At 41.1% G+C, this 137935-nt stretch overlaps 1 protein-coding gene across 1 annotated transcript; it reads right to left on the bottom strand.

The window, feature by feature from the left end:
- Positions 1-48881: 48881 nt before the first annotated feature.
- On the bottom strand, positions 48882-113602 carry Hsd17b4 (hydroxysteroid 17-beta dehydrogenase 4). The gene is made up of 24 exons (XM_041660496.1): positions 113489-113602; positions 111304-111357; positions 101065-101172; positions 100180-100239; positions 97672-97693; positions 97534-97580; positions 95562-95646; positions 93822-94009; positions 88608-88699; positions 85056-85080; positions 83126-83254; positions 81873-81973; positions 78642-78878; positions 77460-77511; positions 76065-76136; positions 74884-74987; positions 73320-73385; positions 68696-68765; positions 65706-65812; positions 64538-64624; positions 61476-61562; positions 60020-60158; positions 50364-50491; positions 48882-49293 (listed from the first exon to the last, which is right to left on the bottom strand). Exons 1-24 carry the CDS (start codon positions 113544-113546, stop codon positions 49204-49206), a joined length of 2208 nt encoding a protein of 735 aa, XP_041516430.1. The 5' UTR covers positions 113547-113602; the 3' UTR covers positions 48882-49203.
- Positions 113603-137935: the final 24333 nt, after the last annotated feature.

A 137935-nucleotide genomic window follows, 5' to 3' on the forward strand; every position in this document is an offset into this window, starting at 1 on the left:
AATACAGAGTGATTTCCCACAAATTTCAATGGCTTCAAATGAGTTTCCTTGCTCCTGCTATGAGCCCACTGTCGGTCAGCCAGAAATTCTGCTCTTCATTGTCCTGACTTCAAGACCCAGATTGACAAAGCGATCACTGTCTGGAAAATTGACAGTATGGTTACAGAAGGAAAGATAGTACTGAAAGGTCTTGCATTGGCATTAGATGTTTTGGCCTAGAAATGATGGCTGTCACAGCCACTCAAAAATTAGTTACCAGGAAATACAACCGGCCAGCTACAGATTCACAAAACTAAATCTAAAATTACCTGTTAGATTATGAGCCAAAACCTCTCTACCATGCCCTGCTACAGTTTATACACAAGGATGGTGCCTTTGTTTGCTGTGCTTTTTTCATAATAAATTCAGGGAGGAATGTCTAAATGTTCTTAAAACACTTGGCCTGAAATGAAAAGAAACAGAATACAATTTCACTTCCTTCCTTCAAAAATGATGGAGATAAGAAGATTAGCTATCTGGGAGGTTTTTTGTAGTCTGAATACATGAGAAACAATATTTCTAAGACTTCAAGAAATGGCCGAAAAACTCTTGATTCCCACTTTGCTATTTCGATTATCTTGTTGACACTCTAAGTCTGTGAATAATGATGGTAGTTGCAGCCCGTGCAGTTTAGCTGTGAGGAAAGTGTTTGCAGCAGCCTCTGCAGAGGCACAAGCAGCCAGAAGCGTCTGGTGCTCCCTTTTTTGCTTGTAGGTCTGTGCAAGAAAAACAAATGCTTCAGAAACTTACGCCGACGAGTTTTTCTGTTATTACTGTAAAGATAACTTGACTGCCAAATATTTGCTCCTTGATGAAAAGCAACATGTCCTTGGAAGAAGGATTTGCTCATTACCATAAGCTGCTTATTTCTCGGCCTACACATCCCATGCACACCTGATATAGCAGAGGCATTCCTCCGCACTTTTCCCAAATTGTGCGAAAATGACCATGCCGCTCTCTTCCTTTAATCACTACTGGTGAGTGTTATTTTTTTAGAGAATAGTCTCCCTTTTTGCTCAGATCTTCAATGGCTTTCTAAGATAAGGGGAACAAAGTCGGAAATGGTCAACCAAACCTTCAAAGTCCCATGACATTTTCAAGCCTACAACACAACATTCCACCTTTTAGCTTTCACTGAATGTAGCCAAACTTCCTACCTCGAACAGAGCTCAAGCCTTTGCCTGAGTCCTGTCCTTTCATTGCACAGATTTTTCAAATACAATCTAAAAGGGGATTTCTTTTTTTTTTTTTTTTTTTTTTTTTTTGGTAAGAATCTTCCAAGATTTCCAAAGATTCCTGGGACTACTCTGCTGAGAGCTAGTTCTGCACAGATGAGTCTGTAAAGACAGAGACTGTCCTCCTTTTTGGATCCTCAATTCTCTGCACTTACTTCCCCTATACATCACCACCCTCCAAAGCAAGATACTTAATTGCATCTTGTTACTCCCAGCCCCTTATACACCACTCCCCAAAGAAAATATGTAAATAGTGATGTTGCTACTCATAACCTCATATATACCACCCACAAAAAAAAAAAGAAAACTTAAATAGTGAAAGTCTTGCACCTTACTCCCAATCTCTTGGATACCACCCTGCAAAACAAAATATCTAAGTAATGAAAACATTGCATCTTTTATTTATTTTATTTATTTATTTATTTAAGATTTCTGCCTCCTCCCCACCACCGCCTCCCATATCCCTTTCCCTCCCCCAATCAAGTCCCCCTCCCTCATCAGCCCGAAGAGCAGTCCGGGTTCCCTGCCCTGTGGGAAGTCCAAGGGCCACCCACCTCCATCCAGGTCTAGTAAGGTGAATATCCAAACTGCCTAGGCTCTCACAAAACCAGTATGTGCAGTAGGATCAAAAATCCGTTGCCATTGTTCTTGAGTTCTCAGTAGTCCTCATTGTCCGCTACGGGTCTGAAAAAGCATGGGAAAGCATTGCATCTTGCTACTGCCTTGCCCAAACAGTATCCCAACCTGGTCTTCTTTCATCCCCCCACTAAAAAAAAAATTATATGTATTATCGTTACATTTATCTGAAAGAACTGTCACTCCCAACTCTGTCATAACACTAGTTATCTGATCCAAAACAAGAAAGGGAGAGCCCCATCTGTCCTCTGCAACTTACTTGACTCACTTCATTTCTGCCACAAATTTCACTACCTAAAATTTAGATATAGGGAATTAGCATTTAATTAAAATTAATTAAAATTAAGCCTTAAATTGTTTTCTTTGAATCCAAATACCTTTGAGACTTTTAATCACTAGCAGTCTATATTTAAGCAAAGACTAATGCAAAACACTCATAAAATTAGCCTATTTTTGGATAAGAGATATAAAATAAAGGACAAAGAAGAATGGGAGTGAAGAGGAGGATTTTCAAAGAACTGGGGCAGACTGTCCGGCCACTGGCAGTGAGATCAGTATTTATCCCTACTGTTTGTTCTGGCTTTTTGGAACCCATTCTCTCTAGAAGGATACCTCACTCGGCCTAGATATATTGGGGCGGCCCTTGGTCCTGCCTCAAAGCAATGTGCTAGACTTTGTTGACTCTTCATAAGAAGCCTTACCCTCTTTGAGAAGTGAATTGGGGGTGGGATGGGTATTGGGAGGAAGGTAGAAGGAGCAGGAGGAGGGGATAGAGTGGGAAAAATAAAGAAACAAAATCCAAATAAATAAATAAATAAAAAGAGGAGGGTGTTGAGGAACTACCAAAATTAAATAAATATTCAACTTCCTTATGAATTATATATAAACCAATCTCCCTGGGATGGCACCCCTGAGTGAGACAAGGTACTAAAAGCAGTATTTATATATATAAATTAATTAATAATGTTCAGAAGTAAATTGAGACTCATGAGAGTTCAAATAGCCACAGTGTAATCAGTGTATAATTATAAAGGAGCTTTGAGATTAGGATAAAATCCATACCTGTGAAATAAATCTTCCCATCAAGCACTTAACTGATGTGTAGAAATTATAAGAAAAAAAAGCAAGACTTAGAAAGGAGATTACAGGACTGCTAGACCTGAGAGACACTCCTAACCCAAAAGATTCATCTTCCTTTAAATCCACTTTGTAGGGCTTTGGAAATTTCCTCCATGGACCATAGACTCTGAACATCAACTCACAGATGTGAAGGGGATTGCTGTACCCCGGCCAATGTCCTGGCATTTTTCCTACAAGGTCAGCAGTCTATGCACAATGAGGGCACAACCTGAACCAGTGGAAAACCTCATGTTTTGAACATCTTTCCATTCATAAATGTTGTCTTCCTGCTGTATACAGATAATGTGGTAAAAGATCAAGGGAAAATAAGTCCCTGTGTTTACCAATTGAACTGATGCTGCCATGAACGCGCAACAGAGTCTTGTCTATCCTAAGGAAAGCAACAAAATGCTCAGCCTGGTACTTCTCTTTCTAGAATATTTACTGCTTGTCACTACAGGAATTCAGTTGTAGGCTGTGAGAAAAAGATCCTAGCATTCACAGTTTGTCCTTGAGAGAGAGTTAAAAGGGGATCAGGGTCCTGAGATTAACAGTTGGAAATTCTGACCTGGCATACACTGGAAAGCAGTATACTTGCTTATGGGCGATTTTAGAACTACTTTGAAGTGTGTATGGAAATGCTAACTGGTTCCTATCTCTCGAGAGCACCAAGGTTTTCACATCCTAGAAATGTGTAAATAACTCAGATTCATTCTTCTCCCAGAGAAAGTCTATGAGTGCCAATTCTGTTGGAGCCTGGCGATATTTAATGTCTGAAAAAAATTATTTAATGACATTTATAAAATCTAAGTTGGGGGCACTGGAGAGTTGGCTCAACAACTAAAAAAACTGACTGCTATTGCACAGAATCCAGGATCCATTCACAGCACTCAACTGGCAGCTCAGAACTATCTGTAACTCCAGTCCTAGGGCATGCAATGCCTTCTGGCCTCTGTGGGCACTGCACACACATGGTATATAGACGTGCATACAGGCAAAACACCTACATATGTTTTTTGGAAAGGAAAAAATAATTAATTCAGCTGGATGAGTTGGTGTACTAGGTGAAAGATTATCAAATGCATACCTGCAAGCCTGAGTCTGCAGGGCTCACAGTCTAAGACAGACATATAGAGGACACAGAATAGGCAAATGTCAGAACAAAGCAACTGGTGTCACTGTGGATGCTTCCCTTCCTAACATCAACCTTCCTAAGCAGAGCCTGACCATAGTGGCCAAAGTGTGGCAAAGTCTAGGACAGTCCAGCAGCTGCTGGGATGCTCTAGATTAGGAAGAATTACAATTCTTGTGAAAGTCGGTCTCCTGACCCTTGAATTTCCTGAAATGTGGAAATGTGATGAGTCAAGTAGTTCTCTGACTCATCAAACAACTTTGCTGGTCATGAATCATCACTGTTTATAGAAAACTACATATTTGGGCAAGTATAACTGAAAAATCTTTCCTGTAAGAACAAACCTACTTCCTTGCAGCCTGTTGTTTATAGTTGTATGGCTAACTTTGGTTGTCAACTTGACTACAGCTGGACCCAACTAAAACCCAAGCAGCTGGGCACACCTGTGAAGGGTTTTCTTGATTGGATAATTTGAGATGAGAAGATCCGCCCTAAATCTGGATCATTTAAGGTCAGAAGACCAACCCTAAATCCAGGCCACACCTTCTTACGAAAGTCCATCTAAAAGGACCTGTAAGAAGGAAGTTCTTGCTATTTGCCTGCTTTCCCTCACTCTCTTGGTTGCAAGTTCATCTGCTCTACCCCTGAGGTATTACTTTGTTGGTGTTAGAACCTACTTCTTGGAGAGTCCGATGTAGACTGAAGGCATCAAGCCCCATGTACTGAACAACTCCCAAATTCAAAACAAAATCAAAATGAAAGTAGTATCCCTTCCCCTAGTCACCATTAACTGCCAGCATCCCTCAGGGAGTGTCATGGCCTTAGGAGCCCTTTTCTTTTCCATGTCGAAAAAATTCATGGGCTCAACCTTGTGCAGGTAACCACAGGGGCAATAACTGTGCATCAGCCTTAAAAAACTACTTTGCAACAGTCTTCTCCAGCCCTTGTCTTATAATTTTTCCACCCCTTCTTCTTCAGTGTTTTTTTCAGCCTCAGTGGGTAGACAATGTGATAGAGATGTCCCCTTGAGGGCTAAGCATGAAACAGTCACTCATTATCTACACGTTGACCAAATGTGAGTCTCTAAATGAACCATGATCCACTGGAAAATAAGCTTCTCCAATGCAAGCTAACAGCTGCATCAATCCATGAGTGTAAAGATGAATATTTAGAAGGAAGTCTGAAACCACGCTTATTCAGAAAAATAATAATAATAGGTTCTCTCACAGAGTCTGTGGTCACCCACCACTTAGCTACAGGTTCTTGACCAGACTTACAGTACAAGGTATATGTGTTTTTTTTCCAATGGGCAGGACTTAATCCAATTGTATTTGGTTAACCCCATAACAATCGTGTCACTATTAAACCAATGGACTTGCCATGCAGGTTGCTAATGTAGTTCACGGGGTTCACAGCAGAATAAAATTGTTGGCGATGTGTCTTTCATGCAGGATACTTGTATTCAAACTCTGTTTTTATTATCTTTATTATGTTTTTTGTCTGCAGTAGATTTTCATTTCAAGCATCCTTAGCGTGATCCCTCCCCCCACTTTACCCTTCTTCACTACCCTCCCATCACCTCCTCTCCTCGCCCCCTATTCTTCTCATTTCTACCTTCATACCACACGCTCCCTTAAGATCTTCCTTCCTTCTACCCTCTGCAAGGCCTCTTCCTAGCTTCCAGGCTTCTACAGATCCCAAAATTAAACCCACAAATCTACATATTTGAAAATAGAGTCCACGTATAAGAGATAATGATGTGACATTTATCTTTGTATATATGGGTTATGTCATTCAGTGTAATTTTCTCCAGTTATATCCAAGTATTTGCAAATTTCACTTTTACTTATAGTGGAATAAAATTCCATTGTATATACGTACACCATTCTCGTTATCTTGGCACCAATTGGTGGAAATCTAGAATGTTTCCATTTCCTAACTCTTGCAATCAGCAATGAACATGGATATGCAAGAATCTCTATAGTAGAATATAAGTCCTATGGGTGTATGCCCAGCAACGGTATATCTGGGTCATATGGTATTTGTAGCTTTTTTTCAAGTCAGAGTTTCCTCTGTGTAGCCCTGGCCATCCTGGAACTTACTCTCTAGACCAGGCTGACCTCAAACACACAGATTCACCTGCCTCTGCCTCCCAAGTGCAGGGTTAAAGGCGTGCACCACCACCGTCTGACTATTTCGATTTTCCTGAGGGAACTCCATACTGGCTTAATTTTAGTTATGTTAGTTTTCCCTTCAGCAAGGGAATAAGGTCCCTCTTTTTCCCATCTTTGCCAACATTTGCTACCATTTGTTTTCACTTTTAAAAAAAAATTAAAAATCACTTTATTTGCTCAAAATTCTTTTAAAAGTCTCCATATCAAAAAGGTCATCCTAAACTAGTTTGCAACTTAGCAAGTTAACTATGCAAGCTTTTATCTTCCATAAAAGGATATATGATGTGTCAAACAATTGTCAAGTGTATCCTTCCTAGTTAGTGGTAAAATGGAAGAAAGAAATATAGGCCAGTCATTAGAATCATCTGGTTTGAATCACAGCCACACTGATGAACAGCAATTATCCCAAGGTACCTCAGTTTCCTACACAGGAATGAAGAATGCCCTTTCACCCTCACAATGTCCTTCCATGAAGTGTTTGACACAGTACCTGTCAAGATAACTGAGGAGTGGCACATTCTCCCACGAGCACAGATCACACCAGCTTATACCTCATCCCCCCTTAATAGAGACAAACTAACACTTGCTTGTCTTCATACTCCCCATCTTCCCAATGTCTATGCTGAATAGATACCCACATTTTTCTTGAATACTAATGTGAGTATCTGACTTCAGACTTGATTGTATATGATTTAGTAATAGTCATATTTCTTCTCTCTCACTTTCACAGGGGAAGTTTGAAAATTCCAAGTTGTGAGTGTCTAAGATTACCTATTATTATTACAGATGAGGGAAAACCCAGTGCTCTCCTCGTGTCCTAGACAGACATACTGAACAGATGCACCAGGTCTAATCTATTTTAAAATAGGCTGGCACTGGCATTTCTTATATATTGAAAGTTGACCCAATTTGAAGCTCCATTTCTCTCCTAAAGTAATGGTGTTCCAAGAAACAGCTCTAACGGGAGGGGTCAAACGGGGCTGACGGGGAAAAGCAGCATCTAATATATCCAATTTCTGGCCTATGCTTCAGCAAGCTAAAGGGAAATTTTGTTGGTCTCCGGCGTACACCCTGAGCAGTAAAATTAAGATGGTCCACTCCCACACTGCTTCAGACAGACTGAAGTAATTGTTAACTGTTATGGCTTTAGCAACTTGAGTGGGAGACAGTGGGAATTCTGAGAGAGGTTTGTTTACTGCAACGCATCCCAAATATCTCATTAGTCTGCTTTTCATTTTGTAAACTTTCCGTTCATTAAAAGTGCCATGCTCTGCATTTCCGGACAAAGCAATACTGGCTCTGGGAAGGCACAGCAGCAAAGCTGAAGGAAGAGTTGGGTCTTAACCTGCCTTCCAGGCATCACAGGCCATTCCCCATCATCTCTTGAACCTCACTTTCTTCATCTGAAAGAAGACAGTTCCCTCTGAATTCTGAGGTCAGCTGTAGGACTTGGGTACCTTGTTTTGTTTCTTTAAGGCTCATATGATCGTCTCCAAAATGAAGTCCATAACAGCATCTATTTCCCGCAGTTTGCGGTGAGTATTTAATGAGTGGCCCATGCAAACTGATTAGATGTTATTGAATTAAGTGCTCCATAAGCATCTGTGGTCGGCATCATCATCATGCATTTAATGACACATGGAAAAGGTGCCTTGCATAGTATCGTGAGAAATAATCAATAACATGGGGGGAAACATCTCTGCTCCACACAGAAACTTTCCATTGGGATCTAACAACATCAGAGGGTGCAATGGTGTATTCTATTATACAAACATGGACTCGGGATTTTAAGTGAGGGATCATGTAAACCAAGCCTTTCCAAAGGCAGTCAGACAGGTAGAGAGAGCATGAGGAGATGACACAGTTAATATATAAAAATACCAAACCTCCTGACAACCGATTCCTGAATTTTTTTTTCTTTCAGTTTATTTTTTTTAACTTTTTTTTATTGAGAAAAGAGAAAAGAAAAAAAAAACAAATTTCCTCCTCCTCCCAGCCTCCCATTTCCCTCCCCCTCCTCCCACCCTTCTCCCCCTCCCCCCACTCCTCTCCCCCTCCCTCTCCAGCCCAAAGAGCAGTCAGATTTCCCTGCCCTGTGGTAAGTCCTAGGTCCTCCCCCCTCCGTGCATTTCTAGGAAGGTGAACATCCAAACTGGCTAGGCTCCCACAAAGCCAGCACATTACGTAGGTTCAAAACCCCGTGCCATTGTCCTTGGGTTCTCATCATCCCTCATTGTTCGCCATGCTCAGAGAGTCCAGTTTTATCCCATGCTTTTTCAGTCACAGTCCAGCTGGCCTTGGTGAGCTCCCAATAGATCAGCTCCACTGTCTCAGTGGGTGGGTGCTCCCCTCGTGGTCCCAACTTCTTCACCAACCCCGCAACAGACAAAGGTCTGATCTCCAAAATATATAGAGAACTCAGAAAACTAGACTTTAAAATGCTAATTAACCCAATTAAAAAATGGGGCACTGAACTGAACAGAGAATTCTCAGCAGAGGAAGTTCAAATGGCCAAAAGACACTTAAGGTCATGCTCAACCTCCTTAGCAATCAGGGAAATGCAAATCAAAACAACTTTGAGATATCATCTTACACCTGTCAGAATGGCTAAAATAAAAAACTCCAATGATAGCCTTTGCTGGAGAGGCTGTGGAGGAAGGGGAACACTCATCCATTGCTGGTGGGAATGCAATCTTGTGCAACCACTTTGGAAATCGATTCCTGAATTTTTGTCCCCATATTTTTCTGCTTTTTAAAATCACCTTCCTACAAGTAGGTTGCACGCTATCAGCTGGTTCTGCTCTTCTTTTCAGTGTCTGTGGACTCAGGGTAGTGGAGGAGGTGACAGACTGAATGGATAATATGTCACCCCCAACAAATTTTCCTAGGAGTCCCAGTTCAGACTGGGAAACTTTCATCTCCCTCTAAAAACAGATGTGTTGCCCAGTTATTCAAATCCAGCAAATTCTGACTCCCTTTTATTTATTTTTTTAATTGAAAATATATTCTTCTCTCATACAATACATTCCTACCACAATTTTACCTCCCTCCAATCCACTCAGCCACCCTCAACTTTCCTTTCCCCAAGACCTACTCTCCCTCCATTTCCTCTTTAGAAAAGAACAGGCCTCCAAGAGATGTCAATCAAACAGAACAAAACAAGATACAATAAGACCAGGCAAAAGCCCTCATAATGAGGCCAGAGAAGGCAACGCCACAGGAGGAAAAGAGTCCCAAGAGCAGGCAAAACAGTCAGAGCCACACCCACTCCCACACTAGGAGTGCCCCAAAACCACCAAGCTACAGCCACAACATACACACAGAGGACCTGGTGCAGACCCTTGTAGTCTCCGTGCTCACTGCTTTAGTCTTTATGTGCCCATGTGAACCATGCTTCATTGATTCAGTGGGCCATGTTCTCCTGGTGTCCTCCATCCTCTCTGGCTCCTATAATCTTTCCTCCCCGTCTTCCTTGGGGTTCCCTAATTTCTGTGGGGAGAGACCTATGAAGAATTCCAATTTAAACTCTGTCTCCACATAATATCTAGCTCTGGATATGGTATCTCCATGCCTTCTCCTGCCAGAGGAAGCCTCTATGACGACAAGGCAACAAACTATGAGGATAGCAGAATATCATTAGGAATCATTTCATTATTGTCCATGGGTTGTATTTGTTTTGTTTTGTTTTTTGGGTTTGTTTTTTTTTTTTTTTTTTTACCAGTTGTGTTTAGTCTCTGGGCTAGAGGATGTCAACCTGGGGGGCGGTCACATATCAGATACTTACATTAAAATCAATAACAGTAGCAAAATTACAGTTATGAAGTAACAGCTAGAAAATCTTATGGTTGGGGGTCACCACAACATGTGAAACTGTATTAAAAGGCCTCAGCATTAGGAAGGTTGAGAACCACTGCTCTGGTCTACCCCAGTCTCCAGTTCTTGGCCATCCAAGCAGTATCTGACACGGGTTCACTCTTAGGTGGGAGGCTCCTAGTTAAATCAGATTGAGAGAGTGATTGGTCACTCTCACAAGTTCTGTGCCACCAATGTCCCAGCACATCTTGTAGGCAGGACAAATTGTTGGCCAAGGGTTTAGTGACTGGGGTAGTGTCCAGGTTTCTCTTTCTGAAGCCTAAAAGATACCTTCTTGTGCCAAAGAGACTAGAACATCGTGGTGACGGCCCCCTATGGACACCAGCTTGACCTTTCTACATTCAATGAGACAAGAGAATGTTGTCCTTAGTAATGGGATCCCACTGTTAAAGAGAGCAACCCTCTGCTCTACATTGGTTAGGGATTTCCACAGGACTCCCTTGGTCAACCAAATACCACCCAGTCCCACCACTGGAAGCCTTGCCTGGATACAAAAGATAGTCAGTTCAGACTCCGTAGCCTCCATTACCCGCTAGTGCCACCCTCATAGATTCCAGGGGGTTTCCACTACACTAGGTTTCCACACTATGTTCTCAGTGCTCCAAAATTCCAGCTGTCTCTACCCACACTCCCACCATCCATTCCCCCACACACACGCTAGATTCCTCCCATGTCCATCTCCACCCACCCCCACTCCACCTACATAGTTTATTCTATTTCCCTCTCCCAATGAGGTCCATGTATCCCCCTACACTCCTCCTCCTTACCTAACCTTTTGTGTCTATAGACTGTAGTTTGATTATCATTTACTTAACAGCCAATATCCACTTATGCATACCATATTTGCCTTTTTGGTTCTGGGTTACCTCACTTAGGGTGATTTCTCCTAGTTCTATCCATTTGCCTGCAAATTTCATGATGTAACTGTTTTTAACAGCTAAGTGATACTCCATTGTGTAAATGTACCACATTTTCTTTACCCATTCTTTTGTTAAGGTACATCTAGGTTGTTTCCAGTTTCTGGCTATTACGAAGAAAGCCACAATGAACACAATGTTGAGCAAGTGTCCTGTGATAAGATGGAGTGTCATTTGGGTACATGCCCAAGAGTGGTATAGCTGGGTCTTGAGGTAGATCTACTCCCAGTTTCCTGAGGAACCACCATATTGACATTAACTCTTTGAAAATCTGGTAGAATTCTGTGCTAAAACTGTCTAGCCTTAGGCTCTTTGTATTTTGGAGACTTTTAATGGCTGCTTCTATTCCACTGGGGGTTATAGGTCTATTTAAATTGCTTATCTAATCTAGATTTAACTTGGTGATACCTATCAAGAAGATTATCAATTTCTTTTAGATTTTCCAATTTGATAGAGCACTGATTTTTAAAGGAGCTCCTTATGAGTCTCTGGATTTCTTTAATGTCTATTGTTGTGTATCCCTTTTCCTTTCAGTTTTATAATTTGGATATTCTCTGTGTCTATTAGTTAGTTTGAATAAGGGTTTGTCTATCTTGTTAATTTTCTTAAAGACCAACTCATTTTTTCATTGATCCATTGTTTTGCTCTCTTTTTTTTTCTATTTTATTGATTTCAGCCCTGAGTTTATTTCTTGCCATCTACTCCTCTTGGGTGTGCTTTCTTCTTTTTGTTCTAGAGCTTCCGGGTGCGCTGTTGAGTTGCTAGTATGAAATCTCTCCATTTTTTTTTTTCGTAGGCGTTTAGTGCTATGAACTTTGCTCTTAGCACCACTCTCATTGTGTCCCATACTCTGGGTATGCTGTGCATTCATTTTCATTAAATTCTAGAAAGTCTTTCATTTTTCAGTAGAGAGTTGTTCAGTTTCCCTGAGTTTGTAAATTTTCTGTTGTTGGTACCCAATTTTCATCCATTATGGTCTGACAGAATGCAGGGGGGTTATGTCAATTTTCTTGTATCTATTGAGACTTGCTTTGTGTCAGTTTTGTAGAAAGTTCTAGAAGGTGCTGAAACGATAGTATATTTGTTGCACGAGTTCTAATTTGTCTTAATAATAAAAACCCAGAGTCAGATACTAAGGGGTGGAAGCTGAAGGATCAAAGAAGCAGAGCGGCCAGCCATTCAGCCTTACCTCTATGAAATCCTCAGACCAAATGGGGTATCCTGTCTCTACAAATCCTCAGACTGAATGCCCAAACTGAATGTGGTGAGCTCCTGTCTCCTCCCACCTTGTATTCCTCTTTCTACCCAGTCATATCCCTTCCTGTCTCCACCTCCACAGTGCTGGGATTAAAGCCGTGTGATTCCCAAGTACTGAAATTAAAGGTGTGCATCACCACTGCCTGGCTCTATGGATAACTAGTGACTTAGCTCCACACTCTGATCTTCAGGCAAGCTTCCACATATATTCTTTTGTTCTCTAAATATCTATTGGGTTTATTTGGTTTATAACATCAGTCAGCTTCACCTTTTCTCTCTAATAAAAACAGAAATCAAGATTGCAAAAAAGAGAGAGAATGGAAAAACAGAAGAGGAAAATATATCAGTCCTAAATTGAGCACAAAGTATTAAATGTTTTTGTTTGTTCTCAATGGGCCCCTCTAGCAGACCCTTAGAGAAATGAAGTTAAAGTCAGTTTGCATGGGGCCAAAGAGAAGACAAGGGGTCCACAGCATTTAATGTTTTCTCCATCTTTGTTCATGCTTTATCTACTCTCATAGGCTCAGAGCTTGGTACTCAAAAAAGAAACACCTGTATAATTGAAAAATATGAGGAAAACCTGCTTCAGCCTTGTCTACTTCAAGAACTCAAGGAAGGAAACAAGAGTTGGAGACCTGACATGACCATCAGGAAGACTTCCCTCTGAAGGAAAAGGCTGTGTTCCTTCTGAGGGCAGCTAGCCTGACAACATGGGACTAGAAGCAGGAGAATAAAAAAGCATCCATCCTAAACTCAAGGGCGTTCGGTAGACACGTAAGTCAGCCCCTGGGGTAGTCTACAGAGGTGAATAGGAATAACAAGGTGTGTAATCGCTGGAGAAATCAAAAGCTAAAGTTGTGTGATATTTCCATTGATGTGACTCTCTCAAGCTGCAGGTTCTGTGACCTGAGAAAGAGTGGCTGCGTTAGAAACACTCCCCGCGAAAGAAAAAAAGAAATACAAAGGAAGAACGTGACTGCTCCTATGTATAGTGGAGAAGAGAGTTTTTTGTAGATTTGAGGGAGAGCATCATCAGAGACAGAAATATCTGGGAGAGTCCGAGTGAACATGACCCGGAGCCATGTGAGGAGATGGGGGAGGAGAGAAAGAAAAACCGGGAGAGTAAAGGGTAGATTAAAAAGACCATAGTATCTGGATTACATAGGAAAGGGCAGCCGAGGGAAGGGCAGTCCAGGCCCTGGGTTGGAGAAGTATAGAGGAGGAGATGTATAGTATGCAGCCATATATCAGGTAGAGACTGAGGGATGCTGGGAGAAACTGGCAACCAGGTCTGCTTTGATATGCTAATAGGCACCTCAGTTAGCCTTTGCCCTGGGTTTGAGACCTTACACCACCTCTCTTCTTCTGTAATTTAAAGTTCATACAGCAGCGTGACAATGAGGATCTCCGGCAGGCTGTTTATCCAAACTAACTCTACTCTTTTGTAGTTGCTCGCAGGAAGGTGGAAATTTTTGATTCTGGTACTTAGAGTTTAGTCATTCAAATCCTTGTACCGCTGAGATCCACGGCTTTGGTTCTTTTCACACCAGTGTCGAGATTGACACTGAATCACCTGTTGTCTCATTTGGTTTCTCTCGCGGTTGATCACATACACTTGAGAAGGACTAGGTCAGGGTTAGAGGTAGCTTGTGCCCTTGACAGAAGCGCTGTGTAAAACAGCGTTAAAATACTCGTAACTAAGGAGAGCTGGTTCAGAGAATAAAAATACTCATTGTCATAGAGCCTATCAGCCTATTTTGGCCTCAGTTTCTTCATAAATTATAAATAATCTTGCAGATGATCTCCTTATATCTACCCCTACCCTGCATTCTCATGGAGGTTGGAACAGCTTGTTTGAAAGCTTGTTTCCTATAAGGATATAAATAAAGGGTTGTCTGGTTCACTGGAAAAACAGAAACAAGTTTGCAAGTGAAGTTAAGATAGCTTCCTGCTTCCCTAGCTGTTGCTATTCAAATTAAATCATTTATCCGGTATGCCATTCTCGTTCCTTATTCTTCTGTGGTCACGTGAAATATGGGGGTGGGAGAATAAACCAAATACCATCTCTGGCGGTCTCAACTCATATTGGAAATCTTTGATGGATGCTACATACTAGAACCCAAAATCAAGGTTTCTTTTAGAAAACAAAGAGACTATGTACCAATACTAAATTGCTTTTGTTGTTCTCTTCAGTGCACACTGAAAACCAAGGTGCCACCAGCTTAGTGAGATATGGCTACATGCACGCATGCACACACGCACACACACACACACAATGAAAGAGAGACATCTTTCCCACTAGTGGCTTTTAGTGAGCATAGTAAGGAAGAAATTAGAGTCTGTGGATGGTAATAGCAGAAGTGGATCATTCTATTAATCCTGCGTCCATGGAAGATTCGTGCTAACAGAAATCCCACCTCCAAAATGTGTTTCCATATAGTCTAGTGTGGTGGTTCGACCTGTGGACCTCAAACCCCACAGGAGTGGCATATCAGATATTTACATTGCAATTCATAGTAGTAGCAAAATTATAGTTATGAAGTAGCAATGAAATAATTTTATTGATGGAGGTCTCCCCGTATGAGGTCGCAGCATTAGGAAGGTTGAGAGCCACTGACCTAATGGAAGTGATGCTGCAGTGATTTTGGATGTTTTTCTGAGTATCTTGCCTTAATACTGTATGTAGCTGAAAACCCATAAGCCTATGAATCTTAGCAAAGCAGTTGTTTCCTGCATTTGGGGTTGGCATTCTTTCTTTAGTTATGGACGAATAACCTTTTCAATCAAGTCGTTTTTCTCATTACTCTGGGAACCGGGCTCATTCTATAAACACAATTCTCCATTTCAGACTTCTCTTTTCCTCATCTCAGCTAGAACTTGATTAGCATTCCGAGAACTGTATGAAGTGGGAAGGAAATGCTGTAGAGGAGGAAAGTACCTTTGAAATCCTAGGAGTATCTCCAAAACGATACTTAAGCCTGCCCTATGAATCAGGCTTCTCTATGCCATCAGCCTGGATAACAGAACAACCTAGCAAGAATCATCAAGACTTCACTCAGTGGCCTCCCCTCAATTAATGCTTTTCTATCTACTTGGCCACCCCACAATGACAACAGAATGTGTTCAACCAACATTTTGCCCACTCATTTCTTGATATTTTCTTCTTTTTCAGCTAGATTTAAAGCTTTGAAGAGAAGAAGATAGTTGTACTTATCTTTAGAAGACCCAAATCAAGCTTACTGATGCTTGTCCTCCTATGGTTTCAATTTTTCTATTAAATTACTGATTTGTTAATTGAGTAGTTGATTGATTGATTGAACAAGTCCTGCAAATGAAAACACCTTGTAAACTTCCGAACACTAGACAAATGTAAGGCATTATTAAATGTAATTCAATGAATTAGTTTGGAACGTAAGGTAATTAGGCAATTACTCAAAGTCAAAGGGTAATGGACCTTGTAAATGGTCTCATTTCATAGCATCCTTAGTTTTTGTTTATTTGTTTAAGCCCAGGCAGCTGCTACAATTTAAACACCCTAAAACAATCACACTCAAACATAGACTTGCAATAAATATCCTAGTAATATTTTGTTAGTTAATTTAGTGTTGCCTCTTAGAGGCAAAATGATGGGATGATGGCCGTACTTTAATTCCTTCCTTTAGTACAAGATAGTTGATTAAAACATGAATGCCAGAACCAAAGAAAAAAAGAACTGAAGGGTGTCTTTTGTCTTTAGCAATTGCCATGTATATGATTATAGTTTTTTTTATTTTTTAGAAAAAGAAAACAAACTATATTTTTCATTATACATACCAATCCAAGTTCCCACTCCCTTCTCTCCTCCCATTCCTTCCACATACTCCTCTACCCCACCCCCATCCACTCCTCAGAAAGGGTAAAGCACATTGCCTTGGGAAGGTCCAGGGCCCTCCCTACTATAGCTAGGCTGAGCAAGGTATCCATCCAAAGCAGTAATCCACAGCCTTGTAGTAATACACAGATTAATAGAAATGGGTTAATTTAAGATATAAAAAAATACATCTGAGTCATAGGCCAAACAGTGTTGTGATTAATGTATTTTCTGTATCATTATTCAGGTCTGGACAGTCAGGAAACAAAATAGCAATCTCCGTTTACAGGTGTAGGCTTATGAAATAGTCTTGAAAAAACTACAAGACAGAAAACAGATGTCATAAGACAAATAAACACCTTCCCAGGGTCACAGGTCTAGGGACAGAGGAAGAGCTGACAACTAGAGATGATCAAACCTGAGGTCCTAGAGGAGATGAACTCCATGATGAAGAATAAGGTTTGACAATACTTCAACCCAGTAAAACTAGAAGACAGTGAGGGCTTCAGCGAGGCAAGATACATGCAAATTCCCTAAAAAGGAAGATAAGCTATCGTGGCTGACATTGTTCTTCATTTGCACAGTTTCAACATCATCGTTGATACTTTCCTTGCTTGACACTGGCCAAATGATTTTGAGATTACCTACATTTGACATAAAATGTATATTATTATTGTAAATACATCTCCTTTTTAATAGCTCCATCAAATGCCTTGAGGTAGTGTGTCAAATACCACATCTGGGTAATATGCTTGAAAAGCTATTCAAACATTGAAATACATTTTGAATGAGCCCATAATTACATTCTCTTCAGCTTTTATTACAATTCAAACAAATTCCCAGTTCATTTTGAAAGTGTTCTGTGCCTAACAAGTTGAAGGACTGTAGAATACATACCCCAAAGTATACCACTTTGGTATCAGGATTATTTGAGCTGAAAGGAACTCAAAGAAAGAAGAGTTCTATATCCCCCTCCCTAAACATTTTGCTAAAAGAAGAACATAAATTTACATAATTTAATCACAAATATGGTTGCAGAGCATTGCCAACCTGGAGATACGCCAAAAAAGAAAAACCACTCCTAGCAAACTTTACAAACTGCTCTGTCCTACCACTAATTTCCCTCATACTTATGTTCTCCAGCTGTCCCTAGAAACTAAGGTCCTTCTTCTTTAACTTGTAACATCCCTGAAAATATTGAGTAGGCTTGATGAAACTCTATGAGTGTTTTTCAATTCCTTTGTTTTTCCACATATATTTGAAACATACCTGTTAAGCTTTTTCATTTTTTATTATTAATCTATGTTTTTTGATATGAAAATTCCAGTCAATAACTTAGGATAATAGAAGGAAAATTGTTTTTCCTCTCTTATTAAAGAAAGTAAATAAATTTTATATCATTACATCTTATTAACGACTGTATCATTGCATCTTGCTAAACTCTGCTGTCTATAATTAGTTTCTTTATGGTATTTTAAGACCTGGAAAATGAACACATGCAAATATGTAGTATTTATTAACTCCATCTAATTCATCTAAATATAAAGTTGCCCTTTGATCTGTAGTAGAAGTAAACAATTGTCTTCATAAAATGTCTCCCATAGAGGCATTCTGCAAGATATTTTTAGTTAATTTCTTTTTAAAAAGCAATTGAGAATGTGGCAGAGGGATGGGATCCAGGAGGGAAAAGCATTTGGGTACTGATGCTGATTTGATACCTGTTTTAGCTGCTTTCTATCACTGTGACAAAACACAACGACCAAGGAAACTTATAAAAGAAAATGTTTAATTTGGGCCTCATAATTTCAGAGGGTTAGCGGCCCCGGCCATCATGGTGGGGAGCGTGGCAGCAGGCAGGAAGACAGGCATGGTATTGGAGCAGTAGCTGAGATCTCACATCAGAAAACACAAGCACAAAGCAGAGAATAATTGCCTAACTAACTGGGAATGATATGAACTTTCGAAACCTCAAAGGCTGAGTAATACACCTCCTTCAATAAACCATATCTTCCAATCCTTTCCAAACAGTTTCACCAGCTGGAGCTAAGTATTCAAACATAAGAGCTTTGGGACCAATATCATTCAAACCATCAAATACCTATGAAAGAAAAAGTGCAAGGCGGCAACATTTGGCAGGAGGTGCAATAAACTGAGGCAGGGCCAACCCACCGTATTTCACCAAACCCAGAGGGAACTTCCCGAGCAAAGATTGCCTGTTAGCCTACACTGAGCAGAAATGACCTACCCAAGCGTCTCCTGCCATATGCCACCACTACCTGAAATATTTCAAGAGAAATTGTAGCCCTTGTTCCAAAGTTGAGGAATATCCAAATGACAATGAATTTGGTGGTTCTCAGGATGACAAATTTTTCATTGAAAGGAGCCTGAAGCCAGACACCTCCATTATCAAGGCTTCTGTGGCAGTAAAAGTCTCAGCTCTGGTGTCTTAGAGCTAGAATTACTGACAGCAGCCTCCCAAGGCCCCTACAAACAGACCACCTCTAGAATCTTATTGCATGAGAAAAATTAATCTCCTAACTTATTTAGTCCCCTGTATTGAGGTTTCAGTTCACTGTGCTTCTGTGAATTGTTGACCCGGATTCTTTCCACTTGCTGATTCCCTAGTTAATAGTAAATTGGGTGTCTGGAGAAATGAATTCATTGTTCTGGGCTGAGAGACTTCTGTTCAATGAAATAATACCCGAGGAGTAACGTGGTCACCAGTCAAATATGAACATCAGTTTCTTTGGATAACTTAATAGTGAAAGCAACTTGAATAATTGCCTGACAAAACAGAAATAGCAGACGGAACCAAAAGGGCTGGTACACAGGTACTGTTGCAAAGACCTTTCCCACAGCTACTCACATTCTCAATATAGTTCTATTGTCAATTCATAACTGCATTGTCAGTGATTGAAATGTAAGAATTTGTCTTCAAGATAACCTGAGGAAACATATAGGCTTCAAACAGCTGCCTCATGAAATGAGCAGGGTAAGTATGTACCACTGCAAATATTTGTAACGGAGGGAACCTGGGGCACAGAATGATTTACACAGGTCATAGAGAAGTTGACAGCCAGGTTGGTGTGATGTAGTAACTCAGATATTAGCAACAACAGGAAACCAATACAACATTAGACAGAAGTACTGGTACTCTAGCATATAGGCAGGTCAGTAATCCTACAAGGCTGAACCAATAATGGGCTGACCCTATGCTATCTGGAGCATGGAATAAATTCAGCTGCTACACAAGGCAGAAAGGAAGAAAGGGAGAACACACAGACTTCTCTCTTTCTCCTCACTCCACCCCCTCCCAGCATCAATGTCTTTGACTAGTTAGACTCAGCCCACTGGTTTATTTCATTGTATAATTCTTAGGTCACACCCCATCACTGAGGGAATTCTGGGTGGAAACTCAAGACAGGAACCAGGAGGAAGGAACAGAAATAGAGGCCATGGAGTTAGGCTGCTTACTGGTTTGCTCCTCGGGAACTGCTTTCTTAAACAACCCAGGACCACCTGCCCAGGGGTTTCACGGCTCACAGTGATCTGGGCCCTCCCACATCAAACATTAATCAAGAAAATTTCCAAGAAAGTCACCTCCTATAGGGCAATCTTATGGAAGCATTTTATCAATTGAGAGTCCCTCTTCCCAGATATGCCTAGGTTTGTGTCAAATTGACAAAACCACCCAGCACACAGAGGGGACGTCCCAAAGTAGTCTGTTGTATAACAGTCTTCATAGGTCTGATCTACCATGAAAGAATACCACAGGGAAAAGACAAAGAAAAACAGGATCAGACGCCTGGCAGGTTTAAATCAGGGGCATGTTGTGGAATGTTATTTTAAGAAGTGTTACATTTGTTTATGCCGTAGAACATTTGTTTTGATGGTACAAAGATGTGTTGCATTCTTTTGTTTTGTATTTGTTTAACTCCGAAGCTGTGCTTTCTTGCTTGTCTAAAACACCTGGTTGGTCTAATAAAGAGTTGAACAGCTAATGGACAGGCAGGAGAGAGGATAGATGGGGCTGGTAGGCAGAGAGAATAAATAAGAGGAAGAAGAAGATCAAGCAGGAAGGAAAAAGAAAAAGAGAGCGGATGCTAGGAGCCAGCCACCCAGCTACACAGCCAGCCACAGAGTAAGAAGTAAAGAAAGGTATAGAGAAAGGTAAAAGTCTTTAGGCAAAAGGTAGATGTGATAATTTAAGAAAAGCTAGCTAGAAATAAGCTAAGCTAAGGCTAAGCGTTTATATGAAAGAATAAATTTCAGTGTGATTTATATGGGAGCTGGGTGGTAGTACCCCCCCAAAAGAGCCAAAAAAGCAAAGAGTAGAAGCAACCAACAACAGAGGCATCCATCCATATTTTGTTTTCAGCAGCAGGATGTATGGAAATGAAGACATATAAGAAAACTGCTTGAACTGGAAATGACTATGACTACAGGATCCATGATTGGTATATAAATATGAAATTTTATTCAGATGTGAGACAAATACATACCAACATATACTGTGCTCATAATCTATCAAAAGGATATGATATGATTTTAGCTGAGCTATATAATTCAAAAGTATATAGTTAATAAAGCTAACTCCCTTCAATCTGCTATGTGATTCCTGAGGGCAGTGACGTGGACAATAGAGGCTAGCTTACATATATTTTTTGTTTAATTACTGCTAAATTAATCAAAAGTTTCAAGCAAACTCAATCAAACGAATACACAAAGTCTTTTTGGTTGTGATAGTCTTTGTCAATGGCTATGTTGCCTGGGCCTATGCAGAAAGGCTCTCCGAAGGCTCAAGGAAAGCTGTGAATCTGTCACTCTGATCACGTCAGTATTATCATCCCCCACTAGGCTAACAGGGCACTGATCTTGGTTAGGAAGTTGCTGCAGACTGGATGCCAAAACTCCTCCAAAGATCCAGATGCTTTGATCCATAACTCTTGGCTCTATTGGGAAGCTGTGAAGCTTTAAAAAGTGGAGCCTCCAGGGAAATATGTAGGTTCGGGGTGGGCTTTGAGAAGAAATTGCAGAACCCTGGTCTCTTTCTCTTTTTTCATTTCTGGCCATAAAGTGAAAGCACTTCTGCTACATGTTACCACATGACACACCCCATTCCTGTAGGCTGTGAGCAACAGTCCAGCGGACAGGGGACTGAAACTGCCAAAGAGGCAAAGTAAGCCTTTCCTCTCTTTAAGTTGATTACTTTAGGTATTTGTAACTGTACTGAGGCACTGTGTAACATAGAAATTCTTTATCTCAAGGTTCCTGTGTCATATAAATGACTCTCAAAAGCACTTAGAACTGATGAAATGAACTCCCTGAAGTAAAAGGATATATTCCCCTTCAGTTATAGGAGGAGCTGGGTTTTCTGAGTCAAAGTACCTGATTGTCAATAAGGACAAGCTCAAAAGACTTTCCCAAGAAACTCTGCCACTTGGTGAGTTTCTTGAAGAGCCACGGGGAAGCCGCTCATCAGCTCACTGCTGCAAAGGCGCAGGCTGGTTCTGCCTTGTATGTGTACTGGCCTCTTCATCCACACTTTCAGTCAGGAGATAGCATGGTAACTGCAGCCCCAGGAAACCATGAGCATCCCAAAGTAAAGCAGCCAACAAACAGAATTTCCTTCCTGCCTTTAAAAAAAAATCTCCCATGCACCCCACGGCCCACAGGGTGAAAATTTAGGTAGTAGTGAACATGGAAAACCACTGGGATGGCAGAAGTTATAAAACTAGCTGGAAATCTTTAACTGAGAGAGAACTTTTATTCAAATGAAGGCATTTAAGGCAACCTATGGGTCTAGCTTGTTTACACTTAACATTTTAATAGCTGGGAGGTTAAGGTTTGGGAGCAAGAATTGTTGCTATTCATCTAGAAGCAGCTGGTTGTTATGTTCCTGTGATCTTTCCTCTCCCATGAGGATTTAAAGAAGGTCTGTAATAATGTCAAGCCCTGATCTTTTTCTTGAGAGGAGTCAGGAGACATAAGAATTAACTCAATAAAATGACGCTATAGCACAGGCAAGCCAGTCTACCCATCTGCCCTTGGGGGAGAGAAGTACAGACAAGGCTGAAAAGGACACAAGGCATCTGGGGACTCCGATTTGATAAAAAGTTCATTCTGCGGAAAAATAAAGACAGATTCTGAAGGGCCTTCAGGTGGTGACTTCTCACCAAGCCCAGGCTGGAAGGCTGCCACGGCTTTCTCCCGGCCATCATTCACCTCCCAATCTTGTCGCCTTCTCTGCAGGACACAGATAATTTAACCAGCACCTGTGGGCTGGGGCTCTTGAAATTGTCCTTTAGTGTTTCCTCCAACTGACAAGTTAACAAGATTCTGGGGTTTTCTAAACCAACTCCACGTAAGGACCAGAAAAGCTCACACACTGTTGATAATCTCTTCGTAGTTAAATGTGCTGTCTTCAATCTTGTGCTCCCATTTAAATAGCCAATTCCATTCACATTACGCCTTTGAAGAAAGTGCTGTGATTTCCAATTTGAGGGGTAACAGGGCACTTTAAGGCAATTGATCTCAGAGGGAGCAAAATAACTCAGAGCTCAGAAGTTTTTAAAAGCAATTGCAACTGCTGAGTCTGTGCTCTTTGAGCACTCGGGTCCAGTGTGAACATGGGAAGAATGCCTCCGTAACAGAAAACATGGGGAGAAAAATGGAACAAAGCATCCAAAAGTACCTAAGTACCCACCTTTATTTAGTCCTTGAAGTTAAAACAACAGAATTTCAGAAATCAACGAGGAATAGTGGGGTTATCAGACCCAACTTTCCCTACCTAGGCTTAAAGTTTGCTGTTGTTGTTTTCTGCAGTTAGATGTTCTTAGCTTTATGGGCCTCATTGGATCCACCCTGGAAGCTTTTAAAAGAGAAACCCGATGTATGTTTCCGTGCCACATCTATTAAATAAAATATTTTAAATAAAATAAAGGAAGGGTCAAGCTCTGAGCAATTTTAAAACACCTTTATAGATGATTCCAGCATGGCAGTCATGTGACTCCGGCTTGACAGTCCAGCTTGACTGGAGGCCACATTTGGAATCTCCAGTGGCAAGCATCTTTGCCTGCTGATTCATCTCACTGGTCCCCATGTGTGCTTTAAAGCCCCATGTCATACTAGCGTTCCCCTCCCTCTTCATGGAGAAGTAAATAAGTTCTATTATTTGTATACATTCTTATAAATTTTGTGCATATTTTATACATTTTGGTTTCCTAGAGTTTGCCCTTTTCATTGAGATTAGTTTTATTTTTCCTATTAATTTAGTTCCTCTAGGTGTCTTAAGATACTAGTCCCTTGATGGCGTTAGAAACTTGATTTATAGTCTATTAACACTCTAATCTTTCTAACGATGTTGCTTAGATGTAATCGAAATCAACTTTTTTCCTGTAGATATCACATTTGAATTTTTATTTAATAAATCTTTCCTACCTAAAGGTCAGAAAGCTAATTATTCACTTAATTTCCAGTTCGCTTCCTGGTTCTGACATTCGTATTTATAACTTTGTCCATCCGAAAGCTGCCCTCATACAGGGCATAAAGCTCTGTCCTCTGCCTGTAACCATCCTGGTTTTATGACCAATCTTCTCCTGCTGTTCTTCCTTTCCCATGGTCCAGGATCCCATCTCACTCTATTTTCTTCCAGTCTGTTTTGATTTTCTTGAGTCAGGGTTTTTCTATGTAGTTTTGGCTGTCCTGGAACTCACTCTGTAGAACAAGTTAACCTCAAACTCACGGAGATCCGCCTATCTCTGCCTTCCAAGTGCTGGGAATAAAGGTGTACACCACCACCACCCAGCTTTATTTTCTTCCAGTCTGTATGTGGTTTTGTTGACTCCGTTTTACCTCCCGATCTGTTTGGCTTCTTTGTACCAGGGTAACACTATGTTGTCCATCATAGTTTTATAGATTATCTTAACATTTGCCAGGACATGATATACTACTTCTCTTTTCCAAAATTGATTTGCTGCATTAAAGGCAAACAGAGACTGGATGTGTTACTGTGGGTGTGATTAACAGTACTTTACTCCACCAGAAGAGTAGATAGTATATGTTCATCATTTGAAAGAGTTGGCTTGCTGTGCACTGTGGAGCACACATGTAAGTCTAGACGTTTGGAAACCGGTGCTGGAGGATCACTTGAGGTCAAGAGCAGCCTAGAAGACTTTTAACAAGACCCTGCCTTGAACCTGAAATGACCCTATCCTATAGACATACTGATGAATATCTTGCATATCACCTTAGAACCTTCATCTGGCGATGGATCGAGATAGAGACAGAGACCCAAATTGGAGCACCGGACTGAGCTCTTAAGATCCAAATGAGGAGCAGAAGGAGGGAGAACATGAGCAAGGAAGTCAGGACCACAAGGGGTGCACCCACCCACTGTGACAGTGGAACTGATCTATTGGGAGCTCACCAAGGCCAGCGGGACTGGGACTAAATAAACATGGGATGAAACCGGACTTTCTGAACGTGGCGGACAATGAAGGCTGATGAGAAGCCAAGGACAATGGCACTAGGTTTCGATAGATCCTGATACATGAACTGGCTTTGTGGGAGCCTAGCCTGCTTGGATGCTGGTCCTGGATAGAAGTGGGAGGACCTTGGACTTCCCGCAGGGCAGGGAATCTGAACTGTTCTTCATTCTTGAGAGGGAGGAGGAATGAAGTGGGGGGAGGGAGCGATGTGTGCGAGGAGGGGGAGGGAAATGGGAAACGGGGAGGAGGCAGAAATTTTTTTTTGCAACAACTAAAAAAAAAATAAAATAAAAAAAGACCCTGCCTCACAACTTCTTTAATAGAAGTTTGATAGATGAATAGATAGATAGATAGATAGATAATAGATAGATAGATAGATGGTAGATAGATAGATAGATAGATAGATATAGATAGATAGATGTTTTTAAATCGCTTTTTAAAAAGCTGGCTTTCTATTTTGTGAACTTCCACTTTCCTAAGTAAAATTTAAATAAAAAAAAAATCAAGTTCAGCAAAAATAATTAACTGAAAAAAATTTTAAATTAAACTCAAGTCAGTATACTAACTTAGAAACACACACACACACACACACACACACACACCCTGTTATCTTGTCTTGCCCAAGGAGCATCCCTCCGTTTATTGTTTATTTACTCTTCCTGTCCAGTACGGCTTGAACTTGAGTTTCCTAGGGTTCCTGTGCATTCCTGGGTGAGTTAAATCAGTCTGTATTCAAGGATTTCCTGAACAGGGACACAGAATTGGTGCTCCTTTTACAGAAGGCTTTCATTAGTAAGACTTCGCCCAGCACATTAACATCTTAACACCATGTGCACCCGACAACATCAGCTACCAACAAGACAGCAGCTACTCCAGCTGCCCACTCTCCTGTCTCTATTCTATTCTATTCTATTCTACCCTTATCTGGCCTCCATCAGCCCTCCCACCTAGTTCCACAGCAGCTTGGCCCTTCCCAGAACCCAGCACCAAAGCACCTAAGATCCTACACATCTGGGTTTTTCCTGGCCCGTTGATGCTCCCGTTTCCTCGTTTGGCAGTGGGACTTCTCTTTTCACAGGCAGTACCTGCAAGCTGCAGATTTCAGCGAAGTGTAATGAGAGATTGGAGGCAGCTGTTAGGGGGGAGTGACTACTGCTACCTGTGACCCCGCTCCAATCAAGAAAGCAGTCACTCACCCTGGCCAGAGAGAAGCGACGCCCTTGCTGTCTGGAAATCAATACAAAGTCCTTTATAGGCACTTCAAATTTGTCATTTGGTGACAGCCAGTCTCTTGAGTGACTGTTTAATCGCGCCATCTCACCCTCGGGGCTACACCTGTGTGTGCCCCAGATTCCTGTAGTCCGGAAGTGCTAGGATGCTAGCCATTCAGTGTAAAGACAGAAGTATAGGTCCTCCTGCAGGAACACACAGCCCTTTCGTCCTCTGGGTCACATGGAGTGAAGGAAGGAGCCTGGCACCCTGTGGCACACTTTTTGGTGACTGTTGTCCAGGCTCCAAAGAGCAGCCAATAGTAAAGACACCTCACGCCCTGGTAGAGGATGTCCCCTGCGGGTGCTCTGCGGATCACTCTAGGTCCATAAATGGTTTATTTATTATTTTCTGTTTCCCAGTTCATCCGAGTCAGACATCAACTGTTCTTTAAAGTTCAGTACAACTTTGCGGTGAAACCATTTAGTCTGGAGTTCAAGGGAGGGGAAGTTGCTAAGCACCATTTCAATATATTTAATATTTGTGGTTCCTGTCAATGTTTGCTTATTTGTTGCTAGAAAAATTGAACCTATAAATGAGGGAATGTTTGATTGTGAAATTGATGAGATGCCCAGAAGTTTCTAAGTTGCTTAGCGCGGATTTATCCTGGAGCGCTGCAGTGTGCTGCCACCTAGTGGTAGTTTTTCTTTCTGGTTTGAATATTGACGGGACTGCTTCTAGACTATGGGTAACTCACATCACCCACAATTCTGAGAGTTCCCTGTGGTGAGCACCCACTCGATTGCCTGATGATGCAGGGTTAGGCCAAAGGAATGGGTTAGGCCAAGGGCATTCTTAAAGGCATTAGCAGATTGCCTTTAAGATTTCTACAAAAGCGACCTGCTCTTGTTTCCCAAAAAGATCAACACGAGTGCACCACGTTTCGAGAACAGGGGTAAGACAAAAGCATCCATTCCAGGTCATTAAATTCACATTGTCAATGTAGTTCTTTTTTAATTATTCTTACTGTACTGGTATTTATTTGGCCATTATCTTTCTGTGCTGTATTTAATTTTATTCACTTTCCTCTCTCTTGTTACAAGATTGTCAATTTTATCAGCTTTCAATTCTGTCAATCAGCTTTTTATTTAGTTTTTTAATTACGTGTAATTTATACACCATAAACCGTTTAAGCCAGTGGTTTGTGGCATGGCTATAGTGTGTAACTTTTATAACTACCTAATTTCAGAACATTTTAATCCCCGAAAGGTCTACTTCCCATTAGCCCTCACTTGCCATTTCCCTCTTCCTCGCAGCCTCTGTCAACCACTAAGCTTCCTTCTGTCTGAAGAGAGACTTCCACCGCACTTCAGTAGTTCACAGAAATGAGATCATACCTACGTGGCCTTTAAAGTTGGACACCTTTCATCCGTCCCTTTCTACAAGGATGGTCATTAACATTTCGGTAGCTACTCCATCGACTGTGTGTGTCATTTTGAGGAATATTTCCACCTTAACATATCTTCCATCTACAAACAGAAATGTCTTCTTACCATCGCCGAGGCTCAAGCTTTTCATCCCAGCACTCAGGAGGAAGAAACAGGCGGATGTCTATGAGTTTATTGATCCTCTGACATTTATCAAGGCCTAACAAATATCCCATGTTTTATAAGTGTGCTTTACTTCTTGAAAGGAATGAGTATTTACTATGATTAAGTGTAGACTTTAAGTAACTCTTTAAGCAGATTTATTAGGGTTATGATTTGATGGCAAGGTGCCTCCCACAGGCCATGTATTTGAATCCTTAGTCCCCACTAGTGGTTCTATTTGGGGAGGTTGTGTAACCTGTGGGACGTGGAGCCTTAGTGAAAGACACAAGGCCTTCCACTGTATCAACAGGAGTAGGGGCTCATAGCTGGACTGCTTCCAGATGAAGGCCTACGTTTTCTGATCTGGGAAATAAAACAGGCCGTGCCCTCCACTTCCATTGACACAGACGGAGCACCCATGGCTCCCCAGATGGAACTATGAACCAAGATGAGTGCTTCCTCCTCTAAATGCCTTCTTTCCCTGAATTTGATCAGTGACAAGAAAGATGACGAATATAGTTATATAGTTCAGAGCATTACTGCTCATATATGGTTATATATTTAATAGCATTACTGTTCATAGATTTTATCCTTTTGATCACATTTGCTTTTTTTCTTTTAAACTCTATTCTAGTTTTAACTGATATTTTGTAGCAATTATACATATTTTTATTGTAACATTTCAATGTGTGCATACAGTGTGTTGGTGTGGGAGGTCCTTCTGTCTGTGTGTTGCTTTTATTGGTTAATGAATAAAGAACTGCTTTGAGCCTATGGCAGGGAAGAACAGAATTAGGTGGGGAAAACTAGGCTGTATGCTGGGAGAAATAAAGGAAGAGTCAAGGAGAAGCCATGGAGCCACTGCCGGAGACAGAAGTGCTAAAACTTTGCTAAGAGGCCATGACCTCGTGGTGATGGACAGATTAATGGAGATGGATTAAATTAACATGTAAGAGTTAGCCAATAAGAAGCTAGAGCTAGTGGTCCAACCAGTGCTTTAAATAATATGGTTTCTGTGTGGTTATTTTGGGGCTAAGTGGCCGGATACAAACAAGCAGCTCTCTCCTCCAAAAGTGTGTAAAAATTTAATCAGTGGTTGACATATCTGTCACCTCAGATGTTTTTAATTTCTCTGGGGTGGGACCATTCACAACTCTTCTTTCATCCATTTGATATATTCAGCTAAATATTATCAACCACGGTTGTCCTGTGTGCTACTCTTTCTACGTAACTTCCTCCTGTACCCACTCATCATCCTCCCTTCATCTCTGTCCCCTGCCTGATTCCCTTCTCTGGTTCCCAACACTCTACACTCTATGAGATGAAATGTTTATCTTCCACATGTAGGTCTTAAGGTGTGACATTTCCTTTTGTGTGTCTGACTTATTTCACTAAATACATTTCCAGTTTTACTCATGTTTCTGAAGGGGTTAGACTTTTATTCTTTTACTGATGGACATTATCTTTCTATATATATGCCGTATTCATTAATGGATGAACAAAGTGGCTTCTGTACTGGCTTCCTGTGAATAATCCTGTAATAAGTGTGCTCGTTGGTTTTTATTGTTAACCTGACATAACCTAGGGTCGTCTAGAAAGAGGGAACCTCAATTGAAGAATTGCTTCAAACTAATTCCCCTGTTACCGTGTCCTTAAGGAATTATTTTGATTGCTGACTGATGTGGGAAGGCCCAGCACAGTAGGGGCAGTATCATCTCTGAGCAGGAAGGCCTGGACTGTTTAGGAAAGCCAGCAGAGAGCAACTGGAAAGTGAGCTGGTAAGCAGAATCTCCTCTACGGTTTCTGTTTCAGTTCCTGCTTCATTTCATACCCTTCGTGATAGACTGTGGCCTGAAAATATAAGACAGAAATTAACTCTTGCTTGCTCAAGTTGCTTGGCATCAGAGTGTTTTATCAGAGCGACTGGGAACAAACTAGAGTCGTCAGCATTCTGGTGGCAATATTTCTCCAAGTCTCTGATTTCATGTCCCTTGAATATATATTTGTGGTTATAGGAGTGCTGGATCACAAGACTGTTTTGTTCTTAAAGAACCCATGTGGTGCTTTTTGTAGTAACTGTAATAATTTATAGTTGTACCAACAATAAGAGTTGCCCCTCTGTGCCTCCTCACCAGAATTTACTATGCTCCTCTTTGAGATACTAACTGTTCTAACTGGGTAAGATGATACCTTGATATATTTTTTTATTTTAACTGTAATTAGTGATGGAAGGCATTTTTATATGTTTTTGGTCAGATTACACCCTCTTATCCTCCTGAGCAATGTTCACTCATGTCATTTATCATCTTAAAATTAGAGGGTGTGTGTGTGTGTGTGTGTGTGTGTGTGTGTGTGTGTGTTGAGAGAGGGTGTGTGTTGTGGTGAGGTATTTGAATACCTTCTATCCTGGATAATAGCCCCTTGTTTCCTACATCTAACCTCCCAATGTCTGAAGTACAAGTGCAATGTTCTTCCTTCACTGTAAGTGATAAATTATTTGGCTAGCCTGTAACAGGGAGTAGTTTACATAATCACATAAGTATGTTGATATAGTGATAGATTTTATATGTTGTTAACAGCTGTTTATTTCTGCCTAAATCATATATAATAGATAACCTTGTAAATACTATATAACCACATATTTTAAACACTTTTATAATACTATGTTAAAACATATAAATACATGGGTTTATGTCCTATAGGGTTTTTTTTTATTTGTTAAGAGATTGTTGTGTTTTTTAATGTATTTCTGATTACAATTTGTTGCTTCACATTTATTTCCCAAAGATATTGCTAAATGGACTTTTATTCTGAGTTCCTGAAGTTTCATTTGTTAAAAAGAGTATTAACATAAAAGAATCCTGACTAGGGCTCAAAAGAAGATATATTACCTCATTTTGTCTAAACATCTAAAAACAGAAAGCACATATTTTATTTAGAAGACTACAGCTTATCAAAACAGCATATGAAAATCAGAATCATTATTTCTAAAATATGTAATGGAAATAGTAAGTCATGGGGTAAACATGAAGAACTGAGGCATCTTTTTCTAGTGTCTGGGTCCAACTTTTGTTTTGTTTTGTTCTGTTCTGCTTTATTGTTTTGTTTTTGGTTTTTTGTTTGTATTTTTTTGTGACAAGGTATTACTATGCAGCCCTGCCTAGCCTGGACCTAATTACGCAGACCAAGATAGCCTCGAATTCACAGAGTTCCTTCTGCCTCTGCCTCCTGAGTGCTAGGATTCCAACTTCCCTTTCTAAACAGTTTGAGTATTCACCATTTCAAACCATTCATGACAGAGAATCCAGTTAAAATTATACTCAACAGAGGGTTATTAGTTGAGCACATTATATACAAGAGGAAAAGGGGATAAAAGCCCAAGATCCCAACATAAATAGCTCCTCCTTCATACATATAAAGTATTTCACTTTCAAAAGTGAAATAGTGCTTGAGGTCAGAGTTGTTTGTTTATTTTTTAAGTTGTCTATAATCACATAGCTTACCTACTCTTCATGCGGTATGGCTTTCTTTCTATTACTGCTTGTAGAAAGGATTGCTATACTGCTACACACACACACACACAGACACACACACACACACACACACACACACACACACACAAAGACCTGCGCTGCTGGTTACATTGATGAAGGGAAAGAACCATGAAGTTCTATATTCCATTGGCTGATGCCATGTTAGTGAATGAATCAACCTCACCACAGGATAGCTTTGCCTAGAGGATTAAGAAAGGTTTTGCTGGGGGGGGGGGAGGGAAAAAAAAGAAAGGTTTTGCATCTATGCCAGCACCATTTAATAGGAATTAATAGGAATACACATGGACCTGCAAGTGTAACAGGTTACCCTAGGCTAATCATCTCGTGACACTGACAGATGACTCTCATCTGCCTCTGGTTCCTGCAGAGTTAAAAGCGCAGTCCTTGCAGAGGACAATGGCCTGTAGAGAAATTTTAACAATTTTATTGATAACCCGCCCAAGATTAATTTTATATGGCATTCAATTTACTTGTTCATATTATGCATTTAATTTAGGATAGCACGTACTCAATATCATCAAATACGTTCCCCCTGGAGAGCAAAGATTGTCATATTGTCAACTTGATAATCCTGTCAGGTCTGTGATTTAGTGTTTCTCAGAATCAACCTTTCCGTATTATCTGCCTTCATAGTTCCAGAAGTATTTTTAAATTTTTTACTTGTGTACTGTGTGTGTGTGTGTGTGTGTGTGAGAGAGAGAGAGAGAGAGAGAGAGAGAGAGAGAGAGAGAGAGAGAGAACAGGAGGGAGTGCATGCCACAACACAAATATGGAAGAGAGTATAACTCGAAGGACTGGCATTCTCTTTCTAAGTCTACATGTGTTCCTTGGACCAAACTCAGGTCTCCAGACCTGTGTAACACGATTGCCCACTGAGACATCCTACCAGCCTCCAGATATATTTTATATGGCAAAAAAAAAGTCCCCCAGAATTTTACAAAAAGAAGTTTTGTAGAATTTGTACTCAGTGTTAGCCGCTGAAACTCTACCTCCTGTTCCCTCATTCCCTATCACAGGGCTCAGAATCCCAGTTCCAATGTTGGCAATTTCACCAAGAGTCACTCTGGAAACCCCAATGTTCCTGATTTGGTGGGGATCCATCAAAGGCTCTTAACCTGAGCATTCATCAGAATCACCAGACCCTTGTTCAACAGATCGGATACAGTAGGTATGACATCTGCCTAAAAACGTACCTTCTAGGTAGTAGGATGTGGCTGGTGTCTGGGTTCAAGCACAATTTGAAATCTCTGCATAGATAATAAAAAAATTAATATTTATTCTGAGAAGAAACTATCTTTCCTGAATGCATGTCAGCTTCAAAGGTTAAAAGGCGTCTACAGGGCTACAATCCTCAGAACCCAGTTTTCAGCCTGTTTGTCATTGATCTTCTGATTCGAACAAAAGCCCAGGGAAGAGAAGTTACCCACTCTCTGAAGACAGATAAACTGGTTCATCCAGTCATTGTTAATCTAACTAGTACTCTTAAGAAATAATTATTTATCCTCAGCTGCCCAAGGAACTAACTGGGGACATCGCCTTGGGCTCCTGGGAGCCACTCTAGGTTCAAGTCTCTTGCCAACCCTAAGGTGGCTCCCTTAACTAAGAATTGTGCTTCCCTGTTCTCCTATCCAACCTTCCTTTATCGCAATCATCCTGTTTCCCTAAGTTCCCCCCATCCTCCCCTTCTCACTTTTCTCTCCCCATTACCCTAACCCCCATCCCACCCCACCACCAAGATCCCAATTTTCTCCCCGGCAATTTTGTCTACTTCCCATAGCCAAGAGGAAAACTATGTTTTTTCCTTGGGTTCACTTTCTTATTTAGCTTCTTTAGGTTCAGCAATTGTAGACTCCGTGATCCTTATTTATGGCTAGAAACCAATTATGAGTGAGTACATCCCATGTTCATCTTTTTGGGTCTGTGTTACCTCACTCAGGATAGTGTTTTCTATTTCCATCTATTTGCATGCAAAATTCGAGAAGTCATTGTTTTTTACCGCAGCATAGTACTCTAATGTGTAGATATTCCACACTTTCTTCATCCATTCTTCCATTGAAGGGCATCTAGGTTGTTTCCAGGTGCTGGCTATTACAAATAATACTGCTATGAACATAGTTGAACAAATGCTTTTGTCATATGATAGGGCATCTCTTGGGTATATTCCCAAGAATGGTATTGCTGGGTCCAGGGGTAGGTTGATCCTGAATTTCCTGAGAAACCGAAACACTGATTTCCAAAGTGGTTGCACAAGATTGCATTCCCACCAGCAATGGATGAGGGTACCCCTTCCTCCACAGCCTCTCCAGCAAAGGCTATCATTGGTGTTTTTGAACCTGAAATTACCCTATCCTATAGCAAAACTGACTAATATCTTGCATATCACCATAGAACCTTCATCTGGTGATGGATGGAGATAGAGACAGAGACCCACACTGGAGCACTGGACTGAGCTCCCAAGGTCCCAATGAGGAGTGGAAGGAGGGAGAAGATGAGCAAGGAAGTCAAGACCACGAGGAGTGCACCCACCCACTGAGACAGTGGGGCTGATCTACTAGGAGCTCTCCAAGGCCAACGGGACTGTGACTGAAAAAGCATGGGATAAAACTGGACTCTCTGAGCATGGCGAACAATGAGGGCTGATGAGAAGCCAAGGACAATGGCTCGGGGTTTTGATCCTACTACATGTTCTGGCTTTGTGGGAGCCTAGCCAGTTTGGATGTTCACCTTCCTTGACATGGACGGAGGGGGGAGGACTTTGGACTTTCCACAGGGCAGGGAACCCTGACTGCTCTTTGGACTGGAGAGGGAGGGGGAGAGGAGTGGGGGGGAGGAGGAGAAGGGTGGGAGGAGGGGGAGGGAAATTGGAGGCTGGGGGGAGGCAGAAACTTTTTTTTCCTTTTTTTTCCTTTTCTCAATAAAAAAATAAAAATAAAAATAAATTTAAAAAAAAGAAATAATTATTTATTAGCAAGTTAGTAAGCCTCCATAATTTATTATTAGTCTCTCCCCGTCTCTCTCTCTCTCTCTGCAGTGTGTCTGTGCCTCTGTGTGTGGGGGGGGGCTGTATGTGTGTGGCTGTGGGGGGTGGGGGTTGGGTGTGTGTATGAATGTGAGCATGCCCATGCCTATGTGTATGGAGGTCAGAAGAAAACTTGTTTTTGATGCAGAATCTCTCTTATTTCTGCCAGAAACTGTAGACTAGCTGGTCTGCGAATTCCTGGGAGAATGAATATCTCTCCTCTCCTCTCCTCTCCTCTTCTCTTCTCTCTCTCTCTCTCTCTCTCTCTCTCTCTCTCTCTCTCTCCACCATGTCAAAGTAGGAGAGCTGGGGTTATAGATGTGTGCCACCATGGCCAGTTTGATTCACATGGGTTCAGAGAGTTGAACTCAGGTTGTCACGCTTGTGTGACAAGCACTCTTACCCACAGAGCCATTCTGCCAGCCCCCGTACACACTGTTAAACACCACCAAATTTACTAAGAGACAAAAGACTTGCATTGGCTTCCACCACTGTGAATGCTTTAAAGCTATGATCAGTAATGAGAGTCAGCTGATTTTCCATTGTCCCCAATGAGTTAAACAGCTACGATGGAAACTGATAGACCAGAAGAGGAGATACTAGGTTGGAACTTACACCCGTCATGAACATCTTATTTCTTATCCAATCCATCTTCAAATGTACTTAATATACAACTTATGCTTTGCAGGTTTCCTGACACAGATAAGCCCCAGATACAGTCCCTGCTATGTTCATCATGAGGTAAAATAGAGTGTTGATTAGCTTGTACCTGAGATAGCTTAGGGAACAATCCTGGCTAAGTTTTCCTGAAATATTTTAAAAATATTTTTAGTAACCCTCCCAACCACCAAACTACTGCACACAATCCCAAAGCATATTAATACCTACAAATAATTTATGGGAGGGACCTAAAATCACAAGCAAAGCAAAACAAAACAAAACAAAATGCCTTGTGTTAGGAATTGTAGCTCTCCTTTGTTCACCAAATCTCTATTCAACAGACTCTGAGAAAGAAACACGTTTGAGATATATATATATACAAAATGAAGTGACCACCTTAGCATCCAAAGGCAGAGAAAACACGTCAGCCATATTTGCCTTTCTCCCAGGTTCTAATGTACACATTGGACCTGTTTCTCCATTGCATTTGGAGGGAGAAAAGCTCGTAGTGGAAAGTGGTGAGATTGGTTTTCTTCACCACATATAATAGGGATGCTTCAGGTTTCAAAAACACATATCAGGTTCCCCCCCACCTCAGGTCTTCCATACCTGAGCCATGCAGGCCCCACAGAAGGGAGAAAAGCCGTGTTGGTCCACATAACTAGTGAGCAGCAACTACAGATGCTCCCCAGACAATCCACACACCATGCACACCGGTGCTGTCCCCTTCCTTAGGAAAGGCTCTGATGTGGCTGCTTAGGACTTGCCTGTCCTTCAGGACTCATGAATCCCGATGCTTCATGTTAATAAGTTGTTTACCGCCAGATATTTTATACAGTGAAGACATTTCTTTAGAAGCATGCTCGTGGTTAGCGAGTAGATCGAGGGGAATATTGTGAAGAGCAGTTAAGATGCGTTATAAATAGAAGTGGTTGAGTGGAAGGAAGGCTAAAGGCAAAGCAAGGTGGCATGCTGTAGTCACAGCCTTGGAAACTACATCCCTGTCTTCCCCGGAATAAGCATCCCAGCCTTTAGACTGTTTCAGCCTGAATGAAGGCAGCAAGCCTCTTTTTTTCCCACCCACCCACTTTGGATTCAATTATACAAATGTCAAGGTCCTGAACCAATTTAGACACAGTAGGGGGATGGTTGTCCAGTTGTCAAAAGAACTTGGTGGTAGTATTTACCAGGCCTCCTTTACAGCTACACTGGGAATGGCAGGCTATTGTACTGAATGCCTTCGTTGGGTCACTCTGATGGCCAGTGATTTCCCTAAATGAGGGACTTCGGGTAAATAGAACTGGAAATGCAGTTTAGAGCTGCTACAAACTAGAAACTAATTTCTTTTACCAAGGTTTTGCAGCTGTGTCCTATAAGCCCAGGAACTCTTGGAGGGAATGTGATTTTGCATTAATAATATCAAGGGCTCTGGGCAAAACATCCCCCAAAAGCAGTTACGTGTGCCAGCAAAGACAGCCATCTTTAATACAGACCGAGTTTGGATCCTCTTGTCAGTGCATGTCAGGCTCATTCACATTGTTCTAAAGCACATTTACTAGAGGGCTATCTTGTTTTCACGACATGTTCAAATATCCAAAGAAAGCAGAGAGAACAAGATAGCCAACTGTCATTATAATATTACACACGTCAGCAAGCATTCTGTAAAAAGTAAACATTTTTATGATTAATTATTACTAGTTATTAAATTGTTATTATTAATTAAATGTATTGATTTGTTTTACATCCTGACAACAGTTTCCTCTCCCTCCTCTCCTCCCATCCCCTCACTCCTCCCCCTGCCCCCAATCTACTCCTCCTCTGTGTCTGTTTAGAAAGTGGCAGGCCTTTCATGGGTGTCAACAAAGCATGGAATATCAAGTTGAGGTAGGACCAACCTCCTCCCTTTGTATTAAACTGGGCAAGGCAGCCCAGTATGAGGAATAGGTTCCTGGAAGCTGTGCAAAGCATTAGTGATAGGCCCTGCATCCAGCACTGGGAGTCTTACAACTTGATCAAGCTACACAACTGTCACACATATGTAGAGGGCCCAGATCAGTACCATGCAGGCTCCCTAGCCGTCAATCAAGAGTCTGTGAGGTTCTACAAGTCCACATTAGTTGTTTCTGTGGGACCTATGATGACCTTGACCCCCTCCCTGAATCATACAGTCCTTCCTCCCTCTCTTCAACAGGATTCCCTGAGCTTGGCCCAGTGCATGTTGGAAGAGGCCAATCATTTTGTTCCCGGCTGCTCAGCCCCAAAATAATCACACAGATACTGTATTAATTAAACCATTAGCTTGGCCCATTAGCTATAGCTTCTAATTGGCTCTTACATGTTAATTTAACCCATTTCCATTAATCTGTACATCACTATGAGGTCATGACCTACCAGTAAAGTTTCAGTACATCTGTCTCCGACAGTGGCTCCACGGCTTCTCTCAACTCCACCTTTTTTCTCCCAGCATTCAGTTTAGTTTTTCCTGACTACTTCTGTTCTGCCCTGCTCTGCTATAGGCGCAAAGCAGTTCTTTATTAATCAATGGTATCACCGCATACAGGGGGAAATCCCACATCAAGTACATGGCTGTGGATCTCTGCACTGTTTCCATCAGTCACTAGATGAAGGCTCTCTAATGACGATTGGAGTAATTTCCAATCTGATTATAGGAGATGGCCAGATCAGGCTACCTATCCATTGTTAGGAGTCTTAGCTGGGCCAACCTTGTGAGAGTTTCACTGCACCAGGTCAGTTTTGGCCATTGACCCTAAAATGCACCCCCATGGAGAAGTCTCTTTCATTACTCTCCCCTCCACTACCCCCAACCCAACCCCTCATGTTCCCAACCCTGCCAGCCCCAGTCTACCCAGGAGATCTCTTCTATTTCTCTTTCTCAGGAAAATTCATATGTCCCCAACTCCCTCTGGGCAATCCTTGTTACCTAGCCTCTCTGGGGCTGTGGACTGTAGCATGGGTATCCTTTACAGCTAATAATGGAAACATTTTAATATCTACAGAAGCATTAGTGCATGGAATAAAATCATTTATTTCAGCTAAAACCCAGTCTATATTCAGTCCTAATTGAAACGTTTCATTTTGCATAAAAGTCATGAGGTTTGATTTTAAAATTGATTATAATAACACCAATTATAGATACTAAAGAACTAGCAAGGAAAATCAAAAACCCACATTTTGTTTAACTGTGAAAAAAAGAAAAAGAAACCACTAACACAATCTTTTTCAACTTTCTGACATGTGTCCCTAACAGTGAGAGATGACAATACAACTGTTGTGTCATTAAATATGTGCCCGATTAGGGTTGGAATCAAATAAAGTCTGTATGAGGGACACTGTCTGCAACTTTAAAGGGAACTGTGTGTGTCAAAAGAAACTAAATTGACCTAGATAATCTGCTTGCAGGCTGAGGGAGGTGTGGCTGAGTCTATGGGTACATCAAACTGACAGCCTTCTTGCGGTACTTTGGCAATGGTTTATTATGCTCTTAGGTTTGAAAAACACTGATATGAAACTTAGTGGTTGCAGAAAATATAGCTCTGGAATCTCTGAAGGGGAATTCTTTTCATGTGGAAATGCTAGGTCCCTAGGACCCTGTTTTGCACACCATAGCTGTTTGCTAACCCTACGCCCTTCTCCTCCTACTCCCTAAACCACTTCCATGTAGAAGACTGCACATAGGTTAGGTTTGAAAAAACAGAGATTCTATTCTATGTGACCTTGATTAAATTACTTGCATGACTCAGACTGTCATTTAGGAAACACTGCTGGTTACATAAGAAGGCTGTCTGCAGTGTTCTTGCGCTGAACACAAGAGCTATGTGCCGATTCCTTTCTAAATTGGAACTAAGATGATGAACTTGGTTTAGAGGACAAAGAACTGAACAGGGGGGCACTCCATATACTCAGGGTCCCATTCACTCTCTGGATTTGCTTTTTCCCCAAATTTTTGTTCTTCCCTCTTCCCAGATCTTGTGGCTTTCCTGTAAAAAATAAAATCTGAAATCAAATTCTTACCTGAGCCCAGTGATCAACCAACCCTAGACTCTCTCTGAGAACCTGTGAAATGCTAGCAACTATTTAGCAAAGCTGCAAGAGTAGCTGGACAGCTCTTGTTAAGTTCACATTAGCCTTGGGCTTCTGCAAAAAGGGACAAAGGGAAGAAGAGTAGGAAAAGAGGCTAAGGGGAGAAAAGACATGCTGAAGAATGGATGCTCCTACCAGAGCTCTGGTACTCATTATAGAGTCGGTGCCTGATGCCCCAGCTTTCCCCAACCATGGCTATAAAGGGAACATAATTATACTTAACAGAAGCCACCTGCATTTTGAAGTCATCTTAAATTTAAAGCTTGTGGAGAGACTTAATTAAATTTAATGAAAACCATGGCTTCTAAACAAAGATGTATTATAGTTCCCCCATACTTATTTCTGAGGAAATTGAGTAGCAACCATGAAGGGTCCCCGTAGTTCTCACATTTAACACCCCAGTCTATAAATAAGACACTACTCTCTTCTATTCATTAGCTAATAACGTTGTCAAAGTACTCACCTGTTCCTTTAGGAAGAAAGCAAGCCCTAGCTAGAAGGAAAACAATGAAAAGGGAAGAATTAGAAGTTATTCTGAGCATGACACAAGGGGTCATCCTGACCTTCTTCCCATCCCTGGGATATTCAACCACCACACCTACCTTTTCTGAAAGAACTGTCTATTATTTGCCATGATGTGTAAGTGTCCATTTTAATGTCAATAAGAAGTGATACCTAAATCACAGCATGGAGATATGTGGCTCATGGTGGTCTTGCGGTAACTGTGACCACCATGTGAATTCACCAGTCAGTAAATCTGATGGCGGACGTCCTGCTGCATTTTAGGAGGCTATGGAGTTGCAGTGCAGAGCAACAAACACTGACTAGGACAGAACAGGAGGAGGAAGCAAAGTGGCCTCACCTAGGTCCGCAAAGGACCTTGCAAAAGTCAAAGTCGGGATTCTCAAACGTTACTGTGCATCACAGTCCCCTGGAGAGCTTGTTAAAGCATATTTCTGGACCTCACCCCCAGAGTTTCTGATTCAGTAGATCTGGAGTGAAGAAACCTGAAACCCTTCCTTTCTAATAAGTTCCCAGGAGATGTTGGTCCGACTAGCTCAGGAACTCTATTTTAGAACCACTGGTCTAAGATACAGTGTCTCCGAAGTTTAGGGAACTGATGTATTATTTAGAAAGCTGTTGGACATTGGACAAAGCCAGCCTAAAGGGCATTAAAAAAAATCTAAGCTACTTACTAATGACAAGAAATGAGTAAAAGTTGAACCCTAGAAAGCTGCCCTATGGGGAAGGATCTTCACCACCAGGATAGGGTTAGAGTCTCCCTAGGAACACTGGACAAAGCTATGAAGCATCCCTCTGATATGATCTACCTGATGGGGGCAGGTCAGGGACAGGCCTCTTGGGCAAAGCAGGCAAAAGGTTGCAGAAGGGCTCTGGGTAAAGAGCCTCAAGGTGGAAAAAGCCTAGAAACACCAGAGTCATCCACAGGTACTTTGTAATTTATGTTTCCTCCCCTGGCATCAGATCTCTGACAGGCAGAACATAGCTTCATCCCACAGAGACAAACTCGCATCTTCAGGGCTCCAGGACTTGACAATTCATATATAATAGAACAGTATCCTAATCATGAAAGGCTTCTTTCATCCACCTACACTGAGATCGCTGTCAAACACCATCTTTATGAAACAGGAAGCACAGGACAATAAGGCAGAGATAGCAGATTTTCATATTCATTCTCATCTGACTCTTCACTCCATACGGTGGGACAAAAGGACAAGCAAGAGAACACATCCACGTATCACACAAGAGGTCCAGAAGGACAAGTCTTAGGCATTCTTAACAGAATGTATTCTGTTGTAGAAAGGATCTAAGCCAACTTTCGTTAAGCAAAAAAACAGTCAACAGGTTGCAGCAGGTAGCATGTCAGTACAGCACTGAGTTTGCTAACACTAGGTCAGTCCCTCACAGCCTTAGGACCAGAGAAGGTCTCCAGCACTGGAGACAAGCAAGTACCGGTTATAAAACCACTTACCAGTACATTGACAAAGGGATTAAAGCACGCATCTGGATAGACCTCATGCATCTGATTCTGTTGATCCATGGCTTTAGAAGCCCCAAACTAGAACAATACTAATCTCAGGTATATTTCTTACCCAAAGATACCTTTACAAAAGAATTGTCTTCAACCCATTTTAAACTTATCTTTTTCTGTTTAACTAAGCTCTTAAAAACAAATGTCCTTTGAACATCAGTTCGGTATTCCTTATCATAAAATCTTATGTTTTTTTGTAGAATCATTGAAAATTCTGTTTGTGAAATTCTTTACTCTTTTGAAGAAGATTTATACTGTTCCAGAAAATGAATAGATTGGTTTACATCCCCACACATCAACGCACCAGAACTTCTCATGTTCCACGCTCTCGTGAGCACTTGTTCTATACATCAGCCATTCTCACTGGGGGCAATGGGATCTGCAGGTTTAATCTGTATTTCCACAATAGCTAATGATATTAAACAGTTGCTTATATGTTTATTGGCCATTTGTATCTTCCCTAATCACATTCTCTACCCATTTTATACTGAATCACTTGTTTTTATTAAGTTTCTGTGTTTACTTATATATTCTGGATATCTGTCATATGAACATTGTATTTTATTGCCCATTTCTTCACCACTTTGATTGTTGTGGAAAACCGTTTTATTTTTACATAATGCCATTTGTCAACTTTTGTATTTATCTTTTGTATGTATTTTGGAAGATCTTATTTTTAAAAAAATCACTACTTGCCCCAATGTCTTCTAGTGTTCTCCTTAAATTTTCTCTATTCGTTTCATGTCCCAGTTTTCGGTCCATTTTGAGTTGATTTAAAGGTAGAGCTAGAGAGGGAGTCAAATTTCAGTGTTTCTATGGATACTCAATTTTCACAGCTGCATTTATTGACAAGGCTGTCCTATCTCCAAAGCATGTTTCTAGCACCACTGATGAGAATTTGTTGGCTGTAAATACATGTCTCTGGGATCCATATTCTGTTGGTCTATGTATCTGTTTTTATGCCAGTATCATGGTGTTTTGATTGCTATGGCGCTACAGCTCCAGTAATGTCTCCAATTTTGTTCTTTTTCTAAATATTGCTTTGCCTGTTCGTGGTCCATTTTGTTTCCTTGTAAATTCTGGGACCAATTTCTCTAGCTCTATGAAGATGTCATTGTAACTGAAATGGATAACACATTGAGTCTTTGTACTGGTTTCAGTATGTGGACATTAATTTTCCAATCCATGAACTTGAAAAATCATTCCATCCTTTTTGTGTTTTCTTCACTTTTTCTTCAGTGTGTGTTCATCTACATGGTATACATCTTTCATTTAGTAGGTTAGAGTTATTTCTTGTGATCTTCCTGTAGCTTTTTGAAAAGGAATGTTTTTATGATTTCTTTTTCAGCAAAATCCTGATTGTGTATAGGAAAGCTAATAATTTATATACTGGTTATGTTTCATATAACTTTGCTGAATTTACTCATTCCTGTAGGGGTTTTTTGTTTGGTTGTTGTTTTAATTTGTTTTGTTTTGCTTTTTGGTTGAAGCTTTTACTAAGTATAGAATCATCTGCAGAGAGATGATTATTTCAGTTCTTTCCATCTTATTTGCATGTCTTTCATTTCTTTCTGTTGGGAAATTACTCTGGCTTAAACGTCCACCAGTATATTGAGTAAGAATAATGAGAGCAAACCCCGCTCTTTTGTTCTGGCTCTTCTAGGAAAATTTTCAGCTTTTTCTCCATCAGCATAGAGGTTTGGCTGGGGTCTTCATATACAGCCTTGTTACTCTGAAGTATGAGTCGTCTATACTTAGATTGTTCAAGAATTTTTTTCAAGAAGGAATGTTGAAATTTAACAAATTGTTTTCTGCATCCACTCAGATGACGATACAACTATTTATACTTCATTTTATAAATGAAAAGTGCCACACTTAAACTGATTTCCATATATTGAACCATCCATTTATCTCTGGAATGAAAATAAGTTGGCCACAGGGTATGACCAGTTTGGTGTGCTGTTGAATATAATATGCTAATATCTTAAGAATGTTTACATCTATTACTATCATAATCTATAGTCTCCTTTTCTTGTGTTTTTCTCCAGTTTGAGTAACAGAATACTTGCTTCATACAATAGGTTTGGAAGGATTCCCTCGCTTGTAATCCTGTGGAAGAGTTTGAGAAAAATCATCATTAGTTCTCTTAAAGTATGGTAAGAGCCAGCAGTGAACCCAGCTGATCCTGAACTCTTCCTCACTGGGAGACTTTTTACTACTGACTCAACTTCATTACTTGTTATTGGTATATTTAGGGTTTTCCTTATGTCTTCATGATTCAAGTTTAGTTGATAATCAATGTCTAGAAAATGCTTTCATATCTTCTAGATTTTACAAAATGTTATCACAGTTTTCCATATTAATTTCTAAATGTTTTTATATTTTTGTATTAATTGTAATATCTCATTTCTAATCTTAATATTATTTATTTAGGACAGGATTTTCTTGTTTTATCAGTTAGTCTAACTAAAGATTTGCCAATTTTATTTGTCTTTTGGTTTTTTTAGTGCCTTTCATTTATTTCTTCTCTGATTTTGCTATTTCTTCAACTAATTTCATGGTTCATTTATTCATGATCAAAGTTATACTGCTTGAGTTCTTCACGTTTTATATGCAAGCACCCTTGCTCTGTTTTCTTCTTTTCATTTTATATTTCTGATATATTACCATTTCATATTCAAAAATTTCTTTTCCATCCTGATTTCCTTGATAACATAGTGTACATCCAAAAAATGTGCTGTCAGGCACCAGGTATACATTCTTGATATTTTTTGTTTTTTTCTTTTCATTTTAGTTCATTGTAATCAGGACAATACATAAAATATCATTTCAATATTAATAAGCCTATGGTATTCATTTGTTTTCTAAGCTTAGATATTCCAACATTAAATAGACAGAGGTCTATGATCATTATGATTCTTGTTGACTTGATCCCGTGGTCATATATAATTTTCTGTTTTGTCTTTCCTTCCAACTTCATCTCAAACCCTGTCTTGTGAGATATTTATAGTGATACCTGCACAGGTTATGTCCACATTCACTTGGAATACTGGTTTCCATCCTTCTGCTGTCAATCATGTCTTGTGACTGCAGAGACAGTATGCTGTTGAATCTTATTTTTTATTCCATTCTTCTAGTTTGTATCTTTTAATAATGTAAAAATGTATTCCATTTACATCTCAGGCTCTTATTAATATTAAGAGTGCTTTCCATTTTTATTTTACTTTACTTCCAATAATTTCAAACATTTTTTTCTTTTCTTTCTTATTCACATTTGTAGTTTAATGGTTTACTGTAAGGATAATGATTGATTCTGATTTTCTTCCCTTTTATGTATGTCTTTAATTCTAATGGAATTGCTAGTAAGCTTTGAAGCCTATCCTGGAACTAGTTCTTGTAGACCAGGCTGGCCTCGAATGCACAGAGATCCACCTGCCTCTGCCTCCCGAGTGCTGGGATTAAAGAAGTGCACCACCATGGCAAGGCCTTAGTAACATTTTTTTTACGTTGTATGTAGAATGCCCTTAAGCATCTTTTCTATTGTTGTATTGTTTATATGTATATGCATATGGTACAGGCATGTGTGTACATGTTAGTGGGAATATAGACATTTGTGCGTGCATATGCAAAGCCTAGAGACTACCGTAGGTTACCATCTTCTATCACTCCCCACCTTATTTCGTTTTTATCTTTAATGTATTATTTATTTGTGTGTGTTGCCTGCATGCGTTTATTTTGTTCATTTTATTGCATTGTAGCCCTCTTTTTATCATTAATTTTTTTTACTATTTTAAACAGGTTTTTATCTCTTTTTTTGTTTTTTCAAGACAGAGTAAATTTAAATATATTTTGATCATATTCTTCCCCATCCCTAAGTCCTTCCAGATCCTCCCCTGCACCCAACCTTAAGTCCTTTTACATAAAAAACAAAACCCAATACAATAAAAAACCCCAAAATCAAGAAAATGAAACCACACCCAAAAGGAAAAAAAACGAACACCAAAATGTAACCAAATCAGTGTGCATGTGCACATGCGCCCCCACACACACCACCACGCCACACCACACCAAACTGTGGAACTCATTATACATTGCTCAACTACTTCTAAACATGTGCACCTGTCCTGTGGTGGTTGATATACCCAGTGTCACTATTTTTTGTGGCTGGGTCTCTCACTGAAAATGGAACTCACCAGATCCAGATTGTCTGGCTTGGCAAGCCCCCAACACACACATATCCACCTCTCCCCATGCCCCCATCTCTCCCATTATGGGATTACAGGCTGATGTCACCAAACCCAGCTTCTTATATAGGTACTGAGAACCAAACTCAGGTTCTCATGCTTGCCCTGCAAATGATTTACCTACCACGCCATCTCCCTGGTGCTCTCTTAAGCATCTTTTAGAAGGCTGATCTGGACCTCAGAACTTCATTCAGTTTTTATGTCTTCAGAAATTTATATTTCTTCTTCATCATGAAGAATATTTTTGTTAGGTATAATAATCCTGAGTAGCAGTTATTTTGATTCAGGACAGAGAATATGTCATTCCATTCCCTCCAAGCCTTTATGGTTTCTTCTAAGAAATCTGCTGGTAGTCTAATCAGGATATTCTTAAATGTGACTTTGCACTTTCTAGTGCAAAAATTGGACCTTTTTTCTTTGTCTTGTACTTTTGAAAGTTGGACTATGAAATTTTATCATGAGGATCTTATTTGGTCATATTATTTCAGGTTACACACCTTTCTGTATAAGAATTTTTTCTTCTATTAAATTTGTTTTCCTTACCATCTTAACTTTTGAGTATCTCAAAAAATTGTAATTTGTTCCATTTATGATGTCCTGAACAGTTTTAGAGCTATTTTCTTGCCTGCTTCCTTGTTTGCAAGTCTCATGTGGCATGCATTCACCTTTTGTGAAGCAGATGTTAAACTTGTGATCAACTTGTAATAGAATTATCCCTCAGAACTGGAGAGACTTGGTTACAGTAGTCTTGGAGCCTGGTCCTCAGTTACAGTGGAGAACCTGGTTGAAAGATGAAGCCAAGATCATTTAACAACAAAGTATGAATAGAGTTATGGAAATCTCCTAAAACTAACTTCTTGGAGAGGGAGATTATGCTAATGTGCAAAGGCAAACTCTATGATGACCACACCTTGGTTTTATGCTATATAGTAGCTTTGAAGGTTTGAGGCAGAATTAAAGAAGTAGGAAAGAAAATTGAGTCATTTACTAAAGTTATACAAGACCCAAAGGAAACCTTCATTCATTTCTTACAAAGATTAGCTTCAGCAATAAATAGAATGATAGCAAATTCAGAAGCTAGACAAAAACAAAATTGAATCTCTGGCTTCTGAGAATGCTAATGCACAAAGCAAAAGGGTAATTAGATCATTAAAGGCAAGATCAGCACCCTTAGAGGAATGGATCTGAGATACAATCAATATTGAATCTCATGACCAAGATGATGCTTAGATAGGAGAAGTAATTTCCAGAGGTTTGAATAAAAATCAAAATATCAAGTAATTTCAATTGCAGTAAACAAGGTCACCTAAAAAGAGATTGTAAACCAGGCATTCCTAGAAACAATGTTTTTTTTTCTAAGCATGATCCAAACAGAATGCTCTTCCTTCTGAATTATGCAGAAGATATGGCAAGAGAAGACACTGGACTAATGAATGTGGATCAACAAGGGACAGTCAAGGTAACCCTTTGCTGTCAGGAAATACCTTGAGGGGCTTCTTGCAGACCCACAGGCCAAATCCGGTTCAGTTGTTTCCTGTCATCATGGAAGAAACTTCTTCCCAGAGCAATTAAAGAACAGAGTGACTATTGTAAAAAAAAAAAAACCATACTGCTCTGGATGATAGAACAGCTATAGAAGAGAGAACAAAAAGTTTAGGAGAAATGGTAAAGCAGATAGTTTGGCAAACTTCTATAGATGAACAAAGACCAAAATTAAAAATACAAATAACTGACGTCACTGAAAATCTTGTACACACAGGTGCAGGTGTATCAATAACTGTAGCAGAAAGTTTGGCATTCAAATTGGCCTCTTCAGTAGGTAAATGTCCAGCTTTTAAGGACTGGATTATTATCTTAGGTAAAACAGAGTGAGATCTTGGATTGAATGTATAGGGCCAGAAGGACAGAGAAGAAAATTATGCCATACGTAGCTAATATAGCAATGAATTTGTGGAGATATGATTTGTTACAGCAATAGTCAACTTAGATTAATATTTCCCCACCAATTCGATTTAGTACACAGAGAAGGTTTTTTGGTGGTCAGACTATCAGGGAACCCAGTTTACAATCCAAGAACACAAACCAGAAAGCTGCATGGGTGGGCGGACCACGGGAAATTGTCAAGTCACCACATGGCGGGCCATGGGGAGTAACCAAGTCAGTGTACCAGCCAAAATATTGGCAGCTGCATGCCAAAGACATATCTCAGCTGCAGAGGGCTTTCAAGCCATGTGAGCAAGGTACCTGCTCCATCCTGTTACACTGCCCAATTGGGCATCAGATGAAGGGCATTTCAATAAAGTAGTCCCACACTAGCTCAGAATGGAGTATAATAAAGGGTTCTTTATTTAGGATAGACTCACAGATCAACCATCCTCTACATGAGCAGGGAACAGGAACCGGATCCAGCAGACAAAAGAGTGCATCTTCTACATCTGCTTTTATAGTACCCAAGACCATGTCCAACGTAGTTCAGCATCTCAAAGGCCATTGGCCAAAGGAGTTCCCACAGCACCAAACTGCTTTTATGGCTGGGGCAGACTGCAAGGATACTAGCAGCAGCACCAGGACTTATCCCCACTGTTAGTACTGGCTTTTTGGGAATCTATTCTCTTTAGATGGATACGTTGCTCAGCCTAGATATAGATGGGAAGGCCTTGGACCTTCCCCAAAGCAATGTGCCTTACCCTCTCTGAGGAGTGGTTGGGATGTGGGAGGGTTAGGAGCTGGGAATGGGAGGAGAGGAGGGAATGGGAACTGGGATTGGTATGTAAAATGAAAAAGATAGTTTGTTTTCTTTTAAAAAAAATAAATAAATAATCCCAAACTGCTATGAAACATGAGACTAATAACATGCTTCAGAAAGGTAGATAAGATAACCAAAATACAACTTACTTGAGACAAGTATCAAGCACCTAATAACCAACACGTTCATTAGTGAACTGGAACATCTAACTTGGTAAGCTTCTTCTACTAGGACACCATTGAGCTTCCCCAAGCTCATCATGAGCAGGAATTTGGTATAATAAATACCAACATTACAAACTACCATTGCTTTATTAAAATTAAACTGGCAGAGAGTAGATCACTCTGCACTTTAGGGTCAAGTCTGAAGGACCCATTTCCTTACCTGTAAGCGTACTCCAAAAATTCCTTTGCTGTTTGGCCCAAGGTCACACCCCTCTTCAAGGCTAATCAATTATTAGTTGTCTCAGAATACTTCTTAAGGATAGCCCAGCTTCAAAGAAGCCTACCAAGAAAATCTGAGGCTGTGTAGCATCCTTTACCCCAAGCCCACTTTTGATAGATACAGAACTTAAGAGTACCCCCATGACATCTCCATCACAAAGGCTGATTCTCAAAGAATCAGCAAAGAATGGGAATTCCGAGTGTAACAAAACTGATACCCTCCATCCCAGCCTTACTATTCACAAGTCCCTGGTTCCTCTGCAGACAAACCAGCAAAAGCAGATGCACTGAATCTGAGGGAAATGGGGGGAAAGAGCTACGTGAGCACACTTGCTAGAGACTATCTTTATGATTTCTGGCTACTGATGAAGCAAAATGTCTCATCTGTGGTGATATCAAGTTTCAAGCAGAGGGGATCAAAGAATTATTTGATAGCACAAAGACTTTGTTCTTAAGCACAGAACTATTCTAACAGCGGAAAATGAGTCCATTCTGGGAAATCCATGAAATACGGGATATGAATGAAGAGAAAAGAAGTGAGATAAGCATTAGGTGGCTTTTATTCATTCAATTTTCCTTTCAACTTATTATTGCTATTACAAATTCTAAAGAAACCAGAGTTGAAAATTTTTTATTAAGATACAGATCTAAGGACAGAATAATTACTTGCTAGCTAGATTACAGTTTCTTGTAAAAATAATATATGAAAAATTAGTAGAAAATGAAAATCTGAAAGTCATCTGAAATCTGAAAATGTTAAGCGATTTCTGCTGCGTGTTACTGTTGATCGTGTCACAGAATATTGGAGCATAACTGGGCGGAGTATGTAATTATTCCATTTTTGTTGACAGCACAGTGGGCCCTTCAGAGCTTGGCATAGTCTTTAAGAATCATCTGGAGCTTCTGACTCAGCAAGATGTTCCCTTTGGCCTTCAGTTTGCCACTGAAGAAGGCCTGCAAAGGGACAGGGAAAGATACCAACCATTACCCTTGCACTTACTCCTTTTCCAAGAATACAGTCCTCATGTCATGTCCTTTCCACTGACTGCTGGTGTGGTACCCCTTTCTCCCATCTCCTTCACTGCTGCTTACTCTGAAGTCTTTACTTCTCCCATTCTGAGCAGAGCTTTACTTGATGTAGTAACCTTGGTGGGCAGTTATCTCTTTCAGGCCTTGAAATGCATCCTTCCACACTCCTGCCATGCAGTGTTTCTGCTCAGAAGTCTGCTAAGTCTAAAGGGGCCATTAAGGACTTACATGTGATTGGGCATGTTCTCGGGTTTAAAGAATCCTCCTTTATCCTGTAGTTTGACAGTCTGACTAGGTCACAGTGACTGTTTTTGCTGATCACATTCATTGGGAAACTCTGAATCATGTACCATTACATTCATGTCTTTCTCAACATTGGGGAAGTTTTCAACCACATTTGCACTAAATAGTTTCTATGTAAATTACTGCATAGGCTACTTCAATTTTGTGTTTAAAACAGATAACATTTTCAGAATAATATTAACAATAGTCACAGAGGCCTCCTGTCTTACTGACGATTTCCATGCTCCAGAATGCTTTAACTTCAGTGACTATTACAAATATTCTATTTCTAGGTTTTCCATGAGTTATTAATACTTTATATTGGCTGAATGTCACTAAAGCAGAACTCTAATTTCCTGAGAAAAGCAAATCAAGGTGTTTTGGGGGGGTCATCTGTTTGTTTAATTTTGGAGGATTTCCGATTCCAAATTTTTAGATTAGTAAAATATGTACAATCCCAAAATCCACTAGCTAAAAGTTGAAACACCTCAGATATTATTCAACTTATATCACACACAAGTTTTACACCTCAAACTATAGATTTAAAATGCCTAGTTTGGGTTTTATATTGTTTGTACTAAATGATAAATTGGACTTGCAGCCCCCCCAAAAAATATTTCAAAGCTACTAATTGAAATAGTAATTTTTAAAATCTGACTTGTTGATGAGAATAGAAGTATAAACTTAATTAATGAAAACCTTCAGAACATTACCTTCTGAGGGTCAAGCTTGCCCAGGACCACTTCCATGAAATCCTCATCAGAAATTATGATGGTGGTGTCAGCGGAGCCCTTTGCAGGGCCTTGGTACACTTCTCCAGAGCCATTCTTCAGGTCAATGGCTGGGAAAACAAAAAAACAATGTGTTACATTTTCTCCAAAATACGGCACAAAAAGTGAACTAAAACGGAAGCTGTCGCAGCTCCCGAGTTATTCATGTGTTTTGTACTTGTTCTACTTCTAGAACATGTTCTTTCTGTCATGTAGAAAATTTTTGTTGTGGTTGCTGAGATGGGGTCTCACCTGGTAGCCAAGACTGGTCTAGAACTCACAGCAATCCTCCTGCAGTGTGCACCAAAAGGTAGAGCTTGGAAATCTACTTTTTCTAAAGTACTTTGTAATAGTCGGCTCAGTAAATAGCTTTTTCTTAATGAGGCATTTTATATCTAGAAATACTCATATAAATAGGAATTGAATGTAGAACAAGTTTCTAACAAGTGAATTTGCTGGGATATACCTAAGGCCTTTAACGGGGTTGGGCCCTCAGCAAAGAAGGTACCCAGTAACATTGACATTGGAGAAAACTGACCTTCCTTTCCCAGCAGGAATCAACTACAATGGCAAATAGTTTCTTAAGCTGGGCATGGTGGCAAACGCCTTTAATCTCAGCATTCAGAAGTCAGAGGCAGGCAGATCTCTGTGAGCTCAAGGCCAGCCTGATCTATAAGAGCTAGTTACAGGACAGGCTCCAAAGATACTCACAGAAACCCTGTCTCAAAAAAACAAAAACAAAACCAACAACAACAACAAAAAAAAAAAGGCAACAGAAGGGGACTGATGGAGGAAGGTCATTGGCTAATAAAGGCACTGCCCTGGCCCATTTTATTGGTTAGAGGATAGGTGGGAGGAGTAAACAGAACAAAATGCTGGGAGGAAGAGGAAGTGAGCTCAGAGACTCCACAGCTCTCTCGGGAGCAGACGCCTCAGAGAGAGACGCCATGCCCTGCTCCCGGGATGAAGCTCCGACCCAGGATGGACTAGGCTAGAATCTCCCCGGTAAGCGCACCTTGGGGTGCTACATACAGATGATTAGAAATGGGTTAAATTAATATGTGAGAATTAGCCTAGAAGAGAATGGGCCAAGCAGTGATTAAAAGAATACAGTGCCTGTGTAATTATTTTGGGGCATAAGCTAGCCGAGCAGGCAGCCGGGGTGCTGGGAACGCAGCCCCGCTGCCCCTATTACTACATATGGCGCCCACGTGGACAACTGCTTCCACATAAAGCCTGAGACAGCTTGGGAAGTAATTCTAGAACAAAATGAAAGCACTGTGCCTGGTTTCTTGGTAGCAGCAATTTCTCGGTTCTACTCTGCTTGCTAGAGGCAAGCAAGTGCCTCATCTAAGAGAGGCTTCCTGACTCAGCTTTAGCTGCAAAGCCTGAAGCTCATTAAGAGGTCCTACCACGAAACACTTAAACGGTGTTGACGAAAAGCTGAACACATGCTTTTCGGTTTTCAGCCGTAGCAGGAAAAAAGCTGTGCCGTTTAAAAATACCGGCTTTCTGGGCCATCCTGCCAGGGCAAACTCTGACTGTTTAAGGCAGGAGGGCCGGCTACCTAGAGAGGACTTGAGTGTTGTCTGTTGTAGCTCACTTGCTGGCAGGGACCTTGAAATGCCATACAGTTGTTGCAGTAAACATGGCTACAGCCTGTATATCCTCCATGAGGCTGGAAAGCTAAGGAATGGACTGGATCTAGCCGGCAAAGCCACGCCTTTAATCCTACTGATATTGCTTGGTAAATTACTTGGTTAAAAAAAAAAAAAGACTCATGTGGTCAGAAAAAGAGAGATATACAGTAAAGAGAGATTCAAAGACAAGGAAAATTTTTAAATTGTTTACAGTGTGTTAAAAATATATGCAGACTAAAAGTTGAAGTTCTTAAAGTAAAAAACAAAAAAAGGAAGAGAGTTGTTGTGTGTGGTAGCACACGCCTTTAATCCGAGTGCCTAAAAGGCAGAGACAAACAGATCTCTGTGAGTTCAAGGTGTAGTAGCAAACACCTTTAATCCCACTGCCTGAGAGGCAGAGACAGGCGGATCTCTGAGAATTCAAAGACAGCCTGGTCTACAGAGATATTCCAGGTCAAAGATATACGCTCAAAAAGCAAAAAGTTAACCCAGGAATGTCACAGCTTAGATTCTTAAGCGCCTAGTGATTTAAAGGCGCAAATCAAAAGTGCCCCTGGATAGTAAAAAATTGCAGATTCACAATAGGACAGATTCAGACCACTAAATGAGTCACACTGTGGATGAATGTACGTAGGCTTGGGAGAGAGAAGAAAAAGAATATAGAGAATAAAGTTAATGGTTTAAAAAAGTAAAAGTAAAGTCTTTAAAGAGACAGAGTACAGATAGTTAAGAGATTAAAAGAAATAAAGAAAAATAAGCCACGTAAAAATGGAAAATTCACAGAGAGTCTGGATTATGTACATTGTGTTTTCTTCAAAATTTTTGACTGTGAAGGAGCTAAGTACAGAGAGACATTTCATTATATGGGCTGCCAAGTGGAACCAGAACGGATATCATGAGGGTATGATTTCAGAATTTGGATCTAAGGATATGATACTTTGGAAAAGAGATTCTTCTTTTGTTTTCACAGAGGATCAGACCTTGTGGATTGCATTTATCCCGATATGGTATGATAGACCACGCCCTCCTGAAGGGTTGGTGTGAACACCTTCAGAAAATTGCTTCGCTCAACTGCCAACTGAGATGAAACTAGCACACAGGTTATACCATGAAAGACCTAATTAACGACGCCCCCATTCAGCAGAAAGCAGTTTGGAGAGAAATAACTGCGCCCATGTTCCCAAATAGGGTTTATAAACGTCCTTTTACATTTAAAGGGGGATATGATATAGGTATGAATAATTTGCATTAGTATAGATTTTGCTTTATTGATAGAGATTTAAGGTCAATTTTGTTATATGTATAAGTGTTTCTGATTTTGATTAAGGTATTGTGATTGTGTAGTTCATTTAAATATGTACTGTATAATTAAGAAATATAGGTTGTTAATGGATAATCATCGATAATAGTAAAGCTTGTAGTCATGTTAATTAGATTTTCTAGATATATAAAGATATATTTTAGATAGACATTCTTCATATCTTTCAAAGATTATAGAATATGGCATTTTAAATGTTTTAATAACTTAGGACTTTTCATGACAATGAGACACTCTGCTCCTGGCAGCACCAATCTACTTCAAGAGGAAGATGGGCATCGAAGAGGCTCGTTATGGAGTTTTGATAGCCATTTGGGCAAGAAACTGCTCTTGCCTGGACTATTGCATAAACTGGACACAGAGAACCCGCAGAGAGAGGACTACTGAACTTGCCTAAGGTGAGATGATCTTTCGGGGTTCCTGATTCATGAAAGAGTCTGCGAGACATTCTGCAGGACACAACAGATAGTGACTGAATTGACTTTGAATTTTCCTGCTTTATGGAAATGTCTGCTGGATACCATGGGCCTAAAGGCTGAAGATGGATGCCCCAACGGTACAGAGGAACTTTGGGTGACTGTCCAGGCAGCGAGATGTCTCTGTCATTTCTAGAGTTTTAAAAGTTGCTTTTTTCTTGTTTGCTTAGGTAGTATTGTATCTTTCTGGAGTCTTTGATGGAGTTAAGAATAGTTAGTTATAGTTATAGTTTTCCTTAGTTATGATAAAGATTATTGTAACTTTTACTTGATAACTGTTTTGTTATATGTAATTTTGCTATGTTAAAGTTAAAGCTTTTTTTTTTTGTTTAAACCGAAAAAGGGGAAATGATGGAGGAAGGTCATTGGCTAATAAAGGCACTGCCCTGGCCCATTTTATTGGTTAGAGGATAGGTGGGAGGAGTAAACAGAACAAAATGCTGGAAGGAAGAGGAAGTGAGCTCAGAGACTCCACAGCTCTCTCGGGAGCAGACGCCTCAGAGAGAGACGCCATGCCCTGCTCCCGGGATGAAGCTCCGACCCAGGATGGACTAGGCTAGAATCTCCCCGGTAAGCGCACCTTGGGGTGCCATACACAGATGATTAGAAATGGGTTAAATTAATATGTGAGAATTAGCCTAGAAAAGAATGGGCCAAGCAGTGATTAAAAGAATACAGTGTCTGTGTAATTATTTTGGGGCATAAGCTAGCCGAGCAGGCGGCGGGGTGCTGGGAACGCAGCCCGGCTGCCCCTATTACTACAGGGGACAGAAAGGAGAGGGTATGGAAAAGTAAAGGAAAGCAAACCTCTGTCAACCAATAGACTTACCATCTACTGTTTTAATGCTGCACACCTCTATCCAAGCCCCACTGGGGGGCGGGTAGTGTACATAAAAACTGTGCTCAGTGTTAACACTTTACTTTGCACACATTCATATCAGAGTAAAAGAGTAACTATACCAAGCAACAACAATCCATGGATGTTCTCTTCCTCTTTCCCTCAAACTAACCCACTCACCATTTGCAGACATGAGACTTGGAACTGTGAGAAGCTCGTGGCTACACTATACAAGAAAAGATAGTGCTTAGCAAGAACACAGACATGTGGGGTGAAGGAGCTAAACAGTCGAATGCACAAAGGCTTTGGTGTATGTGGGAGAAGCATCACCGAGTCATTTAGAATCCAGATGTCTGTAGGTTACTACTGGTCTTCTGTAGGATAAAGAAACTGCACTTCCACCCAATGGCAGAGTTCACTGTGCTCACTGTGAAAGTTCAGATTTATGATCATGAAGTCTCTAAAAGAGTTCAGAACAACTTCAGCTAGAATTACTGTCTCTACAGGGCAGGGGGAGGTAAAACCACAAAAAGGGTGACAGAAGACGACGATGCCTTGGACAGAAAGGCCTTGGTGGTTAAAAACCCATCTTGTCACCTAATCCCATCCACTCTGTGAAGATAGTATTCAGGAAGTGGTGAGCGAGCGAAAGGGCAGAGAAAGGTTCTCTACGCCCACCAAAGAGGAGCGGCAAGGCTGTCCTCAAACTCATGACTTATTCTCCTACCTCTGCCTCCAAAATGCAGGATTACAGAAAGCAGCCATCACTCCCTACTAAAAAATAAGATTTTTAGGAGAAGAAAAAGAGAGACAGCAAAGACATAAAACTTTGCTACTCTTCTGTCCAAAATTCACAAACCTGATCATGAATAATATCAAATAAATCAAACTAAAGAATATTCTTCAAAATAACTTTTCCAAAACATCAAGGTGATAAATAAGACAGACAATGTATCTGGGTTCCAGCAGCCAGGAACTTGACAACAGCTCGGAGTGTGAGCAGGCCAGAGGGGGGCATTCACCCCCTCTCTCTCCATTTCTACTCTTGCTACTACTACTGTTATTATTCCTTTGCTTTAAACAACCTATTGGGACAAACGGTGAAACACTAATAAGGTGGCAGAGCAGATAAGAACAGTGTATAAATGTTAACTTCCTGACACTGACAACCTCTCTGTGGTCAGAGAATGCCTTTGTTCTTGAAATAATAGAGTAGCATACACTTTTACAAAATGGGATAAAATTTGAACAATTTGAAGTAGCAGATGAAAGATAACTGTTACTTCTCATTAGAATCTTTGCAGTTTTATCTCTATGTCAGAATTTATTGTTAACAAAGAAACTTGGCAAACGATGTTAGGGCACGCTGCATGCCAAGAGGACTGTCGGCCTCTGAAGCGGGAGGATCTGTGGGCATGGAGTCGGGAGCTGCACTAGAAAGCAGCAGCTGCTCACTGTTGAGAAAATCCTTGCTGATGATTTGATAGCAGATCCTTTCCAAAGACAATCTGTTTTCTGGAAATTCACAAGACACTTCTGAATCTCAACCCAAAATCTGAAACTGGCATCTTTAAATTTTAGTGTTAGGCCTAGTGAGCTGGCACATGCCTATACTCTAGCCACTTAGGAAGTTAAGGCAGGAGAGTTTCTGGTTTGAGGCCAGCCTGGGCTATAAAGCAAGATCTTGCCTCAAAAGATAAAAAATTTATGTTTTAGCTGAAAAATCTTAAAGGATAATCCAATTTGACTTCAAAAGAGGAATCCCAAGCGACAGCTCATAGATTCTGATCAAGAAGGTTTGGATTCTCATCTGCAAGGGATGCCGGTCCTCCTGTCTCCACACTTCTTCACATAGGAACAAGTTCCCAAAATGGATAAACACATTCAGAGAGCACCGCCATGTGGCCACTGTCACACTGCACCGGACACACCTGACTCCAGTCCAGATATGCAGTCAGCTCTGGACACTTAGTTAAAACTCAACTAATTCACTTCACCAAACAATATTCAAACAAAAATTCATTGTACCTCTATGATCTTGGTATCTAGATGAAATTTTTACACATTGGTTCATATAATATAAAAGAATACAGGTATGGTATTGGAGAGAAATAAACCAGCTCAAGACATTTGCCTAAACCTAGCACTATAAGGAACGTAGAACACATTCTGTTTAGCAAGCAACATTGTGTATTTAGGATATAATAAGTACTTGTATACAGTTTCATAGTTTGAATGTACCCTATAACTCTAAAGACTCAAGCAACAAATGAATGACTTGGAAACATGTACCATGCACTTAGCATTACAATAAACTATAAAATGGAAATTTGTAAGTGGAATTCTCTGTGAACAGGAGTGACAGACATCCTCCACTCTCGCATCGCATCATCAAGGTGGCAAAGCTGATGCACTCTGACTGTGCTTCCCACCCACTGCTTGCAGCTGTCACCTACCCACGAGCAGCAGGCACACAGCCACAATCTAGCCCAAACCTTGACTGACCACAGTTCTGCCATCACAGTTCATTTCCTCGCTACAAACTGCTTTTCCTTCCCCATTTTGCCATTCCAGAGTCGCCATTCTCAAGAGCACAAGTTTAAAACCTCAGTTTTACCCCAGATGTCTTCATTTCTTTTGATATTCAGACATAAAAAGTGCTCAGGGGAGTTCAGTAGTTTCACATCTGTCCCCTCCTCTCCATTACTATCCTGACTCTAACTTAGGTCAGCCTTTCTTCTAGTCTTTTCATGCCCGTTCGTTTCCAACCCAGTAGGGGCCATGGCACATGAATCCTAAACTCTTCACTGAATGACCAATTTCTCCATCCTGATGCTAAGTTCATCTTTCCAGGCTCTGTCACCCGTGTTCCTCATGCACACATGCAGGTCTGTAATCAGCCTGGATATGTTCTGAATCCAGAATTGTTCTGATTTTAGTGACTCTGAACTAGAAAAGCCCCACCCCCAGAGGTGCAACACTGTATAAACAAGGACGTTACTTCTCCACTCTGACACTGGAGAAGCAAATAAAGACAGTAATACCACCTACCCTGGGTCAGACTTTGTTAGCAGTGAGTTGTAAGAGGGAAAAGTTTTCCACCTCCAAAACTTTCTCAGCTTCCAAATTTCAAATCAGAGTAACTGCTTAACTTTTCAGGCACAAACGATTCTGCAGGCTACCTGAAGCCTCCTGCTCGCTCTTTCTTTGTTGTGTGGTGCTGGAAATGGAACCCAAGGCCTCCTGCACAGCAGGCATCCCCAGACCTAAGCCGCTTATTCTGCCAACTTTCATTCCTCTGACATTACTGTTAACAGAACACGAGATTAGGACCAAACAGCTTACTAGACAATTTTTTAATGGTTTTAGGAATTAATAAAAAAAAATATGACCACTGCTAAAACGTTTCAGTGGTACATATCACCACCAAAGAAAAATAAAGAGCATCATCTATACAGGAAACCTACTGAACAGAAAGCAAGCATCCATTTTTTGCTCCTCTAAAAGGACAGTGATCTCATCTCTCTGAACTGTGAGTCCCACGTGGCTGTCAGCACTTACCAACCTGCACCTGTGCATACTGACATGCGCTATAGCCCTGACAGGAGCTGCCAACAGAGGAACTGCGGTCCTTTCTCAGAGTTAAGCCCAAGGTCAAATGAAAAGAGGCGTGTAACTAGGAATAGCCAAAGTACAACAGGTACAATCAGGACAAATAAGAGTCTGTTCCACGGGGACTCACAGACTTCTTTATTGACACTTTCAACACAATCAAAGATCCTCAGAAAAATAAAGGGACAAGGATGGCCTTTATTCAAAGGTGAGACAACAAATGGCATAGATCCTTGGGAAGGACTGCCTGTGTCCTGACGTTCAGTGCCAATTTTTTATTTTATGTAATAAAATGACACTAACAACAGTCACTGTTCTTGAACAAAGACAAGTGTGAATTTAGTCCCTAGCTTAAGGATGTACTATCTATGAATACTGCTATTACTAAACACTGCACTTCGAGATATGAAGATGAGGGTAGATTGCTTTCCTTCCAAAAGCCCCGCACTGAGGCCCTTCTCTGACTTGCTGTATTAACCAGGGGCTTTACCTTTCCCCTTTCAGCGGCAGGAGGAAGGGCATTAGATTTTCTCAGCCCTGCCAGCAGAGGTAACTCTGCCCTCACTCAGTCAGCCCTCCTGTTCCTATCTAACAACAGGAGATGGGCCTTAGAAATAGCAAACTTCAAGGCACACCCTGTCTTCATAATCAACACTAACAGTGTCTCAGCTGATATCAGCATTCTCTCTAGAACTAGATTTAATTTGATTTGAAAAAATTTCCCCACTATACACACATATTCTGCCCAGAAATGTGGTACTGCCAGAAAGCGAGAGGAAGACATGGGCATGCTCTGGGATCGTGGGGAGGAATGCGACCCATCAGTGCCTACATTTGCTCAAGGACAAGGATAGCACACGGTAGCACACCTAGCCTATATACTCATTTCTAGTCCCTGTATCCTGTTTCTGGTATACCATCATATGAGCACAGCCGGACTACTTACCAACAATATAAAACACGCAGTTCTCAGTACTTCAGCATTTGGCAAAACATCTTAAAAACGTATTGTTGGGGGGAAAGAGTAGAGGCAAGATATTCCCTAAGGTAGCCTTTAAATATCTACTCTCTAGTGCAACACAGGGCTGGCACAAGGGATGCCTTCTACCATACCAAGAGACCAAAAGAGATTTTCACTGCAGCCAAATACTGTGATTTGCCTCAGTTACACAAAGACTGGAAGGAAAACAAGAACCCCAAACAGTTCACGGTCAGTAGTGGATGGTGGATTCTTATGGAGTCCTAGCCCTCCCTGGGGAACTACTGGCTACTGACAGATGCTGGAAGATGGGGGACTCATAGTCACGTCTTCAGTTACTGGCCACTAAGGAGTGCACCCCTCGAACGGATAGTTCCACACCCATGCTCACATGGATAGTGCTGGTTAAAGTCAGTGGGTCACAAAACAAAAAGATACGAATGTAGATGAGGAATTGACAGAAAGAGGAGAAATTAACAGGCTGGGGTGGGTCAGAGTAATTAGAACACACTATATATGTGCATAAAATTGCCAAATAACATTTGTGATTTAAGAGAAAAAATACATGCCTTTGAATGTCCTGAGACCTATTAGCTCTCATGGAAAACAACAACGAAAAAAAACCTATGTAGGTTAGATTTAAATGCTTTCAAAGGGACTATTATCAACTATAAAATACACTTTACCTCCATTAAAAGTTACCTTAGAATAATATAAAATCAGAAATCTTACTTACTCCACTTGGCTGCAATATTTCCACCTTTCGTGATATGCCACTCAAATACAGCATTTACTTTCTTTACCACCTCACGTCCAACGTCCTTAAGGCGGCGACCTATTTCCCCAAACACGAGAGCACTCTGAAGCTCCTCACCCTGACAAAGAGGAAATAATATTTGAAAACTTCACAAAGAAATGATTACACATACATAAATTAAGAGTGATTTTTTTTCCAGGTCATAGATAACACAGCTAAACTATTTTCTTCACACTAGGCTTATTTCGCACTTTCTTTGTATATACAACCCAGCATTGTTTGCCCTACCAGAAAAATTCTTTTTCTTTTTCTTGACAGGGTTTCTCTGTGTAACAGCCCTAGCTGTCCTGGAACTAGCCCTGTAGACCAGGCTGGCCTTCAATTCACAGAGATCCACTTGCCTCTGCTTCCCAAGTATTGGGATTAAAGGCACAAGCCACTACCATGTACCATGAAAATTCTATTTTACCATAATTTTAAGATAATATTTTAGTGTCTTAGGTAAAGTGCCTCCTGTAAAACCATGAGGTTATGATTTGAATCCCAAGCAGCCATGTCAAAAGCTGGGTGTGGTGGTGCACGGCCTAACCCCAGCACTGGTCCAGAGGCTAGCTGGGAAGCCAGGCTAGCTAAAATGGTGAGCTCCAGGTTCAGTGAGGGACCTTGTCTAAAAATCAAGGGGGAGAAGTAACTGAGGAGGACATCTGATAACAAACTCTGCTGTGTTCCTGCAAGGTGAGTCCACCCAACCACGCCCCACACAAATTAAGGAAGAAAAAAAAAAAAAGAGGAAGCGGTGTACCTAGGTCTAATTAACTTCTCAAATAATCAAGTCCTATGGTATTCAGTTTTTGTTTCTAAAATAGTAGTAAATTCTGTGAAGTGTTTAGTTATTTCTGGCCATAAGATGTCATAGGCTTTAAGCTTAGATTATTTTCATAAAATGTTAATTTTTGTCATATAATAACATGGTTTATGAAGGAAAAAGATAATGCTTGTGAAAGTTTCAACATTATTAAGTTAATACTTTGGACACAAAATACAAATATTTTATCAAAAGTCTTAGTATACTAAAATAATATTTTAATAAATAAGACATGATATTGTCTTCAATCTTCATACAAACCTTTAAACCAAGAAAAAAGAATAGGCTACTTAATTTTTCACCTTTTATTCTCCAAATACTTTTCAAAATTTCTCATTAAAACTGAGCTAGACATTCTTAAAGCAGACTATTTTCTCCTAAAGTATCCCAATATTCTGCAAAGATTTTTCAAAGCCTAAGTTATCAAAATATTTTTCATTCCGATCCGTTTTAAATTATGTCATTTCTTCAATAGGCTTCTCATAGCTAAAGGAAGTGGCCTGAAAGTCCCAAAATGGCATTAACTAAGGCTCACGCAGGGAAGTCTGGGCGCCAGACTTCACAGCCTACCTTAGAAGGTGCCTGAGCTGAGACTCCAGACGAGGGCACAAGATCCACATACGCATTTGAAATGACAATGTCTCCGGTCTCTTGAACCTGAAGAGAAGTGAGGTAGGAAAGAAACAGTTCACGCTGACAGTTTGCATGTCCATCATGAAATGCTACAGTCATTTTAAGGAAACCTCAGACTTTTCTTTGAAAAAAAAAATAGAAAGTCAAATAAGACAAAAGGTCAATGATGTAAATAATAGAATAATAAACATAAGGATTTTCTGAATTAATACAACTGTTACTAAGCCTGGAAAGAGAGTCAACTGATGACTTTTAAAAGAAAAGAGAAAATAAAAAACACTATGATCAAGTCTCATCTTCCCAAATACAAATCAAAGGAGCTGGAGCGATGGCTCAGTGGCTAAGAGCACTGTCTCCTTCCTTACTCTTCCTCAGGGCCCCAGTTCAGTTCCCAGAACAGTTTGCTTTCCAGCATCTATATCAGGCAGCTCACAAACATCTACAGCTCAAGCTCCCAGAGAGCTGCCCCCTCCGACTTCTGGGAGCACCTGCACTCTCGTGCACGTACACATAATTTAAAAACAATAAAACCAAATATTTTTCAAACCGGAATGCTAATTTAATGACCTAGGATAGAGCCTGAGTGCTGGTATTTTGGAGATTTTCTTTTCCTAAGCCTAAGAGTATTTTTAGGGGAGCAAGGGTGAGCAATCAACTGTTGGAAATAGTAGAAGGTATGCCCTAATACCCCATGTGGAGCAAATGTGTTCTGTTAATATAGGTTAAAACTGGCTAGGAGAAGACAATTGTTTGCAAAGTCATAACTCTGGGTCCTATTTCAAGTCAGATGTATGCACAGCATAAAGTAAATATCCCAAAAACCTTTTACACTTGACATTAAAGAAACTCTCCTTCCTCATCCTATATTTCAAATCATTCGGGTGACTATTCTTCCCTAAGAACAATACAAGCCAGGGGTGAAATGCTAGCACCCAAAAGGCTGAAGCAAGAGAGCTTCAAGTTCAAGGGCAGCCAAGACTAAGGAAGTGCTTCTGTACAGGCTGTGCTATAGCCAAACACTGTCTCAAAAGGAAAAAGAAGGATTTACAGTGAAGAGAACAAGTTTCCCAAAGTTAAGGTAGCAAGTGATACAACTTTGATCTTAACTCCCTTGACTACCTCCCTTCACTCTTGAAAGGAGGGAAAATACCTTTCCCACAATTTGTTCTTTTTAAACTAAATATCCAGTGAAGAACACAGACACGATTAATGAAAAACCAAAATACACTTTAGCAAATTGCTTTCTTGTAAGCACATGAGCATAGAGTTCTGAAACACTTGTTTTAAATGTTTCTTAAAATACACTGGAAAGGAGGGAGTCACGGTAGGAGTCTTCTATGTCCCTGTAATTACTGGGGAAGGAGAAAATACTCTGAAAAGAGAAAGCATGTTTAGAGCCATTTAAAATGGAAGAACACATTACATTTAGGTTATTTCTCAGCTCTTTCAGTTCATAGAAAGTGCCCATGTATTGTTCATGCTAGGACTGTGTGAAAATAAAAGCCTATAATGTTTCATACGGTGCCATGGTCCTCACATCTTTGAGTTCATACTATTTTGTGTTTGTGTCTTTCTTGCTTTCTTCATGGTTCTAGGGATTGAACCCAGGGCCTAGTGCACAGCAGATAAATGCTCTGTCACTGAGCTACATTCCCAGCTCATTTGTGCACATTAATTTTCAAGTAAGATTCTGAATTCTAGGGCTGGGGTTATACAGTATTTGCCGAACACAAGCAACACCCTGGGTTCAATCCCCAGACTCCACCACCATTTTATGCAAGACAATAAGAAAACGAGAGAGCTGAAGAACAGGAGGAAAAGGTTTTAAGTGAAATAAGGGTGTGTGCTGTGTCAGTGGGAGTGAACGATACAGTTTAAGGTACTACTTGAGCTGGGCTTGGCAATGCATGAAAGTTCTAATGGGGCAGCCTGGGCTACAGAATAAGACTGTTTAAATTTTTTTTAAAAAAATCAGAGAGACTGTTTCTAAGGGTAAGGCAAAATTTACACTGGGGTCTTTAATACAGAAGAAATTTGCAAAATCAACCAAATGATTTCCCTAAACCATGAACGTGTCATCGGCATCAGGAAGGCATTAACACTACAGCAGAATTCTGCTAACTTACCAGTTCCTGAGGGAACAAACTACAGCAAACATAAACCTGGACACTGAAGCTTTGGAGCCATGTGAAGCTGGATTTGTATCCTGCTCAAACACTGCTTATGGGGCCATCAGCAAGTCATTACCAACATCAAGGTTTTCTTACGAACCTAGACTTTCTTACATTTCAAGGCAGAGATGTTACTGAAAGTTGCTATTGAAGACAACAGTGCTTATAGCATCTCCATAAATAAAAGAGTTACTACCACTGCTGGAGGCTTCAGTCTGTTCTAGCGATGCTGAGTGATAGACAGAAAACTATCAGCTGCGTAGCTGTGGCAACAAAGGCTGCTTTGGAAACTGTGAATAGTGAAACAGTTGAATGTCCTTTTAGTGCTTTTCTGGAGCATCACTGCGTTTCCCTCAAAATTAGTTAAATCTGCAGAGGGACACCTTGATTGGCTTGGCAATTATTAATTAGGCCCAGGCTCTATGATGCAAAATGTTAATTTATAAACTTTTTGTGTGCTCAAGAGTACATGGTTTCTGTCCAGGGAAAAATTAAAGGCTCCAACCTCACAGTTCTCTAGAACACAAGTAAATATGCCACTAACACAGCAAAAACTTGTCTCGAATGCCTTTGCTGTTAGACCAGGTAAACTGCTGTTCTGGTTCTCTTGAGCCAGGCTGCAAGATCTTTCATTAGTGAGTGAGGGAAAAATTTAAAAGGTACATGAGGAATCTTAGTTTCAACTAAAAGACAGCATTAACTTTAAGAGTACTTCAAGTTTCTTCTCAAAGATTCCTATTACTAACCACAAAAATGCTAACAGAGAACAAAATGACAATGTGTCGTGAAGGGTCACACAGCACATACTTCCAACTCTATGATGTATACCTTGGTTTGAAAATGAATTCTGTTTCCTTCCTTCCACATCTCAGTTTGAAGAGTTTGTCCTGGATACACTGGCTTGGCAAAACGAACCTATTAAAATAAAAGTTTAAGCATTAAAAATGTTTTTAAATGAAACTCTTCTACTTGGAAGGGAAATTTCAGAGGTCTACATAAGAGGGAAAAAGTAGAGATTTAAATACATTAAGCTTCATAGACGATATCTGAAATGTAGGAAATTAACAACGAAAGGATGCTGACAATCATGCACATTCCATAATAAGCTAATTTTTTTTCTCTCAAAACAAGAAGCAGGGCTGGAACATAGCTCGCTGGTAGAGTGTGTGCTTGCCTGGGTCATCTGACGTCCTAAATTCAGTTCCCAACACTGGGAAAAGGAAAAGAAAAGGCAGCACCAGTAAGCAGCATGTTCTTATGACAAATCAAAAACCAAAACCATAATCCTATTAGGTAGTGATACTGGCAGCCACCAGAACAATCTGGAGTTCAGTGTAGTACTAATTATTCTGGGAGCTGAAGGCTCAGGTGAGCATACAGAAGAAAATATTTGCACATTTTAGAACAGGATCATTTATGTTACTGTGTAAATCTATACACACATTACAGAACTAAAAAAAACTAATTGTGATTAAATAAAACACATGAAAATCATGAGTGTTATTAAGGTCCAGGCATCAGAACATTTGTCTCCACTCTGGCATGGAGATTAAACTAATAAATAATTTTAAAGCCGTTTGACACTGCCCTAGCGTCTTTCAGGTACACATTGTTGACTTAGACAAAACTATTGTAGGCAGAAACAGTTTCCTTTGTTAATAACAAAGTGAGTAAACAGTAAAACCTTGAATTCAGCTTATAAGCACAAACCTAAACACTAGGTCCCGTCAGAGCTGCAGTGTTGTGAGAGATCAAACTCAGCCCCGACATCTTCTGTACAGCAAAGGCAGAGTTTCAAAAGTTTATATGCTGAGGCTGGACAGGGTGGTACACATCTTTAATCCCAGCACCCCAGAGGCAGAAGCAGGTGAAGCTTTGTGAGATAAAGGCCAGCTTGGTCTACAGAGCGAGTTCCAGGACAGCCAGGGCTACACAGAAAAATCCTGTCTCAACTCACTCCTCCCCGCCAAAAAAAAACTATGCAAGAGACATATACCTTAATCGCCTTGAATCTTGACACATCATTATCTGCAAACTGCTGTAGAACATGCCTTGCAGAAAATCCAAAAGTACATAATCCATGTAATATGGGCTTCTCAAAACCTGAGAAAATTTGGAAAACTGTTATATGCCATATCTAAGTACATATTTAATTCAGCATTTTAATGTCTTTTAAACTGCAATTTTACAATGAATTATATCATATACTAAGAAAAAGAACATGCCAGGAAAGAGGGCATCACCTTTATCACAGCACTGCAGAGACAGGGGTAGGCAAAACTCTCTAAATTCAGGGCCAGCCTGGCTTACATAGCAAGTCCCAAACTAGCCAGCGCTACAGATTGAGACTGTATACTTTAAAAAAAAAAAAAAAAAAAAAAAAAAGTTTTACAAACAGTACTTCATACTTCATAGGGAAAAATTAAGATATAAATAACAAAAACTATTTTTTGAAAAATTTGGAAACACAAAAAACGTTTTCATTTCATTTATTTGCAACAAACCACAGTGGGGGATTTCATAAACCTCTCTTTTTTATTGTTTTTATTGAGCTATATATTTTTCTCCATTCCCCTTCCTTTCTCTCCCCTCCCCTTCTACCCTCTCCATGATCCCCATGCTACCAAATTTACTCAGGAAACCTTGTCTTTTTCAACTTCCCATGTAGATTAAGTCCATATATGACTCTCTTAGGATCCTATCTGGTAGCCCAGTCCAGTGGTGAGAGTGGGGTGTTGAAGTCTATTATTATTATTATTATTATTATTATTATTATTATTATTATTATTGTTTAATGTGTGATTTAAGCTTTAGTAGTGTTTCTTTTACATATGAGAGTGTCCTTGTATTTGGGGCATAGATGTTCAGAATTGAGATTTCCTCTTGATGGAGTTTTCCTGTAACTAATATGAAATGTCCTTCTTTGTCTCTTTTGATTGATTTTAGTTTGAAGTCTATTTTGTTAGATATTAGGATAGGTACACCAGAGGTCCATTTGACTGGAAAATTTTTTCCCAACCCTTTACTCTGAGGCGATGTCTGTTTTTAAGGTTGAGGTATGTTTCTTGTATGCAGCAGAAAGATGGATTGTTTTTGTATCCAATCTGTTAGCCTGTGTCTTTTTATAGGTGAGTTGTGTCTATTTATATTAAGAGATATTAATGACTAATGATTGCTAGCTCCTGTTATTTTAGTTTTCATTGTTAGTGATGTTATTTTGTGTGTTTTTCCTTTCTTTGGGATTTGCTGCTGTGAGATCATCTATTGTCTGTGTTTTTGTGTTTGTAGCCAACTTCTTGGGTTGGGGTTTGCCTTCTAGTACTTTGTGTAGGACTAGGTTTGTGGCTAGGTATTAGTTAAATCTGGTTCTGTCATGGACTATCTTGTTTTGTCTGTCTATGGTGATTGAAAGTTTTGCTGGGTATAGTAGTCTGGGCTGCCATTTGTGGTCTCTTAATGTCTATATAACACTTGGCCAAGTCCTTCTGGTTTTCATTGCTTCCATTGAGAAGTCAGGTGTAATTATGATAGGTCTGCCTTTATATGTTACTTGGCCTTTTTCTATCATAGCCCTTAATATTCTTTCCTTATTCTTATGTTTAGTGTTTTGATTATTATGTGGCGAGGGGACTTTTTTGGGGATCCATTCCATTTGGTATTCTGTAAGCTTTGTGTATCTTCATATGCATGTCATCTTTAGGTTGGGAAAGTTTTCTTCTATGATTTTGTTGAATATATTTTCTGTGCTTTTTAGTTGGACTTCTTATCCTTCTATCCCCATTATTCTTAGGTTTGGTCTTTTAATGGTGTCCCATATTTCCTGAAAAGTTTGTGTTAAGCTTTTGTTAGATTTAATGTTTTCTTATTTCTTCTATTGTATGTTCAGCACTTAGTATTCTCCCTTCCATTTTGTATTCTGCTGTTTATACTTGCATTTGTGGTTCCTTATCATTTTCTCATAATTTCCATTTCTATAATTCCCTTAGTTTGTGTTTTCTTTATTGTGTCTATTTCAGTTTTCATGTCTTGAATAGTTTCTTTCATCTGTTTGATTGCTTTTTTTTTTTTTTGTTTTCTTTAAGGGATTTGTTGGTTTCTTCCAATTTTTTGTTTGCTTTTTTCTCAATTTCCTTGAGGGAATTTTTCATTTCCTCTTTAAGGGCCTCAAACACTCTTCTAAAGTTATTTTTTAGGTCATTTTCTTCCGCTTCATCTGTATTTGGTTGTTCAAGTCTTGCTGTTGTAGAACCACTAGTTTTTATTGCTGTCGCGTTACTCTTTGTGGTGTTGAATGTGTTCTTACCTTGTCTACTAATCTGCTCATCTGATTGGTATAGTTGGGGCTGTGTCTCTGGTAATCAATCTTCCAGGTGCCCATGAATCCAAGGCTCAAAGAATTGATTCTCATGGTGTAGTCAGGGCCACAGTTCCAGTCACCCAGAGGTCACTCAGTGTTCTTGAAGGTAACTTGGAGCTTTCAGATGTTGCTATCAATTCCAGAGGTCATTAGGCCTGCTCCCATGGAGGTTGCTTGCTTGGGGCTGCTCCTACTGAAGTAGCTGCCTTGGGCCTGCTCCGGCTCAGGCCTATTCCCGTAGATGTCCCTGGTTTGGGCCTGCTAACATGGAGGTCCCTGGCTTGGGCCTGCTCCCTTAGCAGTGGCTCCCTTGTACCTCTCATAAACCTCTGTAACCTTTCAAGCTTTTGTTCTCCCCAGATGACCTTGCCCACCTCATGACAGCACACATCCTTCCTCATTGCTTTATCCTAGGCCTACAATAGAGCAGCTTCACTCCACCTTCTGAATTTCAAGCAAAGCACACACCATTTCCTGAACACTTCATACCTTTCTATAGCCTTTGAATAAATATGAGAACTGTCTTGAAATACCATTGAAATTAGCAGTCGCAAGCAGCACTTTCTTTAAGTGTACTCTTAGTTAACTGAGCTAAGACTTTTCAGTAACTCACACAATTTACAACTCACCAGCAATGCTAGCAAAGCTAGGGTCAATGTGTAAGGGATTCCAGTCTCCGCTGAGGCGGTACAAAGCAGCCTGCAGAGAAAAATTACCACAGTACTCAGTATTTTCTGAAAAAGCATTAAGTGCAGGGCAGGAGGCACAGCCAACTATTGATTAAAATATATAATGTACATAAATCTAGACTGTGATCTAAAAGATAACTATTTTCTACAACTGTAACTTTAAGTTTTAATAAGGTCTTTCACTGTAATCAGTAGAGTGAGGGATGAAGCAGTGAGAAAGAAAAGCAAGAATTACACCCTCCCCCACCCCCATCACCACCTAAGAGGAAACTCACAGAGGGAAAACCCTACCAAGATAGGCACCGAACTGAACAGAGAATTCTCAGCAGAGGAAGTTCAAATGGCCAAAAGACACTTAAGGTCATGCTCAACCTCCTTAGCAATCAGGGAAATGCAAATCAAAACAACTTTGAGATATCATCTTACACCTGTCAGAATGGCTAAAATAAAAAACACCAAGGATAGCCTTTGCTGGAGAGGCTGTGGAGGAAGGGGGACCCTCATCCATTGCTGGTGGGAATGCAATCTTGTGCAACCACTTTGGAAATCGGTGTTTCGGTTTCTCAGGAAATTTGGGATCAACCTACCCCTGGACCCAGCAATACCACTCCTGGGAATATACCCAAGAGATGCCCTATCATATGACAAAAGCATTTGTTCAACTATGTTCATAGCAGCATTATTTGTAATAGCCAGAACCTGGAAACAACCTAGATGCCCTTCAATGGAAGAATGGATGAAGAAAGTGTGGAATATCTACACATTAGAGTACTATGCTGCGGTAAAAAACAATGACTTCTCAAATTTTGCATGCAAATGGATGGAAATAGAAAACACTATCCTGAGTGAGGTAACCCAGACCCAAAAAGATGAATATGGGATGTACTCACTCATAATTGGTTTCTAGCCATAAACAAGGGTCACAGAGTCTACAATTGGTGATCCCAAAGAAGCTAAGTAAGAAGGTGAACCAAAGGAAAAGCATATAGTTGTCCTCTTGGCTATGGGAAGTAGACAAAATTGCCGGGGAGAAAATTGAGATCTTGGGGGTGGGGTGGGATGGGGGTAAAGGGAGATGGGGAGAGAAAAGGGAGAAGGGGAGAATGGGGACAACTTGGGGAAAAAGGAGGATTGGGATAAAGGAAGGTTGGATAGGGGAGCACAGAAGCACAATTCTTAGTTAAGGGAGCCACCTTAGGGTTGGCAAGAGACTTGAACCTAGAGTGGCTCCCAGATGCCCAAGCCGAGGTCCCCAGTTAGTTCCTTGGGCAGCTGAGGATAGGGAACCTGAAATGACCCTATCCTAGAGCAATACTGACGAATATCTTGCATATCATCATAGAACCTTCATCTGGTGATGGATGGAGATAGAGACAGAGACCCACACTGGAGCACTGGACTGAGCTCCCAAGGTCCCAATGAGGAGCAGAAGGAGGGAGAACATGAGCAAAGAAGTTGGGACCACGAGGGGAGCACCCACCCAAGATAGGTAAAGGGCTAAAATCTCTTAGCCAATCAGAATCTATGCCAACTTTCTTAATGGGTCTTTTCAATTTGAAGTCTGTAACAGAGTACTAGGCAGATAGATAGCTTCTCACACACTTTCATCTTTCTGGCACACTAAATCCTGAATATTAGCTCATGTACAAAATCAACCAATAGCTTGCCAGTATGACTCAGTAGCTCAGATGGTCACACTGCTGATTTACATAGGTAAGGCAAGAATAACAGGAAAATGTAGGCAACAGCAGGGAAAGCCGTCATTTTCTGGTATTTAAACTGTGCAGTTTTCACACTAGACTGCTCTTCAGAACTGAAGCAGAGATTCACAGGGCAGCTGGGTATTTAATGCATCTTTACAGTAGCTTGTTACACTCTATGTCCGACCGGACTCAACATCTTTTCCTTATCAAGTCTAGTTTTGAGAAAAATTTCACTTCTCTGTGGCTCAGTATTTTTTACTGTAGTTATGTTCTTCTAAATACAAGATTTTTATGTGTTAGAAAAGAAATGGTTATTTTTTTTTCAAAAGCCGTACACAAACAGTAAACACCAGGAAACTATGCACTATCCACTACTGTGTATACAAAGAAAAAGAACATCTCAGGCCCACAAAGGGAAGTCGTCAGACACGAGCTACATAATGGACTTAGGTTCCAGAGGGACCTGGATTCACATCCATTCCTATCATTGCTAAACAAGTTTCTCCACCAAGATAAGCCTCAAGCTAAGAGGACTCACTTTCAGAGAAGAACTGGAGAAATTAAATGAGATAAAACTCACGGGTATTGCCTCAGCGAACATTAGCAATTTCTAAATCTTTTTACAAGACTTTAGCAACAGTGTAAGTGAACAAAGTCTCTTGTTAGCACTTGATTAGAGCCCTGTCTACACAGAGGACAAAGTGTGTGTGCCTGCGGAGACAATCCCCAGAAAAGCGCGCGTGGCTGCGGATGCAAACCCCAGAAAAGTGTGCATGTCTACATGCAAGTCCCAGAAAGCATCTCTTTTGAAGAAGCAAAGACAAAAAAATATCCCCCAAGAGCTGCCTAGTGAATGAAAAGCACCAAGGGGGAATCTGAGGCCCTGTGAGACACAGAAAGCTAAACATCTTTCCAAATAAAAACATCTCCCTACAGTACTCCCTACAGCCATCCATTAAGGAGGCGGCAGACAGCACTTTGCAATGGAGAAAGGATGCCACAGCTCCAAATTAGCAATCTTGGAAGCCAAGCCATCAGCCTTATGAAGGCCGTGCACAGAGGTGCATCTCAGGGTGGTTCTCTCACTGCTGCTGATAGTTTTCGCTCTCAGTATGCTGGATCTTCCTGTCTTTCTCCCAACTACTCTCTACCTAGCCTTTCAGTTCTTGCCCTCGTTTCCATTTTTTTTTCTTGGATTTATTTATTTTTATGTGTGTGAGAGCTTGGCCTACATGTATGTCTGTGTACCACATGCATGCCTAGTGCTCAGAGAGGCCAGAAGAAAGTGCGAGGTCCCCTGGTACTGGAGTTACAGAAGGTTGTGAGCTGCCATGTAGGTGTTGGAAACTGAACCAGAGTCCTCTGGAAAAGTAGCCAGTGCTCTTAACTCCTGAGCCATCTCTCCAGTCCCCTTCATTTGCTATTCCATTGCTTTTTCTTCCTCAGTTTAACTTATTACTAAGTTGCATTTGTTTTTAATTGTCTTTCATCTCCCATGTGCCCTCAACAGCAGGGCATCTCTGCATCCCTCTGCATCCCTCTGCACCCCTCTCCACTCCCACAGGGGTGGGGTGAATCACGTGTACTTTCTCTCTAACACTGTGTGTCACTTCTGCCCTCCCAGTCTCTGGCCTAGTCGTGAGTTTGCACTTGGCTATTTCAATCAGCCTGTCAGTGTTCCTCAGTCACAGCTAGTTAGATGAAGTTCCTCCTTCGTGTGGAATGTTCTTTTACAAGGACGGGTGGTTGATACAAACTTTTATTTCTCAAGAATGGTTCTCCATTTCTCCCCTGCTCTGGGGGAATCTGATGCCATCTATCTTCCTCTGCAGGATACTTCACCATTGCCTTTCAGTCCCTCAAGGTTATTTTTATTTTTAAAGTTCAAAGATTTTACCAGAATCCCTCTCAGTGCTACTTACTGAAAATTAGCATTTCCTGGTCAAGGTAAGGGACCCAGACAATCCCATGAAGCATTTGTGATTATTTTCAGTGTTCAGCCCTGTAAAGGAATTGTCTAAATCTAAAAGGGACATCAAAAAGACCTGGTTTTGAGGTCATATCTGCTTTCAATTTAGCACAGTAGGGATTTTAATAAGGAATTATCTTTTAATGGAAAGTACGACCTACTCAGTAACAACTGAAATCCCAACAGTGCAGTTAGTGCTAGACTGTATCTGGTGAAACCACAGCTTGTTTCTCGTCCTCCACAGTTACAACGCCTGGTGTGAAGAGCTGTCACTGCTTGGCCTTTTTACATCACTACATGAAAATCTTGACTCTTCATGAAACACTTGTTTTACTTGTATGGTCAAGCGAGCTACCAGTGAAGAAACTGTGCCATGGACATTTAAACAGCATATCTGAGAAATGGCATCTGTAGGGCTAACACGGTACACTTGTGCTTGCTTGCTGACTAGAAAGTTACTACTATACAAAACCCAGCACCATTTATGCTCTAATGGCACAATTTTTCCATTTTTGGAAAGATCTGCTCATACACATTGTCCTCCATTAACCACCAATGTAAATGTGACTTTGGCCTTCACATACCCTGACCCACACCCTGCGTCTGCCTCTCTGTGCTCCACTAGACTTCCCCACATCTTCCCTGACAGCCTGAAAGCCCACATCTCTGAGGAGGAGCATCCATACACCAATCACCTTTCTGCCAAGTCAATCATTACTGGCAAACCTTTCTGCCTATCACTTAAAGGAGTGCCCTTCTCCAAGAACTTAGCAACGTCTGGTGTCTCATATTCCCTTGCTTGGAATAAGATGCCCAAGTTAACTCCAGAAGTATAGTGTGTTCACAATGTCAACAGAGCAGTTTCATCAGCCAGATGATCAGCACTTCTCACCTGATTCAATGAGGTGGTGTCTCTCAGGACCGCATCAGGAGGTCGTCTCGGTACAGCCACAGCTGCCTGAAATCAAAATACCTGTGTGTCAACTTAAATATATGTGATTCTCTAACAAAACTAACATCACATAAACAACCAAGTGTCAACATAATAAACTCTGAAAACTGGATTAAAGATTTTTTAATATTTTATGTCAAGAGAAAAACTACATTTAAAATTTCATAGCTCCTAGCGTTTTATAAATTACAGTTTCCCTAAAATGACTCTTTTCAATATAAGAAATATTATCAGACCTGTTCTCAGGTCACAGGGGACAAAAGACAGTTTTTCCTATGTAAAAAGAAAATGACAACTCAAAGAATTAAACAATTTACATATTTTAGTTTGTCATGTTAACAAAATAATACATTTTTATCAACTTTTTAAATTTTGATTTTTATTATTAATTACATGGGTACACAGGAATGCAAGTGTGTATGGGGGTCAGAGACATCAGATTCCGCCATATTGGAGCTACATTGTATATTTTATTTATTTATTTATATAGAAATAAAATATCACCAGCGAAGTGGCTCAAGCCTTTAATGCCAACATTCAGGAAGCAGAAGCAGGCAGATCTCTGTGAGTTCGAGGCCAGCCTGTCTACAGAGCAAGTTCCAGGACAGCCAAGGCTACACAGAGAAACACTGTCTTGAAAACCAAAGTTAAAAAAAAAAGAAAGGGAGAGAGGGAGGGAAGAAATATCAACTGTGCCACAATTACACAATATTTTACAAGAAAGTCAACTTTTCTAATTATGGTGCCGGTGATTTTTACTATGAAATATTAAGCTTAAATATCATCAAATTTGTTCTACAAATCCCAAAACCACAATCCTAAAAGGCCATGAGTAAAGGGGCTACTTCTATAGTAAGAAGTTGCTGCTTCTCAAAAGAGATTTTTAACTTATTTTTAAGTGGTTGGGGGAGAGAAAGGGAGAAGGGAGGGGGGAGAGGAAAGCTGCTATAGAAAGACTCATTCAGAGCCTATTAAGTCAGCCTTAGAGGAGAGTGAAGAAAGCTGAGCCCAGTGGCTCACTCCTACCACCCTGGCACCCCAGGAAGCTGAGGCAGGAGGACTGCTACCAGTTTAAAGCAACCTGCTCTGCTTCATCTGAAAAAAAAGCAAAAACAAAAAGGGTGTGGGGCTGGGGAGAGAGCTCAGCAGATGGAGTTTATACTACTCCTGCAGGGGACTCAAGTTCGGTTCCCAGAAGTCACCAGCAGTCTGATGCCTCTGCTTTCTCCAGACACCTGCATATACCCACACACAAACACGTGATTAAAAACGAAAGACAACAGTGGTCACTAGATAAGAAAGGGGTAGTGGGAAGGAGTGCAGCAGCCTGAACCAGCCAGTGCGGACCAGGGCAGCAGGACAGCGGAAGGTCAAGCAGCATATATCGAGAATAGGTTCCAGGACATGCCAATGCTGTTTTCTGACTTATATTTTGAACACATATACTGAGTTGCCATATGCCCCATAAAAATGTACAAATATTATACCCCCAAAAAATTCTTACTTTGAGTTTTTCTGATGTCCGTTTTCCACCAAAGCCCCCAGAGCCAACAACAAAGATTGAGAACTGATTATAACATATGAGCTCCTTCCCAGAATAAGAATGGACTAAAAAAGAAGAAAAAGGAAAAAAAGAAGTAGTTAATGAAGATAGGCTTAACACTTCCTTTAACAGCTAAAAGAATAAACCACGGCCAGTGCAAAGGTCAGCATCTACAGTGAGCATGGGGTTTGCCAAGTTGTACTTCAGTTTTCTCATCTCCAGTCTCTGGCGGCAGGGAGAGCTACCCAGCCTTCCTCTGTGAACCATGGGCTTATCGCTTAAATCACCCAACTACCACCTAGATCTCAAGTTTTATCTGCCACTAATATTTCAAACAATTCCTCAAGAAAATCCAAGCTACCACACTCAAACCCTGAAATACTGTCAAAGCACTGAGAAAGAACATGGATCTTAAAGAGACAGGGCAGGAATGAGGCTATAGAATGGCTCCGGGGATGCCATCATGCTGGTTCTGTTAACCACTCTATCCCTAGGGTGCCCAATACAAAGAAGGTTCCTCCTGCCTCAGCCAACTGAGTGCTGAGATCATTATTCGTGGCTTTCCATGCATTTTTACCTAAGATATTTCAACTTCCAATGTGTTTACTGGGGTGCAACCCCATGGTAAGTCAGGGAGCACTGGCATGGCCCCCAGGATTTCCCTCAGAAACAACACATCAGGCAGAGCTGACAGTTCTACTTAAATAAAATGTAGTCACAGTGTTTACGTCATGAGTTCAACAGCCTTACATGCAGTCTAGAAACCCAACTGCAATCTACACTAATCGAGTTCCAAACAGCTAACACTGAAAAGAGCATCAATAGCCCAGCCCAGCCGCGTCAACCCTACTGCAGTAGGTGTAACTCTCGCTGTGACTTGAACAGGAACACACTTCTCACTTCTGTGCTGAGTTGCGTTGTTTCAACCCAGCGACATGTTCCACCTGCCATAGCTTTAGCTCCAATCTACTCCACCTCCTCCCTTATTTTTCTTAAAAACCCTATGAAAGTTTAAAATGCTTACTTTGATCTCTTACACATTATAAAATGAACACAAACTGAATCGATCTCTGTGGTAAAGTGTGCTACCTGCAAAGCCTATCACTCTAATGATATTATTATAACAATTACAGATGAGTTACCGTCCATAACAATCACTATGCCCGATCCTTTATCCAGGATGTCAGCAACAACTGCTTCACATCTTAATTCTCCTAAAATTAAAGATAAATAATTACATGATAAATAATTAAAACATGAAGGAATTCACCACGGTTTCCACTTACTTCAGCAAAGCTTAAAAAATTATGGTTTTAAATATTTTCCCCTAACTTTACACTAAAAAAGTATAATTGTTTATACAAAACATAAAATACAGAACATATAAATCACTAAACTTAATAATTACTAAATTTCTGATGTAAAATTGTGAGACATTAATATTTCTGATGTAATTTTTTAATAATCATTTCCAATGACAGTGACACCTCTTGCAAGGTCCAACTGGCCTCTCAATCCTGGGTAAGCACAACTCCACTTCCTCCATTCCTTCGCAAATCTCTATGGCTTTTGTGAAACACTACCTAAATTTTCTTCTCCGAACTTTTTTTTTTTTTTTGAGTCCTCATTTAACTGGTTAAACTCAGCGGGTAACAAAACAAAAGAAAACACAAAAGATAAAAACCAACGTGGTGGGGGGGGGGGACACCACAAGACTTGTGGAAAGAAGCAGATGGACAGGGTGGAAGAAGGAGGGAGTGAGGGTTACCAGGAAGTATTGTTTACAAGTGTGAAACTGCCAAGGAAAAAAGTCAGTTATTTGAGACCTGCTTTTCTCTTTCCTCCACAACTGGACTAACACCCAGCCCCGACCACACCACTTGAACCCACAGGCAGCAAATCCATGCTAATCCTTGAATGTACAGAGACAGGTACATTTTTAACTTCAGCAGTTCAAGGTTATCTTCTGCTAAGGAAAAAACTGATGGTCACCCTGGGACATGACAGGCCTTATCTCAAAAAAGGATGGATAGATGGACAGAGGGGACAAACAGACGGATGGATGGGAGGAACAGATGGACAGATGGAATGAACACACGGTTGGACAGATAGACAGACAGATAAGCTTTGGTGAATATCCAAAGTATTACCAAGAAAAGAAAAAAGTTATTAGATAGGTTTAGTTTTCTTCTCTTCCAAGGGAATAGGGAAAAATTACAAAAGCTACATTTTTCAACATTGTTTGTTTATGCAAATTAATCTTAAGATAAACAACCACAGGAACCATAACTGATACACAGTCATAATGGTACATATGTCACTACAGACAAACTGATAGTACTAAATAATTTTACTGTTAGTGGAAGACAATCAGAAATCAGTATAAGTACTGGTTAACTTTATCTACTCTCAGGTTACATGGATGCTTCTGACATCTTATTGGGTTGGGCTATGCTAGTTTAAGACAAGAGATTGGCTTGGGAGGTTAATCAGAAAATTAAAGCATACTATTAAACAATTAGTTCACATAAACTCACCTGATCGAGGAAGCGGTTTATACAACTCCAAGTATTGCTCCCCATGAAGAACCTACGTTACAACAAATGCAATCTTATTAGCCAACTTTCTTGTACCAGAGTCTACCCGTGGGTACCGCTAAACACAATGACATTTTACTATCCACACACCACGTCAGCCATCTATAGCAGTAAGGTGTTTACTTCTTAATCATGCAATGTAGAAATCATTAGTATGGCAGCATAAAGACAAACAGATCTTTGGGAGGAGAAAAGATAAATCTGTGTCCTTTGAATCCAGGGATCCTTACTGGCTCTACTGATTTACCAATGGAGCCACTCAATCAGGTAGATTAACCAGGCTTCAATTGAAGACCACACAGCCAACAATATGTAGCCAGCACAAATCAATCTTGTTAGGCTTTTAAAAAGACACAAAGTTGTGTGGATAAAGACTTGGAGGTGAATCTGGGAAGGGCTGGGGTTGGAGGAATGAATATGACCAAAACGCACTGTATTAAACTCACAAAGAACTAAGAAAAAGATTAAAAATTAAAAATCTTATGGGGCAAAAATTAGTATAAACTAAAATCTTTATAATTGCCATAAGGTTTTCTTCTCATAACAGCCTCAAATAGACCCTCTCTGCACTCTACAGTTAAGACTGACGTCTTGCTGTTCCAAAACAAGTCAAGGACATGCTGTCCTGGGGCCTGTCTATGCTAGAGATCCTTCCCCAGGTAATTAGTGGATGTTCTCCTTCATCACTGTTGTGAGGTGAAATCTGCCTATCCACTCTATGGATGAAGAAGCCAAAGCCGAGAGCAGCTACTTACAATTACAGTAGTAAGTAAATGGCAGAGAGAGGATTAACATTATTCCAGGATTGCAGGTTTATATATAAGTATTTTCTTCTTAGAATTTTAAATTAACTCTCCCCTCTTTTATTTATGAAAAGAAAAATCAAAAGACATACTAAATCATTACTCCTAAGCCAACCACCAAAGTCAATTTATATAATCTTCATATATGTGTGTGTGTGTGTGTGTGTGTGTGCGCGCGCGCGTGTGTGTGTATGTATGTATTCATATTATATATAAATTGCATGGATGTAATGTTTAATAATATAGTATGAGATATTTATCAATAACATTTAAAGAAACAGTTAAAAAAAGCCAATTAAAAGTTTCTTAGTAGGCATACCTTTGAAAACTCGATTGACAGCCCAGGAATCTCTGCTAGCCCTCCATTCATCATGGACTTCTGAGCAATAATAACACCAAAGGTGGGCAAACAGGAGAAGTCAGCACTTCCTTCATACACAAACTTCAAATCCTCCGGATTCTTGACAGAAGCTCCTACGCCAAGGGCATACATAATACTCTCCAGTTCCGAATATGAAGAGGAGAATGAAGGAAGCTTATGGCCAATAGCAGCAGCCTAAGAGAAAAACAGGAAAACTATTGCCCTCCACATTAGCATCCATGGCCCCGACTTCAAATCATAACTATAAGGTAGCAATACTCTCAGGCTCAAAATCAGATTTCTAACTAAAAACCACAGCTTCCTGGGTCACAAAATACCAGGGCAATCTGTAATAAATGATTTCTTTCTTGTCTACTACACTTCTTTTTTTCCTTCTAACGAAAATAGATCTTTTTTCCTCACATAATATACCCTGATTAGTTTCCTCTCCCTCTACTCCTCCCAGTTCCTCCCACCTCCCCTCGTCTGATCCACCCCTTTTGTCTCTTGTTAGAAAACTGGCTTCTATAAAATAATAATAAAGTAAAATATAACATGATAAAATAAAACAAAAACTAACACATGAACTAGGACAAAACAAACAGAAGGAAAAGCCCAAGAAACAGACAGAGACGCACTTATTCACACACTCAGGAATCCCATAAAAACACTAACATGAAAGTCATAATATCTATGTGAAGGACCTATAGGCTAAAAAAGAGAATTACATATACGTATATATAATAAAAATTAGCTTTCTTATATTAGTTTTCCATATAATAAAAATAAAACTTTATATGTATATATTACATAAATTATACATATATTCATATATGTGTATATATATATACATATATATATATATATATCCATCCCCTGACCTGACATTACATCCACCGAACAGTAAACTGACAAATATCCCAGAGAGAGAGCTAGAACCCTCCTCATATTCTGTCCCTCACACAATGAAGCATCTGGCCAGGTCAGGGGGTCAATATTTTGTAATATCAGTGCTTTCCCTTAAAAGATCTTGCCTAGTGGACCAAATGAAAAAATGGAAAAGAACCATCAAAATAAAGATTCTTTCCCAAAAAATTATAAAAATTATGACTTTAAGAGGGTTACTAATGTCCAAGAAAAAAGACACTTGTCAAACTGAAGGAAAACAGCAAAAAGAAAGTTATATTTTAATGTTCAGCTTGTATGTGTTAATTCTATCTACATTTAGGGCATAGTTTACAATAAGCCACTTATTTATTTTTTCAATTAATGTCTTAAAGAATAATTTTGTTAAAATGTTTTGGAATTATTGAACACTAGATCCCGAGTCGTGGCTGACTGACAGGAGCACCACACATGAACATCTTTCATCAGCAGTAGAGGTAACGGCTTTCTCTCTCTTCCATCCACTATCTCCCTGGGTTGCTTTTCAAATAGCAAGGAGGATGTCGGCTAGTGGTGTGGGATGTCCTTATGTATATGTGTTGTTTTTATTGGCTAATGAATAAAGCTGCTTTGGCAATGGCTTAGCAAAGTAAAGTCAGGCAGGAAATTAGAACAGAGATATAGAGAGAGAGTAGGTGGAGTCAGAAAGATGCCATGTAGCTGCCTAAGAAGCAAGAGGTAACAAACCACAACCCTTGTGGTAAAATATAAAATAATAATGGAAGCCGGGCGGTGGTGGCGCATGCCTTTAATCCCAGCACTTGGGAGGCAGAGGCAGGCAGATCTCTGTGAGTTCGAGATCAGCCTGGTTTATAAGAGCTAGTTCCAGGACAGGCTCCAAACCACAGAGAAACCCTGTCTCGAAAAAAGCAAAAAATAAATAAATAAATAAAATAATGGAAATGGGCTAATTTAAGATGTAAGAACTAGCTAGAAATACATCTAAGCTACTGGCTAAGCAGTGTTGTAATTAATATAGTTATTGTGTGATTATTCAGGCCTGGGTGGCCAGGAAACGAAAGAGCAGTCTCCTGCTACAAAGTGGCACCATCGTCATACAACTATACCCACATAAAAACTGAGAAATCTTGGGAAAGAATTCTAGACACAAAAGAACAGAGTTAAGCACAGCTTCTTGGTAGCCACATTTTTTCAGACAGGCTCTGTTTGCTGGCCAAAGCAGAGGTGCTGCTTCCTTAAGAAAAGGCTTCCTGGCTCATGCTGGTGGCACAAACAGCTTTCAAAAGGCTCTGGATCTACAAGGATGTACTGCTATGAAGCACTTAAATGGGGTCAGTGAGCAACATGGTACTAGTTACTTAATGGCAATATAGACCTGCTGTGTCCCTGGCGTTGGGGCAGTGAGAAAGACTTGCAGAGGCAGTGAACACACCTCTGCCATGTTGGACTGGACAAAGTAAGCAGGCAGGGCCACAGAGTTGGTCCTATCTACATGCTTAGCATAAAAAAAAAAGTGTTCCTGGTCAGAAAATGATTACAGACACACAGTAAAGACAGACTCATATGAATAAGACTGCTGAATGAGTCACATTGTTGAATAAATGTACATAGGCTTGGGAGAGAAAAGAAAGACTATAGACAATTCTAAAAAATAGATTAAAAAATAAAACAAAATTTTTAAGGAGACAGCAAAAGTAATCTAAACATTGGTCAAGCAGTGTTGTAATTAATATAGTTTCTGTGTGATTATTTGAGTCTGGGAAGCTGGAACATGAAAGAGCAGTCTCCTACAACAAACTAGCTAACACATCAACTGGGCAACTAACTTAATTCATCTCAACCCTAAAGAAAGACTATCAAAAAATTACATGCAAAACTATACTCCTGAAAACAGAGAAAAGCTTCCAGCTCCTATACTTATCACACAGAAACACCCAGGACAGAAGCTGAGCTGATACCTTCCACTCTCCTATTCCAGCTCATACACCAAGAAGAGCTTTGGGAAACAATATCCAAATCCCCTCCTCTCCTCTCAAGACAGACTTCCATCAAAGCAAAAAGCATGGTCAAGCCTAGAAAAATCTCAGAGGAAAGGTGGAAAAGACGAAAAGAGTTATCTGGACAGCTTCAGAACTGACTTCAAACCACATGCTCATGTGGTCATCATGAATTCCTTATGTGTTAAACTTAGTCTTATTCCAAACAATAATAAACGGTTTCTGAGGACACACAACCGGGGGAGGATGAGTCTGTAGGTGGACTTCAGGCATTTCCCCTACTTACAAATCCTGATGTGGCTGCAGATACCGCATGACTTGTGTGGTTTTGGGAGACTCCTTCTGAATCTACTTTATGTAAAACTTCAAGTATGCCACTCGTTGATTCTACAATAAAAAAGATAAGAAAAGATAGAGTTTTGCTGTAAAATCTGAATAAAGAAAACTGCAATATGCAAGAAAGCACCCACAATACCCTTCCACGGATGATCCCATTCCAGTGGATGGCCCCACACCCATGATACTGAACTAAATGGGTTACTAAAACAACAACAACAAAAAAGAGGATATGAAGTGAGAGCAAAGAAGGTGGATATGAGAGCAGTTAGAGGATGGTGTGGGGTGTATATAATCAAAACACATTGTACACATATATGAACTTTCCAAAGAATTAATTTAAGATATGTTTTTCAAAGGACTCCACATGAACATGCAGTTAGTAAGTCATACATCTGAAACAAAAGCAGGAAGAAGAGTTACATTAGATGTTCGCACGGTAGGTCAGCTAACAGAAGAATATCTGGGACTACCCTGCTGAGCATTTGGGGTCTGAATTTTTCTAAAGAAGTCCTAAAATTAGGTATAGGTGACAAAAGGAGGCGGGGGTGGGAGAAAGAGAGAATAGCAAAGTCGATGAGCTGAACCAATGCCAGTCCTATAACTAAAGGAGAGAGCTAAGCCTAAGCAAAAGAACCAGGACTTCTAGGGCAACAGAGAAAACTGCATCAGATTACGAACATGTGGCCAAAGGCTGGAGAGATGGCTCTGAGGATAAGAGTGCATACTGCTCTTACAGAGGACCCGAGTTCAGTTCCCAGCACCCACATGAGGAGTTCACAACCTAGAACACCAGCTCCATGACATCTAATGCCCTCTTCTCAGCTCTAAAGGCACCTGCACTAATGTATACACACACACACACACTTAAAAATATATGTAAAAATTAAAAAGAGCACATGGCAAGAAAATGGAAGACTCCAAAGCCAACCACCATCTGGGAAGAAAGTACATGAAGCACAAATAAGTACACACCCACAGCCATCCATCTACCAGAAACACACCAACCAAACACACAGGACTAAGAAGCACTGAACAAACTGCCTATGAAGACTCCTAGCACCTAGTGGAGCAGAAACCACGTATGTTCCCAACACCTGAGTATCTGCTTCGGCACAGTCAAAACAGATGAACTGCATACGGAAAAGACAACTTGTTGCCTCTCCTTCCTGGCCAAGAAGACCAAAGAACTTGGGACTGTACCTTGAATGGTCCTCGGCTTGCTGGCATTGCTGAAGTCACAGATCTTCTCCCAGTTGTCCCTCACTGCCTCGGGAGTCATGGGCTGATTCCTCTGCCTAACAGTGGCTCCGAGGGTCCGCTCCCAGCGCACTAGTTATGGAAACAAAACTAAGACACTGTGCACATAGCTTGAAGGACACAACATAAGACGCTTGAGAGCCATCTTCAAGGAAAAGGAAAATCCTAAAGGAAAGTCATGCTGGCTTCTGACGAGCTCTACCAAAACCCTTAGAAGATATTTTTCTTTAAAGGCCCGTTAGCAGCAATGTCAGGTTTTTAGAGAAAGATCTGCAGCTGAAGGACAGAGGGACACGGATAGGCACAAAGCATAAGAACATAAATGGATGAAGATGCTGTAGTAAGACCTACCACTTTGCATGCTAAGTTAAATAGCACAAAATTAAATTTAAATTTTAAAAAAAAAGAAATATCTGAAACTGAAGAGAAACTTCTCTAGTTCTGTCAGGAACTGCTAATAGCATTGTCTCCAGCTGAACCTGGAGACGCAGTTCCACGCAGTCACACCGAGGGCAGATCACTTAGCACAAGGCAGTCCACTTTCCTTGTTTGTGGACGAAGACTGGCAAGACAAGGCCTGCTGCTGCTGCACACTGAGAACCAGAGTGACAGCAAACAGGTTCCAGCTACAGATCCTGGACTCCACAGCTACCAACAACTCCCCTCCAACCATCCTTGGCTCGCCCTCCATTCCCACAGCCTCACCAGAACCTTGCAGGGTCACAAGAAGTCCTACTGCTCTTGAGTTCTCTTGAGAAATTTAACACTGTTTTCTGTTTTAAACATCCCATAGCAGTAACTAACTACTATAACATTTGAACATGATGGTGGACACCGGTGACCACTCAGTGTACAACATCTTAAAGGAAAGAAAACGACACCAGTTTCTAGAGTTTTTCCCTCCTGTAAAAAGGGTCCATATGTAGTGTAGCTGTTACTGCAACCCTTACCTTGCTGTTTTAAATGTTATTTAAACGCTGTTAAGATAACCAAATGCTTAAGAAATATAAGTTACTTTATGGTTAACTGATGGAAGTTATTAATGCATATATATATATATATACACATACATACCTATATGTGGATATTTAGATATACTCTATAATATGTGAAAGTGTCCTTCATTGATACCAATCTTCTAAATAATTCTATGATTAATTATGATATCAGCAAACAAGTAAAAGTAAGCTGAGATTCTGAATTTTCCACTTTTTGGTTTTGTTTTGCTTTGTTTTTCAAGACAATGTTTCTCCATGTAGCCCTGGCTATCCTGGAACTTACTCTGTAGACCAGATCCACCTGCCTCTGCCTCCCAAGTGCTGGGGAAAGGAGTGCGCCATCATGCCCGGCAAGTTTTCACATTTTTTAACACTAAAAAGCAACTACTATATTTGAAACTTAGAAGGTTTAAGAAAGAATGTATCAAGGGTGAAGCCAAATGAATTTCCTGTGGGGAAACAATTCCCACACATCAGCTGCAGCTTCTGTCCCTGAAAGCTCTCCCCTGTGCTCTTACTTGCTCCTGACATCTTCCATTCTAAAAAGAAGAGAATTACATGAGAGAATTGGGAGATCTGCTTATCCATCTAGAACAGGCTCCTCCCACTTTCAGACAGGCCAAATCACTGTTCTGATTAAACAGCAGGAAGCATGAGTGATAATGTCAACAAAAAGGAACTACAGTATCTGAAGAGAGTAAGGTAAACCCAGTGCTACCTATAGGGATAGCAGACAGGTCCTTAAAAGCACAAGAGGCTGGCAGAATAATTCCCATGTTTTAGTACCTTTAGCTGGAACAGTATTCTAGTCTGAGTATAAGCAGGTTATAAAATGAAAAAGAATTATCACAAGCAAAAACACAACAAAGACTTACATTTTCCAATCCAGCCTGCTCCAACCTAACAAAAAGAAGGGAAAAAATATCATCTAATATAAATCATTAAGAGACTGTTTTGATTATGATTAATACTAGGATGCTAGATAACAATGATAGCTCTGCACAAAGCCCCGGCTCCATCAAAGCAGAAGCCTGCAGCAAGCAATGCTGTGGGTGGGGATGCAAGAGGCTGAGATAAGGCAAGGGACCACATTCCAATTTCTGCATTATATTAGAAGTCATTCTAGTAAATCTTAAGGGGGACAAGTATCTAATTAAAGAAACTCATCCCTTCACACACTACTATTGGCCAGAACTTACTGGAATTCCTCACGCATAACAGAAGAAACACATTAGTAGCAGACACCTTAGTGGAGCTAGATCCAACATTAAGACTTCTCATCACCTTTTGCCTTTGCTATGTATGGTGATTTGAATAGGTATGAGTCCCATAGACTCATTGTTTGAATTCGTGACCCATAGGGAGTGACACCATTAGGAGGTGTGACCTTGTTTGTGGAAGTATATTATTGTAGGTGTGGGTTTTGAGGTCCTTTTTTTTTTTTTTGAGATTTGTTCATTTATTATGTATATAGTGTTCTGCCTGAAGGCCAGAAGAGGGCACCAGATCTCATTATAGATGGTTGTGAGCCACCATGTGGTTGCTGGGAATTGAAATCAGAACCTCTGGAAAAGCAACCAGTGAGTGCTCTTAACCTCTGAGCCATCTCTCCAGTCCCACGGTTTGAAGTCTTATATGCTCAAGCTACACCCAGTGTGGCACACAGTCTCCTTTTGCTGCCTGAAGATCAAGATGTACATCAGCTATCTCTCCAGCACCATGTCTGCCTGCATGCAGCCAGGTTTTCTGCCATGATGATAATGGACTGAACCTCTGAAACTGTAAACCAGTCCCAATTATGTGTTTTCCTTTATAAGAGTTGCCATGGTCATGGTGTCTCTTCACATTAAAAACCCTAACTAGGACAATATGCTCACATCTTTTATAATATATCCAATTAATAGTGGATTGATCAGCTTCAGTTTTGACCACAGGCAAAGGCAATGGATGGGGAATTGGAGAAATAGACAAATTTTCAAGAAGGCAACTTAAAACTTTCAAACATCAGCCTTTCAATGAACAATCCTCAAACATTCTGTCACTGGTTACTTAAAAGCATGCCAGCACAGAGCACTCTTCTGACTGACCCAAAGCTTTAAAGTAAACAATATGGCTAGATATTTCCTCCTAAACATTCATTCTAAATTTGGAACCACATGGAATCACCTTAGCTGACATCAAAATCAAAGCCAACATAACAAAAGATGGTTATTTTCCTCTGCTAAGACAGCACATATTTCCTGCTCAAGGTTCAAGTCATTCTGGGCAAAACACAGTTTCCATGGTCCATCTCAGCAAACACTATGAGCCATTCTCAGAACAGCTGGCTCTTTGCTCTTTCTCTGTTGGCCTGACTTACTGCGCTTGCCAAGTATACTTCATTTCTGGACTTCTATATCATTAGAATCTTACTAACCCTTTCCTCTGGTTGCCCTTTAGATATTTGGAAGGTGTTCAAGGGTAAGCTTTTCTAACTTCAGACCACCTAACCTGACTTGAGCAATTTGGTAACAACATCACCTTTAGCCATATTGTGAGTGAAGTAACAAACTACAGGGGCCAAAATATCTGCACCAGCTGAACCAATCTCATCTCCCACCAGCAACTCCAGGAATCCATCAGATCTGAGCAAAGCATACCTTCAAGTTTAAACTCAGATTATTTCATATATTTCCTACTATATTTTTCAATTGTATACATCAAACGTTACTCATTAAAAAATGTCCGCACATAGTAAAAGAAAGTAACAACATAAATTTTTATATGCATGCATGATCTCAGCCATATGAGTACAGAGATGAAGATTTATATAAAATATCCCATCTGAAAGAACAGTCTATGTAAAATGTATATCAAATAGAAGACTGGAAGGAGATATTGGAAAATTCATAGCAGTTCTCAGGACAGTAATAATGCATGGTTTTTATTCTCTCCTATTCACATTCTTATGTATTTAAGATTACCGCACAGATGATATATTATTTTGTGTAGTTAATAATAATGTAATTATAAGGAAATAAGTAATATTTTGATTCCTAGCTAGGTAGAAAGAGGTCAGATCAAATTTCAAATTTTAAGTGGCTCAATATCATTAAATTTTTCTATTCTGTAAAATTAAGAGTGCAAAGTTCCTTCTACATCTAATTTCTGTAATTTACACTTAGTTGGTATAATTAGAAAGGTGGATGTATATAACTTCACTCAAATATATGAGACCTTTCCTCCTTAATTCATTCATCAGCTTGTAATTCAAATGAAATTGGCTAATAATATATTAGTTCAAACCTAGGCAGGTTCTTATGCTCCTAAGAAGCATTTTTAATTCTATAGTCTATATACTATGGGTTCATTACTGTTAGGGTAAAGGGATGTCTAATATAGAATGCCTTGGCTAAAATAAGGAGATCAATCACAAATGGATATAAAAATATGTAAGTTAGCTGGGTCTGGTGGTGCACACTATAATCCTACCTGAGCAGCTGGGACAGGAAAAGCTCAAGTTCAAGGCCAACCTGGGGTAAGTACTAAGTTAAAGGTCAGCCTAGGTGAGACCCTGTCTAAAAATAAAAATATAAACATAAGAGAGCTGAGATGCTGACCGAGCCCTTGCCTTCTACAAAGCTCTAAACCCAGTCTGCAGCAGCACAAACGGTTCCAACAAATGGTGCACTGTACATCATTTTTATTTTGACAATATCCACGGAGAGCTACAGAATAGGGAAAACTAGAAGACCTTACTGCTGAACTCAGAATAAACAAGCTGTATTTACTGCTCTGTTACACTCAAACATCATTTATAACTAAATTGGAGGAAGGAAACACTAGGCTCTCATGCCAAGGGTTTTAAATGGTGTGCAGTTTTCACAAAGACCCCAAGAAGACTAAATTCTGCAGGGTTAATTTACACCACAACCCTGCGAGCCAGCCAGTGCTAGGCCAAATGTTCAAGTTCTGGCCTAGCTGACTCTAAACATCTGTTTTATCATTTATCATTCGTCTTCTTAAATCAATGAGATTTTCTATATTTTACTAAACACATCAAATCAGCCACATTGCAACTAGGAAAAAATATTAAAAATGAACAGCTTTGAAAAAGAGTTTGTAATGATAATGTCATTTTCTAAAACAATGGATCCACACTTGCCCGTGTAAAACAAGGTCTTGCTATGTAGTTCCAGTAGAACACAAACTCGTATCCTCCTGCCTCGGTCTCCAGAGTGCTGGATAACAGAGTAATAGTACATACCACCTTTCCCAGCTTGACACTTGTTCCTTAACAACATATACACAATATGTGACAAGCCAAGTGTTACAACTACAACAGATTTTTTTCTAGATGTAAGCGTTTGGGAAATACTAATATACAGTCTTTTTAAAATTTAATTACATAAACGAGGCTTTAGAAGAAATACAAAGTTTCACAGTACCTCAAATAAGCCACCATTTTCCTCACAGCTCTCATGGCAAAGCCAAAGGACCAGAGGGGCCACATAATCTGGCTTCAGGGCTTCAACAATGTCTAAAATAAATACAAAAACATCAATAAGCAAGAGTACAAACAAGTTTCATACATCATTTTACTTTCTGAAAATATTATATATAAATAATCAGACTTTTAAAACAAATATGATAAAATTTTATGTAGATAATTCATCTAAGTTTAAAAGCTTTTAGAGATTTTTCATCCCAACTGAGAAAAACCTAACATACTCTCAAGTTTCTCCAATCACAGGCATAATGTGTGCCTTTCAACAGGCAAGCACTGTTGATAAAAATAAAACAAAAATGGACAATCTTAGGTACCACTCACTCTCAAAGGAGATCAAAGGGTTACAAACTAGAAAGGAAGAAGTCAACCATTTGCTATTTGCACATGATATGAGAGTATATATAAGGGATCCCAAAAATTCTACAAGGGAACTCCTATAGCTGATAAACACCTTTAGTGAAGTGACTGGATATAAGATTAACAAACACACACAAAAAAAATTAGTAGCCCTCCTATATGCAAACGATAAACAGGCTGAGAAATCAGAAAAACAATGACCTTCATAATAGCTACAAATAATATAAAATATTTTGGTGTAACTTTAACCAAGTGAAAGACCTGTATGACAAAAACTTCAAGTCTTTGAAGAAAGAAATTGGACAAGACATCAGAAGATGGAAAGATCTCCCAAGATCCCAATCAGTAGGATTAACAGTAAAAATGGCCATCCTACAAAAAGCAATCTACAAATTCAACACAATCCCAATTAAAATCCCAACACAATTCTTTAAAAACTTTGAAAGAACAATACTCAAATTCACATGGAAAAATCAAAAAACCCAAGATAGCTACAACAATCCTGTACAATGAAGAAACTTCCAGAGGTATCACCATCCCAGATTTCAAGCTTTACTACAAGGCTATAATAATAAAAACTTCACAGTACTGGCATAAAAACAATTGGGTGGATCAATGGAATCAAATTGAAGACTCAGACGTAAATCTACACACCTATGGACACCTAAATTTTGACAAAGAAGCCAAATTTATAGAGAATGAGAGAAAGCATCTTCATCACTTCCCAGCCTTTTGGCTAAGATCAAGTGAAGAAAACATTTTCAACAAATGGTGCTGGCATAACTGGATGTCGGTATGTGGAAGAATACAAATAGATCCATACCCATCACCCTGCACAAAACTTAAGCCCAAATGGATCAAAGACCTCAACATAAATCCAGATACACTGAACCCCATAGAAGAGAAAGTGGGAAAAATCCTTGAAGGCATTGGAATAGGAGACAATTTCCTAAACAGAACACGAATAGTGCAGATACTAAGATGGACAATTAATATATGGGACCTCATGAAACTGAAAAGCTTCTGTAAGGGAAAGAACATTGTCAATAGGGCAAAACAGCAGCCTACAGAATGGAAAAAGATCTTCACTATCCCCACATCTGTCAGAGAGCTGATCTCCAAAAAATGTAAAGAACTTGAGAAACTAGACATCAACAAATCAAATAATCCAAGTTTAAAAATGGGGTATAGATCTAAACAGAGAATTCTCAACAGAAGAATCCCAAATGGCTAAAAAAATTGTTTAAAGAAATGTTTTAACATTTAAAGGAATGTTCAGCATCCTTAGCGATCGGGGAAATGCAAATCAAAACAACTCTGAGGTTCCTTCTTATACCTCAGAGTTATATCAGAATGGCAAAGACCAAAATTACAAGTGACAGCTCATGCTGAAGAGGATATGGAGCAAAGGGAACACTCCTCCATTGATGGGAAGAATACAAATTTGTATAGCCACTTGAAAATCAATATAGTGGTTTTTCAGAAAACTGAGAACTGATCTACCTCAAGACCCAGCTAGGACCGGGTCTGAATGAGCATGTGATCATACCGGACTCTCTGATTGTGGCTGACAATGGGGGCTGACTGAGAAGCCATTGATAAAGGCACCGGGACTTGTTTTTACGGCATGTTCTGGCTTTTTGGGACCCTAGTCTATATGGATGCACAGCTCTCTAGGCCTGGATGTAGCAGGGAGGGCCTTGGACTTCCCACAGGGCAGGGTTTCCTGCCCTCTCTCAAGCAGGGTGGGAGAGGGAGGAGGGAGTGTGGGAGTGGGAGGGGATTGGGAGGAGGGATGGAAGTGTAAATAATTGAATGGAAAAATAAAAAAAAATAAAAATAAAAAGACCCAGCTATACCATTCTTGGGCATATACCCAAACAATGCTTAATTATACCACAGGGCACTTACTTCACTATGTTCATAGAGGTGTTTTTCATAACAGCCAGACAAAGAAACAACCTAAATGTCCCTCAACTGAAGAATGGATAAAGAAAATATGGTGTATTTACACAATGGAGTATTACTCAGCTGTTAAAAACTACGGCATCCTGAAATTTGAAGGCAAATGGATAAAACTAGAAAAAATTCATCCTGAGTGAGGTAACCCAGACCCAGAAAGACAAACATGGTGTGTACTTACTAATAAGTGGATATTAGCTGTAAAGGATAAGCAAGCTACAATCCAAAGAACAAGAGAAGCTAGGTAACAAGGAGGCTCAAGGGGGACACTCAGATCTTCCTGAAAAGGGGAAACAGAAAAGATTTCATGGTGGACTGGGGGCAGGCAGGGATAGGAACATGAGGGATCAGGTGGGAGTGGGGTAGGGGAGAGTACTGAAAGAGTTTAATAGAAAGGGGGGTCATTCCAGGGTACAATGGAAACTCCCAGGAACATACAAGGGTGATCCCAGCTAGGACTCTTAGCAAAAGGGGATACACAGCCTAAACTGGCCACCTCCTGTGATCAGGCAAGACTGCCAATGGAAGGATTGGGACACCAACCCAGTCACATAACCTTTGACATATAGTCTGTCCTGCCTACGGGATTTGCAGGGATAAGGGTGACACAGAGGTTGTGGCAGTGTCTAATCAATGACTGGTCCAGCCTGAAACCCATGCCATGTGAGTGACACTGCCTGGAGAGCCAGGATCCAGAGGCTGGATGGCCCAGAGACCAGGAAAGAAGCAAACATGACTATAAAAAAAAGTCAATGTAATGATGCCTAATGATATTCTGCCATAGTCATGGATTGGTACCTAGCCCATTAGTCATCAGAAAGCCTTCATCCAGTAACTGATGGATACAGATGCAGAGACCCACAGTCAAACAGTAGGCTGAGTTCAGGGAATCCTGAAGAGAGGGAGGAAGGATTGTATAAGGCAGAGGAGTCAAGGACATTACAGGAAAACCCACAGAATCAACTAACCTGGGCTCATAGTAGCCCACAAAGACTGAACAACAACAGAGAGCTTGCATGGGACAGACCCTCTGCATGTAGGTGACAGTAGTGTAGCTTGGTCTTCTTGTGGGACTCCTAGTAGTGGGAGCAGGGGCTATCTCTGACTCGCATGGCTTTTGAAACCCTATTCCTCATACTGGGTCATCTTGCCCAGCCTTAATACAAGGTGAGGTACTTAGTCTTACTACAGTTTGATATGCCATGTTCTGTTGATATCTACGGGAAGTCTGCCCTTTTCCGAATAGAAATGGAGGAGTGGATGGTGGTAAAGGTAGAAGGGAGATGAGGGACTGGGAGGAGAGCAGTTGGAAAACTGTGGCCAGGATGTAAAAGACAGACAGACAGACAGACAGACAGAATGAACATACCTTGTTGTAGAATATTATTTTAAGATGTGTTACATTGGTTTATGCTATGAAACATTTGTTTAATGATGCAAAGATGTGTTGCATTCCTTTATGTTGTATTTGTTTAACTCTGTGAAGTTGTGATTTTTTTTTGCCTATCTAAAACACCTGATTGATCTCACAGCTAAGCGGCCAATAGCTGGACAAAGAAAGGACAGGTGGGGCTGGCAGGCAGAGAGAATAAATAGGAGAAAACGGAGGATCAAGAAGAAAGGAACGAGAAGAGAACAAGAAGAGGAGGATACTAGGGACCAGCCACCCATCCATCCATCCACTCAGACACCCAGACACTCAGCCAGAGAGTAAGATTGAAAGTAAGATACACATAAGAAAAGGAAAATGCCCAGAGGCAACAGGTAGATGGAATAATTTAAGAAAAGCTCGCAAGAGGCCAAGATAAAAAACACTGATGACAACTTATGCTGGAGAGGATGTGGGGTGAAGGGAACACTCCTGCATTGCTGGTGGGAGTGCAAACTGGTGCAGCACCTTTGGATGTCAGTATTGTGATTTCTCAGAAAATTAGAAAACAATCTACCTCAAGACCCAACAATACCACTTTTGGGTATATACCCAAAGGATGTTCAATAATACCACAAGGACATGTGCTCAACTATGTTCATAGCAGCATTATTTGTCATAGCCAGAACCTGAAAACAACCTAAATGCCCCTCAACCAAAGAATGGATAAAGAAAATGTGGTACATTTACACAATGGAGTACTACACAGCAATAAAAAATGACACCATGAAATGTGCAGGCAAATGGATGGATCTAGAAAACATCATATTGAGTGAGGTAACCCAGACCCAGAAAGACAAATATAATATGTACTCATTCATATGTGGCTTGCAGACATAAAGCAAAGGAAAAAAACCAACCTACAGTTTAAAACCCCAGACAACCTAGACAACAAAGAGGACCCTAAGATCTACATGGATCTACATAGGAAGGAGAAAAAGACAAGATCTCCTGAGTAAATTGGGAATGTGTGGGTCCCAGGAGAGGGTAGAACAGGAAAAGGGAGTATGGGAGGGGATGGAGATAAATGTATAGCTCAATAAAAAACAAATTAAAAAGAAAAAAAGAAAAAAGTTGGCAAGAAACAAGCCAAACTAAGTCTAGGCATTTATAAGAAAAAATAAGACTCCTTGTGATTTATTTGTGTATTACATTGTCTACAAAAATATATATAGATGTCCACCTAACAACACAGAGAAAAAGGAGGAAGGTTCATTTCTACGAGGAAATTTACGGTCACTTTTCATACTTTCCACTGTACTCTAAATTTTTCAACAGTAGCCATAGATTACACAAAATGCTTTTGAAATTGGAAATTTTCTTTAAATATTCAGAAAATCAGATCCTTTTGCCAAGCTTACTGCACACCCGTGTGACATGAGTACAGACCCTGAGCACACTCACCTTCCGGCATCACAGTCTGTGTCATCCGGGACCCCGCATTGGGGGCAATGGTGTTACAGTGAATGTTGCTCTTCCTGCCTTCAATTGCCAGAGTGTTGCAGAGGCCCAGAATGCCCAGCTTTGCAGCACTATAATTTGCCTGGCCGAAGTTGCCATATATGCCAGAAGCTGAGGAAGTCATGATGATCCTAAAAGAAAGCAACCCCTCAGCATCATCTCTCCCGTGGTTTGCTAACACTGACACCCGACCTCATTCCTGATGCTGTGGAGTCTGTCAAAGGCAACTCTACAAACCATCCTTCACTTCTCATGGCTGTGATTCCTATAGTTACAGTACTGTTGATATAAATGTGATGGTTCAAAACTCAACTACAGGATTTAAGTGCATAGAAAGGATCTCTGGTGTGAGCCAAGTGAATTTAAATATAGCAATGTTTATATATTATCTATAAAAACCAAAAATATTTACAAATATAAATTAGCAACATTAAATTAAAATTTTAGCAAGAAATAATATACTTGTAATTCTCATCACTTGTCTGCTCAGTTTCTGAATAATTCTAAACGCCATCTTATAACCTAACCCACCCTCACTCAACTTAGAACATATAAAATAAATCACACCATTTACTTTCAGAACTGTCAAGATCATGATAAAAAGAGGTCTCAGAAAAATTTAGCATTAATACCAACTGCTCTTATAAGTGTCTGAAGGCTAAATTGCAGGGCTGAGCCTGACATCAGAGTAGACAGTACAAATGGACCCACATCGAGTTACACTTCACGGGAGTCCTGTTGCCAAGAGTTCACAAAGTCTAACCCATGGTGTGCTAGCACAGAAGAAATGGCAACTCATCTCTGTCTAACTGGTTAGTGGGCACAACAAATAACATTGTGGTTAAGAGCAAATCTTCAGTGTCTACACAGCTTTCTATTATTGTTGTGTGCAGTTTCCTACAAAACTAAACATCTTCCATCTTGAAAGGAAGCACATTAAGTCACACAATGATTACAGAGGTGAAATAACAGGATGTTCTGAGGAGAGGTAAAAAAAACATTCCATGCTGCCATGATGCTGGGAAGCTCATTAAGTAAACTACTCAACAACTTCAGGAAGTCCCTGAAACCAACAAGATTCACTAACCTTTCTCTCCCCAAGGGTATAGAAGTAGTAAAGACAGTTGCTAAAAGACACTCTCAACCTAGCTGAGCTGACTGGAAGAGGCTCAAATCTACTGAGACACCTGGAATGTCACTCCCCAACCTGTTGAATGTCCTGCAGGCTGTTCAGTGAGCTCCCGATATCCAGCTTTTGTGAGCCGTCACCATGCTAAGGTGTTATTTTGGTGACACAGTTGTCTTTGAGTCATTTATGCTCCTCTTAGTGGCCCATAACCCATACTTCTTATTTTGTTTTGTTTTGTTTTGCTGAGCTGAACTCTGGTGGTTTCTATACTTCTGGTCTATTGTTGGCTCTCTATCTGGGATGAATAGACATTGATTCACAATTCATATCCCCAAAAGTAATGTCACACAACAAAAGTGATAAAGGCTCATGGGAAATGTATTAAAACTAAAGAGCACATGGTAAAAGAAAAACACAGACCTAGTGAGTGTGCACTGTCCAGCACTTTAGAGCCTGCACGTATGTGAGAATACTTGCCCCAGGACCAGACAACTGTTTAAGAGCACTTGGTGCAAACACCTCCAGTCCTCTCTGGTGACTTCAGATAACTCTACCTTCCATATTTCTGTTTCTTCATATGATCCCACGCTGCCCGGGTCACTTGGAAGGAGCCCCGCAAATGAACTCTATGAATTATATCTAAAACGGAAATTATTTTCTATATATTTTGTCAAAAGTTAAGTATGCCTTAGAATGAGCTTATATAAACATATTAGACTTGTATATATTTACACAAACATATCATTTTATATCCAGCATTTATAGCCACCTACTGTCATATTCAGATAACCACTTTTGCTTTTGTCAAAATTATACAACCAATCAGTAATTCATACCCATACCTGTGAACTTTTCCTATAACTTATAAAATTATTGTAATCCTTGTATATATCTAAGCATAATGCTATTCATAATTAATGACCATTCAAGATAAAAATTTGTTACTATAACCTGCATGAGCAGGGAGACAGTTCAGTTGGTTTTTTTACATCTCTACCTGAATGTGTACCAGGCAACACAAACTTACCAAAGCAAATTCTGACTACCCACCCCTAAGTAAGCATGTGTAGGGGTTCAGCTCAGCTGGCAAAGTGTTGTCACATATGCACGAGACCCTGGGTGAGAGTCCCAGAAGTCATGGGAGAAGTTAGACAATGGAGGTAAATGTGTGTAGTTCCAGTGGAGGGAGGCGAAGAAGGTCCTGGGCCTTCCTACCCCAGCCAGTCTAGCCTAACGATGTGCTCCAGACCAATGAAAGGCCCTGGCTCAAAGGAGGTAGGTGGCATTTCTGAAGATGATAATCCAGCATTGTCTCTGGCATATAAATGCCACAAATTCACATGAACTAATATATGTGCATTAAAAGCAAATATCTAAATAAATAATACCCATGAATTTTACATATATAACTTGTACAAGAAATAACAAAACATAGTTAGACCACACTGCTCATCATCGGGGAATATTTATAAAATACTCACTGTTATCTCTATTTTTGTCATGATTTTCAAATGAGTTAGAGGGGTCTACTTTCAATGACTTAAATCCAGTGAACCAACCATTTGGGAACACTTTAGAGAAACAACTCTAGATTGAGTGTTGTCTTGGTTTTGACCATTCTTACCTATTTGGGTTCACTCTGGAACCCCCAAAAATGTTTTTATACAAATATATATGAAAGGGAAGGTAAATACAAAACCAAGACTAGAAAAGGGGGTTACGGGTTGGGGGACTGAGTAGGGTGGAATCTCTTCAGTTAGACGGCAAAGGCCCACATGCTAGCCAATCTTCTCTTTCTCAGCTTTCCTTTCCAAACTGTCCCAAGGAAAAGGGACTAAAAGCTTTCCTTTGCTTAGTTCTGGGTCACAAGGATACCATCCATGCCTCTTCCAAAAGTTCAAGGGCCAGAAGCTGAACTCTAGCAATGATGGGATCACCCCAGCTTAGCTGCTAAGCCAGCCACTGTCCCAACACCGATTTGTTTACCTGTGATGGCTGATGAAAACTACCACAAACAGGAACAGAAGAAAAATAAACTACAAATGTGATTTCATCATTGTATCAACTCAACCTTGGCAACACGGGAAAGGAAAATGAAAAATATTTCCTATTTATTAGAAACTTCAGATAAGCGTGTAGGTTTTGTTCTACTCTCCTAACATCTTTGATTTTAATTTGTAGTGCCCTGGGCTCTTCTAAATCCTGCTCTACTCCCGGAGGGCAAGAGGACAACTATATAAAACATACAAAAAAAAAAAAAAGAAGTTGACAGCCTCTTAGGGAGAGAAAAGGAGAAACATCACAAGAAACAAAACTGTTTTCCGTAACTTCTGCAAATGACTTACCTAATTTTTAACAAATATTTAAAAATATGATACTTCTAACTATAAAAATCATTGTCAATAGACTAAATTCATTTATATTAACAGCAGCAAATGGCAAGTATTTCCTTAACTACATAAACACATTAAATATTAAAAAGACAATGTATAGTTCCGTTCCACAGAAGCATGAGAAACAGCTTACCCCAGTCTTCATCACTTATCCTGGAGAAGGAACGGTCCCTCAGGATTCTAAAATATTGATAATACGTATGGTCAGAGTAAAAGGGAAAATATACAGTGATGACTACAATGGTGTGTAAAATGAAGATTAAAAACTCACCCAGCATTGTTGACCACAATATCTACAACATAAGAAAGGTCAAAGTTACATAAACAAAAGCAATCATATTAATTTGCACCTGCTTACAACTCACATTTATTTTAAAAACTGATTTTTAAAGCCTACCCCCCCCCCCAAGAAAAACTAAACACAACAAGAATGCTGCCAAAACAAAATTTCATAGCGACAGCCAAAATGACTAACTGCAAACAACACAATCATCAATGTCGTACCTTCCTGTCAGGCATAAGTATCTATATTTCCTTTCTTCTACCAAATCCTTTTCACTCAGAGGGCTGGCTACACCCTCTTGAGTTCTGAGGACTCAGAATCAATATAAGCCATCTTGCACTTAACTTCAAGCCCACTCAGAAAGGTTCTCTCCTTGCTCCTGAACAGAGAAAAGATCAAAAGTTCAGGAAGTCACTAAAGCAAGCATCAGGATTCAGGCCTGCAATCCAACCACTTGAGAGGTGAGGGCCAGAGGCTCTTGAGATGAAAGCCAGCCTCGACTACACAGCCAAGTCTGAGGATAGCCTGTACTACAAGAGACCTTGTCTCAAAAAAAAAAAAAAATCCACCCCCCCCCCCAAAAAAAAGAGAAGAAAAGAAAAGAAAACCACTGAAGTCAGAAACTAATGCTCTATTTGATGTCTTCATAAGTTCACTATCCAAAGCAAGGAAAGCTTTTGCAGATTCAACCACTGGAATCCTTGGCTGTCCCCATCCTCTGCCTTCACACTCTGCGGTTTCTGTACCTGTCAAATAGCACCTGACCATGGCTCTTATGATCTGACCTAACCAAACTAGAACAAGAAGTGTGTTAAACTCAACAAGGGAGGGGCACACTCAAGTGACAAAAGGAAGTGTCGTCCAGACTGAAAACACAGTTTCCTTTCCCTTTAGCGATCCATTCATTTTAGTGAGAATGTGGGGGCTAAACCAGGAGGAGGTTCCAGAAAGAGAGGAAGGACCAACAGTACACTTCTAAAATGAAGAGCCTGATTGTGCTGGGTAGTTTTATGTCAACTTGACACAAACTAAATCTGAGAGATGGAAGCCTCAATTAAGAAAATGCCTCCCCATGAGTGGTGGTGGCGCACACCTTTAATCCCAGCACTCAGGAGGCAGCGGCAGGTGGATCTCTATGAGCTCAAGGCCAGCCTGGTCTACAAGAGCTAGTTCCAGAACAGAGTCCAAAGCTACAGAGAAACCCTGTCTCGAGAAACCAAAAAGAAAGGAAGGAAGGAAGGAAGGAAGGAAGGAGGGAGGGAGGGAGGGAGGGAGGGGGAGAGAGAGAGAGAGAGAGAGAGAGAGAAAGAAAGCAAATGCCTCCCAAGATCTGGCTATAGGCAAGCCTGTGGGGCATTTCCTCAATTAGTGATTGATGGCCCACTGTAGGTGGTGCCATCCCTGGGCCTGGGTTCTATAAGAAAAGAGGCTAAGCAAGCCATGGGGAGCAAGTGAATAAGTAGAGTTCCTCCATGGCTGCAGCATCCGCTCCTGCCTCCAGGTTCCTGACCTGTTTGAGTTCCTGTCCTGACTTCCGTCGATGATGGCTGGTGATATGGAAGTGTAAGCCACATAAATCCTTTCCTCTCCAACTTGCTCTTTGTTCACAGTGTTCATCACAGTAATAGAAACCCTAAGACACACACACACACACACACACACACACATATATATATATATTTCTTCTAAATTTATATGCTATCAAATCTTACAAACATAATTATTAAAATGAATGCACCAGGTCCATTACTGCCAAAATACTGATTTATCTCAAAAAAAGTATTTAAGACTTAATTGAATTATGATTAAAAAGGGCAAAGATTTTATGCTCATAAAACTTTTTAATCATTTAAGGTGCAAAAAATAAAAAAGCTAAACATATATATATATATATATATGTTATTATATACCTCACCTATTATGAAATAAAACAGGTTAAATAAAATATTTGAATTATAAGACAAACCCAAAAATGTAATTAGCAAGAGAGATTTGTTTGTTAAAGAAATGTCAATTCAAAAATATTGTATTGGGAAGCTAGGAAATGCTTTATAAGGCCATGTACCAGCTAGCTTTCATTGTCAATTCACCCACCCTATAAGCACCTGGAAGAAAGTTTCACTGAAAGATTGTCTACATTGAGTTCGCCTATGGGCAAGTCTGTGAAAGACTATCTAATTAAACTAATTGAAATGTGAAGACCTGGCCCACTACAGGTGGCACCATTCCTTAGGCAGAGTTTTCTGAACTGTGCATGGGAAATCGAGCTCAGCCCAAGCAAGCAAGGAGCATGCACGCACTCACTTCCCCTCTGCCAACCACTGCCGCCATGCCTGGTATTTAAGCTCTGTCATGACTTCTCACAATGATGGGCTGTAGCCAAGGCCTACAAGTCAAAATAAATCCCTTTCTCCCCTAAGTTGTTTTTCCTGGCAGTTTTTAACCATCACAACAGAAATGGAACTTATAGAAACCACACAAGCCAGGAAAGCTCACCTATTCTGCCAAAAGCATCCAGTGCTGTCTTCACGAGCTTCTCTCCTTCTTCAACCGAATCTGAGAAGAACAACGAGGACAAAACATCAATAGTTTTCCCACAAATCACTTTCTGTGGCTCAGGGCACACGGCTGATACTATCACCAAAAAGAAGTAAACTCAAAAAAGGCACAAGCAATCAACAGAGTCTAATATTACCAAAGAAATGTTTATGCCAGATAGATAGTTCATTAACCAGCAAAATCAGGGTAGACTGGATGAATAAAAGATTCTTGCAAGAACTATAGCAATACTGCCCAATAAGACTGCTTATGGAAAAGGGGGGGCAGCTGACCCAGCAAAGGCTGCTCACCACTTAGCACAGTAGACTGAGAAGCTTTTAAAAGAGTGCTAAGAACCGGGCGGAGGTGGCGCACGCCTTTAATCCCAGCACTCGGGAGGCAGAGGCAGGTGGATCTCTGTGAGTTCGAGACCAGCCTGGTCTACAAGAGCTAGTTCCAGGACAGGCTCCAAAACCACAGAGAAACCCTGTCTCGAAAAACCAAAATAAAATAAAATAAAAGAGTGCTAAGAAGAATAAAAGATGATGCGGTGGAGATACGCGAGATCTTTAGTTTAAACCAACCTGTAAGAACACAGCAATCTAAGTACCACAACCATTGATGAAATTACCTACATTAAAAGTTTAGAGATTTCTCACATATGATATAAAGTATGTTCTCAAAAGGCTTGGTAGATAGATAGACTCTAATTTCACCGTTACAGTGTAATGCTGAGTTACATCTCAGAGATGACTAGCGTGAGCAGTGTTCATCAGCAGAAGGAAAGCTGAGAGTAACGCTTGTCACATACCGTTGCTGGCACAGTCTATGCCTGTCACATACCGTAACTAGCCACTGCCTTCCCACCTCTCCTTCTTATTTCTTCCACGACTTTGTCTGCAGCTGAGGAGCCTTTACCAACTCCCTTGAAGTCTCCTCCTAAGTCATTCACTGCAATGCAAAAACAAGCAAACAGTTCATTTTTCACATCTTCCAAGTACATTAGATATAAAATCCAAATTATCAGTGCATCTCTTCAATCATCTGCCCACGTCCCCAGCTACATCATCACCAGTCTTACCAAGTACAAGGTAAATGTGTGTGATTAAAAGAGGCCTCTTGGCTGGGACGCAGCTGTGCTGTGCGGTGCTCACCTCACGTGGGCAAGCCCAGATTCATCTCCAGCACCAAGAAAACAAAGTTTGCAACACAAAGATGAACAGCAAATATTTAAACCCGGGCTCTGATCATGAATTCTTTACTTTCACTATGCTTTTCCTCTTTGGAATGGAAAGAGATATGACAACCCCTTTTGAAAAAATAAAAAGGGGGGGGGGGATGAGTGAGGGAGGGGTGCGAAAAAAATCACTTCAGGAGTAAATATACAAGAAAACAATGCAGAGGTTTCGAGAAGCTTTAGAACAAAGAAAGAAGTGGGCCTTGGAGTTTCTGACTTCCTGAAAGTTAAGTGAATAACAGAAGTTTTAGCCTAAGTACTTATCCAGGCCAAAGTAACCGAGTACTAGGGACAGATGACAAACTCAACTACACAGAATTAAACATAACATGCAAGCACTAATGATACGTACAGATCAATGCCAAGTAACCTAGAAAAGCAGAATTTAAGAGAAATATTTGGAGCATTTGGAGTAGATGGCTCCTGGAAGGGGGCTGTGGGGAAGGACTTGGTTTTCTTTAAGGGGCTGGCCACTGGGAGTCTGGCCATGCTCCATGGGGTATAGGGCCAATACAAACTGGCCCTCCTCCTCTTCTTCTTCTGGGAAAGGAGGTCACAAGGGAGGGTGGGAGGTCTGACCTGGGAGGGCTTGGGAAGTGAGTGTGATCAGGGTGCATGATGTGAAATTCCCAAATCATCAATAAAATACGATGTTTGCTGGGGGAAGAAAAGTATTTGTGGTGAAGACTGCATTGTGAATGTCATTCCTTTATGGCTGTCACATGATTTCAGCATAATCTAATAAAGTACTAATCACAATGGTGAGAGGTTACATACTACAATTATGTTTTCCAATATTGATGAGGGTTTTTTTCTGAAGGAAAACATCCTTTTTAACTGAAGTGAGGTGATAAACGAAGGAGAGAGGAAAAAAAAGCAAACACCTTGCACACTAAAAACTGCCACAAGAAATATGTTTTCAGTTCTTTTTTTCTTTTTTAAAAAAATGAGTTTTCCAAATTTAGGCAGGGATGTTTTCCTAATCTAGTAATATTATCAATCTTGTTGAAAATGAAAACTCTCTGTAAATACACAAATAATAAACAAGTTTACACTACCCTCGAGACATGGAAAGAGGGATGATTATTCAAAATCTGAATTCTATTAATTGTTCATTTCCATGCAATTATTTAAATGACAGAAAACAACTACTTAAAAACTATCAAAACTTAGAGACAGGCAAGAGTTTTGATGACTCTTTTTAAATTAATTTTACATTTTTAATTAAAATATAATTACATTACTTCCCCTTCCCTTTCTTCCTTCTTTAAAAAATAAAATAAAATATCAGAAGAACTTCTAAGACCAAATTGACAAATACAGCATTTCAGTGTAATGAAACACTGCCCCCAAGTGGAGAAGTTAGAAAGTGCAATCAGACACAAACACTGAAGGCTGGATAATGCAGAGAAAAAGGACACTTTGCTAAAAGTACTGGAACAGTTAGTTACTCAATAGATGGCCACATTAGAAAACTAAACTATCAAATTCGCTCCGTTACCAGGTCTCAATCCTGCGACCTAGAAACACCCTATTCTAGTGCTGAATGGCTGGGAAAGCAATAATTTACAAGTTTATTTGTAATCAAATATGAAAAGCATTGTCGGTACCGATGCTATGTAGCAAGGCTGCCACTCCAATGCATGGTCAAAGTTCCAGATGCAATAGTAACACACCAAGCAGTTTATATTTATGTAGGTCTCCCATCCTTTAACAGTTATAAACTGAGGCATTTAAGGTTCACAGTTCTTTAAAACTTCACAATAATAACTTCTCCTGTGTTCAGTGATTAAAACAGTTTACACCTTAATTCAGACTAGTATAAGCAAATGTTAGTCTAGAACCAGAACTTCTTATTGTGCTCCTCAGTCACTCCCAGGTTACTTGACCTTAAAAAGAAGAATCATTTCTACTGAGAAAATCAAGCACGTTCACTTGAGGAAGACACAGAAAAAGGCTAAAACAGCCACTCCCCTCAGGTCAATGGCCTGCGCGGGTAGATCATGATAGCGGAGGATAGCATTCTCAGCTGAATCAACAACAAGTTTCTACAGTGTGATATATTTGTCAGTTCTCCCTTTAAAAGTCCCTTTCAGGAGCCTGGGTCCCAGCATGCGCATGTAATCCTTGCACACAGGAAACAGGAAAGAGGACCAACAGCTTCAGAGACATCCTTCGCTACGCAGTTAATTCTAAACTAGCCTGGCTATGGCAGATCCTAGCTATATAAAAAAAAAAAAAACCCAGCTCACACCCCGGAAGGTCTCTAGCTGGGCAGTCTACTAAGGACTGTTTTGTTCTATTTGGTTAGGTTGGGGGTTGGTGCTCCTAAAAATCTGCTCTCAAGAGTTTCAGTATATAATGGCTGTATGGGAAATTCACAGATCCAGGGAATTCTAAAATACACATGGACAACACCTCACATACATACACACTCACACAATCACACACATATACTCACACACACACTCACACAATCACATACACATACACACACTCACACAATCACACACACATACACACACTCACACAATCACATACACATACACACACTCACACAATCACACACACATACACACTCACACAATCACACACACATACATACACTCACACAATCACATACACACACTCACACACACACAATCACATACATACACACACATACATACACACACATAATCACATACACATACATACACTCACACAATCACACACATATACTCACACACTCACACAATCACATACACACACTCACACAATCACACACATACATACACTCACACAATCACACACACATACATACACTCACACAATCACACACACATACTCACAGACTCACACAATCACATACACATACATACACTCACACAATCACATACACACACTCACACAATCACATACACACACTCACACAGTATTCCACAATTAGCTTCACAGGTAAATAAACTAAAAGAGCCAAATCATCCAGCTGTAGCCATCTGAGAGCTGCACACAGAGAACTCCCACTTCCCACAGTTGCCCGTGCCGTGGCTGTGGCTCTGAAGAACTCATAAGCGCCAGCCACTGCTCTAACTCACGTTTCTCTGAGCACTGCTGACCTCACGCTTCATTCTCAGGTCCTTCACCGCTTCGCCTGCTTAGTTCACCACACTTTGTTTGGAATATGTTTCTCAGATACATTTTTTCTTTTTCTTTTTCTTTTTTCTTTTTGTTTCAATACAGGGTTTCTCTGGCTGATTAGGCTAGCTGACCACTGGGCTTTCAAAGGGCTGAAATTACGGCTACTTGGGCCATGACATCCAGCATTTTCTTCTGTCGTGACTTCTGGGAATCTAACTGAGGTCCTCAGGCTTACACAGCAAGCATTTTTACCAGCTTTGCCATCTCTCCAGAACCTGCTCACCTTTAATCTGCATAAACCATGCAAACCAAACAGACTCACTTCCCTCAGGGCCCCTTTTCCACCTCACTAAAACTTCCAACATTCTTCCTCAACCTCTCCCTCTTCAGAAAAGCACAGACCCTGGCCTTCAATTTCCTCAGGACTCTTAGTTCCCAATTTAGGTCCAGGGCTCGACCAGGGGCTTCGCACTCTAACCCTTGGGTCTGCAGTGAACTGCCGGGTGTGCTGAGAAGTCCCTATGTCCCTTTCCTTCCTTCTACATCACTCCATGCCTAGCTCGCTGCAGCTGTCCCTAGGTGGTTGCCATCTTAAGACCTTTGCTGCTGCAGTCAGCTTCCCAAGGCAGCTGTCATGGTGTCTCAGCACCTTGCTCAAATCTGTTCTAGTTTCCTGCCATTCGGTAGTCAACGCTGAAGCCGCCATGTAATCTAGGCTCACTTCAGCTCTTTCACTAACCACAGGCTCTTCCCACGATAGTTTATATATAGTTTACATAGCAATTTCTTCTAACTCTCCACCCAACGATCAAGAGTGATACTTGCTTAATTTGAAGGGCACTGCATGTGTACGCATGCTCACACTCATATAACATTCCAAGGACCTGTCTCCGAGTCATATCCAGTTCCTGACGATGGAGATGAATGAGTGAAGGAGATTATTACCAAGCCTGGCAACCTAGGCTCATCCCCTGGACTCTCATGGGGGAAGGAAAGAACTGACTGCTACAAGCTGTCCTCTGAATGTTACATAATGTTACATGTACATTATGGCATGCACACCCCATCCTCCATGCCCACACATACACCAATAATAATAATATAATTTGAAATTTTGTTTTAGAAAGAATTACTTTGGGGCTGGGGATATAGCTCAATGGAAAAGCACTTCCCCAGCATGCATAAATTCTAAATTCAATCCCCAGCACGAGGAGAAAGGTCATTTCATCCCGCTGAGGATGGAGGTCAGAAGGAAACAGAACATGTGCATGCAGCAGGCACAGAGCCTCAAATATAATCCCTAGCATCGCCCACATCCCAAAAGAGGCATTTCATTAACTTTACAATAGCTTGGTTCCAATGGATTTTTTAACCAGTTTATATTTATGCACTGATAACTACCAAAAAGAATTTCTAAACATATGTTATTTGGGGATCACAAAGGTGTCAAGGAACTCATATGAAGGCTGAAAGGAAAGAGCTTTCCTTCCACTACATAGGTCCGGGGGGGGGGGGGGGGGGGAGAGCACTCAGTCACCAGGCTTCTCTGTCAGGGTCATAACCTGCTGAGCAATCCCACTGGCCTCCAAAAGTACTTTTAAAAACATAAATGTAACCCCAGCACTTAAGAGTGAAGGCAAGTGGCCGGGCGATGGTGGCGCACACCTTTAATCCCAGCACTCGGGAGGCAGAGGCAGGCGGATCTCTGTGAGTTCGAGACCAGCCTGGTCTACAAGAGCTAGTTCCAGGACAGGCTCCAAAGCCACAGAGAAACCCTGTCTCGAAAAACCAAAGAAAAGAAGAGTGAAGGCAAGACGATTAGGGGTTCAAGGGCAGACTAAGTAACCTGACAACAATACCTGTTTCAAAAGAGACAAAAGAAAAATTAGCAAGGTATTACATATGTGTTGTGTATGTTATACACGTGTGTGTGTGATTTTTTTTTACATTCGAGAAAAACAGCTTCTACAAGGCATAGCCAGTAGTTGCTGAGGACCTTGTTGAGCTTCATCAAAAGCTACATAGCTGCCAGGGAACCGAGGGAAATTGGGGCTGGCTATCATATTGTTTCCAAAGTCTGATAGAAAGACAGACAGTCCTGTGTCTTGGCTCAGGAAGAATCTTTTCTAGAATGGCTACAAATGTATCTGGATGCATGAAGGGCTCAGAAGTGAAGAGCCACTCAGAAAGCAAAATCCTGAGCTAGCTATCTGACTTGACCCTTGCTACTCGTGCCACTCAGAACAAACACTGCAGGCTCGGGAGCTACTAAACGGGATTCTCACCACCACCAGCAGCAACTGTTCTAGTAATTAGAATGGCCAAGCCTCAAACTTATAGAGGACTGTTCTCTGTGGGGTTCCCTGCAGACTTTAGAGCAGGCAGGGAAAAAACTTCAGAGGGAGGCAAGAATGAACTCAACTGGATTTTATTGAAACTAGAGCTGGACCAGGACTTCCGAGAGTCTGATCCAGATCATTTTCCTTTGGCCATACAATTCTGGAGAAAAGGTATTCGGATAACAATTAATTCAGCCCCATGGGTACAGCAAAGCGTGCGTGGAAGCTCTTCGCAAAATACATGTGGCTTCATCTGTAAGATGGGTACCTGGTGAAGTAGAGACAATGCTCTAGGTAAGGGTCTAGGGAGAACGACTGAGGTAAACACAATGCCTGTGGGAGTCATGACTGGCCTGGCCCTAAGATAACACTTAGGCTATAGTAAAGTACAAATGACATCTCTCATAAGGATGGGGTATAGGGCCTAAAGGCAATGCTCAAGATTTAGGGAGAATGGGCCAGGGATTAATAAAAACATAAATTCTGGGAGGTCCGGGTAGACCCTGCCTCATCAGACAGCAACTGAGCACCAGAGGTAAAAACGAGCACCACACCTGGCATTCCAGGGGAGCAGCTCCGCACCTCATTCCACTGGAGAAGCAAACTGTGGGTGTAACTTCCCTGGCTCCTCTGGCACTTACCTGTGTGCACGAGGCCGTTCTGCCCGCTACAGTTCTGTTTCCTTAATGGGGCCAGATGGGAAGAAGCCTGAGGCCTAAGGCCTATGTCCGAGGGAGAGTTTCTGCAACCCTAGTCCCTTTAGATGTCCTCTCATTAGCGAGGACACAGCCTTCCTGACTTTAATCCTCATCAAAGAGCCACACCTCGGCACAGCTGGGACTCAGTTTCAAGATCATCAGTCAAGCTTTAGCAATCCCTGTAATTGATTATCTTTGCCTCACCAAGGAGGCCAGCATTTCCTAAAAGGAGAAGAAAACTGGAAAAGAAAGACGAAGACCGATCCTTGGATCTCTTTTCCTGTTCATCTGTACCCAGTGCCTAATCAGCCCTGGCTTTAAATACTACCTACACAGGGGCAACACTCAGATCACATATCAGAGGAGGAGCAGAGGAGCAGCACCAGCTGATTTAATACTAAATCTAACATTCTGTTTTGTTTAGGAACTGAACTATCAGAGACCGAAAGTGGATTTGTAATGGAGACTGGTCACTCAAGAGAATAAAGAGTTGAAGGCTATTCTTAACCAATGATTGAATTCCAGGCCAGCCTGGGCTACACGTGGCAGTGAGAGAGAGAGAAAATAAAGAAAGGAAATAAGTTTTTCAACATAGACCTGGCCTCCATCTCAGAATGCTGCTCCCACTGCCTACTGCAAATCTAACAGAGATGTCTGCTGCCTGCCAGTCTGCTCCTCCGCCATTCTCCCCTGACTTGGGAAATGGACACATTTAGTTTTTCAGATGCTCAACTCAAAAACCTAGAATCATCCTTAACGTTCCTTCCCCTTACATTGCACACATAACCATTCAACAAACCCCACCCTACCTACGTTCAGAATACACCCAGAGTTCAACCTCCATTCCAACCATCCTTTCTAGACCACTATCGTTTTCAGCATGGATTTATGGCATGCTTTTCATGACCAAAACCAATTACTTAAAGCAGGCTATTTAGGTAGAAACAAGAGCTTGATTAGCACAATGCTTGCTAGCATGCACAAAGCCCTGGGTTCTAGAGTACCTGTACCACAAACACCAGGCAAGAAGGCACACATTTGTAATTTCAGCATGTGGGAGTGGAGGCAGGAAGATCAGTTCAAGATCTTTGTTAACCTATGGGGTTCAAGGTCAGCCTGAGCTACGTGAGATCTTGTCTCCAAGAAGGGAAAGAGATCCAGAGCTTGGGCTATAGCTCAGTCAGTAAATGACTTGCCTTGCAAGCATGAAGCACTGCTGATGGTGGTGCACTCAATCCCAGGGCTGGGGAAGCAGAGCGGGAGGACAGCTGGAGCTTGCTAGTTAGCTAGCCTAACCAAGTGCTCTCCAAGCCCATAAGAACCAGCTCCTGATGAGTGGTACCTGAGGGTGACCTGTATGCACTGGGGGAGGGAGAGGGGGAGAACGGACGCAACAGCGTTAACACCACATGACAATAGGTGGAACCCGCATTTCTCCCGCTCCCTGGCTCTTCTCTTTCCTCACAAAGTCAACAGATTTTATGAAGGCAGTGCACAGAAGGTTGGTCCACTGAAACCTAATCTCCTCCAAAGGTCCCACCTCAAAAACATCAAAACAGCACTGTGAGACCAGACCTCACCATCTTAACACACACACACACACACACACACACACACACACAAAACCAACTGGGACTAAATTTTACCACACGAAGCCTTGGAGAACACCCACACCCAAATCCTATGCAGTGAATTACTGTAATAGGTTCTGGCTAGTCTCCTTGCTTATACTTGTTTATTTTCATTTTAAAAAAATTACAAAGTATATGCAAAACAACCAACCTATGTGTCCAGTCATCGTGCCCCTCCACTTCCTTTCCACTCTTGATCTAGTCCAAGATGAGCACCCAGGACAAAGCTTTCACCCCTCACCAGGTCACTTGTGCTGCTCCTCCACGCCCACTCTGCAACCTTGCACCATTCGAACCAGGTCAGAAGCCAAGCGCTCTGTGTGTCCAGCCTCACGCTAACTCTATGCTCTTGTCTCTGGCATTTATTCCCTTCAGTGACCCCACCAAGTCCAGCCACACTGACCCCCTTGGTAACTTTAAAACACACCAAACCTGCCCCCAGCCTCAAGAGTATAATTTCAGAGCAGAGGAGATCGCTGGATGGCTAAGACCACACTGCCTATTCTTCCACAGGACCCAAGTTTGATTCCCAGCACCCACATACATGTCAAGTTCCAGAACCCTCTGCAGCTGCAGTCCCTGAGGATAAGGTACACACATGGTGAATGAAACATAAGCAGACAAAACACCCATAACACATATGATGAATGATTTTTCAATAACGAGTGTGATTTTACTTTATCACTGTTAGAAAAGAAACACTCTGGATGCTTGCCTACGAACTTTTTCTCATCAACACAAGAACCAAGACCGCTGCTGTGGTGGTAGAGGCTGGAGGAAGACAAGGCCTCCCAATACCACCAAGGAAGCAAGATCTCAACTCAAGCTGGTGACAGGCTCATGTGGTGCCATGCCTGACGGCCTGAGTTTAATCCCTTAGATCCACCAGCATGGGGAAGGAGAGAACCAGCTCCTGAAGGTTGTTCTCAGACTTCCATACATGCTCCACAGAACACACACACACTTTGACTTTTTAAAATTAATTCTTTTACAAGATTTCATGTTGACTTATGAATTCAGTACAGCTCAGACACACAATGTGTACTTGATACTGAGGTGTAACTCAGTGTTCCTATATCTTCTATGAAGGCCTTAAATTTTTCATCCAAGTTACTCAGTTAATACTACAGATTGGGGAAGTAGGCACAAAGGGACGGTGTGACTAAGCAGTAGATGGAGATTTCAGCTGGTTTCAAGGTCAATCAGTGGATTTGCCTCACGGACTGACTTTCCACCTATCGGGACCGGGATCCTGTAGCCCGCAGGGATTTAAGCTGTGGTTTACCCACGGTTGTGTAAGTCCAGCACAGAAAGAAGTCATGCCCATCTTAGTTTATAAGACTGTAGCTTGACTTGTCCAAGATGCTACTTCCTCAGTTCAAGAGAACAAAACTTTCTGACTTGTCAACTGCAGTTCCTGCTAGAAGCCCTAACTCTTGTCTTTTATGTTCATGCTCTCCAGTTAAAGCATAATTCAGAGACCCGGGTGCCGCTATCTCCCGCTCAGTTCCCTGCACCTGCTTCGGACGTGAGCAAAGTTTTACTAAAATGTGCCACTTATACAAAACCAAATTTGGGCTGTTAGAGTGGCAATCCCGTGCACGGGATTACAGCTAACAACGGGTTGATAGAAGGTTTAGAACGAAGCTTATATTTTAGTCAAAACAAAAGAAAATCTTACGCACAAATTTAAATATTCCACAATACTTTATATTGTGGAATATAAAGCACAGCATTTGTATTGTCGTGAAATTAGAACGTATCTTAAATGATGCCCTCAGCTTCAGGCACGGCTCAAGGGTTTGGTCACGGAAGTAAGAGTGGAAGAACCACAGCACTTCTGAGGCGGGGTTTCTGGAGCCAACCACCACAGAGCTCCAGCATGTCTTAGGGTTTCTACTGCCGTGATGAAACACCGTGACCAAAAGCAAGAAGGGAGAGGAAGGGTTTATTTAGCTTATACTTTCACAACCAAGTTCATTATGCACCAGGAGGACAAAAGGCACCTGTGAAAACTGTGCTTTTGCTCGCAGCTACTAATTTAAAAGACAACTTACCAACCACAAACGCTCCTCTTTCTGCAAAAGCCAGGGCATAAGATCGGCCCAGTCCTAATCAGAAACAAAACAAAGAGAAAAAAGTTGCAAAATATTAGCATAATTACTTTAGTCCATGAAACTTGATCTCCATCTTAAAATAACAAGTCAGCAACTGGTTACAGTTGCAGATGGCATCTTCGTTGGTACTCTCAACATCCTCTCTTCTGACTGCAAAAGATAGAAAGTTGGAGCCGCTTTTGCTGGCCTGCTTTCCCTAGCATTCCCTAGCATCCTCCCCGGTTGCTCAATGCCAAGTGTTAACTGGAGACCATCACTAGGTGGATTTTCGTGAAATTTTAAAAGTAGAAATGACAGCCGGGCGGTGGTGGCGCATGCCTTTAACCCCAGCACTCTGGGAGGCTGTGAGTTCAAGGCAGGTTCCAAAACTACACAGATAAAACCTGTCTAAGGAGGGAGGGAAGGAGGGAGGGAGGGAGGGAGAGAGAGAGAGAGAGAGAGAGAAGAAATGACACAGATACCTTATTATTACCAGTGCTCCAGCACCTGCTGCTTAAGAAGCTGCTTCTCCTGAAACATCCTCGTATTTAAAAAACCCGAGCCTAAAGAGGTAACTTCTTTTTTTTAAAATATTTATTTATTATGTACACAATATTCTGTCTGTGTGTATGTCTGCAGGCCAGAAGAGGGCACCAGATCTCATTATAGATGGTTGTGAGCCACCATGTGGTTGCCAGGAATTGAACTCAGGACCTTTGGAAGAGCAGGCTATGCTCCCAACCACTGAGCCATCTCTCCAGCCCCCAAGAGGTAACTTCTTGATCTGGTCTCCTAATCCTTGGGCATCAGCTTCCATATTTCAGGCCCCTGATGTCCTAGGCTACTTAGACTAAGACAGAAATCCAGCGACAGATCAAAGGGATGACTTCCAAAACCCCACTTCAAACGCAAATGCTTCTGCTGAATTCTTTACCGTTCTAAAACATCCAGTGATTTCTACAACCTGTGCTGAACCTTGAATATCCAACTGCCAACTTCAAATCATTTTAACTCTAAATTTGAGAGACTAGCAAGCAGAGAAGAGCTTTGGAGAACCAACCAGTGAGAAGATACTTGTCTGGCTTAAACGTCTTTAACTTTTTTTTTTTTTTCAATTTTAGTTGCTAAGTGGAGAAGCTTAGCAAGAAATTTATATTTGGAGTAAACTGATAAATACATATACAAATGAACCAAAATGGATAAGTTAATCAGACTTTTCCCAGTGTTGGTGGCAGACCTGGGTAATGACAGCCCCTGGGAGATGGAGGGAGGAAGCTGAGGAGTTTAAAGCCAGCTTGGGCTGGATGAGACCCCCACCTCTTTAATAACAACTGGTGCAGAAGAGCCCCTTTACCTGTAAGGGTGAGAGATCAAAGGTTTAAGTCGCTGCACTACACACGGAGGCTAGAGGCCCCTCACTGCTGTGAAACTAATGGGGAAATTTCACTGCAAAACATCTGTCTACGTGGAGCTGTTTAATTTCCTGTCCTTTAAACTTAGCATTGTTTCGATTACAATTCTCCTAATCTGCAATACAAGACTGGCAGCTTTTCCAGCGCCTGACTCACTTCAGAAATGCCTTTGCTCTCAAGTTCTCTTCTCCTCTCCCATTATCCCTGTATCATCCCTCGCCCTCTCACACATTTGAGTTTGCGACCTTTGCCACAATTCAGGTGAACTTTGGTATGTGGCCCTGTCAAGAACCTGAATCACAAGACAGAGGAAAACAAACACTAAACGACCGACTATTCAAAGTCAAGGAGCTGGCAACTCAATCCCTTGGGAGGAAAGCAGGACCCAAAAAGTCTTTTTAAGCCCATGTGTAACTTGACAGAGGCCTAAGCGTCCAAAGGCAGCAGAACTCACAGTCCATGCCCACACACGAGAGAGGACGAACTTTTACCCAGTTGTGCACCCGGCTACACTGCTGACATCTCTCCCCTGGGAAAGCCGTGGGCCTTGGACGCTCCATCCCGGCTGGGGACTCCGGAGCGAGCACCTGCCTGCATGGTTAATGTCCCGGTGCACCCGGTGCCCCTACGTGCTCGGCCCACCCGTGTCCCCCTCGATCCACCACCAGCTCGGCATCCCCCAGCTGCACGCCGCAGCCCTGCCATAGGGACAGTGGGCCCGGCGCGAGGCTCACCTCCCCCGGCGCCGGTGACCAGGACCACACGCCCGTCGAACCTCAGCGGCGGAGCCATGAGTGTAGCCGGCACCAAGCACACACTGGCAGTGCACCCGGGTACGCTCGGCTTGATCAGGACAGCGGGCAAGGAGAGGAGGGGCGGGACACCAGCAAGTCACCCGCCGGTTTCAGGAAGCAGACGCCTGTTTCCAAGTGGGCCTGCGTGAGGACGGCTTGGCATCATGGGAAATGTAGTCCAATACGATTCCTCTTAGAAAATTCGTCCAATAGCATTGGCTTGGAAATTCTTTTAGAAGAGAGCGCCGCCAAGATCTGTGCGGCGAAATGGCTGATTCCGTTCTCTTCTTGCTTATATCTCCCTATACCTTCACAACGTGTTCTGAGTTCAGCCACTGACCTAGATAAATAGTACTTGACTTCCATTCTAGGGAGGCTTTTTGACATAGCCTCTGAAAAATACAGTTATCCTTCACAGCACTGATCAAGACTTCTCAGAGTGTACCCCCCTGGATCTACTATATGAAAATCATTCTGAAACTGTCAAAACGCAAAACCTGCACCCCCACCACCACCCTCCCCAAACAAAGCGGGACCCCTCCCCCCGAAAAAAAAAATGAATTGCAGCTAAATGAGTTTAGGATTTACATGTTGGGAACACCAACATGTAAGTTGGGAATACAGTGTTTTTTATTATTATTATTATTATTTATTCAACAAATATTGGGCAGCTAGACCTTAGAAACAAACTTACAGCTCGGCAAAAAGAAAAAAGGAAAGAAAAAAAAAAGGCCAATGTCATTGATAGAGTTAGAGTGCTGGTTAACTTTGAATACCACTGTAACCTGACAGGACTTGGGAGAAAAGTGTGGACATGTGCTGACAGATGGTGGCAAAATAAAAGACCACTATGCACCCACGGGAGGGGGGGGGGGAGCCTTCCCAAGGAAAGGAAACAGAAGTACGTAACCTGGGGTGGGGAGGGGATTACAGGTAGGGGAAATACTAGCTAGGCTGGGGCAGGAAGAGAATGGAGCCACCAAACTAAAGAGGGGGATGAGATGAGATTTCAGTGTGTGCATTTCCTGCAGAAAATGGTCTTGCGCAGGCTCCTCCAGAGGGTGGTGAGAATCTGTTTATTTACAGAAAGGTCACTTTGTCCTTCTAAGGAGTCTTGAGGAGAGGTGGACAAGAACACATAAAGGGCCAGGGAGGAGACAAAAGAGGGCGGAAGAGGAAACACTGAAGAGGAAAATGTTGGATACATTTTGGACAGAGTAAATAGATCTTTAGGGGCTGTTGGATGGGAGGGGAAAGCAACTGAAAGACATACCCTGCCTTGACAAGCTATGTTATGATGGGCCGTTCATCGAAGCAAATAATGGGAAGAACCACTCCCGAAAGAGAACACGGGCTCAGTTTTAGGCAGCTGCGTTTGGGGAAAGGGGGTGAAGATTCTGGGGTAGGTGCCTAGCCAACAGCTTTAGTGCTGAGATCTGGCTATGGGGCTTCCTTGCTCCAGCAGAGCAAGAGTAGTCAATGCCAAAGTTCATGTCCCTTCGCTGGCAGCGAAGAGCCTAGCTCAGCCAGCACTTCGTTCTCTGGGCTCTGTCCAAATGTCCTTATCTCGTTTGACCCTTGAATTTTCACCTGCCTGAAACCCGAGCAGAGAGCAGCGCAGCTCAGAGAGTATACAGGACTCAAGATGGAAGGTGGCTGGGGGAATGCCTCTCAGTGGTGAAAGGCTTGCCTGGCATGAGTGAGATCTTGGGTTCAATATAATTTTTTTAAAAGATGTTTAGTATTGAAAAATTAGCAAGCTAACAGCCAAATTTACCAAACAGGCAAGATAATTTAATTATCTTTAATTGCCAAGATAATGAGGCTCTCTTCAGCTTAATCTACATAAAATAAAGTAACGTGGTGCTAATTAACCCCTTATTTGCCCATTGTCCTGGCTCCTATACTTTCCTTACAAGGAAAATAATTTTGAAATTACCAATCCACTTGAGCTTTCTGTTCTGCTTTTTTTTTCAAGCCCTTCTCCATCTGTAAAGTCAACATCCTTCACTCAGACTGTGAACACACTGTTTTCTGGACAATCCTTGAATAGAAAAGCAGAGACAAAGAAGAAAGTTAGAAAGGGGGCAGAGCGGGGTGTGAAGCCAGTGACACTGGCCTTCCCTGCTCCAGGCTCTGCTTTGTGCTCAGCACCCACAGAGCGTGGTTAAGGAGGGAAGCAGGGAGGAAGCACAATAAGCCAAGGGCTCGTCCAGCTCCGGATCTTGGGACCTTCCAATAAGGCAGGTCGAGGCCACCTCCGCCCAGAAGGCACGTCTGTCCTCTTTGCTGGGTTTTCTGCAAAAAAAAAAAAAAAAAAATGCGTGCGAGCATTTCTAAACAGAAGCTTAAGTTCAAATGTAAAAGTTAGCCTAGATGTGGGGAATCGGGAACCTGACTCTGGCATAAGGTCAGAAACAACTTTGTAACAGTGTGGGTTTTGTGGCCCAGAGCCCCTCTGGGGAAGCCTCTACAACTAGCTCAAAGGGGCAATACACCAATACTTAATTATGTGTACTGGTGTTTGCGGGGAGGGGGGGGGGTCTTCCTTCCCTCTCAGCCTGTTGGCCACCAGGTCGAGAGGGGAAAGAGGCAGATGAGACAACAGAGTGCTTTGGCGGCCCATGAGCATGAATGGAGGCAGCCCTCCAGGAGACAGATTTTGGTGAAAATTTGCATTAAGTGGCACGGCCCTATCACAGGGCTTAGTATGTGACAGTAGGGTCCAATAGTAAGTCCCTAGTGTTATGGTTTTTGTCTCTTTAAGAGGCAAGCCATGCCCACTCCCGGTGACCCCTGCTTCCCCTCCCTGCCATCTTGAAACTCTTATGGTTCCTTCTTTGTGCATGTGTCTCTTCTTCTCTGTCTCTTTCCTCCTCTTCTCTTCTCCTTCCTCCCCAACTTTCTCTCTCTCTCCCCCCTCTAAGTAATAAATATCCAATTCTATTCTCTACAATGTCTCTATTGCCTTTTACCCACTGCTGCTCAGCCACTGGCCACTGGGAAACCGCACGGGGTGGGACCAGCCCACCAGGGATGGCTGCATACTGCTTCCTGGGACCCTCCAGCATTTTTTAAAAAATCATAAAACCTAGCACACGTGTTCTCAGCAGAACTGTGCCAAGAGTCTAAACTAAAGCTGAATAGGGCCTCTGATTTAGAGATAGCTTTGAGATAAGGTCAGTCCTCCTGGCCCAGGGACCTTCTCAAGATAAGGATAAGAGCAGGTAGAGGCAGGAAGTTCTGCTGCAGGGAAGGAGCTCCTTTTTTGCCCAGCTTATGGAGACAAGCTGCTAAATGGTGGGGAGAATCTGACCAGCAATGACTCCCAACATGTATTTGGGATAGCTCAAGTTCCAACGTAACCACTGCAGAAAGCTAGTTTTGATCTTGTCTTGTAATCTTCCTTGGTATTCCACTGGCCAATCCCAAACTTAAAACTCAGTTTTGGCTATTTCTAACTTGTCCTGGACCATGGCCAACAGAAATAGGTAAAAGCAGGTGACAAACAAAGTAAGTCTACAAATAAATATGTCTAGAATATGAATGATTGCATATTTAGAAATTGCAATCATTGAAATAGAAGGAAGTGTCTGATTTAAAATATTACAGAAGAGGTGTTGTTGGCTGCGGCTTGTTCATTCAGCTGCTCAGCCCCGAAATAACCACATAGAAACTATATTATTTGCAAAACTGCTTGGCCAATCACTTAAGTGTATTGGTAGCTAGCTCTTACATCTAGAATTAACCCATTTCCATTATTTTATATTTTACCATGAGGATTATGGCCTACCGGTACAGTTCCAGCTGGCAGCTTGCGTCTTTTCCCTCTGGCGGCTACATGGCATCCCCTTGACTCTGTGTTCTTTTTTCTTTCTCCCAGAATTCAAGTAATTTTTCCCCGCCTAGCTCTACTCTACCCTATCACAGGCCAAGGCAGATTCTTTATTCATTAACCAATAAGATCAACACATAGACAGAAGAACCTCCCACACAATTTCCCCTTTTCTGTTTAAATAAAAAGAAAGTTTTTAATTTTAACTTAGTAAAATTACATATAACAAAACAAGTATTAAGCGAGAATTATAGTTACAATATTTATATCTACTTTATCTTTTATCATAACTAAGGAATGTAGTAATACGGGCGGCGGGGCTGTGTTCCCAAAACCCCAGACTCCTGGCTAGCTTATGCCCCGAAATAATTACACTAACACTGTATTCTTTTAATCACTGCTTGGCCCATTTCTATCTAGCCTCTTCTAGGCTAACTCTCGCACATGGACTAGCCCATTTCTAATATTCTATGTAGCACAGCTAGGTGCGCTTACCCGGAAGATTATAGCCTATATCCATCCTGGGTCGGAGCTTCATCACATGCGTCTGCCTGGGACCGGGGCATGGCGTCTCTCTGAGGCGTCTGCTCCCGAGAGGAGAGCTGTGGAGTCTGAGCTCACTTCCTCTTCCTCCCAGCGTTCTGTTCTGTTTACTCCTCCCACCTATCTTCTAACCAATGAGGGCCAAGCAGTTTCTTTTTATTTAACCAATGACCTTCCTCCATCAAAGGAAAACTATAATTATAACTATCTATTCTTCAACTCACAATACCTTAATCAAGAGCAGAAATATACATATAACAAAATTGACCTTAAATTTGTATCAATAAACCAAGATCCATATCAATGTAAAGTATTCATCTATATATCATATCCCCTTTTAAATGTAAGCAAACATTTATAAACAATCCTTTAGGGAATTTGGGCGTAGTTCTCTCCAAACTGCAATGGTGTGGGAAGTCCTTCTGTATATGTGTTGCTTTTATTGGTTAATGAATAAAGAATATGGCTTGTGATGGGGTAGAGTAGAGCTAGGCAAGGAAAACAAAACTGAATGCTGGGAGAAAGAAAGCAGAGTCAAGGGGACGCCATGTAGCCACCAGAGGAGAAAGATGCAAGCTGCCAGCTAGAACCTTACGAGTAGGCCACGAGCCTTGTGGTAAAATATAAAATAATGGAAATGGGTTAATTCTAGATGTAAGAGCTAGCTACCAATACACTTAAGTGATTGGTCAAGCAGTATTGCAAATAATGTAGTTTCTGTGTGGTTATTTGGGGGCTAATCAGCTGAGAATGATCAAGGTGCCACCTACTACAGATTGGCACAGTGATGTGGGTGACTGCAGCCACATAAAATCCTGAGAAAGCTTAAAAAGAGATTCTAGACACAAAAGAACAGCGGTAAGCATGGTTTTTGGTAGCCACAAAATTTTTTTTATGTCTAGATGGGCTGCTTTAAGAGGGGTGTGGTGAAAACTGTGTGGCTTCTTTATAAACAGTGGCTTCCTGATTTGCCAGAACAAATGGCTCTGACTCTTTTGGGAGGTCCAGCTATGGAGCATTTTAATGGGGTCTGTGAGCAGAGTGCTACAGCTTGCTTAATGGTCACATAGACCTGCTGTGTGCCTAAAAATGGGGCTGTGAGCATGGCTCTCAGAGGCAGCAAACATGTCTCCACCATCTTGGATGAGGGTGAGCAAGCAGGCAGGACTGTGTTGGCCCTAGTCATACCCACTTAGGATTTTAAGAAGCAGTCCTGGTCAGAAAATAATTACAGGTACACAACAAAGACAGATTCATATGGAAAAACCTCTAAATGGGTCACAATGTGTTTTAAAAATGTGTGTAGGCTTGGGAGAGAGAAGAAAAAGAGTAAAGAGACAGTAAATGTAATACAAAAGAGTACAGACAGTCATAGATTAAAAGAGTAAAGATAATAAAATAAGTATTAAACTTTTAGAAAAAGTAATAAAGTACGAAAAATAAGTCATGTAAAGATGGAATATACATAAAGAGTCTGGATTATGTATATTATTGTGTTTATTTAAATTTTTGACTGTGAAGGTACTAAATACAGAGACATGTTTCATTGTATAGGCTACTCATCTAAACCAACATATATATCCTAAAGGTGTCTTGACTTCAAAATATGGGTCTAAGGATATGTTGCTTTGGAAAAGGGGTTCTTCTTTTGTTTCCACAGAAGATGAGAACCTGTGGATTAATTCTAGACTAATGTGGTTTGATGGACCAAGACCCTCTGAAAAATCACTGTGAACACCCTCAAAAATACTTCACCCAACAAAAAGCAGGAAGCAGTTTGGAGAGACCTATGCCCAAATATTGTTTATAAATGTTTTTATATATAAACAGGAATATGATATAGAGATTTACATTGGTATGGATCTCAGTTTATTGAAACAAATTTTAGGTCAATTTTGTTATATGCATATTTCTGCTCTTGATTAAGGTTTTGTGTTTGTGCAGCTCATTTAAAAACATAATGTATAATTAAGAAATTCAGGTTACTAGATAATCATCTATATTAGTCAAGTTTGTAGTCATGTTAGTTAGGTTTTCTAAATATAAAGAGAGACAGGTTTCAGTTAGGTAGATATCAAAGACTACAGAATATAGCATTTAAAATGTTTTAAGAGCTTAGTACTTTTCATGACAATGAGACACATCTACTCCTGGCAGTACCAATCTACTTCAAGAGGATGATGGGCATCAAAGAAGCTCCTCATGGAGTTTGTTAGCCATTTGGGAAAGAAAATACTCTTGCCTGGCCTGCTTGATGGTATGCTGTGTGAACTAGACATGCAGGACCCACAGAGAAATGACTACTAAACTCCCCTAAAGGTGAGACAGTCCCTTGGACACACACACACACACTTATATACTTACAGCTTTATATACTTAAAATCTTTTAAGCAGTATAAAATCAGAATGTGGTTATCTATTTTTAAGTGAATGATTACAATGAATACAAGTAAAAACAACATGTTTTCTATATCCCTTACATGATTAAACATTTTATCTATTACAGGTAAAAAACAAGTTTTCCCAAGAACCCATATACATTCACACCCAAGCAACTTGTTATAGATTAACAGAGTATAAGCAAGCAAGGCATTTTTCTTAGCCAGTTTTTTTTTTGTGTGTGTGTGTGTGTGTGTGTGTGTGTGTGTGTGTGTATCAGAAAGCTGATGGCAGAAATGGTACAAGGAATTAATCATCACCCTTGATCACCAACCCATCCCTCCTTCCTAGCAAGAAAGTTCATCAGCCAGCAATAGCCAGACTGCCATTGTTCTTGTTTCCTGACCTCAATGAGTCCTTCAATCAACTATTAAAAGTGGGCCTTTCTAAACTTTAAATTATTTTCCAAGATTTTCTACCTGAGAGCCATTAACAAAACATCTTGCTCTAACCTTAAGTCATATCTAAAGCTTTGTTTCAGCTGTGGTGTACACCGAAACCCTGTACACATCTCCCAACATTAAGATTCAAAGAACTTGTGCTAGCTTAGCTTCCAGGACTGTTTCTTTTCTTAACCATGAACCTAAGCCACAGTTTATGTAGTTCCTCAAGAGAAGCTAGCTGTGTAACATTTCCTTGTTCTTATTTTTCTAGCCTCAGCAGGCCCTGTTTTACCAGGGGCAGGGACAACACCATTCTTGCTTTCACCTGTATTGGTTTTCCACTAAACTAACCTCTATCATAGTCCCTCACTGTATTTATTAAAGACCCTCAGTCATCAAAATCCTACGTAAACTTACACTATTATACTAGAAGATTATGGCATCAGTTGAACAGTACAGCTTAGAAGAAAATCATCTTCATAATGATCCACAGGTAAAAACACCCAGTAGGATGGGATATTTCCATGAAGTGATCATACCACATCAAGGGCAATGGGAATCTCCCCTTGCCTATTCTCATCATGTCAGAAACCAGAGAAAACTGGCAGCAGCAAGCATGTAAAGAACAGCAGTAGCAAGACACATTCTGGAACCATGGCTCTCAGAGGTCTTGCCTATCCAACATTCACCCATCAGTGCCTTGCAAGCTGGCGGGCCAATCCCCTGAAGTCAGCTGCCACTTGCTGCTCCTCTGACATGACCACTGGCAGGTCTATATAGAGAGTTCTAGGCCAGACAGGACTGAATATTCAAATTCTGTCCAAAAAAAAAGAGGCACCTTAGTGTATTTAGGGTAAATAAATGACCTTTGGGATTTTCCCCTTTCTGTTTTCTAGCCTAAATGTACACTAGCATAAAGGACAAGCTTAGTAGAATAGAGATGTCCCTAAGTCCAGCATAATACAGACCATGACAAAGAAAAGTTCTATTTCATTCCCTCCCTCAGTGACCCTCAACCCACCTGCCCTTGGCTTCACCTCAAATCTAGATAGGTTGTAAATCCTCTTACAGCACTATGAGGACTTAAGTATTCTTCAAACCTGCTGCAATTTATCTACTCTTTGAACTCGTTTAGCAACTTCTATGTGAGCCAAAATATTACAATAAAAATTACTTTTAAAATGCTAGGGATTAAACCCAGAGTCTTGCACAAGATGTAGATGTACCACTGAGCTAAATCCTCTATCCCCGTAAAAGATAATTTTCTATTTGAGAATTGTCCATAAAATAGCATGTTCATATAACAATAACATATGAGTGAGGACCCAATCAAATGGAAGGTAGAGACAACATTCCTATGAAACAGGGTTAGCAATTATTGAGTATCCAGGAAAATAAATATTCCCTTAAGAGCAAGGGTGAGGTGAGTTCCTTTCAGCCATTTTAAAGAATCTCTTCAGGTAAAAAACCACTTCATCCCAGTACAGATAGGTACAGATAGGCCCTTCTGCCTCTCAGTCATGGGACAAAGTGGAGACAAGAGAACCAACGACAACATAATGTTCATTGAACATACTCTGTTATGAACAATCAACTCTTGTGTCTGACCCTGTAGTCTTTAAGTTTTACTTTTACTATTTTTAAATTATATGTATAAGTGTATGAATGGTACGTGTGAATGTGGGTACCTACAGAATCTAGACGAAGGTGTTGGGTGCTGTGGTGACTTAAAAAAAAAAAAATGGCCCCCAAAGGGAGTGGCACTATTAGGAGGTGTGGCCTTGTCGGAGTAAGTGTGGTCTTGTTGGAGGAAGTGTGTCACTGTGAGTTTGGCTTTGAGGTCTCATATTTGCTCAAGTCACACACAGTGAGACAGATCACTTCCTTTTGCCAGCAAGTCAAGATGTAGGCCACTCGGCTATGTCTCCAGCACCATGTCTGCCTGCACTCTACCGTGATGGTAATGGACTAAACCTCTGAAAAATGTAAGCCACCCCAATTAAGTGTTTTTTCTTTATAAGAGTTGCAATGGTCGTGGTGTTTCTTCCCAGCAGTAGAAACCCTAACTAAGACAAACGTCCTGTAGCCAGAGTTACAGGAGGCTGTTAGCCACCTGATAGGCATTCTAGGTACCAATATCCTGCCTGCTGGAAGAGCAGTATGACCTTTTAACCTCTGAGCCATCTCTCTGTCCTCCACAAGTTCCAGCTCATTTTTTAAAGACTTATTTTTATTTCAGCTATGTGCTTATAGATGTGGATATGTGCACGTGTGTGCAGGTACTCTCGGTGGCCAGAGACATAAGATTCCCCTTGAGACTGGAGTTAAAAGGCATGTGAGCCACCAGACATAGGTGCTGAGAATCAAATTGAGTTTCTCCGTGAAGCAACAAATACTCTTAATATCCGAGTCACCTCTCTAGCCTGACCCTGGACTCGTTTGTTTGTTTTTGTTTTTTCAAGACAGGGTTTCTCTGTGTGGCCTGGCTGGCCTGGCACTCAGTCTGTAGCCCAGGCTGGCCTTGAACTCAGAGATCTGCTGCCTCTGCCTTTACAGTGCTCAGATTAAAAGCGCAAGTTACTGCCATCCTTTGACCTCTACTAAACCAAATACTTAACTTTCAGCTTCCTCAAAATCCTTACCAAATCCATGCTGGGCAGGCAGTGGCACACACCTTTAATCCCAGCACCCTGGAGGCAAAGGCAGGAGGATATCTGTGAGTTCAAGGCCAGTATGATCTATAGAGTGAGTCCCAGGACAGCCAGAGTTACACAGATAAAAACTGTCCTGAAAAAAACCAACAAAATAAAAATAAAAATCCTTAGCAAATCCATGGGAAAAGAAGAAACGCAAGTAGCATATTGCATAAAGAAAAGAGCATATGATTTCAGTCTCAATATTATGCGGGAGGTCGCAAAAGAGAGGCATCGATCTCAGCTGAAGGGGTTTAGATGGAAAGGCCACCAAGCAGAACAGAGATTCCTGGAGCAGAAACGGCTTTGTCCAGCTCAACGGGAAGAAAAACAGGAGCAACCAGGGTAGAGTTGATAAATTTGGGATGACATGCAGATTTTCAGATGCAAACAAATACGTTTTTGTGGGCAAAACAAAGAGTTTGGAAAATTAAGGCTGGAAACCAGGGAGAGGAGTGAGAACCTGAAAAGCAGAAAAGACTAATAATATGCAAAAAAGAGTTGATAATGTGGAATAAATGAACAAAATTATTAAGGATGGAGAGAGAGGAAAGGGGAAAGAGAGAGTGGGGGTGAGTGCAGGGAATCCCCATATTTACAATCTGGCTAGGAAGGGGGCATCCCTAAGGAAGTGTGTGAATGACCGCAGAACGCAGAGCACCCTGTCAGGAGGAACGGACAATGGAGATGGCAGCAGCAGGTGCCACAGAGGCTGTGTTTTCACAAGCTGATCTAGTGTCAATCATTAGTCGGGGTAAAGAAGTTTTCTAAACCTTAAGCCATGTTTTAGCTTTGGTCACAATAAACAAAAGAGAAAAGAACACATTTCTCCACCCCCTGATAGACCACCAAACTTTGTATCTCTCCTCAAAGAGGAATGGTCAATGATTGGAGAAAGTCAGAGATGTTCCCTGAATGAACCACGTAAGAATGGTTACAAATAGGGCTGGAAAGAAGGCTTGGGGGTTAAGAGCATTGGCAGCTCTTCCCGATGTTCTGAGTTCAATTCCCAGCAACCACATGGTGGCTCCCAGCCATCTATAATGGGATACGATGCCCTTTTCAGATATGCATGAAGATAGAGCACCATATACACTAAATATTTTAAATTTTTTTTTAAAAAACAACGAATGGGTAAGAATTCCATAAGAGAAACGCAATCATAACAGGGCCCTGACATTTCTCTTTCACTTCCTACATCTCTCCAGTGGGCTTCTTCCACTTCCTTTCCCTTAAAGTGTGGACCAACAAACTGCTGAGACTGTTTCTCAGCCGGTAAGAGGCTCAGCCATTCCCCTTTTCTTGTATGGTAGCTTGGTCCAGATTATCATGTAAGACATGAAGGTGCAGCCTAGATATACTTGATACAGGGCGGCAGGATGAAGTCAGCCTTTTCATCTATCTATATGACATGTTTCCTGTGGTCTTCACTTCACCACCTTAAGCTGAAGAGCTAGGTGTGTGAAACAGAGAGTTACACACTCTCTTTAAACATATTGGTGTCAAATGTGGTAACACAGGAGACATACTTTCTCGAAACCAAAATATGAAGTATTGAGATGAAAGCTTCGTTTCCCGGCTAACAAAAACATCATGGTTGAGGAAGCAACTGGATTCTGGCTGCCGCTTTTCCTGGCTGAGCTCACACTTAGACCTGAGCAGCAGAGGTAAATAAGAAAACCAACTCATTTGGGGATAATACAAACTGTCCAAGAATGCATCTTGCTAAAGTTTAGGTGTGGTTTCTCCCCAAACTCAGCTGGTAAAATGAACATAACACAGGTTGTTTGGGGTTTTTGTAGTGATGCTGCTTTGTTGGATTTTTTGTTTTGCCTTGTTGGTCAGTCTTACTATGTAGTCCCTGCTGAGCCAGAACTTACTGTGTAGACCAGGCTAGCTTTAAACTTTTAGAGAGCCTCTTGCCTCTGCTCCTTGAATGCTGGGATTAAAGGCATGAGCCTCTACACCCTGCCAAATATTGTGGGCTGTGTTTTGCTTTTCATTTAGCTTGTCCTCCATTTGTTTTTGGTGTTTTTTTTGTTTTGTTTTGTTTTGTTTTTTTAAGCTAGGGTCTCTTGTAGCCCAGACTAGCTTCAAATTTGCTCTGTAGTTGAGGATGACCTTGAACTTCCATAACTCCCTCCCAAATGTTGAGGTTACATTTCTTCCTCCTTTATCTTATTTCTTATCCATAAGTAGATAATATACACTGATTCTGCTACATGAAGACAATTTTTATAAGAAGTCATGTCTGATGTCACAAGCCTATTAGCCAAGCACTGGAAATGCTGAGGCAAGGGGATCATAAAGTTTGGACTACATAGGAATTTTGAGACCCATTGAGGTACGTAGTGATGTCCTCTAGAAGAGGAGGAGGAGCTAGAGGAGAAAGGAAGTGTTTTGTAGGAAAGAAGCTTACACATCCTTCGGAGTAGCAAAGTTTATGTCCTATGTCCTTCCTGGGCCTCAAAGCCTAGTCCCAGTGGAAACAGTAGCTGCAACACAGCTGTAAGGAAGGCTTGGATTCGTGCAGGAGATCAGAAGAAGCACACAGAAGCATAACTAATCTGTTTATGAAAATATTTCCCAAGGGAGCTTAGGTTCAGCAATGCTGGTCAGCTCACCACAGTAGACTGTAAATCCAACAAAGTCAAACAGGAAGCTTGGTCCCCAGATAGTCTTAAATCACTTTGCTGGCAACTGCTACACAGGTCTGGCATGGGCCGAATCTGGCAATGTCATTTGTGCTTTCGATACCGTCTGCTGGTGTTTTCTAAATATCATGAGCAGGTGACGGCTGCCGCAGTCGTGTGAGTTATAAACCTTAGGCAAAAGTAAGATTCGTGAGAGAATTACAGCTGAGTTCTTCTTACTTTAGAAATTCAAGGAGATTTCATTAATTCTTGTTTCAAAGCACATATAGGGATGGCACTCGGTGCTGACCAGTGTATTAAAGTTAAGCTTTTAACAAAACCCATCCTTCCCGAGCCTCCCCTGAACAGGGCTTGTCCCACAGCCACCACCACACCCAGGTCTCCCATACCTTTTCTCAGGTGTTGATTATTTACAGATTTATTTACTATCAAGCAGGAGGATTTTCTAACAAGCTTTCTTACTGGTGATTTTGAACTTAATACGTTCATATCGAAAAAGATACATTGACTTCAATCTTTTGGAATACGTCAGATTGGCCTTCTGAGACATCATTTTGCCTGCGTTAATAAGGATTCCACATGTGTTTGACAAGAATGTGTGCTTTGTTGTCTGGGGCTGAGGCTCTACACATGGCCATTAGATCAGGTTTGTAGCTCATACTGTCCCCATCATCTGTGCTCTCGCTGGTATTTTTACTACTCTCTAGTTACTGAGATATCTAAAATATCCTATTCATGCATTTTTCTAAATCTCCTACTCTTTCCATTTTTGTCTTATTTATTGTTTTGCCTTATTCTGCCTTCCTCTGGTTCTCTACTCTGCAGCAGGCCAGGATCCAGAAGATACTCAAACCACCATAAAAATCATGAGAAGCCTAGTAAAATTTCAAAAATCTGATAGGTTTTCTGGATTGCTATTTTACTAGGAAATAATAACTGTGGGAAGGGGATGCCTTGTGATGCAAGACTTAGACAGGCAGCCCTAAAACATGATAAATTCATCAAAAGGTGTAGACCACCATTTTTACCAACAATACAACTGGGATTTTGAAAGTTAGATAACAGGAGAACATTGACATCTGTTATGCCCAAATCCCCGAAGTCCCTGCAAAAGCCAACAAGGAGACTGAGTCCCGTATGTAAAAGCAAAGAGCCTTTATTTTATGCAAGTTTGCAAACTCAGTCTCTACGCATTACCAACGTATTGGGATAAACGGAGAGTCCCGAGCTCAGTTAGAATTGGGTTTTTATAGTAGTAAAGGTGGGGGTGAGGGGTTTCTAAAATTTAGGACCCCTGACTGGCTGACATTTGTCTAGGGGTGTCCTGGTGAGTGTGTACTGACAGGTAGTCCTACCTACAGCAGTTGAAATGTTAGGCCTTTCCTTTGGAAGGTCTGTTTTGGGGTGGTGCTAGGTAATCTCAGTTTGTGGTTCTTTCTGCAATCAGGTATTGCTTCAGGGTAAACAACTGAGATTCAGGCCTCTTATTAAATTTATCGATGGCCGAGTTCCACACTGGCAGGTGATAATGGTTGGAAGTAAAGAACTTCCTTTGGGTGACCTGCCCATACTTAGCTTATCATGGCTGGGCCCCACATTTTCCCCTTTACAAGCACCGATGTCAGGACCCAACCTTGGGTCCTACCTGCCCTTGGTTTTAAGGAGGCATGGAACTACTTAAATTAATTAACAACTCTGGACCTAGTGTATTAGCAGGCACTATAGGTAGTTATCTTGTCCCCCATGCTAGGGAGCTTCCCCTTGTCTCAGTCTTTTAATTTTAATTTTGGGCAGGGGGCATGGGATGACGTGTTTCTTTCTGCAACTACTTCAAGCTGACATTGGGGTGCTGTTTCCAGGCCCAAGCAGATTGAAAGACTAGCCAAAGGTGGGGGGAAGGACATTTAGGCAATGGGGCACTCATCAGACTTTGTAGAAGGAGCAGGGAGTGTTCATATCAGCTGGACTGGTCCACATCAGCTTTCAGGAAGTCCAGGGCTCGCCACCATTTAGAGCAGGTTGCAGTCAGCAACTGATGCTTAGATGCGTCTGCCAGCCAAGAGGAAGTCTATTGAAATAAATTTAAACTGGGAACAGAAATCAAAATTTAGAAAAAGAGCAGATAACAGTTGTCTGTAAACAGGAGGTAAAGACTCACACCTGAGTCCTAGCTAACAAGTTGGCTATAGCTTTGTAGAAGAATCTGGATACTTTTTGCTGTTAAACTGACATTATAACTGTCCTAGCCATTAATACTATTAGAGATCTCAGAGGTTTAAATAAAGTATATCTGAGTACAGACCAAATAGTTTCTGAATCTATTAAAAGTGACAGGGACCAGAGTCCATATAGAGTTAGTCACACCCAGGTCTCCATAGCATTGGAGGCAGACATATCCCGAACAGCAGTCTTACTGTCTAAGCCAGGCCCATAAGGTGAATTTTTCTTTTTATGTGGAAGAGAGACATGGAAAAGACTGACCTTATTTTGTCTAGGCAAAAGTGGTGCAATCAATTCTCCAAGGTCCTGCTGTTTGTCCACAGTCTGGACCGGGTCCTGGCAGCAGGTGTTGCTCTAGGGGTCATCTCGCCCAGTGGTCAGCATCATCGTAATCCAGTAGAGACACCATGGTGTCTCATAATCTTCTCTGGAGACCTTGGGTTACTGCTAGGATCTCAGAGTCTCTGTCTCAAATAATAAGCTTCTTAATCATTATTTTAAATGCCATATTCTGCTGATCTCTGAAGTATGAGGGGTGCCTAGGTATATCTGATTAGACAAACTTTGTTTTTTATTTCTTGCTTGAAGTTTGGCTTTGAAAACATATATAGAGAACTAAATAAAGCTTATTCCTATAACCAAGTATATTAGTACTTTAAGGATGACTGACTAACTTGTATTTCCTAACAGTCTATGATGAGTTAGCAGCTTTTACAAGACTGGAACTCCACACTCTGTAAGGACTTTGAATTAAAACTAATAAAGAAACCAAATTATTCATTCCGAGGGTAAACACAGAACAAGTTTATATCTAGCTGTTAATGCTGTTTCCTGCAAAGACAAGGAACAGGTCCCAGGGTGAAATGGGAACAGGAGGGAGTCTAAGAGCTAGCATTGCCCTAGGGCAAACTGAGACTCAGGTCTACCTTCCTGCTGATCTATAGAACCCATCTTGGCAGGTGTGTACCAAGTTGACCTGAGAAAGCTGCCCTGGGCCCTACATTTTTCCCCCTTCACAAGTACCGTTGACAGGACTCAATCTTGAGTTCTGTCTGTCCAGGAGCTCAAGGGGGTGATACTGGAACCTTAATACCATCAGTTGAACACTATTGACCCACTTTTTTGAACAAAAGCCATCAGTCTGTTGATAAGAAGAAGCAAGATCATTAGGGGCCTGTTAGAGCTGGAAGTAAGGTTGTTAACCAAGGAGACCAGCTGAACAAGTTTTCATCCCTGTGAGTGTTCTGTTCCCTATCATTAGGAAGGCCATTGAATCTCTAATTACCCCAGAGTCATTGACATAGAAACAACATTCTTTCCCCAGAAGAGGAAGTCCAAACCTCTTAGTATCTATACAAAAATTTATGATTCAGTTTATCCAAATAGCTTAAACCCTAACAATATAAAACATAATATATTGTATAGCACAGATGTCTCACCGCCTTATAAGTTTATTTAAAAACTTAAAATCTCTTAAATGTCTTTTTGTAATATTAAAAGTAAAGTACTTCTTTGGTCCTACCCTCAACAGCATATACAGCCTGTCTTTTTGATCTCAGCCTGCTCCATTTCACTGTAGCTGGTACTTTTGGTGACTGTCACCTGGCACTGGCATTTTTAAAACTATTAAGGTCGGTCCATTGTTACAACTGCATATTATTTGAGATTCTAGTCCTGTTATACATTTGTAAACCTTAGCTGTTTTTTTTTATGATCCCTTTATGTCTTTTTAACCATGATCACCTGGGTGACTCTTAAATTAACAAAGTCTAGCTGGCAGAACAAGGTACATTTTGAGTATAAAAACCTTGAGGAGTAGCTTTAATCTATTTTAATCTAAATTATCTTGGAAATTTGTTAGGCCATGTGGTCACCTTTAGTCAAGATGGTGGTAAAATCATGTGGCATCCATTTTTTTAACTCTAACAAAATGACAATCTAAAATTTAAAATGGATTATGCCTTATGATTTTTTTAATTACCATGCATAGATTTTAAGTAAATAAAACATCTGCTCAGCTGACGAACCCATACTAATACATCATCACTCCAAGTCCACCCTTGCCATTAGAGTTTAGTCTCTGGGATGATACGCATCTGACACGTCAAACAAGGTCATTTCCCCACCTGTGGCTATTTCTCCTTCCTGCCTTCACTACTCCTTTGCAACTGCTGTCTCCACAGTCTGCCTTTTCCCAACTGTCAAGTCACCTGGAGTCTGACCCTGGAAGCCATGTCTTTCACTTAGCGTGCATTTAAGCTTCCTTTGTGTTTTTCCGTGGCTTTGACAGCTCTTTCGGTGTGTATTGCTGGATATGACTTCGGTGTCTTCATTGTGACACAATGCCGAAACGTATCTTTGCTTCCAAATCTGGGCAAACTACAGAGATGTAATAACCTACTCTGTAAATGGTACCTTATTCCTATTGTGATATTCTGGGCACTGAAAGCAAATTAAGCTCAGCTACAAGGACACAGAACATGAATATATTATGAGCAAATCATCTTGGGGAAGACCCTGAAGTTTGTCCAGCATGAACAGTGAAACAAACGCCAACAGCCACCTTGACCCCGTGCAAGCACCAGGCCAGTTAAAGAAGGCCCTAATAGAACCTCTCCCTGAAGAAGGCCTCATCTCGACAGATGCCCTTGACCCTACTCACTGAGAAGGTCTCTAAAGAAACATATAACATGTAAACCTTGGTGCCAGTTCACCTTCCTTGGCAAAAAGAGTCTATTTCTGACTATTTCTATTTCTTCAGATATGCTAATCCCATGCAGAATTTCAAAAGGGAATTTTTGAAATTGTGTTATTATTTCTGCTCCTCCCTGTGGACAACAGAATGGAACCTAGAACTTAATAAGTAGACAAGTTCATAGATGGTGCCTTTATATAGGCAGTAGAATATGCATATGAATTTAGACCTCACATTTCAAATTTGTAGGTTATGTTTTTATCCTTCTGCTAGAATAGAAGTGGAGAAATTAGGTATTTTCGTCTTTACTGAATTCCTAAACCCCCATGCTGATCCAGCATTTGGTAGAGAGAATGTTTTGCATTGTTTTGTTTCTGCTTTCTTGTAGTGCTGGGGATAGAAGTGAGGACCTTGTGTGTTCTGGCCAAGTGTTCTACCACTGAGCCACATCCCCAGCAGAAAAAAGAAGTTTATAAAACGGTCTATGGAAGGGCATAGTGAAGCTACATGCTTCTATACACAGCTAAATTCCAGAACTCTCTAGAAGTAACCACTTCTAGACTCTCTGCTTTTAGCTCTATCAAATTGTTATACCCAGCCCAATTCTAGTGAAGAACTAAGGTGATTTAGCCAAGAAAGTTTGTGCTTGACAATGGCGACACCCCACCACAAGAGGGAGTAAAGAGCCACCGTAACAGCTCATTCAGTGTGTGGATTGATTTATTTATTCATCTACATGTTGAATTACTTATTCAAAAATGACCTCACTCTGTAACTCCAGGTGATCTTGAACTCATGACAATCCCCCTTCTCAGTTTTGAAATTACAGGCATGAGCACCACACCTGGCCAGAAAGCAGTGTTCAAACTAGACTCCGTTATGCTGGAAAGTACCAGCAACTTTCGTTCCAGCCATTCTAGCCCTCTTCCTCCTAATAATCCATAAACTGACAGAAGGTAGGGCTGATACTGGTGCATCCTGCTGCAAAGTCCAGACCACGGGAAAGCAGCTCCTTCCACTGTGTCCCCAGACTGTCTCTGCAGCGGAATGCAGATAATACTGATTTCCACAGCAGTGGGTTCCTGTCTCCAGGCTGAAAACGCCCTTTGGGGTTTGTCTCTGTCCCCTGAGGTGCCTTCTACCAGAGTCTAGATAGCTGATTTAACAGTTCAACTGCCTTTTGAGCCTGCCCTCGGGTGATTAGATGACATTAGGAACCAGTGGTAACCTTCAAAGGCCAACAGCAAGCTGTAGGCAGAGAAGTGTCTCATATCTCAAATCTAGCTCATAATTTATATCTTGAATGACGTAAGGACATATCTCTGGTTACAATGTCCTGTCATCATTGGGTACTTTGCTCCTTAGGAAATCTTAAAAACAGGTATAATAAATGGTAACACGTTGAGCTCAATACCATATAGGGGCTTAGGGATTTGGTTTTTCATTATGGTGTAGCCTGATAAAGGGATGGTTGATAGAGCCAAGTAGGACGAATTCTCCTCAGTAGAATCAGTCTGATGCTGCAAGCAGAAATAGTAGTCGAAATATATTAGGAGGTGTAACACAAGGGTCCATTAACAATGGCTGTGAGCCTCTGTCGGTGATTTCCCAGGTTCTGGCTGGTGCAGCCCAGTACAGGCCCCAAATGTCTAGGACCTCATTTCCTGTCTTTGTTTTGTTTTGTGAGACAGTGTCTTACCTGGCTGGCTTCAAATAAAAACATCCTCCTGTCTCAGCATCCTAAATGCTTGGATTAGAGGCCTGTCATTCACACACACACACACACACACACACACACACGAGATTTCATTTAGAAGATGTCTTCGAAGAGTTCAAGCATATTTGCCTGGCGAAAACATGAATTTCATTTGAACACTGCCAGTGTAGGCATCATGGAGGGGAAGAAGAGCAGGGGTAGAAGCAAACTGAGATCAAGAGGTTTTACAGGGACGAGGGCTGAGAAAGAGAAAAGCTAAATCTTTTTGGTGTGAAAATATCCAGAGGGCTAAAGGAAGGAACGCGGGCAGCCCTGAGGCCCTGTACTGCATGGGTGGCAGAAACTCTGGGGGAGCTTACCACGCCCACACCCACTGCACCCAGAATCCTGGAATCCTCCCACAGGCTTCAGATGGGGAAAGTCTCCTGGTTCAACGCCATAAACGCCTCTCCCTCAGGCCTTTGGCCGTTAATGCTGCCCCTCTTTCCCAGCACCCATCTATTGTGGAGAACTTAGGACTCCGACTCACCGGACACTTACGTCCCTGTCCTTTTATCGGCGGTTTCCTAGCTCCAGATCTGCTAGAGTCAATGCTATTTACAACTGGGCTCCAAAGCCCAGGGATTCCGGAGACGCGCAGGCTACCCTTGTACTCGGGCTTCAGCGAAGAGGACCGCGTCCTAGTGCCTTGTCGTTTCCCATCTCTGAATCAAGTCAGAAGAATGGGAATTTGGTCAGATTTTTTTTTAAGCTGCGACAACTCTGGACCTATTTCTACGAGAACAGATTGTCTGGAATGCCGTGGGCTACGCAAATACAGTAAATGAGCGCTAAGAACTGGGATGAGTTCCCTCAATCTCTTTCCAGCCCACCCCTCTGTATCACTGAGCCTCACATAACGATAACGAAATACTTGATAAGCTACCTGTGAAGTTTAGGCTTATTCTGGCTATTGTTTCTGAAGGTTAAAGTCCAAGATTAGGCCAATTTGTTTAAGCCTTTGATGAGGGCCCCATTTCATGGTGGATCGACGTGGTTAAACAATTGTAAGTGTCCACGTCTCAAACTAGAAAGGAAGCGGGGCGGAGTACGGGGTTACAATAATTCCTGGCATACTTCCAAAGACCTAAAGCACCCTAGGTCCTCTCTCCTACGGATGCAGGGCACCCCCATGATGCCACTCTGCATCGTAAGTCTTAACGGATGGAAATGCTCATCGAAACCGTAGAAGTCTCCTGATACAGCCTGACTAGAGCTTTAAAAACAATGCAAACAAACTCTTAGGGTTATACAATGTGACAGCCTTGACTTTCAGCTGTATTGTTTGTGTCCAGGCACACCTTGGCCCTGCCCCTTCGGAAACTGGTACAGTGTGTTGCACTCTGGGCCCTGCATCAAGCTTGCGGACAAGGCAGACAGTAGCCTGTCCCTTTAAGAAGACAAGCCCCACCTACCCAAGCTTTCTCTTCTCTCCTCTCCTCTGAAGAAGCTGGCAGATCTCTGCAGGCCCCCTCTCCTTCACTCCCTACCCTTTTTCTCCCTTTCCCTCTCTTCCCACCATGTCCCTCTCTGTCTCTCTCCCCCCACTCCATTCTTTCTTCCCTTCCCATTCCCTTTATCTCAATAAACTCCACACTCAAGCTCTGTCTGTTGGGTGTTCTCTCACCTGCTCCGATTTGGACACACCCTCCACCAAGGTCCCAACTGGCATTGTATCATAACACTAGTGTGAACTGCTTTCATGAGAATCACTCCTGTCCAACTGCTCGGTGCTGTGTTTCCGTTTCTGCCCATATCTTTCATCGATTTCTGTTGTCACCAAGTCACTTACATACGCAGAGCCATCAGGAGACAAGCCTAGACAATGATAAGAGTTGACAAACAACACAGACTGCATATTATAATCAACGTGGCATGGGAAACTTGAAGGTGCTATAGCACAATGGAAAGTGTTCTGTTGTTAATTCCTTGTGAAGCAAAATGTGTGGTTAATAAGCAATCATCGATATTAATCATCAATAAAAGTAAAATAAATAAAAGTAATTGCCTTTCATTCTCATCGGGCTCATTGCAATACAACTATGTGAAGTCAAATGCAAGTGACTCATTAGGAAAGAATGGTTGTCCTCCCACAACGAGGACATCCTCAAATGCATAAAGAAACAGGCAAGCAGAATTTAATGAATCTCCTCAGAAAAGACATCATAGTTCCTCAAAATGACTCAGTCTGTCCCCACTAGAAAACCCCACAGTGAGCCTTGTGGATGTCCCAGGGAGTCCTGAGTCCCGGAATCCAGGTCTCCTGTTGAGTTGAGCCCTGACCTAGAACACACAGGAGCCTGAAGGCAGAGGCAAATCCTGCTGAACTGGATGTACACTGGCTGGGGCAGGGTCGTGGGGCAGTTTACATAAGAGTGTGAGGGAGGAGGTCGGAACCCACACAGCCTGGACTGTGACTCTCGCTTCCACAGTTTAGCAGCTGGGAATCCTTCGGCAATTCCTTTCTTCTAACCCTCAGTTTCCCTATCTGTAAACTGATGTTTGTACCTGCTGGAGTTCTGAGAGACAGAAACAAAACAGACCTCCTGCTAGGCACAGAATTGGGTCTTTGGATCAGTGTCTTGGACCAGTCTTGGGTTGGGTCTTTTTTTGTTTTGTTTTGTTTTTTTCCACAGATCCAGTGGGAAAAGTTTAGTCTGAACTTGTCCTTTAGGACGACTGCCATGGACAATGTATTCCAGCCTTAAACGGAGCAAGGAGAACACAAAGACTCAACCCTTCATCGACACTCTTGTTTCCTACACTGTTAGAGCAAAATGTGTCTTGGGGAAGAGAGGATTCATTCCATTTTACAGCTTCCCATTGAGAGAAGGCAAGGCAGGGATGCCAATGGACCTAAAGGGAGGAACTGAGGCAGAGGCTGTGGAAGAATGTTGCATACCGGCTTGGTCTCATGGCTTACTCAGCCTGCTTTCTTATATAGCTGCCCCCGAGGGCTCTGCACACAGTGGACTGGGCCCTCCCACGTCAGTTTTCAATCAAGACATTGCCTCACAGACTTGCTACAGATCCATCTGATGAAGGCATTTTCTCAACTGAAATTCCATTTTCCCAGATGACTCCAACTTTTTTCAAGTTGAAAAAAAAAAAACCTAACCAATAACACATTCAGCAATAGTTAGGTGTCCCTTTGCCTATCAGCTTGAAAGAGTTGGTGATTAAATCTGAGGCAGCACAAAGATTGTTTAATAAATCCAATGGCTTCTTTCTAAAGAGTTTGAGGCTTCTGGTTTTAATCTATGTGATTTTTTTTTACTCTTTCTGCCTCAATGTTGCAATAAAACCACTATCACATTTTCCAGAAAATGAAAAATTAAAAGCATTTTAAATAGTGACATCGTCTATTTGTGAGGATACACTAGATATTTTGGTCTGAATTCTTTAGGTAAATCATCAACTATAATAACTCTTGAAATAACTGTTCTTTAATATAATATAGCCACTTTTCAGAAGGGAACATTGACACTTCAGAGGTGATACGCCTAACGAAAAAAAATAGGTATTGCTACAGTATAACAAGGAATGAGTTTTAGCAATGGATGTCAACTACCACAAATATACATGCAATCTGATTGCATATATTCTTAAATTTATCTCCAGTATACTGAATAACAGTAAGATACAATACCAGATATCAAGAAACTGATTAACTCCAGGCCGGATCACTTCTGTTGTAATATGAGCAAGAGACCTATGTTTTGGGAAAGAGCAGATTTAGTCAGTTAATTGAAAACACCTCTCACCCAACAGTTGTAAGCCAGGGTCACTACTTCTGAATGCAGAGTAATAGAACAAGTGCCAGTCAACACCCTTCCCCTACATTGGCTTGGCCATGACCTTGGAATTTCCAGGATTTTAAACATTGGCGCCAAGGGGAGCAAACTAAGAATTCTTTGAGTGTTTCTTAAGGAGCTAGTAGAAGAGATGATGCTCATATGGACTACATTTTGTACACATGGAATTCATGTCAAAGCCACAGCCAGGGGCAAGAGTGGCAGAGAGAACCGACCAATCACCTTCCTTAGAGTGAGAATTCACCAAGAACATGATCTCAGCGGAGCACCAGGAACAGGAAGGACCATTGTTGGAGGGAACCAGCAGCTTGCTAAGTCAGGCTTTGGTTTTGCTTGCAGGGGACTGAGTACAGCCCTGGCACCTATGGTTACATTTTTGTTATTATATTAGAAAAGTAAACATATGCTGAAGTTATAAGTAGCATATATTTCCCAAAATGAAGGTGAACATTTTATTGTAAACCTGAATCTTCCTTAAGCATACACTGTAACATATTAAAAGTTTTTGGATTTTTTGGAATATTTAGCATGTTTTTGTTTGTTTTGAAATAATTACTTATTATCATTTTATAAGCATTGGTGTTCTGCATGCATGTATGAGGTGTCAGACCCCCTGGAACTGGAGTTACAGAGAGCTGTGAGCTGCCATGTGGGTGCTGGAATTGAACCCAGAGCCTCTAGAAGAACAACCAGTGCTCTTCACTGCTGAGCCATCTCTCCAGTCTCACTGCCCACTTAGGTTTTTTTTTTTTTTCAACAAAAACCGCAAAACACACAGACAAAAACATCAAAAATCTGAAGGACTTCTGGTCCCCAAAATTTCGGATGAGGGCCACTAACCTGTAATCTAAAATGCTCCAGGAATGAAACACTCCTCCTAAACACTCTTGGTACTGGGGCTCCTCCTCATCAGAGCGCTGGGGTGGTAGGCTAAGTGTGCGGCAGATCTAGAATTAGCAACCAGAATTTTCCTAGGAGAGAAAACAGTTAACTCTAGAGAACTCTTGACCTACAGTCTATACTCAGCAAGCCCTTGTCCCCTTCGCATCCCTGCCTATGTCTTGTAGGTGACAGCAATGGTATTGCAGGTGATGCCTGCAGTAGTGGTAGCCATGGTAGTGGTGGTGGCGGTGGTGAACGTGTCAGTGGTGGCGGTGGTGAAGGCTATCAGCCGTAGAGCACTTCTCATTGTGAGGCACTATGTTGTTGTTGGTTTTGTTTGTTGTTGTTTGACTCTAATGCCTTCTGGACGTTATATGCAACAGCTACAATCCTTCGCTCAGATAAAAGTAAGCAACCCACACATCATCAGAGCCATTTGGTGACTTCTCATCCATAGGCATAGCAGCCACCA

Source organism: Microtus oregoni, unplaced genomic scaffold (genome assembly GCF_018167655.1).
Source record: "Microtus oregoni isolate MIOR12 unplaced genomic scaffold, Mior012 000011F_ref0000422, whole genome shotgun sequence".
Taxonomy (NCBI): Eukaryota; Metazoa; Chordata; class Mammalia; order Rodentia; family Cricetidae; genus Microtus; species Microtus oregoni.

Bases quoted from the DNA above. Each gene is read 5' to 3' on its own strand.
- Hsd17b4 (XM_041660496.1), bottom strand. From the start codon at position 113,546: ATGGCTCCGCCGCTGAGGTTCGACGGGCGTGTGGTCCTGGTCACCGGC. The intron at 77,512-78,641 runs GTATGCCTACTA...GTTGTAACGTAG, and splicing joins TGTCAATCGAGTTTTCAAAG to GTTCTTCATGGGGAGCAATA. The intron at 49,294-50,363 runs GTAATGTTCTGA...GTCCCTTTGCAG, and splicing joins GCAAGCTTGACCCTCAGAAG to GCCTTCTTCAGTGGCAAACT.